General features: G+C 37.8%; 7 protein-coding genes and 1 long non-coding RNA gene across 13 annotated transcripts in view; 4 read left to right on the forward strand and 4 right to left on the reverse strand.

Annotated features, from left to right (window-relative positions):
* Positions 1-2,114: 2,114 nt before the first annotated feature.
* hephl1a (hephaestin-like 1a) lies at positions 2,115-18,282 on the reverse strand. The gene is made up of 20 exons (XM_057351583.1): positions 17,880-18,282; positions 16,995-17,239; positions 15,213-15,425; positions 12,634-12,825; positions 10,070-10,324; positions 9,712-9,886; positions 8,652-8,803; positions 8,368-8,499; positions 8,002-8,207; positions 7,751-7,901; positions 7,454-7,666; positions 7,093-7,303; positions 6,848-6,987; positions 6,353-6,481; positions 5,353-5,459; positions 4,609-4,834; positions 4,391-4,530; positions 4,079-4,238; positions 3,247-3,282; positions 2,115-3,140 (listed from the first exon to the last, which is right to left on the reverse strand). The coding sequence occupies exons 1-20, from the start codon at positions 18,032-18,034 to the stop codon at positions 3,070-3,072; spliced, it is 3,309 nt and encodes a 1,102-aa protein (XP_057207566.1). The 5' UTR covers positions 18,035-18,282; the 3' UTR covers positions 2,115-3,069.
* An 80-nt stretch (positions 18,283-18,362) lies between these two features.
* On the forward strand, positions 18,363-19,875 carry LOC130565038 (uncharacterized). 3 transcript variants are annotated; one of them, XR_008964327.1, is made up of 5 exons: positions 18,363-18,705; positions 18,920-18,988; positions 19,126-19,279; positions 19,460-19,532; positions 19,763-19,875. It is a non-coding gene; the product is annotated as an uncharacterized LOC130565038 (long non-coding RNA). The 3 variants fall into 3 exon arrangements; XR_008964328.1 differs by having other exon boundaries at positions 18,363-18,561; XR_008964326.1 differs by having other exon boundaries at positions 18,363-18,988.
* A 5,414-nt stretch (positions 19,876-25,289) lies between these two features.
* wdr62 (WD repeat domain 62) lies at positions 25,290-48,717 on the forward strand. Of its 3 annotated transcripts, XM_057351418.1 has the most exons (32): positions 25,290-25,721; positions 25,904-25,995; positions 26,764-26,826; positions 26,904-26,961; positions 29,390-29,560; positions 30,264-30,401; positions 30,601-30,783; positions 31,982-32,142; positions 32,297-32,486; positions 32,681-32,833; positions 32,921-33,084; positions 36,432-36,523; positions 37,115-37,240; positions 37,334-37,404; positions 37,680-37,801; positions 37,902-37,977; positions 38,128-38,239; positions 39,065-39,128; positions 39,534-39,656; positions 39,862-40,001; positions 41,230-41,291; positions 41,382-41,648; positions 41,850-42,004; positions 43,382-43,503; positions 43,619-43,744; positions 43,972-44,083; positions 44,227-44,329; positions 45,514-45,580; positions 45,926-46,006; positions 46,210-46,905; positions 47,448-47,542; positions 47,785-48,717. In XM_057351418.1, exons 1-32 carry the CDS (start codon positions 25,569-25,571, stop codon positions 48,031-48,033), a joined length of 4,587 nt encoding a protein of 1,528 aa, XP_057207401.1. In that variant the 5' UTR covers positions 25,290-25,568; the 3' UTR covers positions 48,034-48,717. The 3 variants fall into 3 exon arrangements, with proteins under 3 accessions (XP_057207401.1, XP_057207402.1, XP_057207403.1); XM_057351419.1 differs by lacking the exon at positions 45,926-46,006 and having other exon boundaries at positions 25,292-25,721; XM_057351420.1 differs by lacking the exon at positions 25,904-25,995 and having other exon boundaries at positions 25,630-25,721.
* Positions 48,718-50,142: 1,425 nt separating this feature from the next.
* Positions 50,143-77,310, forward strand: LOC130564508 (protein Atg16l2). Of its 2 annotated transcripts, none has more exons than XM_057350591.1 (18): positions 50,143-50,444; positions 50,900-50,969; positions 51,573-51,630; positions 52,498-52,571; positions 52,779-53,030; positions 54,281-54,346; positions 54,602-54,688; positions 55,773-55,826; positions 59,177-59,282; positions 63,657-63,762; positions 65,108-65,178; positions 65,462-65,533; positions 66,425-66,545; positions 66,724-66,829; positions 73,226-73,375; positions 75,240-75,287; positions 76,545-76,646; positions 76,781-77,310. In XM_057350591.1, the coding sequence occupies exons 1-18, from the start codon at positions 50,330-50,332 to the stop codon at positions 76,872-76,874; spliced, it is 1,752 nt and encodes a 583-aa protein (XP_057206574.1). In that variant the 5' UTR covers positions 50,143-50,329; the 3' UTR covers positions 76,875-77,310. The 2 variants fall into 2 exon arrangements, with proteins under 2 accessions (XP_057206574.1, XP_057206575.1); XM_057350592.1 differs by having other exon boundaries at positions 50,143-50,287.
* Positions 77,311-80,157: 2,847 nt separating this feature from the next.
* On the forward strand, positions 80,158-106,839 carry arrb1 (arrestin, beta 1). Its single transcript, XM_057350593.1, has 16 exons — positions 80,158-80,629; positions 98,440-98,470; positions 99,631-99,691; positions 100,055-100,099; positions 100,555-100,751; positions 100,868-100,927; positions 101,020-101,087; positions 102,289-102,424; positions 102,858-102,942; positions 103,040-103,112; positions 103,209-103,346; positions 103,433-103,516; positions 104,252-104,275; positions 104,695-104,765; positions 105,796-105,847; positions 106,449-106,839. Exons 1-16 carry the CDS (start codon positions 80,610-80,612, stop codon positions 106,558-106,560), a joined length of 1,257 nt encoding a protein of 418 aa, XP_057206576.1. The 5' UTR covers positions 80,158-80,609; the 3' UTR covers positions 106,561-106,839.
* A 3,945-nt stretch (positions 106,840-110,784) lies between these two features.
* Positions 110,785-111,789, reverse strand: or55e1 (odorant receptor, family 55, subfamily E, member 1). Its single transcript, XM_057351777.1, has one exon. The coding sequence runs from the start codon at positions 111,766-111,768 to the stop codon at positions 110,785-110,787; it is 984 nt and encodes a 327-aa protein (XP_057207760.1). The 5' UTR covers positions 111,769-111,789.
* Positions 111,790-128,957: 17,168 nt separating this feature from the next.
* LOC130565191 (olfactory receptor 52K2-like) lies at positions 128,958-129,902 on the reverse strand. The gene has a single exon (XM_057351778.1). The coding sequence runs from the start codon at positions 129,900-129,902 to the stop codon at positions 128,958-128,960; it is 945 nt and encodes a 314-aa protein (XP_057207761.1).
* A 9,148-nt stretch (positions 129,903-139,050) lies between these two features.
* Positions 139,051-144,179, reverse strand: part of LOC130565192 (olfactory receptor 52K2-like) — a 10,937-nt gene continuing 5,808 nt past the window's right edge. The window contains exon 3 of the mRNA XM_057351779.1: positions 139,051-139,176. Within this exon, the coding sequence (XP_057207762.1) occupies positions 139,051-139,176 (126 nt within the window). The remainder of the gene's footprint in view (positions 139,177-144,179) is intronic.

Here is a 144,179-nt window from a genome sequence, read left to right on the forward strand (position 1 = left end):
TCTGGTCCGGATCCGCAATCCTTATTTGTTCCGGATGCGCTGCGCTGTGCAAGTGGACTCCGTTCCGGACCCGTTTTGCGCATCCGTTCCGGAGCTTGTGACACTTCCGGGGCGGATCCGTTCCGGAGTCAGATTGCTATCTGGGTGGGAATTTAGATGGATTAGAGAGTCCGTTTTTCGAAAACCAGAACCCAGATCAGTTAAAAAAGATATAGCAACTCAAGTCAGACCAGACTGAAGGTTTGTGGAAAGTTTGGTGGATGTAGCTTGAAAGCTGTAGGAGAAGTAGCAGTCAGAAATTTGGGGGATCAGAAGAAGAATCGGAAAAATAACTATATAGTAAAGTTCGAGTACAAACTTTATGTTGGCTTGACAAAGCCTGTCCTGAAGAGTTTGAAATAGTTTGAAAGGTTTTATCGTTAACCTTTTTCTAACATGATGGAAAAATAATGTGTCCCAAGTGTGTAAAAACCAGGCTTAGTATGTTGTTAGCATGATTAACATGTTTGCTAGCATGAATAGCATGTTTGCTAGCATGAAGCTAACATGATTAGCATGTTGCTAGCATGATGCTAACGCGATTAACATGTTTGCTAGCCTGATGCTAACGCGATAGCAAGTTGCTAGCATGTTTCTTAGGCAATTAGCATGTTTGCTAGCATGATGCTAACGCAATTAGCATGTTGCTAGCATTATATTAACACTGTAAGCATGTTAACTAACATGATGCTAAAACGATTAGCATTTTTGCTAGCATAATTAGCATGTTGCTAGTATGATACTCCAAGCCACGAGTGAAATTAATCAACTCCCATGTCTCTACATGTTCTGATGCAGAAATAAAGGTCTTGCTATACGGTTGCTACATCATAAAAACATCATATCAAGTTATTCTTTCTACTAAATAATGATTCAGCAGTTGATTGTGACATTTATTATATGAATTTGTGGCTGTTGTTGTCACTTTGAATTATAAATGTTGCAGATTGATCGATTAATGTGATATTAATTTTAATAACAATAACTTGTTTTAGTAATGTATACAGTATGTGGTTCTATACTGTATATATTTATACAGCATATATCCTCATTGGAGGCTGAGCCCCCCTAATATTGAGAACCTAGAATTGCCCCTGCAACCTTTTATATGCATTCTAGTCTTCCCTCGATTGACTCACAAAAACACACTACATGCAGCGATTTCCAATCTGGATTGAGACTTTGCTTGCCTGTATATTAGCCTGTTTCAAGTGTTGTGTTGATATTTTCACATGTCCAGTGTGCGATTAAATTCAACAAACTTTTGAACAAAAAATTTGTTCATAAATCATGTGCTCAGTTACTCGGCTTGTTTTTTAATAAAAAATGTAAATTGAACTTACATTATCCAAAAACCAATGAACCCCGTTTTACGAATTAGGAAATTATTTGTATTCTAACAAATATTGTTGATGTTCATAATATTAATGTTCTTGACAATAATTAATATTCAAATTATAATAGCAATATAGACGGTTTCAGTGGCAACAACATAAACAAATGTTATGTGGTCAAATTTAACTTCCGGTAGACCCCTCCGCAAAGTATCAATAACTGTTAAGTAGTTTTAATGTAATTTAATACAATGAACATACCATAAAATATATAATAAATTGTTATATTATAACCAAACACAGACCGGAAGTAACCTCTGGGCCAGGCGCATACAACCGATGAAACCGTCTATAGACCACTTTGGATGAAGTAAACAACGCTGACTGGTTCAACACTGATGCAGAAGAACTTCCTGTTTGTATTTTTAACACTACACACTTTTGAACAAAATACAAAACATTTATAACCGAATCAAAATGTTAAACAAATATATTTAAGATTTAATCATGTATGTAAGTAATAAAATAAAATAAATGAAACCAGACGTTCCTCTGGACCAGTGTTGACATCTTGCGAAGTGGTCTATATAGTAGTTTAGATTAGTATTAGTGCTGTCAATCCAGTGAAACTTTGAATCAAATTGATAACTATTATTTACCTACGTGTTAATATTTACAGAGAACCCCCCAAAAATATGTTACATTATTGTTGCATACAAGCATCGAATAGACATTGCAGAGTTTGTCAAGGCATTTTTAATTGTTAATGAACATGTATTGTTTCAAAGCATTACTGATGATGTTTTATTCCAAAGTCACACTAGACCTTTTGTTCCATTGACTTCCATTCATATACAAAAAAATGCATCTCGCTGCGTTCCAAAGGTCAAGTCTGGTAAACTGAAACTGAGACACGTGATGACATGTCACCAACCAAAAATCAACACATCACAACAATTTGGCAATATAACATTAAAATAACAAAAACAACAACAGTGAAAAGACATCAAAATTCGATTAAAAAAAACAATGCCTTGGATGACATCATACGCAGGGGTTTGTGTTTAATTTTCACATTCTGAAATTTTAGTGTGACCTCAGAGTTATCTGTCCATCAGTCCTCAGGCATTATATGACATGTGCAAAGGCCAAGGTTTTGTTGCTATAAATCATATATATACAGTATATATATATATATTTATTACATTTACATTACATTTATGCATTTGGCAGACGCTTTTATCCAAAGCGACTTACATTGCATTGTATTATATTATTATATATATATATATACTATACACACACACACACACACACACACACACACAATGTGCTTGTAAATAATGGAAATTATGCACTATATAAAATATATATAACTTATATGTCATAAGGAGAAGGAATCTATGGCAGCAGACATGCCAGGCATTGCATAGTACATTCTTTGATCATTTGAATCTCAATGTAACAAATGATATGCTTCATTATTCACAGCAAGTTGAAGGAAATGTGAATTTTTGTGAAAATGTGTCTTTTTAGCAGAGATATACAGTGTATTTAGGCAGTACTTCCAGTCGCTATATTTGTAGTCACATTTCTTTTTTCCATAGTGCATTACTTAAAAATGTTTCATTCTTATTCTCATACCTATAGTAACAGTGAATATACTTGTTCTGATTTGGGCTGCATTTCATTTCTTCTAATATGTGACAAGATTTAGTAGGACCAATCCAAGAAAACCCAACATTAAAGTGGAGTGATGACTGATCGCTGAAAAGAAACAAGGAGATGTTGTATTAATGCTTCCGCAGTTTTCACACTGTACATTAATAGCAAACCAACAAAAACAATACAGTAAATAAAAATTAGTTTGTACCTGCTCCTCGACCTTGATCTTTTTCAGTATTGGACTCTTTTGACAGGAAAGAATATTAATATTTTATTTTTAGAAGACACTAATCATAACAATATATCGTCGCTGTCCTTCCGAAACCTTCAAATTGACAAAATATGGAAAAAACACGGTACTTTTAAAATGATTAAATACTGTGCTGTCAAAGCTGACAAGCACTTTTTAATACTTATAGTGGTTGGATTTTTGCAAAACCCAGTGACAAACATAAAAGGGTGACTAATAATAATGATTTACGGCAACAACAAAAAAAATCAAGAAATATGGAGGTTTCAGAACACAGCAGTGATATAATTGTATATGTAGTTAAATGTTTTGACATCAGTTCAGTTTAGTAAACAGTACAGACCAGTCGCAAAATTACTATTACTATTCTTCTTACAAAACAAATTTTCATTTCCACAGTTTAAGGTACCTTTCCACAGATTAATCACGATTAATCGCATCCAGAATAAAAGTCTGTGTTTACATAATGTATGTCTGTGTACTGTGCATATTAATTTAGTATTTATAAACACATACATGTACACAAACGTGTATATATTTAGAAAATCTTTAAATGTATTTATTTATATTTGCCAATCATTTAAATTATATGTAAATGTTTATTAATATTAACATTTTATTTTTTCTTAAATAAATGTGTCTGTTTTTATAAATACAAAATTAAAATGCACAGTACACAGACACATTATGTAAACCCAAACTTTTATTCTGGATGCGATTAATCGTTTGACAGCCCTAGTTTCCACATAAAAGCAGTTTATTAAAACATTTGTAAACGTCAAACCCTCACCTTTAGGATGAACAGTGAAAAGTGTCTCCATGCCAGAATGAATGTGGTCCGTCACGTGACAGTGCAGCAACCACTGCCCAGGGTTTCCTGGTATCATCTCTATGGTCTGAAATGTCCCCGGGAACAGATCATACACGTCAGCACGATGAGGACCATCCATCTGAGAGAGAGAGAATCATGTTTAAGAGACATCAGGAAATCAGCTAATACTAATAACCTGACATTGGAATAGTAATCCAATTTAAGTCCATGTTCAACATGTTATCTTGATCTTGAGTATTCAGTAGACCTGAAGTGTATGTGTTTGTGTACTTTGTAAATGAAGGTCTGTCCATGGAAGTGCACAGTGTGCATGTCCACTTCGTTTCCCAGTCCCAACAAATACCATTCAATTTTGTCTCCTTCTTTCATGTTTAGCCCGTGCAAATTCCCATAAAGCTTTCCGTTGATACCTGAGGAAGAGAGAGAGTTTTGAGTTCTTTTTAAACCTCATACTGAAGGTATTTTTGTGTTACACACTCAAGACTTACTGTGCATTTTGTTGCTCTCCATGAAACCCTCTTCATATTTGTTAAAGTCATCTGGCTCTGTCTCAAGATAAGTTTGTATGTTTTCATCCAGGTAGTGAGACTCATTTTCATTGAACACCATGAAGAGGAGGGCAAACTCCTTATCAACGTCCGTTCTTCGTCTGTTGGCGTTCAGGGTGTTTTTACGACACACGATCAGCGGACCAACCAAACCGCTCATCAAGTCCTAAAAAACAGATTTTGTTAAATGCTACAAAACTGATGATCTCATTTGAACTTTTATCAAAATATCCCAATGAAAGAAAGATTGGTTACATTCTTTTCTCTTACTGGGGTCATGGGGTGTGCTGGAGTCTGTCCCAACAAGATGGCCAGTCCATCAAGACACAAACACTTTTTTGTTCTCTCTAAATATCTTTCCTTTCCTGACATTGTCACGAACATGTGACTCTGTTCTCATTAGTGGGACACCTTACAGCAAAGTTGATCAAACTGGACAAAATGTTTCATCTGCAACCTGTCCTGTCGCATTATGAGTCTTTCTCAATACTGATCTCTCTGTGAGACCAAGCTACAGCGTATAACACATTGTAAACCTTCACATTATTTCACCTATTGTTACACACACTTCCAGTAGGAAAAAATACACGTATTAGGAAAAACATTTCATACGCTAGCTGTACGTAAAACACCTTGAAAGTGTGTTTTCAGACCGTGAAAGTATATTGTTTATGTGCACTGTACCTTAACAAAGTTGACAGATGAGTAGTACGCAAATGTGATACAGTTTGGATCGTTGGGACCCGGACCGGATTGTTCTGGAACGCTCCAGTTGTATGTTATCACATCACCTAAAACACACACACACACACGCACACGCACACGCACACGCACACGCACACGCACACACACACACACACACACACACACACAGAGAGATACGTATATACATCAGATGCAAACAAACATAAGATTTACAATATAAGATTTTCACTACTTTATACAAATGCAATTGACAAGAACACAAATCATAATGCTATCAGTCAAATTGATCATATTATCATGTAGTATTAACACAATATCAATGATCATGGTTATTAATATATCATGATTATTGTCAATAGTGATATATGTGACCCTGGACCACAAAACCAGTCATAAGGGTCAATTTTTACACTAGAGTAGTTACACTAAACTAGAGTGGGTAATTCTTAAAGAGCGGACAGCAGCGAGTGAAGTTTGTAGGCGTGTTTCCTGCCATTTTTGTTCATGATTTTGCTGCATCCACTCGCAAAAATAATGTTTTGATTTATTTACGGTACAAAATTTACTAAATACCTTCATGGAATATGATCATTACTTAATATCCTAAAGATTTTTGGCATAAAAGAAAAATCAATAATTTTGACCCATATAATGTATTTTTGGCTATTGCTACAAATGAAGAGTTTGGTACCAAAATGAGATAACTCCAATTAAAAAAAATATGTTTTTTAATTGTGCATTCCAATTAGTATCAATCAAACTGTAGTTGGTTTGTTTTGATTTAAGCCATAATAACTAAAAAAATACAGCTAACTAAAAACTTGATAACATAATAAAAAAACATTATTTAGTTATCTCATTATGGAACCAAATTCTTCAAATATACCCGTGCTACTTAAGACTGGTTTTGTGGTCCAGGGTCACATATTTCGACACTGCTGAACTCCACAAAATAAGACAAAATTGTGTATTGACAAACCTGGTTGAACATGATGCTTATGGGCTTCACTGGTCTTTACTCCATGGGCATGAAGAGAATATGGCTTGTTGGCTTTGTTTTTAAACACAACCTGAATTTTTTCACCAACCTCAGCTCTAAGGATGGGTCCTGCAACCAAATAAAGAGTTCCTATAGAATTACAAAGCTAAACCCAAAGCTATACCAATGGTGAATCCTTATTAAACAGTACTGAACAAATTTGTGTTTCTGTTTACACTTTCATATACACGATTCATGAAAAATGTCAATTATTAATCCTGATGTGCTTCAAAACCTGTATATGACTCATCTGTGGAACACAAAAGAAGATATTTTGAGAAACGTCTTAGTGGTTTTGTGTCAAACAATGAAAGTCAATGTAATTTACCAACGTCCCATAAAATATCTTCGTTTGTGTTAAGCAGAAGAAAGAAAATCATACAGGTTTGAAATGACAAGATGAAAGATTTTTCAGATTTTTTTTACACGTCATACCGATTATCCCTAAATGTTTCTCTTCGTCGCTTCTGTTTTTCCTTTCGGTGAACGTCCCGTCTGTATATTCGCGATACACCACCTTTTTATACTCAGCACCAATCCGATCACTTGATCTTTTCAAGAAAATATTTCCAGGGCTGACAAGAAAATGAAAGACGTTTAAAAAGCGGATTGGATAACGTGTGCATGAATGACACTTACAGTGTAAACAAGCATATGTGAGTGTAAACGTGTGTGTATACCTGTCCTCAAGTGTAGTAATGTGTTTTTCTAATTCCCACGAACGGTCTGGAGCGTAATTCCATATCTCTTCCTCTGCTGCTATGTAGTACTTTATATCAGATATATAACGTTCAGGTGCGGGGGTCTTTGGTGAGCAGGGCTTGACTGTGTAATGTTGCCGCATACCCGCAGCGTGGTGATCGGTTGTTAGACAGCTCAGCTCAAACATCCCTGAGGTATAAAGAGCAAAATTTTCTTATTATATTCTGCAATTAATATTCGATTCAATTGTAGGAATGTAACGCTTTTCCCAATACACATTTCAAAGCAGCGCCGAAAAATCGACATATGTCCGATAAAGCTTAAACAACTTTCACCCACCGTTATTGTTGGGTCTCATGTTAACCGTCACTGAGGAATGTGGGAAGAGATTGAGGGTGTCATGGTTTGTCCCATCCCGTTCGAACGTGTTGCCCTGGAAATAAACACCATGGATATCCACTTCTGTCCCCAGGCCAAGTGTGTGCCACATTACATGTTCACCAAGACACAAGTCCAAACCAAGAAGATTTCCGTACATGAAGCCATTCACCGCTGAAAACGAACACAAACATGCTCAAACGAATAAACAAACATTTGCATGAAAGAATTTACATGAAGAATGAATTTAACATATACCGTGCATCTTATTGCTCTCCTGAAACTCCTCATCATCCTGATCTGACTCACTGCTGCCAAACCTCTTGATGTTGTCTTCCAGATACCAGCTTTCATTTTCATCCATCACAGAGAACAGCAGGAAAAACTCGTGCTGAGTTTTGTCAGCATGCTTTAGACACACACATAACATGGGAAGACACAGAATAGAGATCAGATTTCTCTCATTCAAATGAATAAATTACATATGACTGTGTATGTGTGTTTCTCACCTGATGTCCGCTCTGATCCAAAACACCTTTTTTGCACACTTGTATTGGCCCGATCAGGCCGGAGTTTGTGTCACGAACGGGATCAACAGAAGAATAATACAGATATGAAATACATGGAGGATCACTGTCAGAGGGTCCTTCTGTTACTCTCCAATGATAGGTGAACCTCTTACCCGGAGCCACAGAGGCTCCACCTTTATGAATACCTGAAGAGGACACAAATACATTCATTAAGTCTATGCATGTACCATTAAAAAAAAAACATTCTCATTCTTTTCATCAAAACTTTCCTATAATGACAGCTAAAATGTGAAGTAGTCGAATCATCAACCCTTATTTTTAAGAACGTAGATGCAAATGACTTACCATCCTGGTACATAGCTCCCTCATAGGCTTTGTCATAATGCACACCATGTGGTTGGATGCTGTAGGGTCGTGTAGCTTTATTCAAGAAGGTTACAATGATGACATCACCAGTTTCGGCTTTGATGACAGGACCTAGGGTGAGAATACATATTCTAATGATACACCCTTCGACCGTGATTTATTCAGGATAAAGCACAGCCTCCCTCGTACCTTATTGCATACATAATATGAGCCTATGTTTTTCCTAGCTGATAAGCACTGTCCAAAAAGCATTTTGGTTTTACCTAGAATACCAAGATGCACATCTGAGCCCACAGCTGAGCCATTTCGTACTGTCTTAGTAGTAAATGTTTCATCGGTGTATCCAATGTATCGGGCTTTTAGGTATTTTCCACCCAGTTTACCACCGTCACGACTGAAGAATTCTGCAGAGTCACTAAAGGAAGGGAAAGATATTAAATCTTTGACAGCATTCAAAAACAAAATTAATTCAATTTCAATTGAATTCTTTAGCATTTTTTACAACGTGCAGCCTTACCGAAAAACATTTTTGCACAGGGGAAACATGAAGAGAAAACAGGAAAATTATACAAAAACAGAAAAACGATAAAAAGACACAAAAAGTATCACTATTATATTTGGTCAACAAAAAAAGATGAATGATGAAGAAAAAATTCGATAAGCTAGGATACAAAATTTGGGGTGAGGAGGTCATATTATAAGTCATATTTGGGTGGTTTCCGGGACAGGGTTTAGCTTAAGGGGGGGGGGGACAAGCTATTTCATGCATTCTGACTTTACACTGTTAAATGTGCTGACTTCTCATGCTTAACATGGCCAACTTGTCAAAAAACAAGTTGGACGTATGACATAGTATTTCTGTGCTCGATTCACTCCGCCAGGGTTCGTACAGGTTTCGGAAAGTTGTTTTCGAACATCCCGTTGTTGCGTGTGTTACCTTGCCTTCCAAAAAAAACATTACTGTGTGCATCTTGAGACAAAACAATGGCACTGATATATTTTAAGATATGTCACTGCAAGCTGTTTTTACTTTAGACAGATCTAACATTTATTTTAGACTGGGACTAGATTTAAGCCCTGTCTGGGAAAACGCCCCATTAAGTTGTTACATAGTATTACGTATAACAAAATATGTTACATAACAAACTGTAAAAACAATGTGTCTTTAAAATTGTAATTGAACTGTTGTATTCATGGACGATTTAAGAAAGTATATTTTTATCCTGAAACAAATGTCCCCCCATCTTTACGGATTCTTTCATCTTTGCGTAAAAACTTTCTTCCAAAAGCCTTAAAAACAAGTCTCCGAATTCAACATTTTACCTGTTTGGTTCAGTAAGTGATGTATTGTTCATAAAGTTCATCCCTGAAGGGGCATAGTTCCAATCCTTCTCCTCAACAGCAATGTAAAAATGCCTCTCATTTCCATGTCCAGGAGCTTCTGTTGGAGAGGCTGGAGATCCACATGACGAGACTTCATAGTAACCCTGCATACCAGCTGATCCGAACCATGAGCATCAAATAAAGACAAGAGAGAATAGTGACACTAAACTCAGAAAAAATGAACACTAAACCCTAAATCAACATAGTGCCTGTGTCTTATAGACAACAACACAAAAGGACCGTATACACTGATCAGACACATTTGTCTCTACACAAAGATGACAAATGCAACAGTTACCTCGTACGTGATCGTTGACTTGGCAATTTAACAACCATTTTCCTTTTGTCCTCGGGATCATTGTGGCGGTGACAAAAGTGCCAGGAAACAGACTGAGGACATCAGTGCGGTGCCCGCGATCCAGGAGGGTGTGCCCGTGGAAGTAGGCCGAATGAATGTCCACCTCGTTGCCAATGCCAAAGAGATGCCAAGACACAGGGCGTCCCACGCAAACTTTTGGTGCGGGCAGATTACCATAAACATAGCCGTTTATTGCTAACAGGACAGATAAAAACAAGTTGTGGTGAGTGATAAGAATATGACAGTTTTACTACTTTAGGGTTTGTAACTGGATACGTTAATGCGGACTTCAAGTGGAGTTGGAAACGTCGTAATTACGGCCAAGTGAAGTAGTGTTTACCAGTGTGAAAATTATAGATGATACACAAGTTGCTGAAAATCCTTTCCCTTTTTTGTCACATTTGTCATAGTTTTGTTGCTCCAGTGTTATTTTCTCACTTGAATGTGTAATAATGGATGTTAAACTGGACAAATAATGGTGATGATAATAATAATTTTGTTCAAAATTTACCGTTTGAAAACTGAAATAAATCACTGAACAAAATCATTTACATGGAATTTTAGACCACAGTGAAATTTCTGATATGAAAGTGAAAACTATAAAATGCTGAGGATGCTATTGTTGTGAAGTGTGTCGAGTACAGGAGATTACATTTCATTAGAGTGTGTCAAAGATCAGTTGTGTCCACAGATAACGGAATTTTACAGTCTTTGAAAAGCCTTGCAGCTGGTTTAAGTCAAAGCTTTGTGCAGTTACTTTGATAAAAAGCAGTTTTTACTGGATTTACAAACTGATTACAAAAGATCTACACAATGGGAGAGAGGTAAGGTGAAAGGTAGCTTGATAAAAAGCTTGTTGGCAAAAAAACTTTGGTCAATAAATAAGCTTGCATCATGACTTGTGCAGTTATATTTTTCTTTCATATACAGTATTCCTGACAGGGCTGTTCAACGATTAATCGCGATTAATCACATCCAGAATAAAGGTTTGTTTATAAAATATGTCTGTGCACGGTACATATTAATTTTGTATTTATACACATACACATACACTCAAAAAAAAAGATTTTTGCTGCTTGTCCTAACTTTTGGAAAATTTGGTCACAACATGTTTTTTTATGTTTAGTCATATAACTGAATGGGACAACATAAAGGAGTTGTGTTGTGTTCAGTGTTGGGTAAGTTACTCTGAAAAAGTAATTAATTACTAGTTACTAATTACATATTCAATAGTGTAATTAGATTACTGTACAAATTACTCTCTCCAAAAAGTATTTAGTTACTTATTACTAATTACTTTCTATATCCTACATCAACCGTGATTAGTTAAGTGATTGAAGGATAGACATGAAACGGCTCTTTTAATTCATTCAAATAAATAATATTAAACTACATAAAGTAGTATTATTAACTGACTAAAGTATTACAAATGTGACAACTATACATTAATGCAAGGATTTTAAAGTTAGAAAAGTTAGATGTCAATTCCACTATTGCACACACATATTACACAAAGTATTTCATTTAATTACATCAGAAGTAACTGTAATTAAATTACAGAAAAATAAGAGTAATCCCTTAATTTACTTTTTCAAGGGAAAAGTAATTAAATTACAGTAACTAATTACTTAGTAACTAGTTACACCCAACACAGGTTGTGTTAACATAAAACAGTTACAATTGGGCAGAGGACTTATATTTCCCAGCATGCTTTGCGTATAAGAGTTATTTTCTTAAATAAGTGTTATTTTATGCATTTTCAGTAAAAAGAAACACTTGTTAGTGTTTAATGTTTATTTATCTTTAAGGTTTTGAAGAGTTTGTCATATTTTTGAGTTTTGTGGTTACCATTGTTCAGAAAAGCGTTGCCTTTGGTTAGGTCGTGGGCGGTTAAAATCCTTTATTTGCATTTTTGTTGAGTTCTAGTAACTCAATATCTTCTTATTGAAGTTAAATGAAGTAATGTCTAATTGATGTTAAAAATGTATAATATAAAAAATGTTCTTGAGTGCTTTCATTAAATAATCTAATCAACAAATTTGTTTTTTTATATTGATTTTATGTAAAATATGCATGAATATGACATAAATTAATTTAATCAAGACTACTAAAAAACTTAAGTTCATGATTACAAAGAACCGTTTCAAACAAATTAGATTTTGTTGGAGAAATGTAATTCAATTTCGTATAAATGTTTTCCTTAATTAAATTAAGTTCGTCCAACAACTTTTTTTTGAGTGTATATGTATATATTTAAGAAATATAAAATTAATAAATGTTTACATATAACTTAAATTATATAGGCTATAAATATGAATATATATATTTACATTTATTTGATTATTTAAGCACAAAATAAATATGAACAGTGCACATACATATATAATGTAAAGACAAACATTGATTCTGGATGCGATTAATCCCTTATTCCTGATATAATTTCCAACTCCAAGTGCAAATTTTACTCTTACTGTAGTGAAATTTAGCTATAAACTGGGACTTACAGTGCATGAGGTTGGACTCTCTGAAATCCATATCCCCATTAGATATGAAGTCATTGGTTAGATCTGGGTCCGAGCAGAATCGTTCAACATTGTCTTTGAAGTACCAACTTAAATTCTCATCCACCACACTGAACATCAAAATAAAGTCGTCATCCACATCAGAGCGCTTATGGGTAGTAGAATCCAAAACACCTAAGAGAGAAAGAGAGGTGAAGATAATGATAAACAAAGAGTGAAAAGAGTAGTTATTAAAGGGAATTAACAACCATGGGAACAAGCAAGGCAAGAGAACAGAAACTGAATCAAAACAGAACAGAACAGAAAACAGGCAGAACCGTTACAGTTCGCCACTCCAGGAAGGCGCGTCCTTGTGTCAAAAAGTCCAACTGAGGAGGTAGGGGGCTCTGGAGGGGGACATGGAGCAGGAGAGGGGCAAAAACAAAAGTGTCCATGGGGGCGTTGAGGGTGGGAGGAGCCAAAGGGAAGTCTGGAGCCGGAGGAGCCTGATGTTGGGCCAGAGACCAGCCAGAATGACAGCCTACAGTAGAGTCGCCGGAGGGAGGAGCCATGGTGGAGATGGGAGAGCAGACAACACCAGGGGGCCGACTGATGGAGACGTTGATGGTGGAGGAGGGGCCCAGGGTGGGGAGGAGCAGACAAAGAGCCCGGGTGACAGCGAGGATCCGGAGGGCCAAGGCAGAACCAGTGGCTAAGACGACCGAGGCGGAGGCATGGATCCGGAAGACTGCGGCGGAGCCAGAGAGACCAAGGATGAAGGTGGAGCCGGAGGGAAGGAGGAGCTTGACAGAGCCATAGGGGTGGAGTGACGAGGCGTAGCTGGAGGATTGGAGTCCCGAGGCGGCGGATGGTCGACGACTGACCAAGGCAGAGCCGGAGGGACGAGGGAGCCTGGTGGAGCTGGTGGGATGACGGGCCACGGTGGAGATGAGGGAGGTAGGAGCCAAGGTGTAGCCGCTGAGTCGGAGGGCCGAGGTGGAGTCAGGGTCTCGGAGGCGGAGACATGGGATACTCCATCCCGAGGTAGCTGGAGATCCCAAAGCTCATCCGACTCAAGGGCGCTGGCATGCAGAGGGTGAGCTGAGGTGTCTCCAGATGCCAGCAGACCCAGGGCTGATGAACAGGCTGGCAGAGACAGAGGGCATGGGAGGCTGGGCGGGACCTTCCTTGAGGCTGAAGATTAGGTGCTGGCTGACGAAGAGCTGGGCAGGACCAGCGCGGAAGGGAGCAGCCAATAATCCTCTTCATTGGCCCAGTCCATTATGTGAGAGTCCAGAAGGAGCACACCCTCTGCGACGGGAGTGTGGGCGGGGCTTCCCTTCTAAGCCCTCGATCTCCACCAGCACTCCCACGGCGACGCATCTCACGCATCTCACGCACCTGGTCAGACGCGTCTCAAGGCTCAGGCTCCGGGCCAATGACGGGCTCAGTCGTGGGCTCAGGCTCTCCGTCTGCGGTGGGCTCTGGCTGACGCTCCGTGCAGCAAGGTGATGGCTGGTTTCGGGAGTGGGGATGGCGATGTCCTCGACAGAGCTGACGATGAATGGAGAGTCATTGTTCAACCTACAGTGATCGAGAGCATGTGCAAGGTCTGCTATTCTGTTACGGAATGCTGTGTAATTCAAACACACGGCAAAAGAGTGGAATTCAGAAGTCTTTTAATAAACCAACAGGGAGAAATCAAAAGACAACCAAACGAAACAATAGCAGACAATGAACTGAGAACATGGGGTTCAAGAGGACCATAATCAAGGGAAACAGAAACAGGTGTGGGGCAATTAACAAACAAGGCAAGAGAACAAAAACTGAATCAAAACAGGACAGGACAGAACAGAAAACAGGCAGAACTGTTACAAGAATGTTAGCCACTGAGATTTCGGGGACATCATTGACTGCCATAGTAGGAAAAATTCAAATGGTAGTCAAAGGTGCCCCAGAACTGTTTGCTTTCCTAAATCCTTCAAAATATCTAATTTTGTGTTTCACAGAACAAAAAATAATACAATATTATTTTCTACTATGGTAGTCAATGATGTCCCAGAACTCTCAGTTCCTAACATTCTTCCACATTCAACAAAACATCGGAATTTTTACAAATCTGGAACATATTGAGGGTGAGTAAATGGTGACTGAAACTATCCCTTTAAGCAAGTGTATGGAGAGAACTTTGGAGGGAGTTCATGTTTGTATATCCCGGTGGGGACCTAAACCTGAATGCACACCAACACATGGGGACTCGTGTCACCGTGGGGACCAAAATTGAGGTCCCCAGGGGCAAAAAAGCTAATAAATTGTACAGAACAATATTTTTTACAAATCTAAAAATGCAAAAAGTGTTCTATGATCTTTAGGTTTAGGGATAGGGTTAGGGATAGGGGATAGAATATACAGTTTGTACAGTATAAAAACATTACGCCTATGGACTGTCCCCACGGGGATAGTCAACCAAAGCCTGTGTGTGTGTGTGTGTGTGTGCGTGTGTGTGTGTGTGTGTGTGTGCATTAAAAAAAAGAAATGACTTCAACACATGAATTGTATATTGAAGGTTTCATGTCTGTTACCTTTCTTGCAGGTAAGCAGAGCTCCTATAAGTCCTGATGCGATGTCTTTTGGTGCATCACCATGGGAATGGTAAATCCAGGTGAGACAGCTGGCATCGGCTTCAGTGGGAGAATACTCTGGTTTGACTGTCCAGGTGTATGTGTAGCTTTTATTTGGAGGCACTGCATCATCACTCTTACTGCGGCCAGAGGTGCCATCTGGATAAAGCGCACCTAAATAAAAAGATAATAACTGTCCTTAACAAGTAGCACATAGAGAACTTGTCTAACTTGTCCCGTTTGGAGCATTCGTTGCGTGTTTTGCAAATATGGTCAGCCAAACATATTTCAGAGCATCTGTCCCAAAGCATAAAAATACAAACGTTTAGTGTGCGCCACTGACTTTAATGGCTCAGGGGAACAGAGCAATGTTCAATATGATGAAAAAATATATATGGACACCTGCAAAGAAAGTCACAATAAGCTTGTGCAGCTGTTTCAGTGCAAATGATCTGAGGAATGATCGCTGCAAGCAGAAACTCTGAAGTAAGCATGTGCACTCTGACTAATGATATGACAGTATACTCTAATATGATTTGCATTATCAAATATTTGTCCTTTTTCAAATGTTGAAAGCGAACCCAACCAATTGAAATTGCAAAATTGCAACAATTTAATACATGTTTCTGAGGAAATGAAAAAGGTCTGAAAACACCCTAAATCAATTCTAGGAGTCAACTGTAGCAAACTTTAAAAGACATAAGATTTCAAAGAGCACATATAATGGAAACAAGTTTGATGTACCATGCACACGTGAGGGCATAATAGGTATACATACAGCTTAAAAGAATCTGCAAAACAAAGTTAATAATGAATTAAAAGTAAAAGAATGTCATAAAAATGTTATTTTTTTATTACTGCATGAATAAAACGTCCCTGTTTAAACAGTAAAACACTACCTGGCGACAAAAGAAAAGATTTCAGAATAGAATATATTTCAACAATTAAAGTAACCATAAATAGACATGAATATTTTTATGTATTATTTTTATTACATTTTATTATTTGTGTTAAACTGCTCAGTAAGATGTGAATCAAACTCCATTTAACAGTAAAACAAAGTCCATTACCAACTGTGTCACCTGGTTATTAAACTTCTGCAGACGTACTATACATGCAGTTTTGTTTATTGCTCTGTTATTACTTCCATGAGACGTGAGGATAAGACACTTATAAAAGAGTAAATGTGCCTTATCAGAGGAAGCAAGGGAGGCTGAGACTCCTTGAAAAATATTCAAAATGATTAAAAGAAAAGCATCAAAAATAACATAATCCATGAATTATGACAACCTCATTCATGATTTTTTTTAACTCAGCAGTTTTCTTTTAAAAAAGGGAAATAAACATGTATTATGGATGTACAAAAAACATTAAGAGACAACATTCATTTGAAGATTTCTGTGAAATAAAATGCCCAAGCCAGAAGCAATAATACCCAACAAATGGATACGAGGTGACTCTGCATAAAATATAAAATAGTTGTTTTGATTTTCATGTTATGAGGAATATGAGCCGGTACGGATGTGACTTTTCTAAAAGCTACACTTACCTGACTATGGAAAAGTAATAAAAAACGAATAGCTTCCTCCTTTCAGTATTTGTTATTGTAAAGAACTGAAACTGATGATCTCATATCTATTATTGTTTCGTTTTATCTGATGATCTCAACTAAGCCTCCTTGGGAAATTCCCTCACATTCCACTGAAAGAGAAATAGATGAATTAAAGAGAAAGTACGTCTTACCCTCCGAATCCTTCTCATAAAACACTCCATGAGGATGGAGGGAATAAGGCCTGCTTGCAAAGTTCTTCAGATGGACCTCCATGACATCATCAACCTCAGCCCGTAAAATGGGTCCAAGGAAGCCAAGCCAGGCGGGTTTATGGATCTCTGTGGTATAAGAGTCATCTGTGTACTGTCTGTACACAGCTTTTCTGTAAACACTTCCTATTCGAGTAGGGCCCTTTAAGAGAAAAACAGATGCGTGTCTGTTGAAGAAAAATAGAAGAGAAAAAAGGAAATTCAATATTTGCCTATACAACAAAAACAACAGGAAACAATCACCAAGTACTTTACAGTGTTGTACAAAATGTCTAAGGCAATACATGTTTACCAAATTTTAACTTACCAAAATAATTCAAACCATTTCAACCATTTTTAATGCATTATAATTTACAACAATGTCTCATTAGTCGAGATCTAGTAAGTAATAATGACTTCAATCGGATTTAACTTAACAGTTTATGGCAACAATTTTTGCAATTAACTTACCAGAATAAATAGCCCTGTAACATTTAAAAATAACCCAAATGAATGAAAATATACACATAAAATAGCAAAGTATACATGAAGATAACTCAAACTGCAGTTGGTTTGTTTTGATTTAAGCCATAAAAACAAAACAAAACAAAACATACAGCTAACTATTACAATACAAACATGATAACATAATAAAAAACATAATATTTGAATCTCATTTTGGAAGCAAACTCTTCACATATAAATAAAAATACACTTGTGTATTGTGTAGGTGTGACGTAATACGATAATGTGACAGCGATCACTGCTGTGCTTAAACATTTTTGTCACTTAATACAAAAACAAACAAATTGTCATGAATAAACTTACTCGTCTTGTTCAATGCTTGTGTTTGTGATCAGATTGTGTTTGCTGGGTGAATAGTCCCAGTCTTCTTCTCTTATAGCGATGTAATATTTCCTACGCTTACAGTCGGCCTGCTGCAGAGCGAGCGCGGCCGTCACGAGAAGCCAAAGCACGTCCATCCCTTACAACCGCAATAAACCGGAGTTACGTGCTCGAGCCCGAGGAACAGACGCCGGCAAATAGGCTTAAAACGCCACTGTTACGATTTTCTCAACACTGACAGTGAAGTTGTTTATATGGAAGAGATCGACACAAACGACTGCTGTCTCTTCCCATTCAGAAAACTGAAAGTGAAAGTTTAGCGTAACTCCCATTTATCCAAGTACATCTCGCTGCGACCTGCGGTGGACGTCCAACCCATCCCACACCCAAGTGTGGCGTCATAAGCTACGCCCATGTACAATACGTCACAACAAGAAACCCGGTTAAACGTACGCATGTGCAAAATGGCGCTACTTCCTGCGGCAGTCTGGGATTTTATAATACGAAATAATGCTATCTTTCGTTTTACTAATAGACGATTTCACGTTTGTAAATGATGTCTAGGGTAAATAAATTAAATCCAGGCCAACCCTAAGTTCGCCAGGAATGTCTAATATAAGGAGCTGATTTTCGTCATCAAAATAGCCGTATAACGCTCGTATTGGTTAGTTATAAAAATTGTTAATAAAAACCATAATACCTTTCCTCATTCATTTATTTAAAGAGATCAATTCATAATTTTAGGATGTTTGATACTACCCTACCCAAAAATGGTTCAAATTTAAATAAACAATTACATCTTGGTATTGTAAGTCACTCTTAACATATTTTTCTTTAATTCATAATATTGATTAAATCTCCTTAACATGTCCTACTTATAAGAGCCCAAACAAATGAGCTCAACAGTTCTCTATGCAGTAGCATACGCATACATAACTGTAACAGAGAAATAGTTTGTTTTGATAGATTTATATGAATTTTGTAACATGGCATTGATCTTATGGCTTTCTTTATCAACACAGTCTGATTAGCATATGTATCCAGGTCTTCAGATACTTAAAAATGGATAAAAAAAAGACATGCTTCACCAGGTAATTTTGTATTTATTATTCTACAAAACAATTACATTTGAACAAATCAGATTAAATTAAATAAAATCAAACAATTAAATCAAATTATTCTTTTATCATGGCATGGACCTTTAACCCTTGCTTTTCATTACAATTAGAAATGAATGTGTCCAGGTCCTCTGCACATTCAAATAGGAAGGCATCTCTTGCTTCTAAATCGCCCCGCAGGTATTCTTCGAACAGTCTTTGTTGGTTTTCGTCATCCATCTGGAGATAGGCAGGTTCCATCTCCTCCCCACAGAAAAATGCACGGTGAGTCTGTACCCAGGACCATGCAGGACCGATGTCCTGTACAAACCTACACTTTACGTTCTTTTCAGAGACCTGTTAAAATAGAGAATAAGTCTGTGTTTGATGTTTGGGGTATTGTTGTAGGAGAAAATATGCATGTCCACTAAAAAAATTACCTCATCATTGTCCTCTTGTTGACAGACCACATGGTGCCTAGGGGTGACTCTTTTGTGGTGGTAGACTCTGACACACTGGAGACAGACTCAAGGGTTAGGTAAATGGAATATTTGTATAGCATCTCTCATCTTTCAAAGCATTCAGAATCAGAAAGAGCTTTATTGCCAAGTGTGCTTAGGACACGCAAGGAATTTGTCTTCAACACTTTATTCAACAACATTCTGTGTCCTCTGTGAAGACAGTACCGATTAAAATTCTAGAAGGAAACATTTACAGTTTGAATGTATTACGATTTCATTTCAGTAACCAGTTGTGTGTACCTTGCAGGTGACATGCTTTCCAAAATCAAACGAAACCACCACCTGCGGAGCTGAAGGATGTCTACCTAACAGATAAAACACAAAGCTAAGAATGCAGTTGAAAAACTTATTGGAAAAAAGAAACTGAGAATTTGAGGTTGTCACCTGACTGAAGTCAACAGTCCAGTCCAGGGCCATATACAGTGCATACTAAAAAAGACAAGAAATATCATTGAGAAAATGAAAACACTAAAATTTAGTCACCACAACACAAATCTTTTGCCATCACCATAACTGCCCATACTCTATAAATTCACAACTTGCCATCAGCATGAACGCCACAATCCGGTCCCTCTCCCTGGGTAAGCATATTCTGTCAAACAAGCATGTAATTTATCAAGATGTAATTTATAATTAATAAAACCATGAACAAGGACTGAAAAAAATGGTGACTGCATTCCTGTACCTTAGCTTTGATGACCTTCCAGGAAGCAAGCGTAGTGCAATTGAGCTTTAGAAGAAAATATGAAAAAAACGACAAAATATTTAGATTTTTTTGTTAAACTGGAAGTCATTTCAAGCAAAGTGGTATGGTGCAGATTCAAACACAGATTGGAAATTAGTAGAACTGAGCAGAAGTGGGGCAGCCAAGTGCAAATAATGCAACCATAAAACCAACCTGGAAAGTTGAATCAAGTGAATTTTTACCACGTTAAAACTAAAAATCCTATTACACCAGATGATGTGCACATGAAGTCATGATTTTTTAACATTAAATGTTTACATTTTCTACATAAAGACAACTGGCAGCCATCTTGCAGCACGGACATTCAAAGCGTCCATCCCTGCAGAACTGCTCTGCATCTGACTGGCTTGGACCCAAAATGCGTAGGATGCTGAAAAACATTGACATGACATTTACGTTAATAAAGAAGGCACGTGTGAAGGTAGAAAATTCATACCAACCACGTAACAACATTGATAGCAAAAGATTACGTGTGCCACGACACAATCCTTGTGAATTTACTGATGCATTTCAATCAAGCATACATAATATAAATACTTTTGAAATTACACGATTATTTTACTTACCGACATGGCAATAATACTTAATTCACCTCACTTTCTGGATGCTTCTGCTTCCTTTTCGTCTTCTTTTTGGTTTTATTTCAGGTAACACAAACAATAATCTATTATCTATGTCTATCTATTATCTATTATCTGTCTATTATCGCCACCTACTGTGTTGGCGTCATACTGCTTCAATGTTAATGAGAATGTGACGTATTTTGACATGGGCGTGGCTTATGAAATCACACTTGGATGTGGGACGGGTTAGTACGGAGCCCGTCTGGTCACCCCTCGGAGAAAAAAAAACAAGACCCGCAAATCCGTGGCCACAGTTTTGTAATTCGTTCCCTCAGTTTACAAAACCGTGCTCTCGGATTAATAAACTGTACCCACGAGTTTACAATCCGTGCTCTCGGTTTTGTAAACCGTCCCCTCAGTTTTTGAAATCTGTACCCACGAATTCATAATCTGTGCCCACGTTTTCGCAATCCGTGCGCACGGTTTTGCAAACTGTAGCCTACTCGCGGAAGTGAAGCCTCTGTCTGTCAACAGAACAAGCTCCTTCCTACAGGAACATTAACCAATATTGTATACTGTTTTATATATAAATTGTCCTAATGTGTTTACACACGAGTGCGTGGCGCATATAAAGCATGCGTTCATTGCCGCGTTTCACTGGCATAAAGTTGGTTTGACATTAAACTTTCGTGAATTTAGGGACCATCTCTAAAGTACACATTAAAATACCTTTTTCCAACTTCAATGGCATTTAAAAGGAATGATTTATAGCCACAAAACTAACTGTACAGTGTTCATGTGTGTGTCAGCTATAATGCACACCTTTTAGATTATTTATATTTATTATAATAAACAGTTAAATCAAATGCAAATATTCTTATGTGTTTCACAGCTGTATGGGCTCATACATAAATATACACATTTTAAAGCTCAATAGCATTTAAAGGGAATGACTTCCCTGACTAACTGTAAAGTGTTCATGTGTGTGTGAGATAGAATGCACACCTTTTAGATTATTGATATGTATTAAAATAAACCGTCAAATCACATGCAAACATTCCTATGTGTATAATGGTCTCATACACAAATATACCATTATTTAAAGCTCAATAGCAATACGTATAGGAATATGTACATATGATTTGATGGTTTATTTTAATACTCAATAATCTAAAAATTGTGCATAATAGCTGACACACACATGAACACTGTACAGTTAGTTTTGTGGCTATAAATCATTCCCTTTAAATGCTTTTGAAGTTGGAAAAGGGTATTTTAATGTGTACTTTAGAGATGGTCCCTAAATTCACGAAAGTTTAATGTCAAACCAACTTTATGCCAGTGAAACGCGGCAATGAACGCATGCTTTATATGCGCCACGCACTCGTGTGTAAACACATTAGGACAATTTATATATAAAACAGTATACAATATTGGTTAATGTTCCTGTAGGAAGGAGCTTGTTCTGTTGACAGACAGAGGCTTCAATTCCGCGAGTAGGCTACAGTTTGCAAAACCGTGCGCACGGATTGCGAAAGCGTGGGCACAGATTATGAATTCGTGGGTACAGATTTCAAAAATTGAGGGGACGGTTTACAAAACCGAGAGCACGGATTGTAAACTGGTGGGTACAGTTTATTAATCCGAGAGCACGGTTTTGTAAACTGAGGGAACGAATTACAAAACTGTGGCCACGGATTTGCGGGTCTTGTTTTTTTTTCTCCGAGGGGTGACCAGACGGGCTCGGTAGGTAGGTTAGACATCCACCGCACTCGGTTTATCCAGAAAGAGACGCAGCTCGGTTTGCTTTTATTACCACACACAGCGCCCCGTTGCGTTCAGTGTGCTTTACTGCGCCTCTTTATCTAATGCATAATATGTCCCCAAATGTCATAGAATGCACTTGTTGAACCTTTTAAATGACAGTAGTTGTTTCACATAAGAAGCAACACGGTCATTATCTATAAGAAACCAACTTTTAATATTTTTAATCCTGACCTCCAGTCATGATGAAGGATTTCTTTTTACAGCCTACAATTTAAAAAAAATAAAATAAAGCTCTAATAAATGGTTTTAGACAGAGGCTTGGGTGTGTTAATTTACAGTAAACCGCGGGCTTATTGCTTGTATAAAGCGATTATATACCTGGCAAGGTTGCATAAAATAGACGCACGCAGCAAATAAACTGAGCCATGTAATTCTTCATAGTCGATAATACACAGACAAACAACACTTAATCTAAAATCTTGCTGTAATAAAGCTCAATAAAACGGAAGGAAGGAGGCGGGAACCGGCGAACATTTAAACACTTTAATCAAAAATAAATCAACAATAAACAGCAGTAAAACCAGGCCGGCAGCCCCTCACGGACGACTGCCGGCCACACGAACGTAAACAAAACATAACTGTCCGGGCCCGGTCCTCTCTCGCCATATGCTCCTGCCGCTCGGCCTTTCATGCTTCCGATCTCCTCCGTGGGAGATACGAGGCCGGTGGCGCCCAGCTGACGCTCATTATCAATCGCGTCACCGGCCTCGCTTGCTCCTCCCACGGCTCTCGTCACACCTCCCTCATCACATACCCTCATCGCCCCTCACAGGCCGGGGGGGTACCCACAGGACTGTGCCTACTGGCCCCAGCGCCTGGGGGTATGGACCGACGAGACGAGAGAACGGAGACGGAAGCACCAGGGGCGACAGGGGCGGGAGAGGGGAGAGAAGAAAAAAAAATTAGTCCGGTTCCCCGACACGCTGTCGCTCGGCCCTCAACCAGCCGAGAGGCTCTTCCTCGCGGTGCCATGCGGTGGTACTGGATGCTCCCTCGCTCCTCCTCCGCCCCCTGGTGGCCGGCGATGGCTCCTCCGGATGAGGGCAGCCAGCAGGAAAGTCCCCCGCTTCCTACTCCTCCCCTACGCGGCGGATGGCAGCAGGCTCCGGCCCATGGCAAGCGGGGCTGACTCCTCCGCTCCCTCCCGGAAGGCAGCCACCCCACCTCAGACCCAGGGGCACGGCAGCGAGGTCCTCGTGTCCTGGCGGCCGGCAGTGGCTCCTCTGACCGAGGGCAGCCGGCAGCAGGTCCCCCGCTTCCTGCTCCTCCCCGATCCGGCGGACGGTAGCAGGCTCCGGCCCAGGGCAAGCGGGGCTGACCTCTCCGCTCCCTCGCGGACGGCAGCCACCCCACCCCACCTCAGACCCAGGACATGGCGCGAGGTCTTCGCCCCGTCCGGGCACACGCTCCAGCACCACCGCCTCGGCACCGCGATCCCCCTAAGCGGCGAGGACTCTGACAGCATGTCCCTCCTTCCTCCCGGGTTTTGGCACCACTGTAATAAAGCTCAATAAAACGGAAGGAAGGAGGCGGGAACCGGCGAACATTTAAACACTTTAATCAAAAATAAATAAACAATAAACAGCAGTAAAAACCCCTCACGGACGACTGCCGGCCACACGAACGTAAACAAAACTTAACTGTCCGGGCTGGTCTGCTATGCTCCTGCCGCTCGGCTTTTTATGCCTCCGATCTCCTCCGTGGGAGATACGAGGCCGGTGGCGCCCAGCTGACGCTCATTATCAAACACATCACCGGCCTCGCTTGCTCCTCCCACGGCTCTCGTCACGCCTCTCTCGTCACACTTGCATTTTTTTCTTCCAATAATGTCTTTTTGAAATTGTTCTCACCTTTGTAAAACCACCAGCCGCAGATATCCTTGCATAATTTTCTTTGTTAATGATGCCTTTTTCAACTGTAAAACATAAACACAAAGTAATAACAAAGCTTTTCAAGTAACATTTTAAAAGCAAATGCATTAAATTTAATGTAATTATTGATTTCTGAAAAGAACGGTTCTTTTGAATCGATTCCAAACGACTCATTTGAACAGATGGCAACTCGGCTTTATGTTGTGACTTATGAACAAGAGACAATTTAACTCAAGCACTATAAAGCAATATAACAGCACAACCATTTGTTAAACACTGTTTTCTTTTTTAAATCATGAACGCTTTTGAACACGATCATATAGAGATTAAATGCCGCGCAAGGAATTCAAAAACTGGGTAAATGTTTTTGAATCAGTTCATTAAAATGAATTGTTCTGATGATTCGCAAAATGAATCTGACTTCATGCTGTAAAAGAACGTTAAATGAGTTTCCACAGTTTTTGTGCCCTTTTTACACACTGAATAACATGTAATATTTACGAATTTGAAATAACACACGATTAAAACGAAACACATATTATTATTTATTATATTAGACCATTAATTAGACTAAAGATTATTGCTTTGACTGTGATTTTGAGAAACGTCACCTAATACAGTGGTCGGTGCTGTATATGATGTAATCTTAAAACGACTAATGGTTGGTGAGCTACATGAATGATCCCGCCTTCCCTGTGAGATTCATCCAATCACAGAGGGCGGTGTATGTTTGAAAGTTCTATTATCGGATCACGTTACGTGAACTTCATTGCTTACAGCTGTACACATTGACGGAGTTTCGTTTTCAGTCGAAAAATATATTTAATCTAACTTTACATTAAAAGTTAAGAACTCTGAACCATAATCAGTATTATACGTTTTATTGGAGTATATACCATTCGCCTATACTCGCATATTAATAGCCACTGGACAGCGTTTACCAAGCGTTTTAAAGTGCAAACTAATATTTGTCGGTGTGAAATGCGCATGCATTCATAACCGGAGGTTTTTGTGTTTTTAATGAGCATTTAAGAAGAGTCGCATACTATGGCAGATGGAGCTGTGGTGTTCGGATCGGGTTTAAACTCAAGTTGTATGGCCTCTCGAGCGAAGAAAGTCAACAATAACAATAGCATTTCATCAGCAGCGAACATGAGGAGGAAGACCCGACAGAGTAACAGAAGAGACATTCACAACCGGGTAAGATTAACACGACACACGTCTTGTTTTTGCTGAAGTTGAGCAGGCCAGAGAAACTCAGACGTTGAAACGGGTCTTCCTGTTTTTAAAATGCACTAGGCAGTGTCGACACTCATAAAAAAAGGCACACACCGTTAATAATAGCCGCGTATTAGCTGATGTTGTATGTATTGTGTTTGCAGGTTGTGTTAGAGAAGGTCTTGGGCATCACTGCCTGCAGCAGCAGTGCTTTAACATGTGATCCTAACACTGGTTTAGTGGCATATCCAGCAGGGTACGACTGTTTCTGTATCGAACAATAATACGTGTAGTGTTGTTCACCTCGTAAAAGTTAACCATGGTTTATTATAGTAAAAGTGCTCACATCCTTAACACGTGAAGACATTTTCTCTTGGCACCACTTCTGAGATGCTTTTTAAACAGGAGTTCCCATCTATGCCCGGCTCTTATTCATTGGCTGCCTTTTCTTCATTATTCAACCACTTCAAAAACATTAAGTTTACTTTGAACCGGTATATTTTTGTCCACAAAACTAACTTCAGATATTTAAGATGCCAGATCAAATGAGAAAATTGAAGTTATTCTAAACATCTGAACTGTCAACATTTGGACAAGGATGTGGATACTTTCTGGCTGTCATGGTCCATCGCCGATATACATTGACAAAAATACACTGAGACAAATTGGTTAAAAGTCATTGCAATTCTTTTGTCGATGTCTAATTTTTTTACTGTCTAATGCAAAGACTTTAATACATTATGTGTGTCATACATTATGTCAAGACATTTTTCTTATCAAAATACATTTTTTCAACAGTAACCGACAATAATAAAGCCATTTGTACTACTAACCACAAATTGACTCATCGCAATAACTATAGTTAAACCATAGTATTTTGTAGTAAAACTATGGTAAACAATCTGCCAAAAACATGGTTACTAAACTTTTACTCTGATAAAACCATGGTTAGTATTCCTGAGGCTTGAGACGGTCGCACGTTTTTCTTTCAGTGAAAACTAATGCTGTGATATTTTATTTTCAGTTGTGTTGTTGTCATCCTGAGCCCGAAGAAAAACAAACAGACTCACATATTTAACGCATCTAGGTAAATGACATTGCGATGTTGTTGTATCTTGCATAACGCTGTGGATTGTGTTGAATTAAATCATGTTTGTTTCCCAGGAAAACCTTCAGCGCTTTGGCTTTCTCGCAGAATGGAAAATATTTGGTCACTGGTGAGGTAAGCGCTGTTGTTGTTTTATGTGGGCCAAAAATGACGTCTGTGTAAAGTGTCGATTGTATGCGACCTATTAGTGATTAATATGGTCTGGTGTGTTAAGGATGAGTACAGTAATGTCTGTATGATGTGGTAGAAGGGGTTGTGTCAGGGCGGTTTGTGCGTCGGTGTCAAGCCTTTCGACACATTCCAGCTCCCCTGGTTGCCATGGCGAGGCGCAGTGTCTGTCCCAACTTGGTAAACCGACAGGGTAGTTGTAGCGACAGCAATCACAAATACAGAGCAAAGGTTTTATTTTCTTTCGAGCAGCAGACCGATATTTGTTCAAATTCATGTTTTTTTAAACAAAAATAAAAGTTCTGTTATGCTTTCAACCTGTTATTTACTTTACTTAAACAGGAACATGACCTGCATCGTTTTTGTGGAAAATTAATGTCATCATTTACTCACACTGTTGTCATTTTAAACCTGTTTGATTTTCTTTCTTCTGCAAAACACAAAAGAATAAATTTTGAAAAATGTTGGTAACCAAAAACCGTTGGTCCCCATTGACTTCTATTGTATGGACACAAAACTTATGCAAGTCAATGTGGACCAATGGTTTTATGTTGCCAACATTTTCAAAATATCTTATTTTGTGTTCTGCAGAAGAAGGAAAGTCATACAGATTTGAATTGACGAGGGCGTGTAAATACTGACGGAAATTTCAATTTGAAGGTAAACTATCCCAAAGATGAAAATTCTGTCATCATTCACTCAACCTCATGTCATTTCATACCTGTATAAATAACTTTGTTCTGATGAACACAGAGAAATATATATTTTCAATTCTGTGACATCACTGACTGCCATAGTAGGAAAATTAAATGGTAGTCAAAGGTGCCCCAGAACTGTTTGTTTTCTTCAAAATATCTCACTTTGTGTTCAACAGAACAAAAGAAAGATACCGTTTTTTTCCTACTATGGTAGTGGATGATGTCACATAACTGAAAACGGTTAACATTCTTACAAATATCTTTCTTTGTGTTTAACAAAACAAAGAAAATAATATAGGTTTGAAACAACCTGAGGGTGAGTAAATTATGAAAGGTTTAGCTTTCTTGAAGGGACAGTTCACCCAAAAATGAAAATTCTGTCATTATTTACTTACCCTCGAGTTGTTCCAAACCTGTGTAAATGTTATTGTTGAACACAAAGAAAGATATTTGGAAAAGTATCTGTAGCCAAACAATTCTGGGGCACTACTGACTTTCATAATAGGGGGAAAAACTACTATGGTATTCAATGGTGACCCAGAACTGTTTAGTTTCCCACATTCTTTAAAACTTTTGCGATCAACCTAACCAAGTACTTTAAACAGTTTTGGAACAACTTGAGAGTAAGTAATGATGCCATAATTTTCATTTTTTAGTAAACTATCCCTTTAATTAGAATTTTGTGATAAAATTCTGTTTAATTTCAGTGATGGATCTATAGAAGTATTCATTTACATACAGTACATTCATGTAAACCTTAAAGATGATCAATAAAAAAAAAACATGATAATTGTTCATTTCCTTGATTTTTTAAATTTTGTTTAAAGTGATAGTTCACCCCAAAATGAAAATTGTCATCATATCACCTTCTTGTCATTTCAAACCTGAATTACTTTCTTTCACCCGCAGAACACAAAAGAAAAATATTTGGAAGAAAGTTGTTAACTGGCACCCCTTCACTTGCATTGGTTTTGTGTCCATACAATAGGAGTGAATGGGTGCCGATGCTGTTCGGTTACCAACATTCTTCAAAATATCTTCTTTTGTGATCTGCGAAAGAAAGTCATAAAGGTTTGAAATGACGAGGGTGAGTAAATGATGACAGAATTTTCATTTTTTGGGTGAATGTTTACTTTAATTGTAATCGTGAACCCGTATTGTTTATCATATTGTATCATGAGCTGAGTGTTGTCACACTGAATACCTATTGTACGTGGTGTGAACAAGCCTTTAGTGATCATATGAACTTGTGAAGAGCACACGTTGTCCTAAATTCTGACACAGAGCTTTATTTATTGGTGGCTGTCTGCTTTTCCTCATCTGTCCTGGTATTCGGTTTCTGCGAGTGTTCAACATTCTCATCATTCATTTTCTGTATAACTTACTACCATGCTGCTCATACTCCTGCTGGGTGTAGATCATGCACCGTGTGTTATGTCTACTTGCACGGATTGCTTGCATGACACGTTTCCCAAAATTTGCAGTATATAGTTTCTGGAAGGCATTTGCTAAATGAAATACATCATATAGTTGTGTCATATGACTTGTGTAGTGTTTCTGCAACATGTATGTTCATAGTTCAAGCAGTTTACGTTCCAATTGTAACCATAACTTCCCTCTCCCACCTGTTTTTCATTCATTTATTCTGTATACTCTCTCTCCGTGTTGCTGGGCAGAGCGGGCACATGCCCTGTGTGCGGGTATGGGATGTGGCAGAGCGGACGCAGGTGGCAGAGGTCCAGTGCCATAAGTACGGGGTGGCGTGTGTAGCTTTTTCCCCCAATGGGAGCTATATAGTGTCTGTGGGATACCAGCATGACAGGACCGTCAGCGTTTGGGAGTGGAAGGTGGGTACAACACAACAGCCAGCTGTTAGTTTTAGTAACTTGTCAATACCACGAATAACCACGTGATGTATTTTAAAGGAGTAGTTCACATTCAAAATGAATATTCTGTCATCCTTTACACGCCCTCTTGTCATTTCAAACCTGTATGACTTTGTTTTTTCTGCAGAACACAAAAGAAGATATTTTGAAAAATGTTGGTAACAGAACAGCACATCCCCCCATTCACTTCTATTGTAACCATGCAAGCGAATGGAGGGCTGTTAACAACATTCTTCAAAATATCTTCTTTTGTGTTCTGCGGAAGAAAGAAAGTCATACAGGTTTGAAATGACAAGAGTTACTAATGACAGAATTTTCATTTTGAAGGTGAATGATGCTTTTGCATTTACACAGTAATGCTGATATCAAAGTTAATGTTCAGTTTCTTTGACATCTCATTTGATCTGTTTGTTATTGATTGGATGATGGAAATAACAATGCTAGTTTGCTATAACATTGTCAGAATAGATGTTTTTTTTTCTTTGGCACAATGTGCATTGATTTGTGCTCTATGAGGCCAGGAATGTGTAATAATAATTTGTGTGAATTTTGGTTGCTTTATTTCAACCAAAAGTTGAATTGATACAAATAAAAAACAAGTCATATGCATCATATTTTCAGAGTGAACGGAAGCCTCTTGTTTTTCTTATATTTCTCTTTACAGAAGGGGACAGTTATCGCATCCAATAAGGTGTCCAGTCGAGTGCTCGCCGTCTCTTTTTCCGAGGACAACAGCTATTTTGTAACGGCAGGGAACAGGCATGTTAAGTTCTGGTATCTAGATGCATCGAAGGAGAGGAGGGTAAGACACTTGGCATGGATTGAATTGGTTTATTTTTTTAGAAGTGTTCAGTGCAGTTTCCTGTATTTGCCCACATCCTTCTGATGACTGAAGATACGCATAACAATGTTTTTCTCCCTTCTGTTCAAATAGAAACATACATTTTCTGAATCACTGTTCTGTAAGTTGTTTATGATGTTTTACCGGTTGGTTTCTCCAGGTGAACAGCACCGTGCCTCTGATTGGTCGTTCGGGGTTGCTAGGGGAACATCAGAACAGTCAGTTTTGTGGTTTGGCTTGTGGTCGTGGCGCTATGGCCAGCAGCACTTACTGCATCACACGCACGGGTCTGCTGTGCCAGTTTAACAGCAACAGACAACTGGATTCCTGGGTTGACCTAAAGGCAAGTAACTAAAAGTGACCACAGGTTCAATACTGCTTTAAAGTCCCAGTGACATAAAAAATAACACTGCCTATTTTTTCATGAAATATTGCAGCGTTTATTGTAAATAGTTTATCAATGTGGGTCATTCTTTTTTTAAAAACCGTGTGCCCTCATAATCTTTGGTTAAAATCTGAAAATGCACTTCCGTCCTGGAATGACTATCCATCTTAAGGCTAAAATACACTTAAAGACTTTTGCTCAGATTTTGCCCAGATTTTCAGTCTGGACTTGTTGCAGAAAGTCTGTGCCAGTCTGCAGATTTCATCAGTTAGTGTGTTTCTATCTGAAACTTGTGTATGATGTCTAGTTAAAAAAAATCTCAGATTTTAAGTCTTGTAGTGTATTCCAGCCATAAGGTGACGTATGTTAGATGGCTTGGGCGGAGCATCCGTTAACTCCTCCCCTTCAACTGTCAGCCTGCTGCCAGTTCCATTTCAAAATGCAACGGCTTTTTTTTATGCATCCAATCAAATTGCAGAGAAAGATGAAAGCCACGCCCACTATTTTTCTCATTCAAAATTCCATTTCTCTCGGAAATGCATCAAAAGTACGGGAGTAAAAACGATTGCAACTTCCGGTTCACTGGGACTTCAAAGGTAAAGATAAAATAAAATATAGTAGTATTTTTTGTTGCACAGTTTATTATGTGGAGACAACGGTAAGCCCTCTTTAAAATCATTAGACTTGCACACTTTACTTTTAGATATTGTTAATATTTGAACAACGGATAAACTTGAAGCGTTCAAATAAACATTCAGAGTTAAAGCCATTGCACATTGAGTCCTAAATTTGCGTCAGAAATTTCTGCACGTTAAAAAATAAATACGACCTCAATCACATTTACACACTGCCTCCAATATTTTCGTCCGTCATAAAAAAATTCGGACTGGGTTTTCTGCGTTTTTCGCATCTGTAGCAAGCATTTTGAGGGGCGTTTTGACAATCCAGAGACACCGTACAAACGAGCGCTAAATAGGAAAAAACGCATACGAAATTTTCGGACTGTATGTGCAAAGACCTTAAGTCTTAAGTTTACATAATAGCTTGAAATAAATGTGTAATAATAAATTAGTAAAGCATAAACATTTACTTTCTTGAAGAATAACATGAAACCCTGGTATTAATACAGCATCTATGTTCTGCGTTTGTATTGTAGACCACATCATCCCAGTGCTTGTCGGTGAGCGAGACGTTTGTTTTTTGCGGTTGTGCGGATGGCACGGTGCGTGTGTTCAGCCCAAAGGACCTTCATTATATCACCACTCTCCACCGGCCACATTGCTTAGGAGTGGATGTGTCTCAAGGCATCCAGCCGGGGTACGAGATGTTCAGAAGAGCTTTCACTAAGTGCCGTTCTCGAGAAAAGATTTTAGCAACATTTTAAGCTCATTTTGCTGATTCATTTTGATTCGATTCATACCTACATGGAGTAATTTCTCAAGTTCCTTCAACATCCTTCTCTTATTTGTAGGCATCTGTTTGGGGCAAATCCTGAAGCTCAGTATCCGGATACCTTGGCTTTAACATTCGATCCTGTGACGAAGCACTTGACGTGCGTGTATAATGACCACAGCGTATACGTATGGGATGTGAGAGAGATTCAAAATGTCGGGAAGGTCTACTCTGCCCTCTATCACAGCAGATGTGTTTGGAGTGTGGAGGTACGTATACGTGGCGCGTGTTTCGTAATGCTACACACAGTACTTTTTAGGCTTCGAGTGATATGATACTAGCCTCTGGTGCTTTTAGATAACTTGGGAGACCAATACAGAGAAAGAAACAATAATCTTCCCTGAAGGATAACAACCCACAAGCATTGGCTTTCAAAGCTATATGTTAATGCATATTCATACAGGCCTATCCTGAGCTAGAAGATTCTTCAGCGGCGTGTTTGTCGCCCGGCTCGTTCCTCACCTGTTCCTCAGATAACACCATTCGCCTGTGGAAAATTGAGTTGCCGCAGGGTCACAGCCAAGGGCTCGCTCATCGGCACAACCTTTACAGTCAGGTATGGAATTGATAAACCACAGACTGGTATCTTGATAGAAGTCTGTTTTGTAGTTGTTTGTTAATTTTATGCGTACCTGTTCCGCAGGATCTCATGAGGATTGTGAATGTGGATGAAGACACACAATACCTCAAAGCCGAGGCTGAGAAAGCTGAGGGAAGCAACCAGGATGGTAAATCTGGCATCAGGGTGCTGGAAATCAGTCCCGATGGCCAACATCTGGCTGCTGGGGACCGCAGCGGGAACTTGAGGTAAGAGGCATACAGAAACACTTATGACTATGAAGTTTTTGGCCAATTCATAATTTATCTTTTGATTTGATTTGATACACTGAGTTCTGGAGAAGCTGCTGGGGTAAAAGCTTTCAATGTTTTTAGTAGACCCACAGTATGTGTTTGACACTAGCTAATGGAAGTCATTTGGGCTTGAAATCGTTTACACAATTTGATCTCAGCCACGTATAGGGATGGGTATCGAAACCAGGTCTTAAATGGGCCCCGGGGCAAAATTATGAAAGAACGGAGCATCGAGCTCCGCCCTTATCGGTTCTGCTTTTGGTCCTCAGGAAAAATATCTTATATGTTATTGCTACATTAATGTTATCTTGCACATTTTATCTCAACAATAGTTTCTAAGTTTCAATAACACCAAGAATTTAGTCTTCGGCGCATGCATATTCGTTATCCGCGAGTCGGCACGTCACATGTCTCTCATGCAGTTTGTGTCTACACAGCGTGCACACTAGGGCTGCAACGATTAGTTGACATTATCGATAACGCCGACAGTAAAAAAAATTGTCGACAAATCATTTTGTTGTCGAGTAGTTGATTTCACATGATGTATTTTAAGCGCCCGCAATAACATGGTTTGACTTGTGGGGCGCTGTAGCGCGACTACCCTTCAAGAGGCAACGCAGTAGAAGAACATGCCGCTTGCCAATGCAAGCTGAACTAGCAGAGTGGTCTGTGATGATTGCCACAGAGAGATTTTTGCATTTTACGCCTATTTCGCCTAGCATATAAATACATTATCCCACCTTCAGTCGGTTTATTGAAAGGCACGTGTGTAATGTAATGTTACAGGAGTGCATCCTTACTGTGAATTTAAAATGCATCCAGTCACAGAGCGAGCATTTGCAGTGAGTGAGGAGGAACTATACTGCAAACTCTTTCTTCACCCCCATAAACACGTTCTCTTAGAAGCTGAAGTGTATCATTTAAAGAGTACATAACATGAGATCATGAAAATGACATTTCATGCAGTGTGTAATGTTGCCGTGTTTGAATGTAAGCAGTCTGCCAAGTTGTAAATCCGAAGGTGAATGAATAACAAAGTTATTGGCCTGGAAAAAAAGGGAGTCGACTCTGAATCACACAAACGAGTCATCCCTTGTCCGATTCGCGAACCGCTGCGGATTTACGTCACTACATATAGTCCCCGCCTACTTTTTGCTAGGACTGCCCGCCAAAACTTCACTCTTCTCCCCCAAACACTGTAGCTTCTGAGCCTCATTCGCGGTAGACCAATCACAGCAGACTAGACCATCTGACCAATCAGATCAGACTAGGCTAGCGGAAAGGAGGGGATTAGACCGATGAATCGCGGAACGAATCATTTGAGAGTCAGTCAAGAAGTAAGGTAAGAATAACTGCCTATTATTTCGTAATAATGGTGTTTTTACACCTATGTACATAAACTTGTTGTTGGGCACTCCGTAAACCAAAGTAGGACCTTAAAAATCCCTAGTTATGTACTCTTTAAAATGCTCCATCTGTACCTGCATAAAAGGATTAAACGTCCCGGCTGAATAAACAATAGAACCCTGCCCAAAATACCATAGAAAATGTCATGGATTATGGTAATTGAATTGGTTTTAATGGAAACTATAATGGTCTAATGTTTATTGGTACGTGATGAATTCTATTGGTGGGAATAATGCCCAAAACATACTACAAAAATGAGTTTTGTAACTGTTTTAAGGAAAAAAGTTTATTGTTTATAATAGTATTTCAATGGAAACCATTCAAAATTTTTTGATTGGTTCTATTGGGTTTCTATTGTTTCTTTCCAGCTGGGGTAGCCTATATTTATCTTAAATAAATCATGTAATTGATAATTGTAATTGAACAGTCTTTAGAATCATTAGTTATTATTATTCATCATTTTAAAATCTTCAGTATGTGCAGTTGTATACAAATAAGTTGTATACTTTTAACTTTTAATGGTATGGTGTTGTACTGACTTGATTCCCTGTATAGTTTTTACATCATTAGTTGCGTTTTTCCTTAAGAAAAAAAACTTTTTTTACATTTACATTTATGCATTTAGCTGACACTTCTATCCAAAGCGACTAACAGTGCATTCAAGCTATACATTTTTAATCCGTATGTACTCTAAGAACCTACTTTATATATCCAAATAAGTTGATATTGAATCAAGCTGAATTATTGATTATTATACTATTGATGGAAGACAGAAACCTGAAGGAAATTTCTCCATACAGCTGGCTCGAAGTTCACTCAGCTATTTTCAAAAGCTGAAATAATGTCCTTGTTTTATTTATTAGTTAAAATAGGTCAAACTCAATATTTTAATGAATTTCAAAAACTGAATAATCGATCAAAGCATACTGATTAATCTGCGAAATAATCGATGATTAGTCGAATAATCGGTCTAATAATTGCTAAATTAATCGATTATCAAAATAACGCGAAAAGCCGCACAGAAGAAAGACGCTCTTAAGTCGCGACGATGGCGGAGAGAACTAAACGTTTAAAAGTTTGGTTACACTTCACCAAAGTTGATGCTGACAGTGACGATGCTCGTTGCCACAAGTGAATCAAAACCTTTGCTTGTAAGGGTGGAAACACAAGTAATCTGTCAAAAGTGCATCATGTACAGACAGAGAGATGCACTGTTTTTGACTGCTTAGCCCAATCTAGTTCATCTCTTGATGCCCCATCTACGTCAGGTATGTATGCTGAATGCTAACAGACGTTACTTGAACATTCTTTATATAATATATGCTAATGCCATTCACCCTATTTAAAACAACTGTAAATACGATCTAACTGGTTTCCATAACTTTAAAACTATGCTAATTCCACATGGGTGAAAGGAAATTACACATTTAATCCATTTTCTTAAAAAAATAAATCTGCCTATATGTGTAATCATATTACACTGAGAACTGAAATAATTCAGTATACACAAAATAAACATACACAAATACATAACTATTTAGAGTAAAATACAAATACCCTTATAAAGATTGTGAAGTGTTTTTTGAGCACCCACTCCTTCTGATTCCACTGGTCCATCCCCAAGAAGACATATCTTTATTTCAAAAAGTACCTATAAGAATACCGTTAAAGTACTGGACTGATAAGCAGTATCGATAAGTGTAGTAATACCGTTAAAATCTTAACAATACCCATCCCTAGCCACGTAACGTTGCAGTTTCTAACTAAACAGAGCTTTATGCCAATTGGCCAGAGAAGATGCATTTATTCTCCAAAGCCAATGTTTTTTCAATCTCTTTTTGCACTCGATTAATCTTTTTTATAATTCAGAACTCAATCACATGTCTCTTCTTCAGAATTTTTGGCTTGCAGTTTATGGACGAGCTGGTGAAAATCGAGGCCCATGATTCCGAGGTCTTGTGTCTGGCCTTCTCGCCTAATGAGACTTGTAAGGGTGTAATTTCTTTCAATGATTTTATATCACACTGACTGCAACATGAACAGCTCAAAAGCTTTTGTTTTACTTTGCGGTTGAAGCATAAGAATTCATATAAGCATATATATAAGCAGGTTTTTAACCTCTTAAAGGGATAGTCCACCTTCAAATGAAAATGTTGTCATCGATTACTCAACCTCAAGTAGTCGCAAACCTGTGTAAATGTCTTTGTTCTGCTAAACACAAAGGAAGATATTTGGAAGAATGTTAGTAACCGAACAGATCTCATCCCTATTTACTGCCATAGGATTTTTCTACTATTTTCTATTTACTACTATGGCAGTAAATGGGGGATGAGATCTGTTTGGTTACTGACATTATTCCAAATATCTTCCTTTGTGTTCAGCAGAACAATGAAGTCTGTGAAGGTTTGGAGCAACCTGAGGGTGAGTAAATTATGACAGAATTTTCATTTTTGGGCGAACTATCCCTTTAATAAGCGCCCCTGTTTTTGAGCATTGTATTGATTGCAAATACAAGTTCAGAAAGTGAACGTTGAGCGTTTTAGGGTTCAAATGATGCATCTTTTTTTTTTTTTGTCAGGTTTGCGTCTGTTGGCTTCAGCAAGTCGTGATCGACTCATTCATATTTTCGACATGGAGAAGAACTATAACCTCGTACAGACAGTTTACGATCATTCAGCCTCCATCACAGCCATCAAGTTCACAGGCGAGTTAACAGAAACACACAATGTCGTTCATACACTGCAGAGATCTACTGTTTCTTCGTGTATGTCGTGTTCTTATCAATGTGTTGTTGTAGGACTGACCTCGGATGTGTGTATGGTCAGCTGCGGCGCTGATAAAAGCATTTACTTCCGATCGGCTGAGATGGTGAGCATGCCACAGTTTTCTTGCACACTAGAAAACCACTTACAGGTTTTATGACGAACTTAAAAGTAGACATTGTTTATTTGTATTTAGGTAGACACAGTTTAGGCTTTCATTCAAGTTGCAAAATGTGTTAAGCAGTGGTGTTTTGTTCTCTTGGTCCATAGTCTCACATTGTAAGACAACCTCAGCTTTACTGACTGTAAATGTAAAAGTTGTATATGAATATCAGGCTTTGTAGTATATTGAGCGTTTGTTTCTTCTCTGTCCTGTAAAAGACCTCTGAGGGTTTGAACTTTTCACGATCCCATCACATAGTAGAGAAGACGACTCTGTACGACATGGACCTGGACGCCACACGCACACACACTGCCATCGCATGCCAGGATCGTAACATCAGGTAAGATTTGTGTTACTGATGGAGTGAGTTCAGTTTTTACTTCAAGACCATTGTCAGATCTGTGCTTTAATCTTTAAATCTGTTTTTTTTCTGTTTTCAGAGTTTACAATGTGAGGAGTGGAAAGATGAAGAAGTGTTTTAAGGGCTCCCTGAATGATGATGGGACTCTACTGAAGGTGCGCCGAGTGTTTTGAAGAAATGGTTTATTGTGAATACATTTCATTTCGGGGCGAACTGTTCCTAACTGCTAATGAAATGTAAAAGCAAAATCCATCTAAAAACACTTGAGAAGCCTAATGGAATAATATAAAACTTTTTGCTCACAGGTCCATTTGGATCCTTCAGGAATGTTTCTGGCCACCAGTTGTTCAGACAAAAACATCTGCATCTTTGATTATGAGTCGGGGGAGTGCGTGGCCACTTTATTTGGACATTCAGGTAAAACGTATTTGTTCTATTTAGGGATGCACCGAATGCAAATAAGAGATTAAGTGAAATAAGCCGAATACATTTTACAGAACATGACGTCTGGTGCGATCAAGCAGCAACCAGCACGTGGAGAGACACAAACGCTTTATTAATGCAGCAAACATGTCGACGGCGTGTGGAAGCATTTTCGAGTGTCAGAGAAAGACACGACACGGGACCTGCGGCGCGGTAGTAAATTTCCAGACGAAAACGTTGTTACCGGTAGACTGTACTTCGGACGGGAGCGTGCGGCCTGGAGCCCTGTCTCTCCCGACATCCTTTGACATCGTGCACACAGTTCCCTGTACTAAACAAATTGGAATGTCAAGTTATACTAGGAATGTACATCCCTAGTACACGTTCTGAGAGAAAAGTCCGTTAGCTTTTGTGGGCGGAGTTTAGAGAGAAGAGAAGAACCGAAGTGGTTGTCAGTCAGCCTCAGCATGCATTGCTTGCATGGATGTTAAATTACACTTTTTAGTGAACTTCTTTGTTGTAGGTGAACAGAGTACATTACATTCTTTCTTCAGTCAGTTAGTCCATTGAATAAGGGAGAGGGCTCAATATTTTTATTTACTTGGTTTGCTCAATTTTATATTTTATGTTCAATTAGACTAGATTGAAAAGCAAGACAAAATATTAAAAGCTCAGCCAATTTTTTCACTATTGCACAAACTATCTAAATAGAAGAGCTGCAAAAATCTTTTTCGGCCGAGAATTTTCATTTGGGTGCATCCCTAATTATATTTTCAGCCTTGCTTTAAAGTTGACCAAAAACGTTTCGTTCCCCCACAGAAATTGTAACAGGTATGAAGTTCAGCCAGGACTGTAGACATCTTATCACTGTATCCGGTGACAGGTAAATCAATACTGATGCAACTTACAATGGATTTAGTCTACTACCATGGAATTATTCCGTGCAATGTACTTTAAACCTTTTATTCATTTGGACCAATAAGCCGCAAGTGTGATCGATGACAACAGTAAACTGGGTGGACAGCTATGTATCCGTCTTTTCTTTTCAACAGAAATCCAATACGGTTAACATTTGACTTGCATATACGGCTTGCTGCATAAAATAAATAAAAGATGATTTCAAGCTATTAAACTTCCAGTCTAGACGGCTTCATTGATTTAAATGGAAGTGCCTTTTTTTGCATCTGGTGTAGACATTTGACAAAATTCAGGAAATAAATATTCGATTACTCTTTGCATCATGAATATTTTTAGCGTATTCAAAGTTAAGCTCTGTGTTTGCATCCAGCTGTGTGTTTGTATGGCGCTTGGACTCTCAGATGACCAACTCCATGAGGAAGAGGCTGGCGGAGAGGAAACAGCGAGCAGACCTGAGACTTCAGAGGGCTCCCAGCAAACAGCAAGCCATCAGGTACAATCATTCTAACCTCATACAAACATATCATCTAGATCTCTTGCTTTACTTTCATTGACATAGTTACAAACTCATTCATGTCAACATAATTGAATGGCATGTTACTGAACTGCAAATACAAGGACATTTTAAGTCAAGCTGTGAAATATCGACTTTTTACATTTGCCTGTTGAGTCCTCTGACGTTGTGCTTCTGCGTTTAGGAGAGAGACCTACATCGCTGTGCCATGTGTTTCTCTGCCTCACATGGAGGAGGAAGAGGAGCACAGCCTGATACCTGAACATCATACAGAAGATGCTGCCGAGGACTGCAGAACTCCCGACAGGCTCGACTCTACCGATGGTGCGTGGGTTGTCTCTTCCATATCACTTTTGTGCGCTTTTTGACAAACGTTTGGATCTCTGTATGTGGTTTTTATGATCACAAAACTTAAGCTGGGCCTGAATTCGCTCCCTAACTCCTATATAGTGCACTATATCGGGTGTTTGCCATTTTGTAGTGTTGTCCGAATTCTGAGTGAACAACTCATTCCCTACATTTGTTCACTACCTTTTACCCACAATGCATTCTGATTTTGAGTGTACCATCCTTGTTCACATTTCGCATGGTACAGCGCGAAACAATCGTCTGATTAGAATCAGTGACCGTTGATGCCTCTAATACACGTTTATACACTTGTGTTTGTTCTCGTTAATAGTTATTTTCTAAATTAATGTTATATACAGCAGTGTTTAATTTTAAATATATTAATTAATTTTGTTGAACATTATAAACGTAATAGTAAGCAAACGTGGCAAACAGTTGTTTTGTTTTCTTAATTGAAAACCAATACAGAAACATGGTAAATATCATTTTCACCTTATTTGTCATTTTATTACACTTGTGCGGCTTTATGGATTATGACGAATGTCCGCGGGAGTACTGTCAGATGCAGGGTATATTACGTCAGTGTCCGAAATCGTTCACTCATTTTCTTTCACTTCCCCATATAGTGGACTATATAGCGTTCGCTCTATAGGGAATAGTGAATGAGTGAACGAGTGAGCGAATTCAGACGCAGCTCCTGTCTACACTTGAGTTTAAGGCGGACCATTTGTGATCTGTTTACCATCTTTAAGGGATAGTTCACCCAAAAATTAGTAAATAAGGACACAATTCGCTAGTTGCACAAGATGGCGCCGGTGAGCTTTTGGGAAGCCAGAGTCGGCAGAGTAATTTCCGGTCGTATAACACTGTATAGGAAAAGGAGGATGTTTGGCCGGCAAATATGGTGTTTTTTTAGATAATAAAGAAGAAAGTAACATGTAAAGCGATATGACAGATCCTCTTTACATTACTGAGGGTTTCGTTAAGCCAAAACAACTTGATAGTGTTATATGACCGGAAATTAGTTTGCGCACTCTAGCGTCGCAAAAGCCCATTAACATTTTTGGATGGAGTATCCCTTTAATACCAAGTGTGGACAGAAATATATTTGTTGAATTTAGGATGGTTTTATGAACTGTATCAAATTAAGTTTACGATGTAATTATTTGATGTGCTTGTTCTGTTTTGCTTGATTTTTTTTAAGCCTCTCTAGATGCTGTGGTGCTCCAAACCAATGGCAAAATGCCCATGTGGGTGCGCAGACTGGTATGTATGTTCACGTGTGAATACCGTGATAAAATGTGTCATGTTTTTTCCTCTTTAACATGTGGTTTGTGGATATATTGGCTGTTACAGGGTGGAGGTGAGAATGACAGTGGTGTAGCAAACAGATCTCAGTATCAGCCCCAGGGCCGCTGGGCGGTGCAGTCGGATCCTCTATCTATCCGTACGGTACTGGAGATGAAGAGCATGCAGCTTCCTCTCTCACACACGCCAAGCAGAGCCATGGGAGAGGAAGAGTTTGAGGAGGACTCGCGCTTCCACCCGCAAAGTTTAGACAGTCTGCTGGATGAAGATATAGATGATGATGATGATGATATGGAGGAGGAGAAGATTTGCAGTGTAAGTTATGGGAAACAGTGGTCATTGCACTTGAATTTGCAACGTGATGGGTGGTTGACAGGGTGTTGCTATGCAGTTGCTAGGGTCAATCACTTTACCCTAGCAACTAAAGCTCACCTTGAGTCTATGGGATTTTTGTGTACCAGGAAAGAAGTCATATGTTTGTATTGGCCCAAATGTGAAAGTGTTTGTTTGGTGCAGGTGTCCAGAGATGGTTTTAGCTCTTCACTTCAAGGAGCAGAATTCACGCAGATGCCAGAGGGAGACGAGACCTTTACTCCAGAGATCAGCTCTCCGGAGAAGACCGGCTATATTTTGTACCCTGCCAACAGCACCGCCTTGTCTACTGGAGAAGGGTAAAGCTTTTATAACAAAATCAAAAATACAGTTGAATGTTTGCGTTAAACGATCACCCAAAAATGAATGTTCTGTCATCATTTACTGTCATGTCAACCTGTATAATTTCTTTCTTCCACAAAACACAAAAGATGATATTGAGAAGGAAGTTGGTAACCAACAGCGCTGGTACCCATTGACTTTTATTGTATGGACACAAAACCAATGCAAGTGACTGGGTGTCAGTTACCAACATTCGTCAAAAAAACTTCTTTTGTGTTTCAACTAGAGCTGGAAAGACGGGTCGATCTTTAATCGATTACCTCGACAGATGCAACACGACATTGCAACATATTAGGAAATGTATCTTTTCTCATGTTATTAAAAATGTTGGTCCTATCCATACGCACAGGCAATATGCTGCAAGCTTCAGTGGATTCTGTGTAAGAAGTGCTTTTGTTTTTTAAGGTGTTTCTTGTATAGAATCCATCGATGCTTGCATTTTGTAATGTGCTGCAATGTTGCATCAAGGTAATCGATTACAAATTTTTTTTAGTTGTGTTTCGCTTTTATTTTTACAGTTTCTTTATGAAGTGTAACATGCTGAATACGAAAATCACTTTTTTTTACCATCGATGGTACTCGCAAAAAACCTAAAAATTTTTTTATTTATACATTACAATTTATACATTTCGGTATTAATACTCGTACGTAGAAATTAAAAGGTACTGGCATAACACTGAGCTTAAAACAACAGTTACTAGAAATGAGTCGTCCAAAACTTCAGAAGTGGACATTTGATCGTCTTTGTCTTTTGTGACTAATACTGTCCTCACGAACCAAGTTCCAGACGTAGTCACTCATCATCGCTTCATTCCACCTTCTCTACAAATAATTTTCCATTTGTCACTGTCCGAAAATTCTATAAATTTCTGTAAAGTATTTGAAAATGTTTACAGTTTCTGTTTATTTGCAATATATCGTAATTAATGATTTACTTGCGCTAAATATACACTAAAACATTGATGCTACATGAAAATTAATATCACCACAGTAACTAGCACCACAGAATTGTACAAGAACTATAAAAAGGTTGGGCGAAACAACAATTTTCTTACACTGTGTTGTGGTTGACACGTCGGTCTAGCTCTTGTGCATTTTGTCATTAAATGCGCAAAAACAAAGAGTTTTGTAGTTATCGTGCTGCTGTGTTTGAATGTTATTGTAAAAAACAGTTTACACAAGTGGTTCCCAAACTTTAACACGTCTTGCCAAAGCAAACGTAAATGACGATAGTGCTTGACTGCGTTGCCTTGCCAATAGTCAACTTTAGTCAGAAAGCAGCTGTACAGTGAATCAGTGACCCCCCCCAATAATCTTGTTTTTTCTTCTGGCAGAGAGTTTGATGTGAAAGCTCTGTGTGAGGGGGCAGATGGTGACCCCAATGAAGAGGAGCTAAGCCCAGATAGTGCTTGTTCAGCTGAGAGCCCGGCCTCCCATAGCGATCAACCACACGACCGTGAGTTACTCCGTCTCTTTCTACTATACAGCATGTGGTTTGTGAAAACATTTGACCTAGAAAACGACTTTAGAGTCTTTAAAGTCAAGGTCCACCTGTTGTCATGCATGTGCAGTGGACACGGACTCCCTCAGTCACGTGAGCTCCACAGGAAGTTCAGGAGTTGAGGAGGAGGAGGATGAAGAAGAACCTGGAACTCTGCTTCGCCACCACTTTGACACTCTGGCTGTGGCTGCTAATGGTATAAGATTTTTTCTTCCTCTGAGTCCACCACAAAAAATGAACATGTTTGACAAACGACACAAGGGAGAATAAAGTCTAAAAGATGAATTTTAAAGAATAATAAAGATTTGTTAAGGACCTTCAATGTGTCGTCTTGAGTATATCGAGCACAATGGTTTCACTAATAATGGTTTCCTCGTTTCATCGCTGTTGATCGTCTGATCTTCTGCGGCTTCACTCTTTCAGAGAACTTCAACACAGATCTGAGCAGTCTGCTGCCCAATACAGACAGTAACTTCCTCAATCCACGTCTGAGTATCTCCACACGCTTCCTCTCTCGATTTCAGAGCCGCTTCCGGTGAGTCAACATGAGCATCTTAATCATATCTTTCATAACAATGCCAGTCATCATGTTTATCTCATTTAACCTTTCATGTGCTTTTATGACAACAAAATATGATATTGTGATGGAAATGAGATTGCTTTTATTTGTTGTTTCAGTTCTATAGGTGCCGGTAGCAGTGCTGTTTGCCGGCCAGCAGCGTGTCTGCCCAGTATACCAGATGAATCCAGTGATAGCTGTCAGACACTGGATAGCACAATGGTATGCGGTGTATGACACTTGACATTTAATACTTCTGTACTTTTGTAATGTGAGTTTTTTATTAAATATGATTATTCAGCAGGTAATAGTATAACTGGTTACAGTGGCAATTTGAAACTTCTTTTCTAGTTAAAAGTTAACCAAAATCAGTTTTATAGAGCAAGTACATAAGTCAATGTTTAAAACCGCCTCCTAGTCCTAACTCACAATTGTAAGCTTGTAATAATGATTTATAAGGTGAGCTGTCGGGTGTGACATCGTTTGACTTTAACCCATGTAAAAAATAAGTAACCTGCAACCATATACACATGATAAGCAGTACCGAGTTGCCATGGAAATGTTAAAGTGATACCTTCTTAATGGTCGCCTCGGGAAAGCTAGTCAAACACTGTAACTAGTCACTGTAGCTAGTCAAACACTTAAATGGGTGTCATGTCATGTGTAGCCAAGCTTCAGGAATATGGTTTCACAGCCAAAAGGCAGAAAAAGTGAAAAGCACTCTGGAGATTTTTGGTCTTCAGTGGTGCTTTTATTTTGTTCTGTTAATTATTAAGAGCTTCAGAAAACATTGTTTGGTCTTATAAGATAAATAAAAAAAATCACTGGAAAGTTATAGATGGTTGATTATTTGTCTAGGTAAGTATATTTTTTTCATAGATTGAAAATATCTTAAAAAATACGCAAACTGGCATTACTACGTAAAGTGGTTAAAAACATATCCCTTTAAAACGCTATTGGTTTCTACTATTTAGATAGTGGCGGTTAAAGGAATATGACTTGGTCTGAAAAGAAATCAGTCAGAAAAATTTGTTTCACTTTAATCCATGAACTTTACTGTGTCTAAATTACAACATATAATGCACTCAGACAAATCGGGATGCGTTACGGTAATGATAATTTCAGCAGAAAAAGCAATAAAATACAAAAATAATAAATTTCTCTGTTAAAAGTATGTTTTTTGCGAAGTAGAGAATACAATTATTTTTATGACGATGATTTTTGTGTTACCAAATTATATGTCCATAATGTTTCAGTGGTTTGGTGAGAATGACCCAAATATGTTTTGAACAGAGTTGGCAATATAAAGGCTAAAGTTACAGATGGCAGCTTTGATGTCATTTTTTCTGCCCATACAATGTTGTCTAAGAGGGTCGTTTATATTTTCTTATCTTCATGTTTCAAAGGATAAATCAAAGCTTTCAAGCAACAGCAGTGGCATTGATAGCATTAAGGAAGACGGTGAGAAGAAAGGTATGTCTTTTTTTCTCTGTCTACTAGCCATTGTAAATGTTTTCTTGGCGTACTTTCTCTCACATATGCATACACATGCACACATAATGTATTGTACATTTTCCAAACTTATTTTAACTGAATATATATAGTGCGAATATTTTGGAGGTTAGTGGTTTTGTATTTCAAGTTTAATACTTTTGCTAAGTACTGTAGACGAGCTTTACAGAAGAGACTTGTAGAGAGACACGGAGAGGAGAAAGAGAGAGACATTGGGGAGAGAAAGTGCTTGAATCATCACTAAAATGTTAAATATTGAATAAAAAAATGTTCTCAAATGTTGTGTGCTGAAATCTCGTCTTTCAGTCCCCAAGAAACGTTCCTCGTTGTCTGGTCGGAAATCTTGCCGCAGTTTGTCTATGTTACGCTGGAAAACCGCTCTGGGAGGTCTGTGAGAGTCTGTTGGGTGGATTTTTAGTGTCTGGGGTCTTAAATCCACAAAGTCAGAGTGGTTTTCACGTGGGCTTAACTTTTCTGGTTCTCGCTTGGTCTACAAACTCATGGCTTGGTTGTTCTTGATTGTGGGTTGGTGTGCCGCCATCTAGTTATGGATGAGTTTTTCTTTGAATCATTTTGTTTATGCTCTACAGAAATCACAAACAAGACCATTCAGTCTAAAACCCACAACGTCGTCAGCACTACAAACTCTCTCTCCACCAAATCAGCAAGCAATGCGTGCGAGGCATCTGTTGGACGCTCCAGCTACATGGGTCCCACCGCCAGCTCCCGAGCCAAGATGTCCCGGAGCAGCTCTGTGGAGGGTATGAACGTTTCTACATCCCTGGAGACTCCTCTTAGTGCCCCGACTGTGGACTTAAGCGTAGAGCAATGTAAAGAGAACGTGCTCCCTCATCCAATACCAGCTCTGTCCACTCCTGCCGTGGGTAACCACAGCGCCCGGGCAGCTCTTCGACTGGACCTGAATGCCCCTGATCGTGCCAGCCTGTCACCTGCGTCGCTCAAGAGCCGTCTAGCAAAGGTCGAGCAGACGGAGACTCCTCGTCGACAGGCTTTGGTGACGCCCACAGAGATGCGTTCACTGGGTAAAGAGTGTCGACAGCAGATCAGCATTATCGAGAAGAGTTTGACTCCTAAGAGCAGATTGTCAGCCGGGTTGGAAATGTTTGCGGGGAACACCAAGGAATCAGAAATCAATGTTGAAGACAACACGAACTCAGGGCTGTGTGATAATGAACAGTCATCATGTCAGATTTCAGAGACAGACTCGGACACGATACACAGAGCGACGTCTACAGAAACAAAAGATGACGTACAGGAAGACTTAGGTAATGCGTGTTTCACCCCTAGAATCAGGTTCAGATAGCAAATATGTACATTCACCGTGTTTACATAGACATCATTTTTTTATTAAAAACTATATTCTGCTTTTATAGACGGTTTCAGCGGCAACAACATAAACATTGTGTGGCCCAAACTTAACTTCCGGTAGACCTCCGCAATGAATCAATAACTGTGGAGTCGTTTTAATTTGATTCAATACAATGAATATATAATCATATATTTATATAATTTCAAATTAATATAACAGTGTAACAAATTGTTGTTTTTCGTATTCAGCCTGTTAACCTTAATAAAGAAACAGTAAAAATGATAGCAAAACACAACTTTTTCAAAAATGTCTTGCAGTGTGTAAATGAATATAAATGAAATATAAAGTAAATTGTTATAACCAAACACCGACCAGAAGGTAAGTTCTGTGCGGGGCGCATGTGTCCAATGAAACCGTCTATAGCCTTAATTCCTCTTTTAGGAGTCTAAATTGAGTAAAAGAAAAATTATTTGAAAAAGTTTTATTTGTGTCCTTCAGGTTTTTCAGCAGAAACGTCAAGCGTCCAGATGTGTAAGGAGATGGTGAATGAACTGTGGCACACAATCCATAAAGCAGCTGACTTTTACAACAAGGTGATATTTATTTTATGTCAAGTCTGTTTGAAGTGCTATATTTTTTTGTCCCCTTATGGCCATTTAAAATGTCATAGTCTAGTTTTTTTAATAATGAAATAATACGAATAATACTACTATTTTATTGAAGTGGTTTATTGAAGTCACCTTGATCTTTAATGTTTTAATGGATAAAAGACATCTGTATTAGAGAATGCATGCTATTGCGAGCATTTACTAACATTATTTTTTTTCTACTGTAGCTTTGCTCCACGCAAGAGTCATCCGAACAGCAGGAGCAGATGAAGAGTATTTTGCAGGAGGCGTTTGTGGGTGTACAGACGGAGTTACACTCCCTCTGCCCTCAGGAGACCCAGAGCAGCCGTCCCGTGCCGGAGGATTCTCCCGGACGCCAGCTCAGAGATGACAGAGCTGTGGCGCTGCTGGAGAAATACTCTGAGATGCTCTTGCTGCGGATGACGGAGAAAGGAGCCAGTGCTGCACTCCAGTGACCGCTCGGCGTTACGCATCAAATTCTTTTGCCTTTGCTTTTGAGCTGTTGTATAGCTATTGGCCAAAAACCTTAAGGCATATTTCTAGAAGCACCTTTGAGTCTGAATGGCTTTCATTTAGTTTTGAGCTTTTAAATAAACGTGTTAATGCATCGTTGAATTGTTTACTTAAACATTTTGAGTATCCAAAGGCTTTTTAATGGGAATCTTTGTACACTACATTTCAATACTTGTGTATTTGGTCACATACACTTTTTTGTCCACAGATTTCCAGTACTTATCAAGGCAGATTTTGCAGGTAGACAAAATGGACATTTTTAAACAGTGTTACTTTTAATATACGACAAGTTGAATTATGAATTGTGTACTAAGGGTTGTTTTATTTGTTTTTTGAAACCAGCTTTTGTAGTTCTGCACCATTTTATGCCGTCACAACCACGCAGACCGGCTAGGTGTGTTGCGTTATGTTGAGTGTTCCTTAAAATACTGACGTTTAGAAGTTTGGTAAATGTCAGGCTGTGACTCACTTTTTGCTTGTCACTGGTGTGCTATTTATGCTTTGTGTCATGTTGATGTGCAATCTTTTCTTTCACTTAAATGTTTAGTTACCTTTTAAGGCTTACATTGTAAATATGTTTTAATCTGCTGCTTACATTCTATTTTAATATTAAACATTGAAATGTTGTTTCTTGCATTTTTCTCTTGCTTCTGAAAAACAGAAAAGAGTGCGCAAACATGTTTCAAACAAAGATTTTTAAGAGTATGAGTTCAAAACAACTTCATATGTTATATAAACATAGGGTGAAGGTATTCAAATGGCTGTTGTTCTCTGTTAACAAGACTGTAGCCCCTTTTTCTTTCCTTTGTAGGGTATTATATCAGGTGTGCAGACCACAAAACCTAATAGCAGATGTTTTTGTGCAGTTTAGGAAAAATGAACTTGTCTTATAGAAAGACTTCATTTGAGTAAAAGTAATAGCAATGTGAGAAATTATTGATCAAAATTGACAAAACAAATTCCCCACACGATGCCTTCATTGTAACCGAAGTGAAGAGGTGGGACATGCTCATGTAGCGATAGTAGACATGAATGAAAATAATGAACTGCTTGCACACAATATCGTACATTTTATTTTAGTGTATTATAGATGTTTGTAAATATATGTAGAAACAACAAAAACTGGCAATTTGACGCATGGTTTATTTTCCTGCAGGGAAAGACAAAAGAGTCTTTGTTGATCTAGTCTATATCTTAAGTTTATTTGTCTTACTAATACTACAAATATTTGTACACTGTAAATTGTCATCTTTTTTACATTGTATTTTTAATACATTATATTGAATAATTAAGGAGTTGACATGGAAATGGAAATCTACTCCAATGTAATTAAGTTATTTAAAGAAATATCATCACACAAAAGTTCATAACTTTAACATCCAATACATTGAAGATTTACTATGAATATTAGCCATGGTTTTATTACATTAAAATACATTACATTTTTATTACACAGCTTACCTACAAATACTGTATGATGGTTAAACAGTATTACTATGTAGACCATGTGTATTTTTTAACAAAGTTAAATCATGGTTGATTTAATGCCATAATAATACATTATGATATAATATTTATTGTTATATTACATAAAATAATATGAGATTTTTCAGATTAAACAATCATGTTTTGTATTATGTTATCAGGTTTTTATTGTTTTTGATTGTTTTAATGAACGTTTCGTAATTGAACTATAATTTTTTTTAATATATATATAAATAACTTTAAATAAACTACTTGACTCAGAAACATCGTCGGACAAGCTTACCACGCCCATTTTAGTCAGGCTTGAAACTGTAGTGATTCGTTTTCTACATTTGAGACGCGCTCACTGATTTGTCATGATTACTCATCATCAGCAGTGGGCGTGTTCGACTTCATGCAGCTCTGCACAGCCTGATCGTGGTTTGACATTAGAAATACCGCGAGATCTGCTCTTTAACCGTTTAATTGACCCTCTCTCGCGGTACTGTGATGTCATATTTTGATTAGGCTGCGCAAAAAGTTTAGTGCCCGCAGCAGGCCCGTGACTCGCGATCCTGCATGTGTTTACAGCCAGACACAGAAATGACGCGTCGCGTTTCGCCGCGCACAACTCCACCAGAAATGACTTCGTACCACTTTCCTGAACGTTCATCAGAATGAAAAACACATTTATCACTTCCAGATGACGGCGCGGGCATCTACGAATAATGTGTGAGAAAGCCGACGATTGTTAATGTGTTTTTCTGTACGATCATGGCTACGTCGAGAAACTTTAAACAGAGCGAAACCTGGAAGCGTCACATTATCAGACAGCTGAAACATCGCAACATGACACAAATGAGTGTTTTTCAGGATATTATAAACTCATGTAAGCTTTATTAATGCTGTTATTTTTATTGGCCATGCTCATGTCATTTGGATGCATTGTGTAATTGTTAAGTGCGTATTGGCAAGATTAAGTATTTGAATATTGTATTGTCTTTAACAACTATCATTGTTATATTACGTGTGTATACTTAAATTTTATAATTTACCCATTATTATATTCAACATGAACCTATTTAGAATACAGTTAACTTTTTGGGTCCATACACTTTTTGCCAAATATGAGAATGTGCGATAAATGTATAATTTCCATACGTTAAGAAACATGTGCGTTACTATTTACTCCGAATATTAAGTATTATGAAATAAACAATAAACATTTGTGTGCTTTAAACAGTAGTAGGTTGTAAATGTTGACATTTGGGTGCAAATGGAAAGTCTCATTTACAAGCCTCTAGTAGTGTATGATAGTTTCTCTTTCTGTTTTTTTTTTAAAAGATCACAGTCTGCTGGAGAAGTCCAAACAAAGAGCCTTTATAACCAAAGGAATTCTGGGAACAGGGACAAGGTAACTGTCACATTTGAGTCGTGATGCACTCTGGTGCTAAGCTGTAAATTGTAACAAGTTATTGTTACTTTAAACAGCTGTTGCCGACTGGTCGGATTATTAAAGATGATATTTTGTAAAGCAGTGCTTCTTAAACCAAGGGTCAGGGTCCAACAGACAGCCTCAACATCTTCTAACAAGCATTAAAAAACTAAAGCAACTGAAAGTGAAGACATATATTTGTGTTTTTAGGATATTCTAATAAGTAACATACAGCTTTATAAGTTATTCCACACTCAAGAATATTTCGTTGGGTATAATTTGTGAATACAAGGCCTTAAATATTGTTGTGTGTGGGCCTTGAAGTCAAAAAGGTTTTAGTACCTTGTAAATACCTTGGTACACAAATGTAATAATTTAGGTAATAAGGTATTTATAAGGTCATCATTGTCTACCATGATGTATGCAACAAAACCATCTGAAACCATCCTGATACTACCACAGTACTTTAGTTCTATGAAATATTCCTTTTTGAGCCGTTCCATCATAATAAATGTGTTCATGTTCAGACAGGATCTTTTTGTATCTTGATCTGAGAAAGATCTCTAAGATTTGCTTTTGTAGTCCATGCAGGCCCTCCTCTGAGGATTCTTTGGAGTCTCTAAAGACGACCACTGGTGAGGTAAGAGAAAAACCTCATGCGCATCTCATACGATATCAGTTAATGGGATAGATTGAAATTACAAAATTGAAATTGCAGTTCAAAATGAAAATTCTGTCATCATTTACTCACCCTCTTGTAATTTCAAACCTGTATGACTTTCCTTTTTCAGCAGAACACAAAAGAAGATATGTTGAATAAAGTTGGTAACCGAACAGTGCTGGCACCCATTGACTTCGATTGTATAGACACAAAACCAATGCAAGTGAATGGGTGCCGGTTAACAACATTCTTCAAAATATCTTCTTTTGTGTTCTGTCGATGAAAATCGTACAGGTTTGAAAGTGAGTAAATGATGACAGATTTTTTATTTTTGGGTGAACTACCACTTTAAGCACTTCAGGTGGATCAGTAAATGCATGTTTTCAAGTTTGACTGCTGTTGTTTCCTCCTGCAAGCATTTAGATGCCCACCACCAAACCCATAAGTGAACTTAAGTTGTCTCGTCATCAAAAAATCCTTTTAAATAATTTAGTATTAGAAATACACATTTAACCAAGTGGATATTTGCATGCAGCTATAGGACTCAATAAATCTTAAAAAAGACCATGGTTGTCTGAATTTCAGGCATAACCAGTTCTAACATTTCTTGATTCTGCTCTGAAGCTGTTCCGAGATCAGTTTATGAGGAAGTATGTGAAAAAACCTGCTTCGTATCTGCCTTCCATCAGTATAGTAGTCCCCTCCCAACTTGAACATCTTTTAAAAGCTCCTTTGACATTTTACAAAATACATTCAATAGGATGAACAAGCAGACTGAGATTTTTCCTCATACAGTCTACTTTATAATGAATTTTCTCTTTGGCTTTCTGATCTATTTTCCTTCAGCTTGCATACCAAGTGGTGGAACTGCAGCAGAGAATTCAGATAAAGGAAGCGACACTTGATGAACAACATACCAAGTAAATCTCCTTTTTCTCTTATGGTTTCTGTCACATACAGTAGCTCACATCATTCCTACACCACAGTTTAAAACAAAATCGAATTTACGCTGTTTTGCAAGTGCGGAGCAACAAAAGTGTGTAATGTATCAGCAAATTCCAAAATGAATTGGGATTTACTGTGTGATAGATCTGGCTTATTCATAAAGGGTTTTGTTTGGTAATCAGGCTGAATGAGGTTCAGAATCATCTCAGTGATGTGACATCCGAACACAGCACTCTTCAGGATCGTGTGGCAGAAGTGCAGGAAGCGAACCGTCTCCTGAAACAGAGCTATGACGCGCTGCTGGAGAAGCACCGGCTCATAGACAGTACCTATAGGAATGAAAAGAGCCGCAGTTCGGATATCCTGGAGCACATGATTCGACCCAAACAGCAGGCTGCTGTTCGCATGAACCATCGTAATGAGAGGAGAGTGAGGTCAGTGGGCTGATGGGATACAAATTTTACACAACAATAACCTTTTATGTATTATCATCATAAATGCATATAAGGGCGGCCATGTGAAATCTGCACGTTTAGTGTTTTTTGCATTAGAGGTGGGCTTCAGAATTCTGCAGAATGGATTTGAAATATGAATCATGAACTCTGTATTTAGGTTTTGGCTTTTCATCCATGTTCGTATGTTTTAAAGGCATTTTTGTAGTTAGTGGACACTTAAAATGTGATATGAGTATCTTTAAAGGGGTCATATGACACGGCTAAAACAAATGTTATAGTTTTTTTTAATCTAATACACTATTTAAGGTTCAAAAATGCCGTATTTTCCACATACCGTGCATGTTTGTATCTCCTCTTTGCTCCGCCTCTCTGAAACGCGTGGATGTTTTACAAAGCTCATCGCTCTGAAAAGCGAGGTGTGCTATGATTGGCCAGTTAACCAGTGCGTAGTGATTGGTCGAATACTGCAAGCGTGTGATGGAAATGTAACGCCTCTTACCATATTTGGAACATCAGGTTCCAAAGCAATTGTAGTGACAGGTACGCCCACCTTACTTGCGTGTACATTTGGGCGGTCTTAGTCAAATCATACCACGAACTGACGTAGATTTGTGGGGGTGTGGTTACACGAGGCGTTTCAGGCCGGTCTGGGTGAGCATTCGCTTTTAGATAGAATGCATCTTTTGTTTCAACACTTTAATTTTTGCAATTTTACGTGTCTTATACATGCATGGGCAACTTATAACACACCAAACACACAGAAAAACACGTATTTGTTGTAAACACGTATTAACAACATTCTTCAAAATATCTTCCTGTGTGTTCTGCAGAAGAAAGTCAAACAGGTTTGAAATGACAAGAGGGCGTGTAAATGATGACAGAATTTTCATTTTGATGGTGAACTACTCTATTAAGCATATATTAACTGTGCAAATTTTTTATGTAAGTCAGGGTTGCCAACTCCGCGGTTTTCCCATCTCGTATGACATGTCTGTCGCCATGGTGGCCCAAAAGTATTTTGATTGTTTAGAATTGAGACAGAAAAAGTTCTGTTATATAAATAATATGTGGAGTTATTAGTGAAAGAGACCCATTGACTCTGTAATTTTTTTCAAAGCAAATAATAATGATTTGTGGTTTAGGAAAATAATGTAGTCTCGTATCCTTTTTCATAATCCTGAAAGCAAATTCTGCTCATTTCATTCACGCCACATCCTCTTTGATCACAGGGCCAGAGAAGCCAGTCTACACAAAGAGCTTCAGATGGCTGCCTGTAAGAAAGTCAATGTTGATGAGTAAGTAACCGCTCTGTATACTGACACTGCTTTTCATTTAATGGGTTTCGTGTAACTAAAGGTTATTGGAAATAATCAGGTCATAAATATTTTCCCACAAATTATTCCAGCGAAAAGAATAGCTTGACATTTACTTTGAGATTGACAAAGGCTTTGTAGTAAATAACAATACAAGGTCAACACGGACGCAACATTGCATTCGAAAATTGGCGTTGAACAGTCATCTTTCATCATTCCTGTGTTCTTTTTGTCTAGAGAGTCTGGAAATATGTCACCCCCAAAACCATCACCAAAATGCGAGACTTCAGAGAGGTTGCAAAGATCCCATAGACCACTTTTAAGGTGAAAGGAGAAGCTTTGAATTACTTTTCTATTTATATTAAATAGAGATGCACGATAAATCATCGGCCATATCGGTATCGACCGATAAATGGCCATTTTTAATGTTATCTGTATCGGCCGATATATTATAGCTGATAAATTATGAGTCATTTCCTCTGGTTGAACCACTTCATCTGCATGCTGCTCACAGTTAAAATCCAGAACAGTACTGTCTTTGTCATGTTCATTCACTTACTGCTATTAGCAAAACATTGTTGATGTAGTATGTAGATATTTATGAATGTAAATTATAGGAACAACTGCATATTGTTTGAAGCTGACTGCTGTCTGAATGCTTTCTGACTTGAGACCTGTTATACTTGTGGCTGTTGAGAACACCTTTCTGGGTTGCTCTGGAAGAACATTTTTAATTTGTTTATTAAATAAACATTATGTCCCGAAAAGTTTAAAAGTTCAAGGATCTTTAAATAGTGTAAAGTAGGCTTGGTATGTGATTTTCAGGGGGAAAAATAATTTTCAGTCTCAGAAAACGTTATATTATTTAGATACTGTGTATTGGACAATACATCGGTTATCGGCTTCCAATGTTCAAGAATTACTGATTATCGTTATCGGCCAAAATTTACATATCGGTGCGTCCCTAATATTAAAGGAATTTTCAGACACTAGTCGAAATTAAAAAGTGGCTGTAAAGAAATGTTTAAGGTTCATTGTATCAACAGTATCCTGAAGGACAACAATCCATATAACTATTATAAATGAGCTCAAACCAAACAACACACAAAAAATGTATGTGCATGTAAACAGAAATGCACATGAGACATGCATGTTAATAAACAACAGGAACAGTAGTGATGGTGTTTACATGAAAGAACAAAGTAAAGGTACAGGAATCTATGTGTGTTCCAGCCGGTTTTTGCTTATGTGCTGTGTATGACCTTTCCCTTATAAAAGAAAACTGTTGTTTACATGAATGAACATGCTTTAGCGTAATCGCTGTAAGACACTGCATGGAAAAACACCCACATTGTTCATATACAGTAGTTGTTCCCATAGTTTATTGTTGTTGTCTTTTTACTCTCAGGTCTGCTTCAGCTACATCCCCCCGTTTCATCAACTCTCTCAAAGGTCTTTTTGAGTAAGTTTTCATTACACGCTAAATCATACTTGTGAGAAACGTTTATAATCTCGTCCAGATGGTGTTCAACCTGCCATACATCAAGTAGCAATTTTACCCCTGTATTGAAGTTAAGACCTGTTCACACCAATTAATAACTTTAATGAGAAACTATGACAATAACTACACTGACCAAAATTATAAACGCAACACTTTTGTTTTTTCCCCCATTTTTCATGAGCTGAACTCAAAGATCTAAGACTTTTTCTGTGTACACAAAAGGTCTATTTCTCTTAAATATTGTTCACAAATCTGTCTAAATCTGTGTTAGTGAGCACTTCTCCTTTGCCAAGATAATCCATCCACCTTACAGGTGTGGCATATCAAGATGCTGATTAGACAGCATGATTATTGCACAGATGTGCCTTAGGCTGGCCACAATAAAAGGCCACTCTAAAATGTGCAGTTTTACTGTATTGGGGGGGACCGGGGGTCCAAAAACCAGTCAGTATCTGGTGTGACCACCATTTGCCTCACGCAGTGCAACACATCTCCTTTGCATAGAGTTGATAAGGTTGTTGATTGTGGCCTGTGCGAAGTTGCTGGATATTGGCAGGAACTGGAACACGCTGTTTATAATTTTGGTCAGAGTATATTAGCATCCTCACCAAAAGACGATAATGTTATGTTTATTGTCAATTTGCACACTGCAGTTTTACACTTAAAATGCACAAGCTAGAAACAAATCTAAAGTGAGCCCAATGATGTTCTTCTCGTGGTGTGGATGACACTATTCTTTCAAATTTAGAACGATTTTTAAAACTATCTTGATAGATATTGTTATCGTCATTGGTGTAAACAGGCCTTTAGACATGCAGATTTGTTGATTATAGTGGAAGTTATCTACTAGTGTTCATTTCTTTGAGCATAACATCGACCATCCTGCACTTGAAATAACAGCTATTATAAAATCCATTCCAGTTCACAATGACTACATGACTGTTATGGGAGACGTCAAGATTTTTTCATCATATTTGTCTGGAAACGGAAAAGTGTTAAAGGGATAGTTCACCCAAAAATGATAATTCTGTCATCATTTACTCTCCCTCTTGTCATTTCAAACCTGTATGACTTTCTTTCTTACGCAGAACACAAAAGAAGATATTTCGAAGAATGTTGTTAACTGGCCCCCATTCACTTGCATTGGTTTTGTGTTCACACAATAGAAGTGAATGGGTGCCAGCGCTGTTCGGTTACCAACTTATATCTTCTACCAAAAATATCTTCTTTTGTGTTCTGTGGAAGAAAGAAAGTCATACAGGTTTGAAATGACAAGAGGGGGAGTAAGTGATGACAGAATATTCATTTTTGGGTGAACTATCGCTTTTTTTAGCTTAACATACAGAGACGAAATTAGTTCAAAACATTGCTCTCTTTGTTTGAGCATCCTGACATTGATACTGGCTCAACTAATGGCATTAGTTTGAGGCACGAATTTATGTCAATGTTTTATATTTGAAAAAAAGTATGTTAGGTATTACGATGTACATAAAAACATTAACATGTGTCTAGGGCTGCAACCCGATTACGTCGACTACTAAAATACGTCGACGTGCGTGAAATGCGTCGACGCTTCGTATTATTTACGTTTATTTATTTACGTTGTTCTCGGGCGTGTGTAAGTTAATCGGAAGAACAAGAGAAAGTATAATACACCCGACAAAAAGCGATCGAGAGCCTCGGACGCAGTAAGTTAGTGAATGGACGGAGAAATGCCCCCTAACGTTACCCCCGGAATGCGATCATCACAGCATGGACACGCAATCACAAATGGACGGAGAGGGGCACGTAGATGTAGACTTTCATATTAAATTACTTTTTTGTAATTTACTTTTTTGTAATGTAAAACATTTGTAATGTTTTACATTAATGATTTACATTAACGCTATTGTACTAGTGTAAGTTAGTGTATGTGAACCTTTGCAGATTGTGACCCTGCTTAAATTACTCTTAAGCTTCAAAAAGGACTGACTATCATGAAACCACCAATGCACTTTTTATGTCATTCGATAGCTTTATGCGAGGAATAAACCAATATAGCATAATGAAGAAACTCTGACCTCTGCTGGTGCTGTCTGTCAATCTCCAGTCAGCATGCGTGTGTACGGTGACGGTCAGGACGCTACTCTTTCCAAGATGTTCCAATGTTTTCATTATTCTTCATAATGACAAGATGATAGTCTATGGTTTTGTTTAAAATGTATTTTGCTAGAGACTGTGAGTTAACGTTATTCGCATAGCTTAGTTTATTAGAAGCACTGGAAGCGGTCTGAATATGTTGCGTCTTCATACGAAATAACTCTTTTTAAACCTCTGATTTAACTGTATACTGTCGGATTGATGCAAGGCACTATGTGTTAAAAATGTAACATATCATCTCTTCTCGTTGTGTTCTAACTATTATTTACTTTGGGGAGCAAAATGATCCCCGGGACGTCAGAAGGAGTAGGTGCTTTAAGCGCATCATTGTGCGTCCGGAATGCGCATAACTGTAAATAACGAAGCGAATGCATTAAGAGCATAATTCTGAGTTCAGGGTGCGCGGGCTCGCTTTAACGCCACTCTGCATTAAAGTCTTTTATACGGTGAAAGTTTTGTACAATAAACAGAGACAGATAGTAGTATTTTACTTTTACTCAATTACATTATGAGACTGAAAATAGAGTCGGATATTACTTGGGAGGAAAAAAATACAGAGCATACAGTATATCATGCTCTAGTATTTCATATACACATTTTTTAATGTTTTTACATTTAGTCATTTAGCAGACGCTTTTATCCAAAGCGACCTACAGATGAGGGAAACAATGGAAGCAATTGGAACAACATAAGGACAACAAAAAGCATAAGTGCAATAAAACATTTTTTTTACCTTTAATACAGTACTTAAGTACATAAAAAATCTGTATTTTTTACGTTTAAAATTAAAACTACTTAATTAAAAGAAGATGGTGATTTTAATGTAAACACGGATTAAGATGTTAAAACAACAATATTTATTTATAAGATGTAGTGGAGTAAAAAGTATGATTTGCTTTATAATGTAAGAAAATACTAGAACTTATTGTTTATTTGCAAAGTTTGCCAAAGGATTAATAAGGTAATCCAAAAAATCTTTATTAGATTAATAAAAAATAATAATCGTGAGGTTAGTAGACTAATCGAAAAAATAATCGTTAGATTAGTCGACAATTAAAATAATCGTTAGTTGCAGCCCTACATGTGTCATATAACGTTTAACTTTGCATCTTTGCGTAAAGTGTGATGTGAGTAGTTTTGACCTTGTGTTTGTGTGTCTGTGTTGTGTTCAGGAGAAAGATCAGAGGAAGATCAGTGTGCAGTTCAGATGAAGATCATTATATACCGATAGGTGTCTGTCTGGCTGCCAGAGTCCCGACTAAGGCAATCTATACACTGGTGCGTGTTACTGTATTCAACATCATCAACACAGTTTCCTCAAAACATGATTCATCATTCTCACAAGATTCAATGATGTTTGCGTTCCATGATGACTTTCATTCTGCTCTTGTAAAGCAAAGATTGTGAAATAGGAACCAAATTTACCCTGTTGATGGGGAAACAGTTATTTGATAACATTCATTTTTATATGAAGAAAAATATGATGTAAACATACTGCACGTCTTAGGTATGAAAACCTTATATCTAGTTTAAAAAGCAAGCTCCTGAATACATTTTACGTTTATGTAGCTGTAATTCATTGTATGGGGGGTGGACGGGCCAAAATTTGCTTTAAGTTGCGGCACATTATAAAACATAGTTTTAGCTTTTTATATACGAAAGAAAATGATGTATAATATGACTTGAAAAGAGAAAGTAACTGGTGGTCTATGGATGGTGTGGCTGTCGTGAAACAAAGTGTCTGTGTGTGTATCTGTGAAAGTGTCTTTCTGTAGCACACTGCCGCTCTGTTATGTGCAGTCACTCGGTTATGCACACGGCCATTTTCATTTGAATAGCTAACACCAGGAACCAGCGCTCGCAGCCTGTGGTATGAACAGGAGTTACCACTTCCTTCAGATTAAGATAATGTCAGCGCTGATTTCCTGGTAATCATGTAGTTCTTGGCACATTAGAGTGGTTGATGTTCAATTACAGTTCTAGTTACAAAAGCCCCCTTCAAGCCTTAGAAGGACATTAGAGAAACATCTCAAATTTGCTGGATTTTCTGTGGTAAATTATTGGCATGCATTATCACTTACGGATCATTTTATCGTTTCCACACCTTAGAAAGGACTGTTCCTCTATTTCATTTTCACAATAGTATAAAAATAACAGTGAGCACAAAAATAAATATTTTTACAGAGGTAAAAATACAAGTTCCTTAAAATGAGACATGGTTACATTTACCACAAAGGTATGCATGCATAATCTCACTATACCACGATCAGAAAGTACAATTGTGTTATGTTTTTGGCATTTTTCCATGGAGTGCGTTAAAAAAACAAATTGTACGTTTCAATATAATGACATATTCATGTCAGTACAATCAACATTCTGTGGTATTACCGTCTGACATTCTGTAAAGGATATGACATGGCCACCATGGATTTTTGGTGTCTACTATAACAGTCATCCTCAATTGGCGGGCCGGATCTGGACCTTTGCTTCATTTCATCCGGGCCGCGAGACATAGCCTAATAAACCATTTAAAACATTTGTCTATTTCCGCTGTTCTGCGCGTCTACACAACGGAGAATCACATCACACACGCTCTCAGGAACATTTATGTAATTTATCTTTTGCCGCCATATCCTCTAATATCTTTATTTAGCGAACACGCTTTATTTAACCCTTTCTGCTCCGCGCGCGCTGCTTCTCTCCCGCCAAAGACGCGCCGCATGAAGAGCAGCAGACACGTGCTTATTTTAACAACACTAGTGCAGACACGCAGAGCAGGTAAATGGACACACAACAGTAAACAAAATGCAGCAATTTTAAAGCAGTTGTATCTGTCAGTCTGTTCACTGTTTGCTGTATGTCTCCAACCTTTCAACCAGATTTGTGTTCTTTTATGAACCATAACATTTTTATTTACATCTAGCATTAGCATTATTGATCAGCATGTAAACACTTGTGACCCTGTGAAAACCCAGGCTAAAGACTCATAATCTAATTAATTATTAGAATAAAAGCATCAAAGATTAGTTTCAAGCTTTAATTTCACTAAGATTTCAATCTTAAAAATGGCATTATTCAGTCAATATTGAACATATTGTTATATTTTCACAGAATATTCTGTAGGATGATTTTATGAAGGACCTTTGCTGGGTTTTCACAGGCAGGGTCACATTTTATAATGAACAATGTTCTAATTGGGAAATTATTTAATGATAGAAGTAGTTCTGGTATGAATGGCATGGAAAGGCTAATTTAGTAAGTAACTTTGTTTTCTGTTTACGATGACAGCATTTTAATTGTTACATTACATTTGCTGTTTGTATGTTGTCAGTAGTTTTTTATTAAGAGGTCATTCCTCTAAAGCCATAGAGCTTACAATACATCCGTACATCCATACATACATACATACTGTGGACAGGATCTAGGATATAAAACCATCAGGGGCTGAGCCTAAAACATTAGGGGCTAATGTAGGGAATTTGGATTAGGTTGTAAGGGGAATTCTTTTCAAGGAAATAATGCTTTACATGAACTTTTTATGCAATATAGTTCATTGGCAAACACAAAATAATCACAACAATTTAAATGTATTCTTCTCAAGGAAAATATGCTTTACATGAACACCTTTATGCAATATATTATCAAACACAAAATAATCATATGTAACTTTATACATCTGACCCATCGTTTATCTATGTCTAGCTACTTATGTCACACAGACCACTCACTGACCTCACATGCGCGACAGGCAACATCTGTGCATTATCCTCGTAAAAATAATGCATCACAAATTGATAAAATTATTTTTTGCTATCTTTGCATTGATTTTCATTGAGATTATGCATAATAGCAGAATCACGAAAAACTGTGCGGGTCCGGATTTTTATATCATGTGTTACGCCTAGGTGTACATTTTTCTCTGCATGTATGCGTGTACGATTTGTTTGTTTTTTGGCACACGCCATTGCCGTTCTTTAGTCTTCTTTGCCCTCACACTGTTATATTTTATTTTGTCGAGCAGCTCAACTGCATGGTGATGTTCTAGGATAGGTTGAAATCAGTCAAGTGGTGTCAGGACTCGACCTTGAGGGAAGTTTTGGTTTGTCTTTTGAAAAGTCTCTTGTTTTTGTTACCCCACCGTGGGTTGTTTGTTTTGTTTTTGTTTAAATAAATCATTTTTGAGTTAACCCCTTCATCGCCTGCCTGCATCTGGGTTCTGCCTGACCAGACCGTAACAAGTGGTGTGTGTATGTGCGTGCGTGCCTGTGTGTGCGTGTGTCAGACTCGGCGCGCGTGGGAGAGAGGCTGCAGTCAGCATCGTGTACAACAGCGTCAGCAGCTAATTTTAAACGACCAGTTACTGAATTCCTATTATAGTTCCAGGCCAAAACATTCTGGGCTAGATTAGAAACAATTGGGGCTAGAGCCCCGAATAAATAGTGCTAGCGACACCCATGACTTTGGATATCAAAATATAAAATAAATGGAATGGAAATGGAAATAAAATATAAATCTTATACAGTATATCAAAGTGGGCTAAATTGATTAAATATTTATTTATAAATATATATATATATTGTCTGGACCTCCGTTTGGAAGAAAATATAAAGACCGGACCACTTGGAACTTTAATTGAACACCCCTGTACTATAATGTAGGGACATCTAAAAACGTATGGATTAAAGGAAAAGTTCACCCAAAAATAAGAATTCTGTCATTTACTCACCCTCAAGTTGTTCCAAACTTGTTGAAATTTTGTTATTCCGTGGAACACAAAGAAAGATATTTGGAAGAATGTTTGTAGCCACACTTTTGACTACTATAGTAAGAAAAGAAAACTACTATGGCAGTCAGTGGTGCCCCAAAACTGTTTGGTTTCCCACATTTCTCAAAATATCTTATACTGTGTTCAACATAACAGAGAAACTTTGGAACAACTTGAGGGTGAGTAAATGACAGAATTTTCATTTTTCAGTAAACTATCCCTTTAATTATAATTTGTATTACCATAGTTTTACTACAAACAAAATTGTTAAACTGTGGGTATTGTGGTGAGACCATAGTAAACTTGGTACCCATGGTTTAGTTTCATAAGAGAATGGACCATGTGTATTCTTTGAATTATAATATCATGTTAACATCATGGTTCATGAAGTTGGTAATCATTTAATACCAGTTCACATTATATACTGTATCAAAGTACTGTACCATGGTACTGCTACTGAGATTTTTTGAATACATGTTATTTTCCGGAACAGTTTGCCTTTGCCATTAGTTTGTATGTCACGGTTTGGGAGGAAGAACCCAGATGCAGGCAGCAGTTAAGGGGTTAACACAGAATTTTATTTAAAATATAAAACAAAAACCCACGGTGGGGGAACAACTAAGGGGAAGCTAATGAGGGAATGAGGGGGCGGGACTTAGAGACGAGACACCAGAGAGAATGCATATTATGTCGTGACAGACAATAATATGCTTCTCTCAACACAAAACATGTGGGTCTGTCATGATTCTGCCTCAAGGCTCAAAAAGCATGACAAGAGAGGGCAGAATCATGACATTGTATGTGTCAGTCTCAGTACAGTTAGCTAAATCAATAGGAAGGATTGGCGGCTTTAAAGACACTATTTTTGATCCATAAATGTTTTTTAGGACGCTCATGAACTGGGAATCAACGCTGTGAGGTTCAGCACCAGTTCAAACCTGCTGGCTACAGGCGGCACTGACAGAGTTATCAAACTATGGGACATTGAAGCAGGTACATCGCAATTAGGAAAAAGCATGTTTTATTAATTATTTCATTTTGACATTTTTATTTAAAATTGTATGCATTATTTATTTTTTATTTAATTAAATTATTGTTCAATTTAATTTTAAATGGTATTATTCCATTATTTATTTAATTATGTTATTTTTTAAAGTCCCAGTGAAATTAAAAATTACAATTCTTATTTTTTCATGAAATATTGCAGCGTTTATAGTAAATAGTTTATCAATATGGGTCATTTTCTTTTTAAAATTCATGTACCCTCATAATCTTCAATTAAAATCTGAAAAATGCACTTCCGCCCTGAAATGACTATCCATCTCAAATGATGTAAAGTAGACGGCTTGGCCGGAGCATCCGTTAACTCCTCCCCTTCAACTGTCAGTCTGCTGCCAGTTTCATCTCAAAATCAATGCAACAGCTGTTTTTACACATCCAATCAATTCGCAGTGAAAAACGCAAGCCACGCCCACTAATTTTCTCCTTTGAAATTCCTTTTCTCTCGGAAATGTGTCAAAATACAGAAGTAAAAACGATCGCAAGAACCGGTTCACGGGAACTTTAAAGGGGTCATATAGTAACACATGTTTTTCTGTGTCTTTGGTGTGTTATAAGTTGCCCATGCATGTATTAGACACGTAAAATTGCAAAAATTGTGTCGGAACAAAAGATGCATTCTATCTAAAAGCAAATGCTCACCCAGACCTGCCTGAAACACCTCGTGTAACCACACCCCCACAAATCTATGTCAGTTCGTGGTATGATTTGACTAAGACTGCCCAAATGTATACGCAAGTAAGGTGGGCGTACCTGTCAGTACAATTGTGTTGGAACCTGATGTTCCGAATATGGTAAGAGGCGTTACATTTCCGTCACACGCTTGCAGTATTCCACCAATCACTACACACTGGTTAACTGACCAATCATAGCACACCTCGCTTTTCAGAGCGATGAGCTTTGTAAAAAATCTGTGCGTTTCAGAGAGGCGGGGCAAAGAGGAGCTACAAACATGCACGGTATGTGGAAAATACAGCGTTCTTTAACCTTAAAAGCGGTGTCATATGACCCCTTTAAATGCTGTTAAAGTGATGGCTTTTAATAATGTGATTGCTTGTAACCACCACCAGATGTCACTCTACTGAAAAAGATAACACACCACATCTCATCAAGTGCTCCAAATTTAGTAACATGTTAAAAAGCATGTGTTATTATGACTGTTGTTCATACTTGGGGTTTGAACAAATTCTCAAATTGAAAACTTAAACTATTGCACACAGACTACAGGAAATGTTAAATATTAATGAGTTAGTTGTAACATGCTTCAGTGTCTTGACAGGAACTCTTCAGAACAGAGGAACACTAAATGGAAGCAATGAAGGCATCACCAGCATTGAATTCGACCCTACGGTAACACATATAGTACAAATAAATGGCACTATAAGCAATTCCTCATTCATTGTTGCAGCAATTCTTGATCTGTATTAGAGAATAAGATCTTGAAAATGTTCCAGATCAATCCATGAAGTGTTACATAGCGTGTATGAATGAGCTGTTAGAGCTTTAAGAGCACCTGGGCTCTTAAGTGTCTATATTAGTAATACTAGACATTGTTCCTGTAAGACCTTTCAGTTCATTCTGCTGTGGTTGCTCCTCTAATGCATTGTGGGATGTGTCATTGTGTCTCCATCAGGGCACTCGGATTTTAGCTGCGTCATATGACAAGTCAGCTCTATTCTGGAAGCTGGATGACTGCATTCCCAAGGTAACAGAGTTTACCTCTCGCCCACCCGAACCTCCCATGTGTGGGCCTTTCGCTCTGAATTACACCAGAGCATCATCCGATGAGACAGATTACAGTGAGACCTTTTATAGATGTTTGCTGCTTTGCCTGCTTAGATTTTGCACCTGACAGTGCAGTAAAATGTCCTTTAAGGGGCCGAATGCAGTGTTCATGTCGCTCAGACGGTGGAGCAGGTCAAAGGTCACAGGTTCAATAAAAATCTACATTGAATGCATTGTATGTCACATCGGATAAGAGCATATGCCAAATGCAGTTTGAAACAAATTTCAAGGGTCATTCCTACTATGCAGTACATTGTAACGTCCACTTGAGTTAGAAATGAGTTAGAAAAGGGGTTGTTGTTGATATAATACATGGGATAATATCGAATGAAAACTAAATGAAAATGAAAAGATCAAAATTAACTTTAAAGTCACCAAGTAATCAAAATGGACAGTTTTTATGTTGAACAAAAGTAACAAGACACAGTGACCTCCTAATGTAACATGTATGTAAAATATACTGTATCTTCCCAACATACTTGTAATTTGGGTAAATAAAAAGCATGTCACAGACCAAAAACAAAAGAAATAAGATATTACATTTTTTTTTATAAAGAATGAGTATATACTGAGAATGAGTAAAGAAGAGTATTTCTTTATTAAAATATGGAATTGTCCATAGAAATATGTAAAAAGAATATATATTATATACTGTATATATATATATATATATATATATATAATTTTTATTTTTTTTCTTGAAGCAAAATTGTTTTTATTCTGTTTCTTTTAAGGTTGGCAAGTATATGTTCTTGTCTGGTTTCATTAGGTTACTCTCTCTTTATAAGGTAGCCTTTGTGTGTTGTTTCAGGTTACATTGACAGGTCATTCTCGTAAAGTGACAGCAGCCAGATTTAAGTACAGTCAGAAACAGGTGGTGACGGGCAGCGCCGATCGAACTGTGAAGATCTGGGAGCTCCAGCGAGCAGCGTGTACGTGTCACAAACACAAAACACACTTCTATGCATAGAGTTATGCATATGGAGGTATCTTTTGCATCTGTCGTAACACATGTGACTTTATATTCCCTGTGAAATGCCAGATTACCAGCATTAACCACAACTATAAAATTCATTTAGGATTTTTTTATTCTCTTTGTATATCATCCAGGCATCCAAACCATTGATGTGTTATCCTTCTGTAGTGATGTTGTGTGCTCAGAGTACCTTATCATCAGCAGCCATTATGACAGAAAAATACGCTTCTGGGACAGCAGGTAAGAGTAAAGAAATGACAACGACACACATTTAATAAAGCAGTCCTGTAATTGGTCTATTTAGCCTCACATAGCAAGATTTGTAAAGTTTCCTCACAGGGTGCGTTTCCCGAACAACGACATTACTCGCTGGTTGACCACCATAGTACGATGCATCAATGGGGAACTTAACGATGTAGTTACGACTGTCTCCCGAAACCGTAGTAACTCTGTCAAATATCAATCGTTTGAACCAAGTTGGTTCAGCAATCTAGTTGATGATGCCACATAGGTGGTGGAGTAATGACGATAACTAATAAATAGGTTCAGTCTGAATTAATGTCAAATTCTTGCTGTAAATAACACACATTGAATTTAACGGCGACTTTTGTTATCCTATTTTTGTTATCAGTTGTTTTATTTCACGATATTTCATTCATTCATAAGTTTCCTCCTAGGTCACTCCGCCCAGGGATTCCCCAGGGTCCTAGAGCACACGTTAATGCGCATGCGCAATTAAAAAAAAACAGCACTTGTATTTTCTTAAACTAAAAGATGTAAAATTAAATTTGTATATATTTCGAATGAAGGATATAGAATGCACTGCATGTTGCTTGCTTAGTTTGCTCAAAGGCATGATGCATGTAAGTATAACTTTCATAATAAAAAGCTCTAGACCTGTAGTTCCAACCACGCAACTTTGCGATGTTGCTTGCGATTGATCGTTGGAACGATTGTTTCGGGAAACGCTTGAATCGTTGAACTATGCTAGAACGACGGAACTTGCGATCATAGTTTGCTAACGATGCTTTTGGGAAACGCACCCCTGGCCAACTTAGGATGGTGCCATCTCACCAACATTTTGCAATGTCTGTACACTATAATTTTCACATTTACGAGTGAGTAAATCGGAACTTATTAACTTGCTACTAGGTGTTTTAACCTTACATTGTTGTCCTGTAAACACCTGTGCTCTCTCAGAAACTACTTAAAGTCAGTTAATGAGATTAGGGCTTGTATGAGCTTGTTTTCTTATGAGAAATAGTTTTCCATTTTTGCAATACACATCAAACGGTAAGGGTTTGATATGTTACTGGTCAAGCTTTCAAAACTTTCAAAGACTTGAACACCATACCTACAGTGAAACATGGAGGAGGCTCGGTTATGTTTTGGGGGTGCTCTGCTGCATCTGGCACAGGGTGCCTTGAATCTGTGCAGGGCACAATGAAATCTCAAGACTATCAAGGCATTCTGGAGCGAAAGGTACTGCCCAGTGTCAGAAAGCTCTGTCTCAGTCGCAGGTCATGGGTCCTCCAACAGGATAATGACCCAAAACACACAGCTAAAATCACCCAAGAATGGATAAGAACAAAACATTGGACTATTCTGAAGTGGCGTTCTATGAGTCCTGATCTGAATCCCATCGAACATCTATGGAAGGAGCTGAAACTTGCAGTCTGGAGAAGGCACCCATCAAACCTGAGACAGCTGGAGCGTTTGCTCAGGAAGAGTGGGCCAAACTACCTGTTAACAGGTGCAGAAGTCTCATTGAGAGCTACAGAAAACGTTTGCTTGCAGTGATTGCCTCTAAAGGTTGTGCAACAAACATTAGGTTAGGGGTCCCATCATTTTTGTCCATGACATTTTCATTTGTTTTATTATTTACAATATTATGTTGAATAAAAAAACAAAGTCTGATTTCTATTAAATATGGAATAACCAATGATTTCGAGGTATATCAGAGAAAATTGTGCATTCTTTGTTTTTTGTGGAGGGGTACCAACAAATTTGAGCATGTCTGTATGTATGAAACTCTGTGTGTATTGAGTTATTTTATTTTTAACAGCTCAATGCACATTTCCACCATGAGCCACCATACAAACAGGATTTATATGGAACATCCTGATGATCCTCTTCTCATATTGTTGGCAACAATCAGGTCGTTGTTGTGCATGTAAACGTGTCCAATCAAGAAAATGTCACATCATAATAAATGTCTTAATCGCTGTAGTGCATTCACATCACACACGTCTTGTTTTGTAGTTTAATGTGAATAATGAAGCCAGCTGGCAGTGCTTGAATTAGCAGTACTCACTGTTCGTCCTGCTAGCATGACAAGCTAAAGAAGCGTAGCCTCAGGTGTGTGTGGTGTCATCGCCGGTGAGAGACAGCATGTTTACGCTTTGGTGCTAATGCGTGAGATTGGTCTCTCCACAAACTCTGTCAGAATGACAGAACTTCTTTCATGTGGGTTGACAGTTTTCGCTCAAAGGCGTTTGTCATGCTCGGCATGAAATTCATTTTCCAGATGTGATTTTGTCTTTAGGCTGAACATTTGATCCTTTGGGTTCTATTAAAGATGCTCCTGTATTTTTTTTGGAAGGGGAAAAGTATTTTGAGGAATGAACAATTCGATTTTTAGAGGAAAACGTGGGAAGAAGTCTGGGTCATATTTCACCCAAAAAGAACTAAGTAAATAATTATAATTTACTCAAATTGCTTGTAATTGCTAATGTTCTGTACATTATAGTTATGTCAGTTAAGCACAATACCATGGTACTTTTTGGAAGTTTTTGTCTTGCATGGTCTCCCTTAAAGACCTGTGTCCGAAACACCCCCCACAAAGAAAGAAGTGTCATATTGTAGCTAAAGAAGTAATTTTTTTTTTTTTAAGCTTAGTTTTTGTTTCATATATTTTTAATTTATCTATTCTATTCTAGCTTAGTTATATGTTAATTAGTTTAATTAAAATTAATTTAGTTTAGTTTAGTTTAGTTTGGGCAGTTATAAAGTGAGACGTGTGTCATCTGTACAGCGCGAGCTTCGCAGGTGTAAAGTCATGCGCGTCGTCTTTATAGGAGCTGCGCAGACATGAGTCTTGTTGTAAAGTCAGGCAAGCTGTCTTCATTATACAGCGCGAGCTTCACAGTTATAAAGTCAGGCGCATCTGATCTGTACAGCGCGAGGTTATATGCCCCTTTAGACTTGTTCATATTTGTTTACAATGCGATTTGCAGCCTGCAGCACAGAGCAGCGAAAGTCACATGACGAAAGTGAAACATTTGTTGGAATCACGATGTCGAGCCGGCTGTCTGTCAGCCATCGGCGACGGATGATGGCATCGTCTATCAGCCCAACCCTAGTTTAGTTTCGCTTAGGTTAAACACAAACGGGTTGTAGCAGTTTAGTTTACTTTTTTATTTTATTTTATTTAAAGGTGTCCTGAACTGGGCTTATTTATTGTTTTATACTGTTGTATGAGGTCTACTTATGACGTTTGCGTGGTTTTTACATTCGAATACATCAAAATCAATAAGTAATAGGCTATTTTCTACCCGGGTTTTGAAGTCGTCTCAACAAACACTCTGTTTTAATGGGTGTGCCGCATTGAAGACTTGTAAGTAAACGCCCACTGCTGTGATTGGATAGCAGTTTGCATAGTAAACTTAGTTGGAGGATTCTGTGAATTTGGTTAGACACGTAACGTTAGGTTACACATTATCAGGACATATCAAGCGATCAGTGGCGATCCGTGACTCCTCTTCTGGGGAAGCGGTAATGCGAAGCTCGGCAAAACATGTATTTAGCCCGTCATGTGTGTGGCAAAGACGCTCGTGTTTGCTAGATACTCACTTAGTCTCATGCGTAATCAGAGTTAAGTGTTAACGCAGTGTCTTCTGAACGCGAGCGTCTCTTTTATCATAAACCCTTTCGACGCGTCTGCAGCAGGCACGTATTTTGAATTCCTGCTTCCCCTGAAGAGGAGGCACCGATCGCCACTGCAAGCGATCTCTAACAAAGCACTATAGTGACGCATAGTACAAATATGTTTTACTCACATAAGATTACTGCGCCATTCCTGTCGGATCCAATATTAACTGCACAGCACTGCTTTTTAATTTTAGTCTCTCCGCAAATCCAGCGCCTTGTTTACAAAGGAATCCATGGTGAAATGACGCGAACAAATGCTCAATGTTTCACCCACGTGAGCAGGAACGTACTTAAAAATAAACTTCAACCACACATTCCTAATATCAGAATCCGAAGGAAGAGACTGTGTTCTTCCACAACCAGGCGCTGCACAATGTTGCATGTTTGTTGCTTGGTCGCTCTAAATAAAAATATCAGTGAAACAAGTCCTCACTTGTGCACATATGACACGAGGCTAGCCGCTCTCGAGAGCCCTTCGCTAAAGTGACAGGTTTGCCAGATCTTCACAGAAAAAATATGCACATGCATATGTTTATATGCAAATAAACACGAGACAAAAACAAACCTCAAAATGCAAATTGTTTATATATTTTATAAGAAAAAAATCTTAAAATCTGCAACAGACCATTTATTAAGATCTAAGTGCCGAGGCTTTTTGATCTAAGACCAAACAACAAGCATAAAAGCGCTTATTAATTAACAAACATGGCAACACAGCAAAAAAGCAGTTTAGTTTAAACTGACGGACAAAATGAATCTTTAGCCGAAAAATATGTCGCTATGGTTACCAGTTTGTCAATCATCACAAATGCGGGAGTGTGTACTATGTGTGGCTAAAGTCATTTGCGAACCAGTTGGCGGGGCTAGAGAAGTAGTCGCTGATATTTTTCTGTGGAGGTGGTGTTCAACCTATCATAGATAGGTGCATTGCAGGACCTGGTGTTCGCTGGGCCTGGTGTCAATAACATTTGTTATTTCAGTAACAAGGGCGTTTTCAGTTCAGACACTTACAGGATGTTCGCTTGAATACGATTCCCTCTTATACAACAAAAGCTCGGGTTAAAATTGAGGTCTTAATTCATCGCCCCTTTAAGCTTTGTTTACTTTAATTTTATTTAAACAATTACAATTGTTGTGTTGCCTTAAAAATAAATGATAAACAACAATCTGTTATTGAGCAAGCGCATAAAATACCAGTGTTCAAAACTGTTTCTTTACAGTTTATAATAATTAATAATCTTATTTTATGGTCGGAATTTGCAGAAAATATACATCTGACATCCTTTGACTTCAACACACTTAAACGTAGTAAAATATGTAAAGTAACCTGCAATTTTATAATGCAAACAGAGACTACGATGAAGACGATGATGAAGTTACAGATTGGGATCTTAATACCAATGTTATTTTTGAGGACCATGTTTTTTATGTCAAACATGTAGAACATACAAAATGGTCAAAAAATGTTATAAAAAAGTGTAAATCCATTGTGTGACCAAGGTAAACAAGCACCATTTTAAACCGGACAGGAAGACAGTGATGTCATTAGCTTGTATCCCTAATTACCGAATATCAATGCCGTTGCATAATTCTTATGTCATACTGCAGCTGGTCAGGTCTTTATTAATAAATGTCCTTTAGAAATCATCATCTAATGGCAGAATCGTCCCAGTAATAAAACAGCACATTTATGTTGTAACCCATGTTATTCAGCATCATTTAGCGTTCTGCATCACGGTGCGGTTTGATTGCTGTGATTGAATGAGAGAGGTAAAATAACAACATAAAGGATCTTGGTTCGGGAAAGTTCTGTTTCCGTGGGTCACATAAAGCACGATGGTGAGTGTAACAGACAATATGGATGACGGCATATAGATATAAAAAAGAGGCATTATTTACACCACGGCTCAGTCCTTGACATGTCTCATTCACTCCCAGCAACCGCAGCTTTCAGCTGCCAAGGAGCCGTGTGCTCACTTGTCTCCTAGCAACCATCAGCCCACATAATTGTCTCTCTTTTCATCTTGTTGTAATGGGATTTGAGCTTTATTGTGACATCTGCGTTTCTTATCGCGCAATATTTGGACCGTTTGGTTTTTATTCTTTGAGCGACAATTTCAATGAAATTTCATCTTCATTAAAGGGATAGTTCACCCTACAAAATTATTTTAGTTACGCATCCTCATGTTGTTAAAAATTTGGAATATGACTCTCTTTTGTCTGTGAAACACAAAAGAAGATATTTTGAGAAATGTCTCTGTGGTTTTGTGGTCATATGATGGAAAAAGCAGACTATAACTGCAAAGCTGCAGTCGCCTCTGTTGTCTTCACGAGTCAATCACTCGCAGTGTCATGAGACAAATCATCATGACATCAATCTGCTTGAAGACTCTAGAGAGCAGTGCCGTTGCCAGATCTTAGACGATGAATCCTCAGCATCACCGTGCTTGGTTTGATCTTTTTTATAATGTGATACAAAATAAACACGATGACGGTGATAACAACTAGTGCCACTTTCAAACACATGTATCCATCTTGCTCGTCTCATTTAGCAACTCCGTTCAACCCTGTTTCACATGTATTTGCCAATGAAAAATATGAATAAATAAACAAAACATTCAGCAACTGAATGCTGAATCTACATAGCAGGTCATGTATTGTCGCAGCATCACATTCCAATATTTAGCGCGTGTCTGTATTCACCAGGGCAGCGACTTGCACACAGGAAGTGGCTGTTCAGGGCAGGGTGACATCACTGGACCTCTGCCCAGATCACAGGCAGTTGCTCAGCTGCTCCAGAGATAACAGCCTACAGCTGCTTGACCTGAGAAACAGCAACGACAGGGTGCTTTTCAGGTAGAAATCCTCAAACTCACACCTGTGACGAGACGACAAAGCCGTTGTTACTATGTGCCACAGATGCGACTGAAATAGCAGATTATGTGGGCACGTGTAAAATAAACAGTTAGTGTGAGTGATAGACTGAAATTGATAGTTTTCATGTTGATACAGCTGATACAGTATAAAGGATACATGGATGTGACACTTACAGTTAAAACTTGAAATCTAAATTCTTAAAGAATGTATTTGTTACCAATATTTTAAACCATCGGGTTATATTTGACTAAACCCCTAATGATAGAATCCAGACATCAGAAAAATATACGTTTTCTATTTAAGAGGAGGGAAATAACATTACATACGTGACATGACACATCCACAAAATTTCAGAAAAAACATCTTAAACAGTTGTTACTGAAATATATTACATACAATCTTTCATTGGTTTTAATGTTTTATGTTTATTAGTAATATTATGTTTTTTTTATAAATACATTAGACTAACATGTGGTATGTATCAAAGTACCATGGCATTACCATCTGATAACATAAGTGCACTTTAGTACTGCCACTGTGTTTTTTTCTTAAGGAACAATTTAAAGTAAATTTTTTCAGTTTTTTTACTTGTGTTTAAATTATGGACTGTGATATCACTGACATCTAAAAAAAAGACGGCTGGAAAGACAGCTTATAGGCAGAAATAGTCATCTTTAAATGAACAACAGATGTAATAATATTCAAACAGAATGGATCACGGTCATTACTATTATATTGAATATTAGACTTTAATAAGAGAGAAAAAAAAGAGAATTTAATACTGTCAAAGATAACACTTTACATATTGGTATTAAAGAGATTAATCATGCAAATTAATAATTAAATAACGATCCCTCTGTTCAGTAAATATTTATAAGTATGTTATATCTGTACTGCATACAGTGTTATATACTGTGGCTTTTAAGAAACAAGGTCTACGTAACAAACAGAACATGATTGAAAAAAGTAAATTACAAGAACTTAAAGGAATCGTTCAACCAAAAATGAATTTTCATCCATAATTTACTTACAGTACCTTCATGCTAGACGCTTTTATAGGATGCATGCGCCTGGCCCGAACTTTAGGCTGAACATTTGATCCTTTGGGTTCTATTAAAGATGCTCCTGTATTTTTTTTGGAAGGGGAAAAGTATTTTGAGGAATGAACAATTCGATTTTTAGAGGAAAACGTGGGAAGAAGTCTGGGTCATATTTCACCCAAAAAGAACTAAGTAAATAATTATAATTTACTCAAATTGCTTGTAATTGCTAATGTTCTGTACATTATAGTTATGTCAGTTAAGCAGTTAAGTTGGATGCGAACGTCCGGTCTGTGTTTGTTTATCGGTCTGGCTAGTGACTTATAATATAACCGCAGTATTTATATTTTGTTTAATTTATGTTCATATTAATTTATATCAATATTTTATCGTATAATAATTGCATTAAATAAACAACTTGTTGAATGGGAATTTGTTTACGTTGTTGCTTTGAAACCGTCTATACAGTATGACCTTTTTCTTCAGCTGGACACATAAGATAATGAATGTCTTCAATTTTTTTAAATAAAAACACGAATAGGTGAGAAAACTACATGCGTAATTGCGGCACGCCGGCTTCACGTATCTCAAGGTCACTCGCGTATCGTGCCGCCATTACTTGTGTAGTTTTCTCAGTGTCCAGCTGTAGAAAGAAAGCCATAAACATCTTGGATGGCATTAGGGCGAGTAAATTGTGGATTCAAATTCATTTTTGGGTGAGCTATAAGTTGAACAAGCGCTTTCTTTAGTTGTTGTTCATCCTGGAGGAAACTGAAGTTGTCTCTCTGTGTTATCGTTGTTAGGGCGGAGGGCTTCAAATGTGGAAGCGACAGCACCAAGGCCATCTTCAGGTGAGTCAAAACAAACAGGACACAAATCATCCATCGGTATCAAGTTTATCCGTGTAGTAATAGAAAATCTCATTTGGGATGACAGCGTGATGCTTACGGTCCCTGAAACGTACTGCTTTTCTGCCATCTAAATAAACCCTCACAGCCTTGTGGATTTACACAGTGACCGAAAATCCAATCTTTCCACCTTCATGAACGGGAAAAGGTTGCGACCTCCTGGCTAGCAACAGCTTGCGAGATGCATTTCATTTGTTACTGTTGTTTTCTAGAGTGTTAGCAGGAGTCACATCTTGTTTGGGATTTTCACTCAAACACTTACAATGGACTAGATGGACACAATTGAATGTAATGTTCATTTTTCAGACCGTTCTTTTGAGAATCAACTGTAACTCTTATAAAATAGTTTTTTTCCAAACAGAAATACAAATTTATACGTTTGGGTAAACCGTTACATTAAATTCGCACGGAGTGGCTTCTATGTATATACATTGTCTAAACTAGACGACTTTCAGAACCATATTGTTGTGCTCTATTTTCATTCATTCTCTTTATTAAAGATGTAATTTCAGCACTTATTCATTGCTAAAATAGATGTGTCCATTTACAAAATTGGCCTTTGTAAGATGCTGCATGCAAGACAAAAATAGCTGCTTTCAATTTCCAACCTAAAAATGGTAAGCTTTGCTCCTTGTGTGTTATCAAAAAATCCTGAAACAGAGAGCGCTTGCACCTCTAAAGAACAATTTTGTTGACGTCTCCATGCACAATCTGACCCTGCAATGTTCCTCGCGTTGTCAGAAAATAAACGCAACATGCTCCGTTTGATGTAAGATGAGGAACGAGTATTACAGATGAGTCTTTTAGCGCCTCTGCGCCTCCCGGCATAGACATATACAGTTTCCATGGAGACGGCGAGTCCAAAATGCACTGTGGCTTTGGTGTCTTTTTTCACGGCTGGATCTGACATGTGCGTTTGAAAGGGAAGAGAAAGCTACAAACAGCCTCCTAATGGTTCCTTTGGCGTTCATCAGTGCTTTTATCTCTCGACATCTTTTCCATAACTACAGTGTACGTCGCTCTGTTACACTGGTCACACAGTTATTCAGAGCGTATTCACTACAGTCGAATGTTCACTCTGTCATGATTGCAAAATGATTGTAAAAAGATTTGTGACTTCAGGCACCAAAAGTGACAGAAACAGTTGGCGATGGGATGTAGGCTTATTTAAATGACATTCCTGTTGTTCTTCTTTTACAGTCCGGATGGGAGTTATCTGGCAGCCGGCTCTGCAGACGGCGCTGTGTACATATGGAGTGTGAACTCTGGAATGCTGGAGAAACGGCTTCCTGACATGCACAGGTGACACAACATGACATTTATTTTGTTCAAAGTTTACATTTCGTTATCATTGCTTGTGTTCTCTACCTTGCAAAAATAATAATTTTATCATAGGATACTTAAATCAAGTGATATAATTCCACCATTTTTTTCAGTGCTTCAATAAGTGCCGTGGCTTGGTCGCTGTCAGGCGAACATGTCGTAAGCGTGGACACGAGCCGTCGAGCTGTTCTCTGGCGTGACGTTTGAGACCTGACATGGGCGACACAACTCCTCCTGAAAAAGTGCACTCTGGGATGTCATCAAAACAGCATTGTTGGGTGGGAAACCTCACACTATACACTCCATTCACAACAGGACCCTTAGTGGTGTAACTGTCTTTGTGGCTAAGTAGCTTTGTCATAAAGACAGAAGTGCAGACGTGAATGTCAATTGGAGATGTCCGAGTTTTGTTTTGGAACAGTTTTACAAATCATTACGGGTGTGGAACATGTGTAAAAATCGGAAATTTTCTGGCAGTTGGTCTGTAAAATTACACTTTCCCTGTTATTTTGTACTGTAAATGTGCGGTCTTTTATGTAATTTAAAGTTTTTTGACCGTATTTCAAAAGTAGACTTTTGTGTATAAACTTTTTGGCAGCTGGGGTGCCAGAAATATTTAGTAAATTACATTTTTACTGTAAAATTACATGTTTTTCCTGGTTTTCTTGTAAATATGCAGTCTTTTGACTGTCATTCAAAAATATGTGAAAAATTCAATCAAATTACAGTTTTTTGACATTATTTGTGAAAAGCTGTAAAAAAATGACAGTCAAATTCAGAAAAATTACATAATTTTTTTTCAGTGTAGGACTTATAAAATAATTCATGGCAACCTAGCAAATTTGACCATTTGTTGAACTGTTAAACTTTGATATGAGCCGACTAGGATTTATTATCAAAAGAAAACGAGCAAAATGGGAGCAACTTTTTTAAGAACATGACAACACTTGAACACTGAATTAAAGGAAACTGGCACATGCCGGCACATGCCAGCCCCTTTTTTCAGAGAACAAAAGTGTAAAAGTAACTGACTGCATGCATATTGCATAGCGTAACATAGAGACATTGATTTATTATATTATATATATTTATACACTGCTGGTCAAAAGTTTTTAAGCACTTATTTATATTTTTTCCAAATTTTAAATAGGAAGTTCATCGAAATTCAATAGTAACACAAAGGGAACTATGACAATTATGTTGCGACGAAAACATCTAAACAAAAAATAAAAGCTTGTAATATTTTAGCATGTTTATTGTAGTCACCTTTTGTCATTTTATCAGGCAGCTTCTTGAGGTTTCATCCTGAGATGCTTTTTAAATAATATTGAAAGAGTTCCCATCTATTCTGTGCTCTTATTGGCTGCTCTTTTTTCATTATTCAGTCTTAGTCATCCATTTCAAAGACATTTTCATTAAATAAAAATTTAGTTTGTATGGAAAAAGGGTTTTCAGTTATATTTTTGGCTTTGTTACTAATTTCACACATTTTTAAGATGATGAGAAACATTTCACTAAAACTTGACCGGTAGTGTATATATATAGTACACATAATATGTATACATACTGTATTTCCACACAGCCTGAGGGTAATGCTCAGTTATACCGGATTGACTCTGGTAGTTTATGATAAAGGGACATGCTTTTAAAAATGAATGAGAGGAAAGCTTGCCCTCCGCCACACTCTTTAGTGCTGCCATAGAGACCCAGTATGCTCACTGCTGAAGCACACTCAGATTAGCATTTAAAAGAGCGCTCTGTCTGATGAGAATCATACCGCACCGCTTTGACTGACTTTGAAGACTCAAATTACTGCCATCAGACATAACAAAAGTCTAGCGTTATTCACAGACCTCCTTGTGATTTGATTCGCTACCTTCATTTGCATGTTAAGTGCGGGTTACATGAGGAAAGCTTAATGCGGGACGTATTGTACAATTCTGAATATTAATTCATGTAAAACCTTGCTTGTGATCGTTTATATGATGAAGTGCGGCAGAAATCATGGATTCACATCATTACAAAGAATTGATCTTATAATACTACAGTCTCACAAAGAACATGACCAGGATATATTTCTAAATTTTCATTATCACAGTGTTTTAGGATGTAGATACAGTGCATTCTGAATTCAGTGCAGTGATGCATCAAGTATGGACACAATGTATTAAAATCAGCATAAATATAAGGGAATAACTTTATAGTAATCTGTTAACAGTACATCCATTTTTGTACAATGCTTTGTTTTTATAATGCTGTACATATTTTTATATAGATTTTCTTTTGTTTTTATGTGAACAAACAAGATAAGCAATTACACCAAGCCAAACTGCAGAGTTGAAGCCAACGACTTTGACCATGGAGTCTATTGTTTACGTAGGAAATTATAGAATGTAAATAAACATGTCAACTGTCAAGACATGACTGGCATGTTTCACGAATAGGGTACAAAATTGGGCATGAAACACTTTTTTATTATCAAATTTTGAGACGGTTATTTATATTTGGTTTAAATGACTCAATGCAATGTACTTAATGTTGGGTTTTGGTTGTTGATAAGCTTATACATCCTGTTAACTAAAGAAAAATGTTTTTGTTTCATAGAGTAACCTAGGGGTAACAGGGTGGAGTGCAACAACGGTAACAGGGTTGAATGGTTGTGCTTGACGAATGCAGTCAGCATTACAGTCTGTGTGCTCAAATGGATTGAGAATCTCGCTGAATGATTGCTTATCTTGCTGTAGAGAGGGACCAGATAGCGTCATATCTTAGGGAACATTATATTTTTGTAATTGGAGAAAATGACGCAGTAACAGGAGTAAAACACAGCTTCCCTTTCCCTTCAACAGATTACGTGATGATGTAGGATTGTAATAGTTGGATGCGTTTAAGTTGGTTTTATCAAAACCTTCAATTAAAACCCATTTTTTGGATATATTTGGTGCTTTTAACAGTACCTTCTCTTCAATCTAGGTTTATTTGTTACATTTAACACGTCCTCAAAACAACATAAGATTTGTGTCCGTAATGCTTTAAAACAGTAATGGAACACCTAAGTGAACCCTATTTGTGGAAAGTGCCAATAATATGATTTCAGCATTGATTTTAAAACATTATTAACGTATCTGGTTTCTCAGACTTCAGTTATTTTAGTGTCATAACAACCTGTAATAATGATGCTATGGGTATTGCTGTTGCGTAATATGTCTTGTGATATTTTGTGTGCCTCTATGACACGGATTCAAATGTATTTTCCAAAGGTGAACTGGACAACACACACCAGTGCTCCATGATAAAACACTAAAAGGGATACAATTAATAAAAGCTTGCCATCAATTCACCTGAAGGCTCACTGATATGCTTCATCCGAACTATATTGATCCACTGCACCCTGAGGGAGCGTACGACAGAAATGTGACAGTGCTTTGATGATGTAAATAATGCTCGGTTTCACACTCTCCAGAATAAAGACGAGCAGAAATACATGAGAATATCACCCACTCACAACCGCACACATACCCTTACACACTCAGAGAGAGGAGGGGAGAGACTTTGAGCGTGTGTGTGTGAGAGAGAGAGAAAACAGAAGGGAGGGTGGTACTGTAGCTCTGTCAGACGGATAGTGTGAGGCAGTGCATCCTTCTGGATATCAAACACAAACCTTTAGGACATTTAGAGCAGAGCGACGCAGGAATCACGGACGTTTGCTTGCTTTATTCGGGGAAACGGGGGGTTCGCCTCTTGGCAGTCAGCAGTGGAGATGCTCCTGTAATTGGATTCAGCTGGAAAGGCTTCAAACCACAAGGAGATCTGCTGAAGTGTCAGCAGCTCGGTAACGCAGGCTGAGAGCATAGTGAAATCTCATCATTCTCTTCATTCGGCAATCCTTCCTCTTTCAACCCGTCAGCAGAAGAGTTTCTGTTGAACACACAGATCCTGGCAATGGGCGATAAAGGCACAAGGTAAGCCATGTGTTTTCAATGGATTAGCCAGTGCAGCAAAACCTTGTTTTCTCTTTCTTTCTGTAGTGCCTTTTACATTTTTTGTGGCGTATTTGAGGTATGAAATGTCACTGTGGCTCAACGCAGCCTGTAATGCATCTCACCGCACATGCATGCGTGTCCGTACAGCAGTTGTGAGATTCCTAAGTTTATATGACAGACAACAATAAATATGGCAGATTTCAGAGCTCTTCAGCAGCAACATACAGTATAACCAACCCAAAACTGTATTCATGGACTTTGTGTTGAATTGAATGGAAAGCAAAGGGAGAGGCATCACACAGGCTGGGTCCGAAGCTTCCAAAATCGAGTTAACCTTTAGAGAAATGGTTTTTAAAACTCATTACTTGTATTTATTGCGCGGGTTTTATTTTCTCAAGGTGTTTGTTGTGTTTGTCCTTAAAATATAGGAAGCACTTTCTACACTCTTAAAGTTGGCAAACATATTTATTTTGCTGTGCATGATTGTTTTTTGCTTTGATTATTACTACATTTTTATGTGCACGCCAGTATTTATAGTATTGACAATTTTGTTCATGGCAAATTATTCTTGTCAGCACTCATAATCCATTGGAGCTGTTCTTTTACTTTGCCTTTTCTGTAAAAAAATTGTTTTTTCCACTATTGTCAATATAAATCTGCTATGATATTTTGCGTGCTCATTTCGCTCAAAAACCATCCAATCAGGTGTAAGGCAATGTGTAAGGCGGTACATGTTCAACCACCAATCACATTACGCTTGTGATTGGTGAAAATTTTAATATGAAATATGAAAATATAATATGAAAATTTCTGAGGAATCATATTAAAAAAAACCATATCACCATGATAACAACCATCCATAGAATAGCTTGATTCTATGGGGCATTTGATCTTATCTTACCTGTATGTCTTATTTATCATCTCCAAGAAAGTTCTTTAATATCTTTGAAATATTCTATGGATGGTTGTTATCATGGTGATAATGTTTTTTTTAATATGATTCCTCAGAAATTTTACATCAGCAGAAATGTTCTTGTCATTTCATCTTTGACAGTCTTTGTAGCTGTTATGTCTGCTGAAAATTCACAGGAACTGTTGCAACTGTTGTCATTTTTATTGTCACAAAATGAAAGGCAATGGATGGTATGCCTTTAAAGCGTTCAAAAGAAAAAACAAAACACCGCAGGCCTATTATGTCTTCAATGTCATACTACTGTATGAGCACAAAACGTGATTTTCTTAAAGAGACAGTAACCATATTAACAGTGTCAATAACATATGCAATAAGATTTAAGCAACTAAATTCCATAAAAAAGACACATCCACTTTAATATTGATATTGTTTTTAATATACCGTATCACCACCCAGCCACCACCATATGTTTTTTGTCAAACACATGAAGACACTTGAAGACCCTCTCTGCCCCAATTTGTTTCATGTGGTATTCATTGGCTTCATTTGTGGTGAGCAAAGCTTTAGAGGGTTAAAGTATCACACTGTTTTGTTGAGGCTGCATTTCAATTGATATATTGTTTCCAAACTCTCAGCAGGATTATAAACCAGTTCAATGCTCACAATAACAAAGCTTTATGATATAACTTCACTCATATAACATGAGAAGAATTCTCTGTGACCTATGATGCATCCCTCCCACTGAGACCAACTGTCTCTTTAAATTGAGCTATTATACAGTCCGACCCAAACTCTGTAGAAGGGGTTCTGAAGCTTTTTTTTGTCAGCATGACCCTTTATTGAGGTAAAAAATTCATACTCATCATAAAAATAAGATTGTATACAAATAACATCATCTTACATGGTTGGGTAAAATATGGACAAATAAGCAACGGCGTTATATCTGAATTCATAACGTCTGTGTCCTTCTGAAACCTCGGATGTCCAATTTTACTGTTTTTAAGGAAATGGGCAAGCACTTTTTAATACTTTTCATTGGTTAGATATATGCAAAACCCAGTGAAAAACATAAGGATGACTAATAATAATGATTTCTGCCAAAAAATAAAAATCATGAAATATGGAGATGCAAGGTTTTAGAAGGACAGCAGCGATATACGGTTTAACGTGTATTATGTGTGCTTTGTGATACAGTTTGTTTATTGCTAATATGTTGAACCTACTTAATCCTCTAATCTTGAATATCTTCGAAAGATTTGATGACATAACCCTTTGTTAAATTCAGTGATTCACTCTTTTTTTAGCTGCCCTCTGCTCATTTGCCCGATAATTTACAGTAACATGCAGAATCTGCTATTAGTCACCATCAAAAATGACGTATGCTTCATAGAGATTAAGCCTTCTCATTGTTCACCATGACAGGTCACTTAGAGATTCTGTTAGAGAGATCCTAATGATCTTTTACTGAGAGCAGCTGATGTTAGGTCAGCCCATGGCAGCCCATTTAGAAATCTTTAAATCAAAATTGACGAAAACCTGGGTTAAAAATGAATCAACCACAAGGTTTGTATAAATGAAGTGAAATGAGCATTCCTGGACTCTTTAACAAAGTCTTTATAAGGAGAAGAGCTTCCAATGTTGGTGTATTTTGAGTCAGGATGTGACAAATGAAATAAAGCACCGGTCATAAAAAAATGTTACAATGTAAAATGTAAACTTTTAAAATGTAAGGACCCTATAACATCTTTTAAAAAACTATTGACATGTATTATCAATTTGGTGCTACTACTGAACTAGCAACCCATTCAGTACAGTTATATTAACAATAGAAACTGCATTTCTAGAGCAAAAAAATCCTGTAAAAAATATAATTTTCTGGATTCTGGGGAGCCTGTAAAATACCGTAAAATAACTGTTTTGTCACATAAAATTACATGTTTTTCTGTAATTTTATTTGTATGTAATTTTATTGTATTTAAAAAACATTTTTAAAAACCTGTAAAAAAAACAGTAAATTCCATAAAATTACAGGTTTTTACAGTTTATGTGAAAAAATCTGTAATATTAAAGTTTTTTACAGTGATCCCTTAACATGGGCCTTTGCAGACTGGAATGGACTGGACAAGAAAATCTCATTGTAAATTATAACTATATTACGTTTTAGTTCATTGTCAGCTCATTTGTGTGAATCTGTATGCTGTTGTTTAGATGTTTTATCCAATATCGCCCCAGTCAGTTTTGTTTAGGGGTGGACCTTAATTTTTTTTTTCGTAGTCACATATTTAATAGGATACGTACAGTATTTCCTGTGAGATGAGGTTGGACTGGGTGTTTTGTCTATGTCAACAGCCTTTATGTCAGCACATATTGTCTTGATCTAGGTATGTGCATGTTATTGAAGTACCCTCAGTAATTTACTGTTGTCAGGGTGTTATTTTCCTGACGCTTTACAATAATATTGATGGCTTATGTGATTGTGAAATTTCTACTTGTTGCATTAAATATGTTTCTTTGCCCATAATGGTTTAGAAAAATGTTATTTCCTCATAAGGGTGATTGTACTCTTTACTTTTGTAAATCACTTTGGATAACAGCATCTTCTAAATGCCTAAATATAAATGTTGTAATTCCATGAATGGCATTTTAAGTGTGCACACTACAGTACACCTACTGTATAATAGACTGAAAATGCTCGATTGGTTAGTTCAAATGAGTGTAACTGGAGCTGTTTGAGCATCCTAAAGCTCTGTGGAACTATTTGAAATGTATATCTGCTGTCAGTCTGAGCCTCCCATGATGCATATGAGATACGGACACACCATTGAATTCTAGTTTCATTGTTTAGAATAAGTTCCCTCCTGTGCATGATCGGATAAGAGACAAGAAGCAAATTAAATTGATATCAAATTCAATAATAGACAGCACATGCCTTTGCAGTATAAAGCTTTTGTTTCTGTGTTTGTTTCCCAGAGACATACATTTCTCTATATTTCCCAAAGATAATATTTAAAATAAAATGATCCCGGCAGATATTTTTGGCCATAGGCTGGAAAACCCCCTATAGTCAATACATGTCATTGTATTTTCAAAACACTAAATGTGCACCTAATGCTTTCAAAATGGCAATAAATGTTAAAGTCTACCATATTTGTGGAAAGTGTTTGATGCCAGAAGCTGTTGAATGGACTGTGATGATTCTTGTGCCAAAATCACATTGCACATCTGAGTCGTACAGATGTGAGCTGGGACGTTAATCTTTTCCTCAGGGCTGTGTTAGAGCAATTATAGCTATGGATCATTCTGTGATGTATGTAATAAGACTGTTGGGTTACGGTTGTGTTTCTCCTTTCACAGTCACAGAAGGCTGACTGTAAACAGTTTTCAGACACGTCAGAATGACTGACACAGACTTATCGTCAATGCTGGAAAAGTGCTGGATATATTTCATTAACCTTTTGACCTGTAGGACAGTGAGGCCATGAGATTGTCAATGCCTAAACATCGTACTGTATAAGTTTGACATGATTTGCCTCGTGCTGTCGTTTTACATTTTAGCTGAATCGATGAGTTTGCATCTCATTCCGACGTTTTTTCCCAAGTGACGACTGTTTTTTTCTAATAAATATATCTTATATTGTTAATAAAAGTACATTTTGTATGATTCACATTGTACAAATTCATACAAAAATCGCCACATGTAAAATAGTTTTTCCAGATTGGACAACATGCATACAAACAAACAAGTTGTGTATTTGCATACACATTTTTTAAATGTAAATGTTAAAATGTAAAAAAAAAACTTGCACATTAGTAATTTCTTAGTAAAACAAATTATATAATAGTCATAATTACTATAATCATAATATTACCATTACAAAATTTCATAAAATTACTATAGTCATAATAAATAGTTTAGAAAATATAAATAATACAAAATGTCTTTTATAGATAAAAGAATTATTTAATGTATAGATGGATTCAGCGGCAACAACATGAACAAACGTTATGTGGCCCAATCTTAACTTCCTGTAGAATTTAATACAATTAATATACAATAAAATGTTAATATTAATTAATATGAATTAAATATAAGATAAATAGTATATTATAATCAAAACAGACCAGAAGTTAATTTATGGAATATGCAATACAAATGTACTTTTTAGGAAAATATCATTCAAATTATAGACGAATTAATTTTATTTTAATTTTATTTTATTTTTAAGATTCATGTATTATCTGCTTATTTTTCTTATCACTTATTTACCCTATGGTGTTTTTGTTACGGTTTATGTTGGTTACCTCATAATATAACCAGTTATTGGCCAAAGCAACTGTAAAGGCGACATTTCATCAAGACAATTGAATCCCAACACCAGGCATTTGCATTTTATTCACTTATTAGCATACGTATCACAATTTGCATGATGTTAAGAAAGAAGGAAGTTGATTGTCTGTGAAGGAGTTGAAGGTGAGGGAAGGGGTGAGCTCTCAACCCATCATCTGAAAGGGCTTGACCACTGTTTGTTAAGAGCACTGACTTTATTTATTGATTCAGCCTGAAAGCCTTTGACATAATCGGGAGCAAAAGCTATCGCCACAGAAAGACTCAAGCACCTGCCAATAAACTGTTTCTCCTTTAGTCATAGAGAATTGGTTTCTATTTTATGCCATCTGATTATCTTCATACTTACTACAAATGCACAACAGAGGTTATTGAGAGATAGCCTTGACCTGTTAACCTCTTTTCATTCAAGATTTTTTGTTAATACAGTTTGAATAATAGTGTGAAATGGGCTTATAAAAAGAAAAGAACATACTCCAATATGTTGTACTCTTAACGTTACATGTACGCAGCATCAAACAAGCGGATACTAGTTCACGTCGCCAAATGTTTTCTTTTCCTCACTATTACAATGCATACTGAAAATGTGATACTCTGTCGAAAGAAGACTTGCATGCACAACACCGTCAGAAGCAAGCATGGCAGACATGCTTAGCGTGCTAAACAGAGCGAGCCTGTCATCTCTTAAGTTCCGCTTCCTCCCCCGGTCAACCCCCACCTGCCTCGATCCCACCCATGCTCTTTGTTCCTGGACCGCACATCCTGTGTCTTCACTGGAGCCTGGGATATAGAGGATGCAAGCGAACACAGATTTAACCTGTTCTTGGACGTGGCGGAAAACTTGGAAAGCGTTTTATTGTAAAAAGAGTCCGAATGCTGCACTACACGTTTTGAATACAAGGAGGGTATCAGATAGCATAACTGGTCATTGGCATGTCTTGTGTTTGCATGAGATGATGTGGGACACGGCCTGTTTCTTAACTAGCTGAACCGGCAATCATCTTCGCCAGTGAGACGATGCGTGTCGATGGTTAGCAGCATGCCTGTGAAAGTCTACCAGCTAGACGCTATTGCCTGCTTGACGCATATTGTAAAACTGGCAGACACTTTGTCTGATGTAATGACTGTATTTAATGTTTACCAGTTCACCTGGAAATAACGTTTTTGTGTGTAGTAAACATTTGTTCTTGTTGGTAGTAAAGTAGTGTGAAAGTTGATAGACTCAACCGAATCTTTGTTTCCTCTATATGCTTTAACGAACTGATTCTATTTGGAATATATACAATCAATGGACACATGTCCAGACAACTATATTTTGGCACTGTATTTGACAATATGAGAAAACGCAGGGTTTTTAAAAGGAAAGTTCAGCAAAAATTATAATTCTGTTATGTACTGTTGTGTTCTGTTGTGTTATTTACTCATCATCTGTCGGGATCCGTGGGTAGCACTCGTCTGTTCTGTCATGATTGGGTTAATGTGTGTGTATGCCTCGCCAGCCGCTAATCATCTGTCCCTCGTTACCCTCAGTGTTTTCACCTGGTGTCCATTAGTTCTTCCATATATATGCTCTACCACTTCTCACTCCCTTTGTGCGATCGTTGACTCTGGTCATACCCGTACCTTGTGCGCAGATTGCTAACTTCCAGTTAAGTTTAGTCTTGTCTTGTCTTGTCTTGTCTTGTCTTGCCGTGGATTGTGGTGTTCTGTCTTGTCGTGTGTGTGCGTCTGTTGGATTACCTGTTCCCTCTTGTCCTGTCCAGTATTGAGATCTCATCACCCCCCAAGCTCTTCGAGGATTGTTCCACCACCCCCAGCCTCACGCTCAGTCGATCACGCCGGCTGGAACGGATTCCGGATTACGACACCGGTTGTGTCTACCGACGCCCGATTGCCGGCTCAGCCCACGGAGGTACTCGGAACGAGGGTTGCCTACTCTGCCCTCGCCTTCAACCTCGGGGGGAATCCGCGTCTTCCTTCTCTCGTCGCTGGGTCAGTCGAAGACGTTCTGCTGCCGTCTCCTCGCACCTCTGCTGGCGCTGCTGTACGCTGGGTTTTCCCAGTTGGCCTCGTAGCCAGCTTAGACAGTTTTTCAACGGCTTATTCCGACTGTGTGGACTCTTTCCAGTGCTGAGCCTTTTTGGTTTGACTTTAATAAAGCCTTGTTTTCGCCCCGCATCTGAATCTGTGTGTTTCTGCTTCGTGACAATCATCATGACGTGCCAACTCTGTATTACTTTCTTTAATACGAGAAGCCTCGCAGACTGAGATTCTGAGCGCCAATTTTCCAAAAAATAACCATAAACCCCTTTTAAGATACAGCTTGATTTATATGTTATGAGTCTATATGTTAGCTTTGGACGAGGAAGAAACCAGAATCTGATTCTCACGTTTACAGCGAATCAACAATTACTTTTTGTCTCATATCAAGTCAATTAAACATTCAAATCAAATGATGCAGAAGTGTGAATAAGATAAGAGCGTTTTAGTGGAGGTGTACATTAAATAAGTAATTATATTAAATAACTAATTAAATGTCAGTTTGTTCCCTCAAGTTCTTATATCACACCAGTACTGTTGGTGTTTGGAACAATTTTATACATTTATTTGAATGATTTGAAATAGCGATTTACCTTTATTTAAATAGGGACAATACAAGAAATCTGATTCCAATCAAGGCTGGAAAATATGTATTGCACATTGCACACAGAATAATTAATGACAGAACATATATAGACCTTTTTGTTCAGACGGACGCGCCTGGCCCAAAGTTAACTTTTGGTCTGTATCTGGTTATAATTTAATTTATCTTAAAGGGGTCATATGACATGGCTAAAATGAATATTATCGTTTGTTTTAGATGTAATGTGTATATATGATTTAAGGTACAAAAACGCTGTATTTTTCACATACCGTGCATGTTTGTCTCTCCTCTTTGCCCCGCCTCTCTGAAACGCATGGATTTTTAACAAAGCTCATCGCTCTGAAAAGCGAGGTGTGCTATGATTGGCCAGTTAACAAGTGCGTAGTAATTGGTCGAATACTGCAAGCGTGTGAGGGAAATGTAACGCCTCTTACCATATTTGGAACATCAGGTTCCAAAGCAATACGCCCTTTTCACATGACGTCACGCATCTTCCGTTCTGCCGCGAAGCAGTGTATCGTTACTTCCGCTAGCACTCCAGTTCATAAGGTGGCGGTAATGCACCTATAAGCTGGTTTGCCAACCGCCAGTAAAACTCAAGAAGAAGAAGCTACTTCTGCTATAGCGCCTTAGAGTTTACAAAGTCCCTTGCACATCTGCCACAAATACGGCTAGATGATGTACAACGTCTTGCAGACAAATTTTTGCTAACGACAAGATCAAAGCTAGAGAAAGGATACAAATTCTTCGTTGAACAGTACCTGTTTGATTATGAAGGTAAGTGTTTTGTTTTCTTTTTGTGTTAGCGAAGGTGCTAGATAAGTACTTCAATACGTGTTTTGTCAGTTTTTTCCCACTGTTGTTAAATTCCAGCACGACGGCAAAACGGAAGTTCTTCTTCTTGTTTGTTGCAAGACGGATGTTATGATACACTGCTTTGCGAAAAGGCGGAAGTTAAGTGACGTCATTGTGAAAAGGGCCTATTGTACTGACAGGTACGCACACCTCACTTGCGTATACATTTGGAGGGTCTTAGTCAGATCATACCATGAACTGACGTAGATTTGTGGGGGGGTGGTTACACGAGGTGTTTCAGGCAGGTCTGGGTGAGCATTCGCTTTTAGATAGAATGCATCTTTTGTTCAGACACTTACATTTGTGCAATTTTACGTGTCTAATACATGCATGGGCAACTTATAACACACCAAAGACACAGAAAAACACATATTCGTGCCTTATGACCCCTTTAATATGAATTATATTCATTTTTTATACTAGTATATAAATTGCATTGAATTAAATTAAAACTACTCAACAGTTATTGAATCTTTGTGGAGGACTTCCAGAAGTTAAGATTATTATGTTAATGTCTATATTGAAACCATCAATATAGACATTGACGATATATATATATTTTTGAATGACTTACCTAGTCTTCAATAATAATATAAATAAATGAATAACAAGTTGTCCCATAATAATATAAATATTACCCAGTTTAAGTGAAAAGAAAAAATGCATAATTAATTAATTCCGGTAGATGGGTTATAGTGATGTTTTAGTTTAAGAGAATAAGTGAAATTCCTATGCCTAGCATATGCTTTACTTGCATTCACTTATTTAAAAATTCATACGTACACTTTGACATCACTTACTGCATGTTCCCTGGCTATTAAAACCTGGAGTGAAAATGTACATTATGGACTGAAAGCTTCCTGAAGCTTACACTGGCCTCTCAAGATTAATTTCATGAAAACATTCTCTGTGGCATATTCATGTTAACACATTAATATAAAGCTTTTAAGAAACCTCTGTTGTCTAGTTTGGTTGATGCCAGCATGGCCATTTTTTGACAAAAAGCCATTAGTCTTTATTTATTGCCTTTGCTCCTGGGTGAAAGATCTCAGTTGTGAAATATGGCATGAGAAGACGTGCTTGGTTGTTTGTGCTAGTGAAGGTGTGTTTTCTTGTTGTGGCATCACCATCGCCCTGACATCCTTTTCAATAGTGCCATCAAATTATGGTTCTGATGCAAACCTCAGTGCAACTGACCAAAGAAAAACGGGCAGTTTTTAAATGGCATAAGGCTATGTTCACATTTGACTTCTTTCTTGAAGCTGCCAGCGTCTGTTTTACATTATTATCCTATGGAGTAAACCATTTTTCCAAAAAAGTCCTGGGCATATTTTTAAATGCCAGTGTCAGGGTTTTTTCTTCTGCATCTTAGAGCGTCTTTTGAAGTTGAAAAAAGTTAAACTTTTCTGAAAAAAAAAGCTCTAAGTCAAGCGCCTTTGTCACAGCTGATCATTTACAAACGAGTAGCGAGACCTGTCGTTTTCATAACAACATGCAAGGAAGGTGATTGGTCGAGCAGGATCAAGCTTGAAAAAATAAAATGGCGGCCGAAATGCCGGTTGGAGTATAGTACAAATTAAAGTTAAATTTTCACCTTCAATAACTTTTGATTGCATTTCTAGCGAGAAATGAGTATTGTAGTTTTTAAATATGTGATCGGTTATTGCAAAGATGCTCTCTGTTTATAATTCATATAGAATACCATCACGCTGCCTATGAAGCCTGTCTGAATCTGTTTTTCAAATATAAATGGCAAATATAAATTAAAAATGTGAATTTATAGTTATAGGAGGTAAATAGGAATATTTAGTGAATAACAACTAAACAATTGTGATGGAGGATTGGGGTTGTAAAGCTAATATGACAAAGGTGACGATGGTAGAATTGTCATTTTGGAGTGATTTATTCATTTTATTTCTATGCTTCAGTCTGTTTCTTACTGCTTATATGGCTGTTGAACACATTGCATAGACTACTTTTTGCATAGACATACTTTTATTTGTTTTTGTCTTTTTTAAAGCTTCATTTGCTTTATTTGTATGCTTCATATGCTAATTTATATACATTGTATAAGTCGTATGTGTGGGGTCATGATTGGAAATCAAAATATTTTTGTTCTTAAGACGTTTAGTCATTTCCAGCAAAATAGTTAATTATTGAAAATTCGTCTAGCTGCTGTACCTTTGATATGTCTTTATGTCTGGCTGCACTGACGCAGACTCGAAACTGATCTGCTTTATGAATTAGGCTAAATGTAGGTCAAAGAGAACGCTGCCAGTTCTGTTTATTTATTTATTTGTTCTGGGAACAGATTTCACTCGTATACCTGATGTGAAAATATATACGGCTCAGCATTAAAATAACACAATGCAACTAATCATAAAATCATGCAGAGCAATTATAAAGAAAAAACAATTCACCGTTTTTCGATTCGTAAATACGTTATCTCCTTCGGCAAAGAAGTGAAAACATGACGACAGCTTAATCCTATGTCAGCCGCTGTAATGCTTCGAAAGGGAGGCGTGGAGTGAGCCGTTTGTTGCAATTCACAACCTCACCGCTAGATGCCGCTACATTTCATACACTGGACCTTTAACTGCACCCAAGTTGCAACAGTAAACACTAAAATTCAACCAAACTTGAACAATGTTGCATAATAAAATTTGCTTAAAGCAACACACTGTAGTTTTTCGACCTTAAAATAATGTCTCTAAAATTATTTCAGTGGTAGAACAACTCTTAACTGGACGCATTCTACTGCCGCTGCTACCTGAGCAGCCTCATAGCAGCTACAACCACACTCTGTAAGTTCTGTGTTCGGGACGGTACACACAACCCTGCCCATCCCCTGCCTGCGGAAGAGTTTCCAAACGACGTTTCTGCATTCGTTCCATCATTTCTGTTCCATCAGCTTAGTAAACAAATTCACGTGTATTGCGCTGCCCACGGGGAAGCTTATACAGCGACAGTATTACGATACTAGTAACAGACAATTGCGCTGATCAACCACGTGGGGGAACCCGTGCACAAATGTTCCAAAGTGTTGCTTTAATTACATTTTTTTTATATGTGTAGTGTGGTTGGCTCTACAATATTTTATAAAATAAAAGCCCCCAATGTTTCATCATGTACAACGGGCCTATTATTTACAAGTTATATCTGACAGTAAATGAAATGAAATCAAAGAAACTGGACTATGTTCTTTGCTGATGGACTTTACATGTCAAGCTCACACATGTTTTCATGAACACAGGATATGAATAATGGGTTCTCGTCTCAAACTAAATTTCCTCCCTCCCAGATCACTTAGGGCTTTATGGCATGACAGCGTTATGTGCTCTGCTAATACCATAATTAATTTTTAATCCCTTCCTGCTTGAATTTGTCAACGCAACTAGGAGTTATTAAAAAGGAAGCAAAAATGAATAAATGATGTCTACATGGTACATGTATAATAGATGTTATCCAAGTATGCATACAGTATGTTGATCATGTGTAGTTTAGAATAGCCTTTTTGTGTAGGCCATTTAGATTTGATACATTCCAATATCCAGTCTTTTGATAAAGGAAAGAACATGACAAAGGTAAAGACAATCTTTTTATCTCATATCCTGCCCTTTTCTCATCATGAATAAATCCTTATTCAAGAGTCTTGCTATTTCCTATTGATCTCATTATCGAACCCTGCAAAGCTTGGTGTGAAAAGGCAGAATACATTTCAGTGAAATTGCCATAAATTATCGAGATTGCTGTCTGCCATTAGTGTGCTGTCTGAGCCAAGAGAACATACAGCTCCAACGCACAAGCCTTTCACTTACAAAGAGCAATCTGACTCTGGAGATTCCAGCTGAGCTGACATATTCACAAGCACTGTAGTTACCAACAGATGTTTTGTAGTGGGATATGACTTGCGTGGCTCTTGATGCTATAAGCATGGATTTTGTTCAGATATTCACCAGAACCGCATTCATTTTCTTTGTGTAATGCATCATGCATAGACATGTATATGCAACATTTGACCACGCCAGACACTTTGATGCATCCACCATGGGGACATTTTAGTGACTGTCATTACTCACAGTTTCTAGGATGCCACAATATTTATATCTTTTGCTGTAGTGTTTCAGTAGTTTACATTTCCAAACAGTAGTTTACAATTTTGTATGCTCAAGGAATGTGACAACAGCCAGAGATCTGGTCTCGCCATCGTCGAGTCCGTCTATTATGAAGAAGAAATATGAAGAAAGAAAAGCATAAAGAAAGCAAAAATCTGAGACAAACCAAATCCAGAAGAACTATGGGAATGTCTCCAAGACGCTTGAGAAAGAGACCTGAAAAACTATGTACAAGTGTACATGGGACAAAAGCTGCTTTAAACATAATGGGATTGGCTTAGTCAATAGATGTTTATTGAAAAATAATATCAATAAATTATTTTTGAAAGCATCCCCACTTTAGCTAAAACTTTTCACAGTAGCTTTACAGGTAGGTTTCTTCTATTGTCTTGGAGACGTTGCTTCATTCTTCTGCACTCAGTTTTTTCTTTTCTTCATGTAATAATAGATGGACTCGATGATGGTGATACCAGGAACCTCATTTATAAAATGCTGTGTTGAAACCATCCTAAATTTGATTTTACAATTGCTTCCTCAAAGTGCGTATGTGTGATTCATGTGTGATGCACAGAAAATGTGTGTATCCCTCGTTGAGATGTGAAAACTATAAATCACAAACAGTTTCAGATCTGCGCCTTGTTAACAATGTCTAACTAATGTCACTGACATATGATCAAAAGCTCCAAATCCTATAAAAGCGACAACAATGCCTTAAATTTCATGCAGCACTCGGACAAGCAAAAGTGCGTACGTCTGCTCAGACCCTGACGTGACAAGTCAGCAGTCGGTAGTCCAGACAGTTTTGATCAATTTGAATGTTATGGTGGATGTTTGCATACGCACACTCTAAGATCAAATCTGTGCCACTGTTTTTTTGTGTGGAGCACGGAGTGTGTTGTCAGACTCTCTGTGCATACAAAAATGACTGGATTATGACAAATGATACCAAAAGGAATCTTTGGAAATATACACTGATTTCCTACTGACACACTGCAGAAAAAGATGTAAATAACTGACTTAAAACCTTTTTTTTAGTTAAAAATACTAATGTGCCTATAAAGCTTTTGCACAGTATATCTGTTTTATCCCCCAGTTTGCAGAGATGTCAAGTAAGCCATAAACATGTTGATTTCCACAAAGAGAGTAACACTGTGGAAATATCAAAGCATTGCTTAGTTTGTTTGAGCTGAGGATGAGTGCGACATTGGATATTCACAGTGGCACAGCCACACTGTAAAAACAAATCCTGTAAAATGACATGCTTTTCTCTGTTTTCTGTAATTTGACGGTTTTTGACCGTATTTCACTGTAAAAAGAAATTTTCTGCCAGCTGGGGCGCCAGAAATGTACCGTAAAAATATTTTTTCCTGTAAAATTACATGTTGTTCCTGTTTTTCTTGTAAATTTGAAGTCTTTTTTGTAATTTGATGTTTTTTACCGTATTTCGAAAAAAACATGGAAAATCTGTTAATAAAACAGTAACATTTCCTAAAATTACCATTTTTTGGACATTATGCATGAAAATCTGTAAAAGAATAACAGTAAAATTATGTTTTTTTGTGAGTTTGGTGTATGACTATCTGTCTGTCCAACTTGTGGTTTAAAAAGAATTATAATAGCGGCATTACTGACTTCACCTACATATCTTAATAGTAAACATACAAAGTAAACAGTGTTATTGATCATGTAGTAAATGTTGGCACCCTTTTGAACTCACAGAAGGCTGAATGGTACAAATCCCATCAGTACACCGATCTGAATAGCTTGCTGTTTTCCGACTCTGTAGTCAATATACAGTCAGTATCCTGATATAATCATCTGCATAATAAAGGAATTAGTAAAAGTTAAAAGCCATCACTTGTTGCCATGCCAACTATATTGTATGAAAGAGAGGTTTCACTGGATACAAATCCTCTTTATGGTTTATTACTCCATGTTGTGAAGTGATGCCAGCTGTACCATGGTAGTTTACAGAGAAAGACTTACTGATGGGGCATCTGATTGCATCCCTGTTGCCAGAATTCGTTTGGTTTGACATAAAAATGAATTTTCCATTTGTCCATCCCCACTGTGTTATATTTCATCTTTGTGTGAGTGGATTGGGTTCACCGTAGAAGCTAATAGTGTGGTCAATTCTATCTGAATAAAAAAAATCAAAGACATCATCTAATGCTGATGCCACAAACAGAAGGCTAATGGTTCGTACTTATTGCGCTAATAGTACGCTTTTTGCTAACTGCTTGTAATATCTCCATCACTACACAGTTTTCACTTTATCGCACCAAAATGCTTTCTCTGAAACTGTAATGTGCATTAATGAGGACACTCCTCAAATAAGGATGTAAAGTTTGAGAGGATATGCTGTTCCCAGCAGGATTTGTGGAGACACCATGGCTAATTTATGTGAGCATTAGGACTTAACAGAGAGGAAAGCTGGGTAATTTAATTGAGGCCCTTTAACTAGAACAAACATGCCTGTAGGCTTTACGACATAGGGCTGTAGACTGAAAAAGACACATTGAGAACATCACCTGCCTCAGTTGAGGAAGAGTTGACCTACAACGAAGACCTTTGGACACCACAGAGTCTGTCTAGCTACATGATTTTCATAACAGCGTACTACCAAACTGCTCAGATTCATTGGATTGCACTCCAGTTTGCACAATATTCACTGTAAACCCCGATAAGTTAAGATAACTGAAAACATTTGTGGTAACTTATTACCACAAAACTTTTAAGTTGATAACTCAATTATTTTGAGTAAAGAACACTAAACACATAAGTATAGTAAACTCAAAATAATTCATTTTGATTAAACTTCATTTTCATTTTAAATTTACTTGAGTTTCACTTATCAATGTTGTCATGAAGGAACAACAGCCTGTAGCATTATCAATGTAATGCCTTTAGATAAAATTTGAAATGAGTCTGTTTTCCTCCTAAGCAAATGCTCTACTCGTCTGCACAATGGTTACCTCATTAAAATCACTAATGTCCAAAACTCTTTAAATAACAGAATAGAACAGAATACTAAACATGTATAAACCTCCTCCCATTGTAATTTTGATATAAATACATAAAATAACACTATATTTCAAGATTTACTTCCATTATCCAGTCCACACAAAGCATGCTGGGAATCGCTCTGACGTCATTGGAAGATATAATGAATTTTTTTAGTTAAGTGACTTCTTATTTTTGTGTCCCTGGAACTCAAAATATCAAAATAGTTAAACACACTTAAAAGTTGTAAGTTAAATGTTTTGAGTATAGTTTGCTTATTTTTGATGAGTGGATTATACTGTTCGGGAATACAGTGTTGGGTGAAAAATGAACTGTTTTTATTTCTCAGAAGACACCTAGATTGTGCTCACTGAAATAAACATGCAGGTCAAACAAGTCCGACTCTTTCCTCAAGAAGATACAACTAATTATAGATCTAAATTAACCCAATAAAACACCCTGGCATTCCTATAAAAATGCAGGCCATCAAATCATCACAGAGGCTGATTTACAACTTAATTTGTTGTTGTTTTGCCGTAGGGCCCTATTTTGTGAAAGTGATGGACCTAATTGTGGATGTAGTGCTAATAGATTTGTTATTATTTCTGTCAGTCTTTCCTCAGAGAAAACAATAATGGAAAAACTAAAGGAAATCTTACAAAATCAGTGGCCTACTTAGCGGCATCTAGATATCTAGCGGCAAGGTTGCGAATTGCAACCACAGCTCAGTCCACCCCTCCCCCCCCCTTTCGAAACACTATGGCGAATTACATGTAAGGGGACCCGCGGTGTGTGTAGATAGAAATAGCTCATTCTAAGGTAATAAAAACATAACGCTTCATTGTGTAAGCTCTTTATACACCTCGGAAGACATAGTTATGGATATGATATTGCTTTTCTATCAATAGATCATCCCAAAAATTACACACTAGACCTTTAAGGAAAATAAATAAACAAACAAACAATGGTAGATATTGCAGATGGTCTTCGTGTAACCCTAATGTCTGGCAGATATATTGATATATCAACAGTTAGAAACATGGGGGCAACATTGGTAACTTTTCCTGTTTTGCTAACTTTGACCTTTGCTAACTCTGTGCTAAGCTCCACCCTTTAAAAACATTTCAAAACCCATTTAAAGGTATAGTTCATCCCCCCAAAATTCCTGTCATTATTTACTCCCCCTACATGACTTTCTTTCTTCTGCAGAACACAAAAGATGATATTTTGAAGAATGTTGATAACCGAACAACGGCGGTACCCATCGACTTGCATTGGTTTTGTGTCCATACAAAAGAGGTGATTGGGTACCGCCATTGTTCAGTTACCAACATTCTTCAAAATATATTCTTTTGTGTTCTGCAGAAGAAAGAAAGTCATACAGGTTTGAAATGACAAGAGCGTGAGTAAATGATGACAGCATTTTCGTTTTTGGGTGAACTATCCCTTTAAATGTGCAAATTCACAGGCAGAGAGCGTTTCTTATCGGCTAGTTTTCTGACCTGCTAAGTAGCACGGCCCAGCCTCATAACTATTTTGTTTTCATTTTGATTCAAAGAGGGTTTAAAAGTATCCATGAATGCTAAACAGAACCAAATGAAAAGCGAAAATGTATCATTTGCCAGTGGCATTTTAATAGTGTGAGATATATGTTTTTCTCTTTTTGCTGCAAGGAGTTGAACTTAATATTTAAAGCTCATGTAATAGATTTCTGGGCTTGCATGCACTGACTAGCCCATCAACTGCCGTTGAAACAAATGTGAATGCTACAGTATTTTAGATCAAAGCGACCGGGTGTAATTTCTCAGAACACCTTTTCCATAAAATACAATTTCCAAAATTCAGATACACTGTAGCCGTGGCCTATTTAAAACGTAACATTTATGATATCTCTTTTCTTTTCTCTTCTCACAGGGTGTTCAAGAAAGCAAGTCCGAACGGAAAGGTAATTTGTATTTCCTTCATGTTTATTGACAATGTGTCAGTTATTTCAAACCTGATACTGCAAAGGTTCTCTGTCATGTTTTTTTTTCCTCCGAGCGGCCTGTTATAAAATGATTATGATTGAATAACCGCAAATATCCAGCAGCAAAGTATCTCTTGTTCATAAATTGCATTTGATGCTAATGACACGGTTAGCCAGACTGATGGGAAGTCGGCTCACAATGGTTATGTGGTGGGCATATAAGCCATGAGTCTATATGTTGATCATTAGCAGGGATGCCTGCGGTGCGCCGCAACAGTTCTTGAGCAGGAAGCAGGCGTGGGACGAATATGAAAGAGGGACATGTGACTCAGCAAGTGCACGTAGCCTTCTGCGAAGCTTTAACATGGACCGGCACAACACAACCGTTATATAAATTTATATAGGCTTACACAAACAAATGGGACACTTGTGATGGGAAAGACAGCTCAAAAATTACATAGCAAAATCATTCGTTTACTCAAGATGTATTAAAGAAAAATATACAGTAAAGTTTTACATACTCACACAGAGTAAAAGGCATTTTAGCTGTCTCTGTTTGACTTTGAATTGTTCTGAGTTTTATTGTATAGTACAGCTGCGGAAAAAATGAAGAGAGCATTCCAAATGTTCATGTAATCATCATTTCTAGATGTATTGTGTCCATTCCAGTCCAGTCTGTTGAATTTCAACAAAATCAAACCTCAGGAGTGACAAAGTCATCCAACAGCAATGTGAAAGACTGACACGACACGTGATAAAATTCGAGGTTATCACATAAAAAAATCATTTTTGAACATTTCCTAAATACATGTAGAAATATGACTGTTGTATTGCTTAAAAGTGAATCTGAGCTTGTTTTCTTTGCAGTGTTTGAGGTGTGAAAAAATACAGAGCATATTTTTTATTATTTTGGCCTGTTTCTCCAGTTTTCATGTCTGCAAATAAATGCAAATAGAAACAATATTTTTATTTGATATTTGAAGCAATTATTATTAGGAGTTCACAGAATTAAACATTTCACAAAAACACATACCTATAAATAGCCTATTAAATTCAGAAAAACTGAAAATAATTTTGAAATGGTCTTCATTTTTTCCGCAGCTTGTTGTGAAATGTCTTTGTTTTGTTTTGCTTTTCAGTTAACTGTGTATCTTGGTAAGAGAGATTTTGTTGACCATGTGGACCTTGTAGAGCCAGTTGGTAAGCAACATGAAGCACTTCATAATGTAATATAGATCCAGTAATATAGATGCAACTATTGTATGGGGTGGCTTATTCATAATCATATGCATCTGTATGATCGTCCAAAATGTATCAATATTACAAAAAAGCAAAAATGAAACCTCATATCTAAACTTATCCATCACTACGGTGAGAGCAGATCATACTAAAACGTAAGAATGAGATCATACTCATTTATGTGAATTTGCCTCCTTGTAAAATGTTACGACCTGCCGTGAGATTGTGTTGATAGATCACATTTCCACTGATCATTGCTTTAAATAAAACCCACAATTGAGCATGTTTGTAGTTTATCATAATTTAATCTCTTTCATTTTGCAGATGGTGTGGTTTTAATTGATCCAGAGTACTTAAAGGAGAGGAAAGGTGAGAGGACAATACATCATCATAAAAAGATTCATCTTAATCTAGCGCAAATGTTACAAATTGTGCTCGGATTTGTGAGTCTGGAATCGAAAGGTCAAGATTTCAATGCAATATACAATATCTCAATATAAACCAGAACATAGCACACTTTATGTTAACAATATACACAAGAAAGAGTGTTGTTGTGCTGACTAATAACACGTCTGCTTCAATAAATATGAACTGAGATTGCCTTTAAGACTCTTGAGCTATAAAAGAGCAATCTACAGTATATGAGTTAAGTACATAGGATATACATGTAAAACAGGACTGTCAAATAAAGTGCCGCCTAATTTTCCCATTACGGTAGAAATGTACCTCTGGGTACCAATAGAAATGGAGTGTTTTCTACCATATCAAATGCTTTTAAATAGACAGTGAGCGAGTGGGACTAACACTTTGTCTGTGATCCACAGTTTTTGTGACACTGACGTGTGCCTTTCGCTATGGACGCGAGGACTTGGATGTTCTTGGCTTGACGTTTCGCAAGGACCTCTTTGTGGCCAACATTCAGGCGTTTCCTCCCAAGCCGGAGGAGAAAAAGAGCTTGACGCGGCTTCAAGAGCGACTGATCAAAAAACTCGGCGAGCATGCCTACCCTTTCACCTTTGAGGTGAATGTTTTCGTATGTTCTTGACATAGTGCCAACGACGTCATCCTTTGCACAGATTAATGGACTATATTTGTATGAAATCTCAAATGAAATGTTAACCCGTTTTTTCTTCGAAGATTCCCCCAAACTTACCCTGTTCTGTCACATTACAACCAGGACCAGAAGATACAGGCAAGGTATCTGGTCCCTCAAATCATTTTCTATGATTTAAGTTTCGAAAGCTTGAAGGAGACCTTCAGAATTTTGTGACATTTTCTCATCTGTTAAGGCCTGCGGGGTCGACTTTGAAGTCAAAGCTTTCTGTGCAGAAAATGTTGAAGAAAAAATTCACAAAAGGTACAGTCTTTCACAAATTCTAAATCGGAATCAAACACTTCTGTAGCATTATTTTCAATAATATCAGCAATAATCATTTTTAATTTTTAAAATATTTATATATATATATAATATTATTTAATTATTATAATGAACATTATCCTGCACAACTACGTTCGAAAGAAAGAAAGAAATGAACATGAAATATTGATCTCAGTTGACGTTATTTTTTATGTAAAAAGAGACCACAGAGGAATTTGAGACACCTGTCATGGAGAGTGAAACAATGCGGAGATTGACCAATAAGAATCAAATGTTCTCGAGAGTCCACCCATCACTAAGAGAAATTGATTTCTTTTTCAAAGATAGCTCATTAGTCAAGTAAATACTGAGCTTAAAGGGACAGTTCACCCAAAAATATAAATTCTGTCATCATTTACTCACCCTCAGGTTGTTCCAAATCTGTGTAGATTTCTTTGTGGTGATGAACACAGAGAAAGATATTTGGAAGAATGCTTATAACCAAACAGTTCTTGGCCACCATTGATTACCATAGTAGGGAAAACTACTTCCGTTGAACACAAAATAAGATATTTTGAAGAATGTAGGACAGCAAACAGTTCTGGGGCACGTTGACTACCATTGTATTTTTTCCTACTATGGTAGTCAATGGGGTCAAAGAACTGTTTGGTTAGAAAGCATTCGTCCTAACATCTTTCACTGTGTTCTACCAAACAAAGAAATGTATACAGGTTCGGAACAACTAGAGAGTGAGTAATTCATGACAGAATTTTCATTTTTCTGTGAAGTGTCCCCTTTAAGTATATACTGTAACTCCTTCCAAAACAGTAGACATTTCATAAATCATATGACTTGTTGTGGTTTGCTTTTACTTTTAAGTGATCAGATAAATGGGTGACAACATCCTACAGACGTTAACTAATAGAGGCTCCTGTGCCAATTTTGGCCATCAAAATATCAGTGACGTCTCAGAAACCACCCAGAACCCTCTTGCAACTGTCTATCAAACACTCCTTTGCACCCATACTGTACGTTTGCAACCACCGACAACACCCTAATATTTTGGCAAACATTTTTCATGAGCCAGCACCCCTTACATTCTCATCAGAAATGCTAAACATCTAGTTTATAAAGTTATAAATGTCTTTACCTTGATACATGCATTAAATGAGTTTCTCTTCCATTCTTTGGGTGTCTTCAGGAATTCAGTGCGTCTTGTCATCAGAAAAGTGCAGTATGCTCCAGAGAAGCCGGGCCCACAGCCGATGGCTGAGACCACGAAACAGTTTCTCATGTCAGACAAACCTTTACACATGGAAGCCTCCCTTGACAAAGAGGTAAAACTGTTTGTTTTCTCATCTGGTTCTGAGATGCTATTTACAATATAATACAATGCAACTGGGGTTCTTATGATAGCTTATGACTACATCTAGTGGTGAAGATAGGACATTACAACTGGAAAGCTACAGGTGACAAGTTATGAAGGACATTCTTTCCATGAATAATAATAATAACGTTGAATCTTTTTAAACAGTAACTATAACACATTCTTTTAACATGTCGACCACATTTCATTTTAACACAGCAGTCCACACAAATATTACGGAGAGTAAAATCCTTTACTAAATGAAACACATAGAAAAAAAACAAAAGAAAAAAAACCCTAAACAGAACGTGAAGGTTAATTTGTTCGAAATAGATTATCATATTTAATAGCAAGAAACATATTATAAATACGTGCGTACATGTGTGTGTTTATGTTTCTTTCAGATATACTATCATGGTGAACCAATCAGTGTCAACGTCCATGTCACAAACAACACAAACAAGACTGTAAAAAAGATCAAGATTTCAGGTTTCAATATTCAATATTTTATATTGGATAAACTTGCACTTAGAGTAGTTAAAAATCATTAAGCAATAACACTTGTTTTTGTTATCAAACGTTACAGTGCGTCAGTATGCAGATATTTGTCTCTTCAACACTGCCCAGTACAAGTGCCCAGTAGCGACAGAAGAATCTGAGTATGCATACTACACACTCAATACTCTTACAGTATGACAACACAATCATATACAGTATGTCTTGACAGTCACTCACTGCTTTGTGTCATTTTCCAGTGATATCGTGGCTCCCAGCGCTACATTTTGTAAAGTATACACTCTCACCCCATTCCTCGCCAACAACCGAGAGAAACGAGGCCTGGCTCTGGATGGCAAACTCAAACATGAAGACACAAACTTAGCCTCGAGTACACTGTGAGTACAATCTCTTGTTGTTTGTTTGGCTGGTTGGTGTGGTTTCCTATAGGAAAATCACATTTGTGGCCTTTTTGTGTCAAAAGGTTAAGAGAAGGAGCCAATAAGGAAATGCTGGGAATAATTGTGTCCTACAAAGTTAAAGTGAAGCTGGTGGTGTCTCGTGGAGGGTGAGTTTGTTTAGATTGTGGGTTGCGTTTAAACTCAAATTTGGTAAAAAGTAACTAGTTCATTTATTTATTTACTTAATTATAAGTGATTTATATGGTTTATTCAAGCAGAAATAATTACTGGTGCTATCTTAGCCATACCTGCTCTTTTTCCATGAGCAAAAAAATAAATAAATCTTGGTTTCGATTCTGCATATTGCTTGAAACAAATGAAGAAATGGAAGATATTTATAGTAAAACTGTTTAATCTGGACTAAAACATTCCAGTCCAAAAAATATATTATTAATATACTGTATATTGGCTGAAAAGTTTCCATATTATTTTTATTTTTGTTTGTTATACAGTAGTTGTGTCCTTTTTAATTTTAATCTGTATGAAACGGTTGTTTACTTTATATTTTATACATTTATTTTTTATTATAATTATATTATTATAATTATATTTATTTTAGTATGTTTAGTTTATTTAAGTTGTCAAAGTTGTTATTAAATGGACAACACAGAACTTTTTTGAACCTGCTTTTGTAATACAATCTAAGATTTTGATAATAGTCCTTGAAAAATGTGACACAGTCCGGTTTCTAGGAACAACTTGGCACTCATTTTTTCAGTGAGAAAAATCGAAAAAAAAGATACCTGTTATATATAAGAAACATAAGAAAAATACATAAGAAAAAAAATGTTTTATAATGATAGTGTATAAGTATAATAAGAAAATGTCTTGTATCTTTTTAGGCTGCTGGGAGATTTTGCCTCAAGGTGCTGTGAGCTTTTATTGGTTTTTTTTGCATTAGCTGTGCATTGGTGTGTGTGTGTGTGTGCGGAAATGACTGACACATTCACACTGAAACCATGTTTAAACCATATTTTGGAATTTTTATTGACTGAGTTTGACCATAGTACACTTCTCACACTATGTCTTGTGCCAGTGTTCAGTGATTCAATTATTCACTTTGAAAATTCCTATAAATAGACACACCTTTTTACAGACACACACAATCAGTTTATAAGATAACACCAATTACCGGAGCATTAGTGCTGATGCTTTTAGGCCGGCGCTAGCAGACTGTTAGCTCTTCATACTGTAAGTGAGATTAAGGTTTGGGCAAAGTTGATCATGAATGAGCAGAGTTTATTTGGTTTTTATGGATGGTCATACTTTGTGTTTCCTTTTCCAGTGACGTTTCCGTGGAACTGCCCTTTACATTAATGCATCCCAAACCTTTGGAGGAATCGCTCTACAGAGATGGTGTGTGCCAGAATGACTCTTTATCTGCTTCCATGTGGCTTTGGTGAACTCAATCAAAGCTGATTTTCATGAGACATGTCACTTTGATGTCGTCATACTAAATAGAGTATGATAACATAAAGTTTAATATACAGTACATGTTAGTACTGTGTGCCAGTGTTACAGATTATGTACAGTAGATATCGTAAGGCTATGCAAATGTAAATTTTTACTGACACATTAAAGGAAGGTTCTGGGTTCAGAACTAGTGAAACAAAAATGTGTGTCATTTGATATATTCATTGCGTTTTTTAGGCAGATACTTCAGGTTATTCATTTCTTTATATTCATCCAAGTACTGAATTAAAGTGACTGGGTTATTTACTGTAAATTGTAACTATAGTAGACAAGGGGAAATAATGGAATAAATAGATTTGATCACATTAATGTCATGTTAATACATATAATGTTTCCGTGTCACTGAAAAACAACTAGGATTTGCTTATTTTTTTGTTTATTTGCGCAAGATTTGCACACAGTTTTTAAAGTAAATTTTACTTTTTTTTGTAAAGTTTTTGCACACAGCTTTTGCAGTATAATGTACTTTAAAAAACAGTGCGCAACAACATGCACAAACAACACAAAAAATGTAATAAATCCTACTAGTTGGTTTTTACAGTATACTTTCAACTCAGTGTGTATTTTATTGTTTATCCTGCATCAGTACTTCATCATGAAAGACTGTTACATTTTTTATTTTCAGCGGTTATTGACATCATGCCACGGAAAAACAAAACATAATTTAAACTAAACCCAGAACATTTCTTTAATGTTTTGTTTTTAAACACCAGTGTGTGAATTTTTGCTAATTCTTAAATAAAAATAATGAATAACATATGATAATGATACAAATAAAATTAAAATAATTAATGAATAAATAACTCTAACGTATTTTTCTTGCAGTCTCACACAAAAAGTGCTCTAAATAACAAATTTAAAACAAAGGAGTATTTAATAATCCATAATTCTTTCTTCAACTTTATTGTTTTAGCCCCAGAAAACGATGCCCCTATTGACACAAACCTCATTGAATTTGACACAAAGTAAGTGCAAGTTTTTTTTCATTGATCTTCATCTGTCTGGAGTTGAGTGGTTTGTCAGTTGATGTTTGTAAGTGCATATCACTGAACTGTCATACATTCATATGTCATCCTTTGTGAGTCGCTAGTCTGATTCTGATAACTCATAAACCCAGAACCAGCTCATTTGTCATTCGTTTAAGATGTATGTTTGTTGTTACATACAAACAATAAGAACATCAGAAATCTGTGTGACAGTTTCTCTTTATTATGTTTGCATGATTTAGCTTTTCATTACATTCTCTCATCCTTCAATTTAGACTTAGGTGCACTCTGTAATATTTTGTTGCTTTTACCAATATGGCAGTTTTCTGAAACTTATACTGACACCTAGTGGTAAGAACGTTGCAAATGCCAAAATTCTGCTACCAATAGCCTTGTAGAAATGTAATAAATATTCATGTCCAATGCCATGTCCATGTTCAGTAGGCTACCTGGTTATCGCAAACCTTTGCTTTTTGTCAATTAGAGATTTTTGTGTGAATTATTTTTGTTAATAATACACAACCCAGATGTGCTTTTGGGGAAAGAATTGTGAAGGCTTTGTCTTACTGCTTGTCTCTAGTGATGACGACATCATCTTCGAGGACTTCGCTCGGCAACGGCTGATCGGGGCAAAGGACGACAAAGACGAAGACGAGGAGGGCGTGGATTCGCCAAAGCTGAATGACAGATAGACCCGTTGAGGGTTTTCCTGGTGTCATGATGTTCGAGAGACCCTTTCAAAATAGCCTGGGTTAAAGTGGGACACCCTTTAACACGCTCACAGTGGTGCCGTTGTTGTGTACTTGTTCACATTCGTCTCTTCCATCCAGCGAGGGTGTAAAATAAAACTTGTGTGTAGAGAAACGTGACCGTCAAAGCGATTAGAAGGTGAGGTTTTAGTTGACAGGCCCGCCGCTGAGTGCCTCCGATACTCGCGGGTCTTCTGGGTAGAGGCAACGGCATTTCATCAACGTCAGTGGTAGCATGCCTTTGTTGTTGCTTTGTTTTAGAGATTCCTCCTTGGATTAGGACAGAGGAGGGGTTGAAACCATATATAAAGTATGGAGTTTGTTCTGTTTTACTGTAAAAGGAACTGGATTTTTATTATAAAAGCTGCCAAATTTATAATTTTTTATAATTCGTTGAGTATTTAGTGCATTGGAAAAAGTGGAAATGTGTTACTGTAGCCTACGGGTCTGATGTAGTCAGATTAATTTAGTCACGTTAAATTATATTTTTGACTTGAATGATATTTAGAGATTATGGTTAGGTTACCTGAAACAACATTTATTTATATGCTACTAGTTTTTGTCTTTGCAGAACTAGGCTGCTTTTTTTTCGATGTCTTAAACGCATCCTGATTTTTACTTACAGTAACAAAAGTCATTTATACATCTCTGATACAATGCAGCAACCGTTTATGGCACTTTTTCTGTACAATCTTTATCATTTATAAAAATGGGTTTCTATGAAATCATATAGGCTAATTATATAAACCACACCTATATATGTTTAAAGGACTATATATTGCTATAGGATATTTTTACATAAGCGTCGCGAGAGAGCGCTTATTAACAGTCATTTGTTATGAACATTCCACCTAATCTGAACAAAGTCAATCCTCTATGGACATTTGAAGAATTGTCGGAATCATTTCCAGTAAATCTCTAAACTGGAGAGAGCCACTCCAATCAGATCACAGATAACTGGAAATGTATAGATCGCAAAGATGATCTGCTTTCTATATGAAAGAGGCCTTGACTTAATGCACGATACATCAATCATTTGTACGTTTTGTGAATGAAACATTTGTAAGAAACACAGAAATATGAAAATAAGACAAAAATGGTATACCAAGAAATCGAAACATATGGGATAAACTATTTCAATTAATAAATTATTAAATAATACATGAATAAATAAACATGAAACAAGAGTTAAGGTATTGAAAATTAGAAAATGGCATTGATGAATTTTAAATGACAATATATTAAATATATATGATGATGTATACAGTATATAATGAAGTCTTTGTCTCTTTGTTTAAATTCTGTATTTATGTATTTGTATATTCCGAAATAAAAGTAGGTGTCAGTATACATTTATTTCAAAATCCACGTAAATGTTAACAATTATAAAAGTGTGGTGATTGTTTTGCATTTCTAACGGGTATTCTGGAATTATTCTTCTATTCTGAAAGTAAAGCTTAAAGACATTTAAATGTACTGATTTTATTGAGCCATACCTGTACATGTTTTCATGACAGCATCTTCTGAAATGACTAATTAAAACGTGACAATTAAAAACAGACATTTGCCATCTAAAAACCGAACAATGGCTCTTGTAAATGGGTTCCCATATAAGTCAGGAATTCTTTGCAGGATAGCTTTAGTTTATGCTCTTCTTACAGATATTTGAACACCATAATTATAATTGTGTTCAAACATTGGAACCTGTCATGTAAACTGACTTCTTTTCTAAAAAAGTAATTATGAAATTCAGGAAAAATTCCTAAAATGTTTGACTTTGACTAAATAAAAGGCAAGCAGCCAAAAAGACCCCTAAATAGTTGGGAACTCCTTCAATACTCTCTAAACAGCATCTCAGGTTGAGACCTCAAAAAGCCAAAGGAACATTTTTACAAATTGTAGAAGATGCTATAATATAACACAGTTTTGACTTTTTTAGTTCAAACATAATTCCTTAAATTATATGCATGTTATTCCATAGAGTTTACTACACAGGTCTAGGGGCGGGGCATTGCCCTTCTGGATTGTCCTTGGGCCCTTCAAAATGTCCATCTGACAATCCAAAAAATATATAAATATTGCATATTTCTCATGTATTTTATGTTATATGTCTATTTAATAATGATCTGTCAAATTAATCACCACAGAAAAATGTCAAAATTATGCATGCAATGAACTATGAGTATTACTAGAAGAATGATTGCCCAACCAGAATATGTGATTGCCCCCCTTTGGGCTGGTTATGAGTAACCTTCTTTGTGGCTACTTGATAACTTTAGGGATCACAGATGGTCCCTGAGCTCATTTAAACTGTTTTCATTTCTTAAACCAGACCTGAGTGCTGGGGATAATGTTGCCAAAGCATCGAGATAATTGGTTTGTAAATTATGAAGCTGTTTCCTCTCATCATACACAAACGCTGACAATGTATAGGAAGTCTCATGATGACTGAATATTTTCATTGTAGGCTGATCTCTTGGGTCTGCATTGACTCCATTGACCTCCATTCAATATACTGCACACTATGCTGCTAAAAACTGATAGAGCATGTGAACAGAAGAATGAATAATAATGTATACATTTTGTATCATGTTCATAGTATTAAATATGTATGCGTTTTAAACAAACTAGTGAAGAGAGCCTGATTTATATGATGTAGCATTACTTGTCAGATCCTTTTGACACACATAAGTGTGTGATAAAGCAAGATTGTTTCTTACTGTATACTTAAAAATACAATAGGTTGTTTTAACTCATTGTTGGGTAAAATATGTGACTCTGTCTGTGAAGCCCAAAGTCTCATAATCTAATTCAAGATTAGGAGCATCAAAGCAGTCTTAAAGTAGACTAAAAACAATGAAAAAAGGGAATGTGGTTATTGCTGTAAATGATCGATTAAATGATAAATCTACAGATACAGCCACAGAAAAAAATAAGAGACCGTTTCAAATTTTCATTTCAAATAAGCATTTCTAGATTTCAACAAAATCAAACCTGAGGAGTGACATGAAGTCATCCAACAGCATTGTGAAAGAATGACAGCATGACAAGACACATAAAAACTGTGAGAAAAATCAAGGTTATGACATAAAAAAATATTTTGAACTTTTTTTGAAATGTAGAAATATTACAGTTTTTTAAAGTGAATATGAACTTGTTTTCCCTACCGTATTTGAGTTCTAAAAAATACAGAGCATCTTTTCTGTTATTTTGACCTGTTTTACAGCTTTCATTTTCTGCAAATAAATGCAAATAGAAACAATATTTATATTTGAAATTTGGGAGAAATATTGTTAGTAGTTCACAGAATGAAACACCTAATAGTAAATTCAGAAAAACTGAAAGGGTGCTTTGAAATGGTCTCTTAATTTATTTTCCGCGGCTGTATCTACTTACATTTTCATGGTTAAATATAATAAATACTATTTATTATATAACACTATTTTGTATTATTGTGCACAAAATACTTTTAGCTGGCTTTTTAAACATAAATTAAAACGTTCTTTACTTTGTGCAAGATGAAAATGACTTGAACTGGGTTTTCACAAACTGGGTCACATCCCAGATAGCAAAAATAATTGATTATTTAATGTTGAATGAATGTGGGGAATTCATTAATTTAATCATTTTGATTTCTGAGATATGGACAAACCATTTGGTGGGTTATACACTAACTACGCTGAGTTTCAACCCATTGTTGGGCAACACACCAGCATAGGTTATTTTCTAACTCAACAACACTCCATTTTAAACAACCCAGTAATCCAGCTTCCTCACCCCGATTTACGATTGAACCGACGAACCATCAAACCGCGGTGTACTTGGATTTTTTTTACTAACCACACTGCTCCAATGATTCCTTTGAGTTTACTCAGAGATTTCTTTAAAAAATCATTTTATTACAATGTATATGCGTCAGGTTACAAATTTCAGGATATCCCACAAAAAGACATGCGCAGAAAAATCAACAGATTGATTAGAAAAATCCACAGATTGATTAACAATGTTTAGTCTAGTGTTAAGATACAAAGCACACGCAAATTTACTAAATCAGACTGCAATTCAACTGAGCGCACAAAACAGACTAATTTATTTGATTGAATATGACTATTTCAGACAAACATTCGAACATGACAACATTTCTGTTTCAATCGTCTAAAACGTCAGTCAAATCTTTATAGATGAAACTTTTACTATGGAAACTCTATTCATATTTATTTTGAACATTTTCAATAAAGCATTCCTTATTTCTTTCGTCCGCACACCGTAAATGATCGGATTGACACTGGCAGGGAACACTATATACATAACACCCAGAAACGTATTCACATCTATTGGAATTGGAATGTGAAGGTTTCGTGACAGAAAAGTAATGCTTCCCACGAAATAAAAACACATCATAACCATTAAGTGTGTCGCACAGGTATGAAAGGCTTTCCAGCGATCCTCTCCTGCCGCGGCCCCCAATACGACATACAAGATTTTTACATAGGAGAAGAAAATAACAGATATGTCAATTCCCACGAAACAGATGATCACCGCCAGTCCCATGGCATTATTTTTGGCTATTGAATCGCAGGCCAAGCTAACAAGAGCCATGTGGTCACAATAACAATGATGGATGACATTTGAACCACAAAAAGACAACGGTGCAGCCAAAGCGACTAGCGCCAACATTATAGTGCCGCTTCTGATCAATGTGAACAAAAGCAGTTTCAGAAACATGGACGAGTTCATGATTTCAGTGTAGTGTAGTGGCTTGCAAATGGCGGCGAAGCGATCGAAAGCCATGGCCAAGAGTATGGTGGACTCTACGGAGGAGAAGAAATGAGTGATAAACATTTGCGTCAAACATCCAGCTAAAGATATCTCATTCAGGTCGAAGAGGAAGGTGAGGAGCATTGCTGGAACGATGGCAGTGGGTACAATGATGTCGACAACTGCCAAAGCAGACACTAGTATGTACATTGGACTGTGAAGACTTTCTGTATTTCTGATGACGAAAAGCAGCAAGGAATTTCCCACCACAACCAAAATGTAACCGAGGAAAAATGGCAGGAAAAGTAGACGTCTGTATTTGTAGGTTTCTGGAAATCCCATAAATAAGAACTTTGTATGCGAGATGTTTGCTCCTTGGAGTTCCTCAAACATGGCACTTTAAATGTGGTTGCTGCAACCTATTTCATGGGTACAAAATAATAAATAAATATTTATCGGTTGATGGAGTTTCATAAACATTATATTTGTGATATATTAATTAACCAATGCTGCATTTGAAATTAAACAGATATTTACCATAAATTATTCCAAGTTACAGCAAATGCATCACCATCCAAAGACAATGTTCTTGTTGGTAGTCTCACTTTCAATGGTTTTTATTACATATACGTTTTGAAATTCAGAATTAAAAGAAAATCTCTGCTGAGAAAATAAACGAGAATATCATTTTGAATGAAAACTTGAAAAGACAATATATCCATCTACGTTTTCAAAACAAAAACACATCAAATTTCGTATCATGCATGTTGGGTCAGATTTTCTTCCGTTTGTGTGGTGACATACCTTCTTGTTTTTCTTGGTTTCTCTGTTGTTTGGTCATTCGTCTGTAGAGCATGGGCCCCCATTAACAACTGAAGCCAATTGAACAGGAGCATATATACACTGAGTTTGACCTCTGCTCCCTAAGGGACAAGTGAACAAATATACAACTACCAACCTCGTATACATTCATTGTAATGACATCACTGCACCATGTAAACAGGTTCATGGTAGATGAAAAGGGTTTTCTGAGAACGAAGCAATTACTTGATGGCTTTTCTCTGTTTTAATTAGTCAACTGTGGGTTGTCATGTATTTCTAATGGCTATAGTTACTTTAGACTACAGCAAAATTAGCCAAAGCAAGAGAATATCTATTCTGCTGCAGCGCCTAGAAAATATGATTTCATGGTTACTTTCATTGTCAAATTTTTGCAACACCTTCACTAACCTGCTTGTCTTGCGTTCATTATTTTATAGGATTCTACATCTGTTATGCAAAGTGTGTTATACATCTGTTATACAATAAATGGCAAAACAGGCCTGCAACTGGAACACAATAAAAATGCAACAAAATTAAAGATATTAAAGGGATAGTTCACCCCAAAATTAAAATCATTTAAATCTCTTGTAATCTCAAACCTTTATGAACTTCTTTCTTCCGCAGAACACAAAAGAAGATATTTTGAAGGAAGTTGGTAACCGAACAGCACTGGACCCCATTCACTTCTGTTGTATGGACACAAAACCAATGCAAGTGAATGGGGGCCAGTTAACAACATTTTTCAAAATATCTTTTGTGTTCTGCGTAAGAAAGAAAGGCATACAGGTTTGAAATGACAAGCCTGTTGATTATTTTTGGGTGAATTATCACTTTAAAGAAATGAAAAATATTTTCTACTCATTAGACCGATACCATCACTGCAGAGACACTCCCTCATATTGCTCATATTAAAAATATTTATGTTCATGCATAGATTTCACAGATATAATAATGTCACATACGTGTAGATGTAGGTTTAATATTTTATTTGTGTAGCGCATTTCGCAATGTTACTGAAGTGAAACAGTGTCACGAACAGATGGTGAGACAAGGAGAGAGGACCCAAGTGCAGACAGTAAGGGGTTAACAGGATATTTATTCACAAAAGTACAAAACAAAGACCCACGTGGGGATAACACGACATGACAAGACAGGACTGAGACTAACTACACTGACCAGACTGGAGATAGAAATGAACAAGGACTACAATAAACTAAACTAGACTAGACTAGACTAGACACAGACAGGAACTCAACAGACAAATGACACATACACGCACGATGAACCAGCACAGGACAGAGAACAAAGGGGCATTAAATAAGGGATCAAATCAAGAGGGGACAGGTGTGGGGCATGAACTAATAAGGAGCACTATCGAAGAAACAAGAGGGCAGGAACAATGATGAGACCGGAGAGAGTATGGCAAGCCAAAAGGGCCAAAACGCCTCTCTCCACATGAAACAAGAGGTTCTGCCATGGCTCTGCCACAAGATCAAGAAAAGTGCAGTGGGACGAACAGCGAGGTTTTACCTATTAATTAGTTGCCATGCCTGCATGGTTCGTCCAATCATATGCCTCCCGGGAACGTATAATAGGGGAATGTTCGGGCATTCTTGTGTGCCTGCGTATCGCTGAGTGTATTGTTCGAGGGCCGTCCCTTCCGGGCATAAAGCCCTGCTTCCGTACAGGTTGGTTGTTAGTGGAGAGCTAACCTTAATGTTTGTTCGTATCTAAGATGTGATTTTTATGACCGTATGATCCTTTGGTTATTGGAACAGTAGCTGTTTTGCGGATGTGCAACTGATCACAATTATCGACGTATTAACGGGGCCAGTACAACGCACTTCTGATCGATGTGGGTTCGACCCGTCGCCATCCATTAGCTGTGTATGAGACGCGACCGTGACGCAAATCAGGTATGTGTTAGCCGTACTGTCTGTATTGTTTGCTAGCATTGGCTTTGTCCTCACGTTCTCCTCCTTCAGTCCCGTGCTATGGTGTGGTGAGGTCGTTATCCGTGTCACCACTTTTGTTGATGTAGCGGCTACGGTGCTAATGAGATGAGGATGTATTTAGCACGGATTCAAGACGACTCTCTGTTTATAACCGTAGTGTGACCCTCTGTGTTTTTAACTGTAGTGTGACTCTTTTGTGTTTTTAGGAGCAGTTGTAGGTGTAATTACAACCTGTGGGGAAACACTTTCCGACGCTGCTGCTGCTTGTTTTGTTTTTGTTTTGTTTGTTTTTGTGTTTTGCTTGCTTTCGCTCGCTAACTCCTGAGTGACACCTTGTGGTGTTCTGTTTGTTTTTATTATTGAGTAAATTGCTTCTGAGTCTGGCCCACTTGGCACCAGAAAACCATTTATTTGGTGCCATAGTGTGTGACCTGTTGAGTTTTGTTTCTTATTTTCTTTATTTGTTTTGTGACATGTGCCTGATTCAGCTTCACGTGGAAACTATATAGAGGGCTATAGACCATTTTCTTGCCCTTCTGAGAAGCTGTGGATTGCTCCAATTGTTGCAATCTAGTGGACGGTTTCATTTTTTTGTTATTTAAGTTGTTTATTTCTAATTTATAGCTTTCTATTTTTTTCCTTTTTTCCTTTGTTATATAGTATATTTGAGTTATATAGTATTTTTTCTGTTAATTATTGCTCATGAAGAAGTGTTTATTGGTTGTTTCTTTTGTGTTTCATGGGCCCAGGGCAGGCAGTTAGCCTCATGTGGTGGTGGGCCTTATATCACAGAGTGCTGTGGATTGTTGTCTATCTTACTGTGTGTCGCGTGTGTGTGGCGTGACTGGTACACTTGGTGATGTTATATCGTGATTTAGAGGTTGAAGCTCTGCCGCTAACATACCTGTCCCTAGTAACCCTTGCCTCCTTCGATTTGTGTGTGTGTGAGAGTGTGTGAATACGAGGGTGCACCAAGTGCCCAGTTGTCCCTGCTTTGAGGTGGTGTCTCAAAGGGACTTTTATTGATTATTTATATAATAAAGTTTTGTATTTTTTTGATACCTGCGTCTTGTGCCCCTCTTTATACTAATGAACCTGTGTGGTCACCTTTGTGGGTAACTTCCTTTTCGCTGATATCAGGGTGGCGTAGTCTGCTATAATATTTTCTTAAAACCTCCTCCCCATACCGCCCCGCTACAAAAGCAAGACAAGATGGGGCAGAACCATGACAAACAGGACATTACCTTTGAATTTTACATATCAAACTGTGAACTGGAATTCTAAATTACACATAGATGTGGGTAAATGTATTTGTATTTAATAAAAATGTACATACAGCATACATTTAAAAACATTACAAAACTGTTTTCTAATATTGTACCAATACTGTGAAACACATATTTCTTCATTCTCTAGATTGTGTATAAGTGAAAAACTTAGTTTGCACATTTACAGTACATCATTATTTTTATGTGTTGATTTTTCAAACAAATGGATATGTATATATGTATATTTTTTAGGATGATGCACTAGTGTCACCTGTAGTGGTTGATGTGCAACTATGCCATCAAAACTCAATAGTTTTTTTGAATAGCTGCTCACTGTAGTGACCTCTGTGTGTGAATATGTGACCTCTTTATGGGTTTTGATGTGTGCGTTCATTTACAGTATGTATATGGGTATATACAGCATGTTTTACATGTGATTATATGTTTATTTAAATGGTACACTCTTAAAAACAAAGGTGCTTCAAAAGGTTCTTCGATGCCATAGAAGAACCTTTTGGTTCCATAAAGAACCTTTAACATCTGAACCTTTGACTGAATGGTTCTTTGTGGAACCAAAAATGGCATCGCTGTGAAGAACCTTTTAAGCACCTTTATTTTTAAGAGTGTACACGTATGTTTCTTTAAATGTGTTGATTTAAACATTTACATTTAGTCATTTAGCAGACGCTTTTATCCGAAGCGACTTACAAAGTAGGGATAAACCTAAGAAGCAATATGTGCAACAAAAGAACAACAATGTACAGGTGCAGTAAAACTGGTCTCAGTTAGCCTACCACAGTATATGAGGCTAAGAATATATATATTTTTTTACGGATAGCAAAAAGTAGAAAAGAAGTAGACTGTATGGGTCAGATGCTGACGGAAGAGATGTGTTTTTAGACGATTCTTAAAGACAGCTACAGAATCCGCTGATCTTGTACATGCTCATGAGTTCAGAAAAGGTTCATGTTATTTAGTGTCTAACAGCCTGTTTTATGCCCTCTCCTGGTAGCGATCTGCACTGCAAGAGAGAATCCCTTTTTTTACTGATCATTGATGAATATTTTTGCTGCTTCTTTTAATTCTTTTAATAGTATTAGGCAAATCTATAGTTTAATCTTTTTCAAATCGCCATTAAAGTTTTTTTTTTTTTTAAAGTTCTGCACTTTAAAATCCATTCACATTGCATATTCAAACAATTTTCTGTACGTCTAACTTAGTCTAAATGCTTTTACTTTCACTGTATAAATGGACACTACACCAGTTGATAATTGTGTGAACTGTTTTTTTTAACAAAGACCATAAATGGAGTACAAGCATCCTAGGCCTTATCAGGTAGTCAGGAGAGAGGTTGTGAAACTGATCCCTGCACTTAAGCTGTTGTGTGTTCATCCACTCAAAATAAAGTAAGAACTAGTGGAGTAATATGAGTAACACATGAGTAATAATGCCAGTCATAAAGGTGCACTTACTGGAACTCAGGCATACAATTCATACAGTTTAGCAACAACACAAACATTTGTTTGCAAGTTTTTTCCTGTTTTAGATTTTCAACTCATATTTTCAATGCATTATTCCAATGATAATTGTTTCACAAAATGACAGTTTTCCGATAAATACATATAAATTCATATATCAATTAATATAAAGTTATCATATGGCTTCAGTTCACACTGAATACTCTTCTTTTGTCAATTTATGCAACAAATACCTGTGAACGTATCTTTACTCGTTCTTGTATTCCATATGGATTTATAAAACCATTTCCATTCGCAATGGAATACCCTGAATGTCAATGCATGTAACCATAAATCTGGTGGGACATACATTTTTCTCATAATGTACTCTACATTATTGACTTGTCTAATTTACAAAACACAGCTGTCCTTCTGAAACCTCGTATCTCCATATTTTGATTCCATAAATTGTTATTATTGGTCACCCTTTATGTTTGTCACTGGGTTTAGCAAAATCTAACCAATAAAACAGTATTAAAAAGTGCTTGTCAACTTATTAACAGTGTTTCTTCCATTTCCTGAAAAACAGCAAGTTTGGACATGCAAGGTTTCAGAAGGACAGTAATGAAATAATGTAATTGATTATTATTTAAAATAAAATGGACAGGCTGAATTGTACTGCTAGAGCAAAATATAGAGAAGCTTTTTTTCACTGAGCAGTCATAAAGATTTTTGCTTTCATTCTTTTATTATTATTAGATGATGATAATAATCAGGTGTAATAACGCCAATCATAATGAGGCTAGAACTCAGGCACACAATAAAATTTTACAACAACATACAAAAAAAGTTTTTTTTTCTGTTTTAGATTTTAAACTTTTTTATTAGGGTCAGTGCTATGACATGCATATTTTTGTGTATGGGGGCATTATTTCTTTTTAAAACAACTTGATACATTTCTGACGTGTCACTTTATTCTATAAAACATATTTAGTTTAAATATATATTCATAATTGTTTTAATAATAAATATTTATTTATGTTTTCTTTTCTCAGACTTGTAAAATGACAGGTTGTTGTCTGAACAAATGAACTGATTAAGACAAGTATTGAAAATGGTGATATTATTTCATATTCCAAAAAATATTTTATACCTTTCTTATAAAGAAATTTCACAAATATCAATAGTTTTTACGATGTTGAGACAACTGAAAAAATATTGTCCAATGAATGTTCTTAACCATGGATAACAATATTAACAGTAAACATGATTAACAGGAACTTGTGTTGGATTCTGATTGGTTGGATTACGTCACCTGTTGGATTACGTCACTTCCTGTTTGCTGAGAGCGCTTGGTTTGAGCCGGAACCCTTTCAAACATATTCTAAATACATCGTTTATTCTTGTTAAATCTTAAGACTTGTGTTTTAAATTGTTATTCACCGAGGGTAAAAGTTATCCTTAAGTATATCAGAGTTACAAACGATCTGCTATTGGCGTCTGACCGAGGTTGTATCTCGTTATTGGTGCTGCTAGACCTTAGTGCTGCATTCGATACCATTGACCACTGCACACTCCTACATAGACTCGAAAATTATGTCGGCATTAAGGGAATAGCTTTGAAATGGTTTAAATCTTATTTATCCGACCGTTTTCAATTTGTAGCAATAAAAAATGAGGTGTCAAGCAAATCGCAAGTCCAGTACGGTGTACCACAGGGCTCAGTCTTAGGGCCTCTGCTCTTCGCATTATACATGCTACCTCTAGGAGATATAATAAAGCGACACGGAGTTAGCTTTCACTGTTATGCTGATGATACTCAACTTTATATTTCCTCGAAGCCTCATGAAACACAGCAGTTCCATCGAATAATGGAATGCATAGTCGATATAAAAAACTGGATGAGTAACAACTTTTTATTACTGAACTCGGACAAAACGGAAGTGTTACTTATTGGACCGAAAACTGCTATAAGTAACAACCAAGAATACTGTTTAACTATTGACGGATGTTCCATAAAACCCTCGTCGTCAGCAAAGAATCTTGGCGTTCTATTCGATAGTAATCTGTCATTTGAGAGCCACGTCGCCAACACCTGTAAAATTGCGTTTTTCCATCTTAAGAATATATCTAAACTACGTCATATGCTGTCAATGTCAGATGCAGAGAAGTTAATTCATGCATTCATGACATCAAGACTAGATACTGTAATGCACTGTTAGGTGGTTGCCCTGCAGGCTTATTACAAAAACTCCAATTGGTCCAAAACGCGGCAGCTCGAGTTCTTACACGTACAAAAAAGTATGAACATATTAGCCCGGTTCTGTCAACCTTGCACTGGTTACCTATAAAGCATCGCGTTAACTTTAAAATCTTGCTTATTACCTATAAAGCCTTACATGGTTTAGCTCCTCAGTACTTGAATGAACTCCTTTTGTATTACAGTCCTTCACGTGCATTACGCTCTCAGGCGTCCTGTCAGTTGGTAATACCTAGAATTTCAAAATCAAGTGCAGGTGGTAGATCCTTTTCCTATCTAGCGCCTAAACTTTGGAATAGTCTTCCCTGCACTGTCCGGGAGGCAGACACACTCTGTCAGTTTAAATCTAGACTAAAGACGCATCTTTTTAATCTTGCATACACTACTCTTCCATAATATAAATCTTTAGAGGGTTTAGGCTGCATTAGTTAGATCAACCGGAACCAAAAACACAACTGATGTACTTGTTGCATCAAAGAGTACAGAACAGTACTCTACTCTCAGCCAGTCTTGTCTCATTGTTCCAAGGTTACCACAGCGAGCAGGATGCAGTTCATGGCCTGACCTGATGGTAGAGCGGAGAATGGGAAGTGGGGACCTGACAAGAGCTGAGATGATAGAGCTGGATAAAGAAGGACGCGGTCTCTTGACATGTCTTCACCACAAAATTCAAATGCTATTAGATTATTAATGATAATCTTAAACTATAATTTATTTTATTATTAAGTTTATTTATTTTATTTAGCCTTGTTGTGCAAGTTCTCTGGAGCTTGTGCAGAGGCAGCAGCTTTTGCCAGAGGGGAACTGGAATCCCCTGGTTGGGCCTGGGTTCTCCTGAGGTTTTTTTTCTCGATTAGAGTTTTGGGTTCCTCGCCACCGTTTGCATACTGTTTTTGCACTATCTGCCTGACCGGGGGGGCTGCTTTAGAATTTTAAAGTTTTACTTAATTAATATTGCATATAGGAATTTATAGTCTGTTATATTTGACCTGTGCTTCTCTCTCCTTTATCCTAAATGTGTGCTCTCACTGAGCGTGTGTGTGTGTGCGTACTTGTCTGTGTACGTACGTGTGTGTGTTGTGTGTGTGTGCGTGCGCATCCGTGTGTGTGTGTGTGTCTCTATGTCTATGTGTGTTAGTACGTGTGCATATTGTGTGTGTGGAGTGTTTTGTATGTGGGTATGTCTGTCTTCTGTGTTTTCAACCTTTTCTTGTTTTTGCAGGTACAACTTTAATTATTTTGCTTATAGTCAATATGTCTCATGTACAGCTGCTTTGTAACAATGAAAATTGTAAAAGCGCTTTATAAATAAAGTTGAGTTGAGTTGAGTATATCGCATATTAAAATCGTCCTTAAACGCACTGATAAATTATTTTTATCGGATCACTCGCTATTAGCCCTCAGGCTGTTAGTGTGATGTAAACATGATACTGTTATTACGCAATGTGTATCTTGCCCACCAGATGGCAATAGAGTGGGAAGTATGTTATGTGGAGGTGTTGGTACTAGGGAGTAAGTACTGGGGGGTTCTGGGGGAAGCCTAAACTCTCGATGTAGTCATGGCGTATTCCTGTTCACTGCTAATTACTTGATGTTAATAAAGCTGAGAAATTAGGACACTCTGTCGCTTTATTGAAACATTACATGGTGTCAGAAGTGGAGCGCTGTTAACGCTATGGCAAAGTTTCAGCCACCGGACAATTTTGACTTAAGACACCCCGCCAAATGGCCAGAATGGCGTCAAAGATTTCACCGCTACAGGATAGCCACTAAACTGGATAAAGAAGAAGCTTAAGTTCAGGTCTGTACGCTGCTTTATTCAATGAGAAAAGACGTGGAACAAGTGTATCAAACATTTACGTTCGGTGAGGGTGAGCCAGAGGATTATGATAATGATAGCTTGATGATTACTTTGTATCTAAAGTTAACGTTATCCATGAACGCGCATGATTTCACATGAGAGTACAGAGGCCAGGGGAAATGGCCGAAGAATATATTCGCAGCCTGCATGAGCTAGCTAATACATGTGACTTCGGGGCCGCAAAGGATGAAAATATTCGCGATCGGCTCGTGATTGGAATTTTGGATCGAAAGCTGTCAGAAAAGCTTCAATTAATGCCCGATTTGAGACTCAGAAACTCCATAGAGCTCGTGAGACAGTCTGAACAAGTCCGGGGACACGTTAATGAACAGGCTGCATGCGTTAGTACTCAAATCAGTGAGGCGGCTAGTGCCAGGGGAAAATCCCATTACAGTGAAAGAGGTGGACAGCACATAGGCTCAAAACGAAATCAAACAGAGCAGGCAACAGAACGGAGATGTAAAAGATGTGGAAGAAATCATGGAAGAGGGGAAACATGCCCAGCAAAAAGTGCTGAATGTCGCAAATGCAGAAAAAAGGGTCACTTTGCTGCAGTTTGTAGAACCCGAGCAGTCCATGAAGTCATCAAACCACCAGAGGGCAGCAACGTCACACACTTCCTTGGTGAGTTGATTCAAATTGATGATGTAAAAAAAGCATGGATGGTCACACTTCCAATTCAAGGCACAGACATAGACTTTAAGATCGATACAGGGGCTGACATAAGTGTCATGTCTGAGAAAACCTTCTCTGTTCTGAAGTACAAGCCACAACTCAAAAATGCAAATGTGAAACTTGAGAGCCCAGGGGGTACATTGCACTGCAGAGGACAGTTCAGAGTCATCACAGTCTACAGAGATAAGCAGTACAATTTTGAAGCGTTCGTCATGACTGGTCCCCACGTATACAATCTTCTTGGGCATGATGCAGCCAGTGCAATGGGCTTAGTGAAGAGGCTGGAAGAGCTTCAACCCATTTCCTCTCCTGAATTAGGTTTAGTAAAGATCAAACCTATCAAAATCTGCCTTAAAGAGAATGCAGTACCCTACAGTGTGCACACTGCACGACGAGTGTCCGTGCCTTTGCTCCCAAAAGTCAAAGCAGAGCTAGAGAGAATGGTTAAATGTGGTGTCATCCAAGAAATCACAGAGCCTACTGAATGGAGCTCCCCATGGTGGTCGTTCAAAAGAAGATGGGGCAAATTAGAATCTGCGTTGATCTAAAGCAACTAAATAAAACTGTTAAAAGGGAGAAATTTGTGCTGCCGACAATCGACGACATTCTTCCTAAGTTAGCACACGCTCAAGTTTTCTCACTCCTTGATGCTGCTAGCGGCTTCTGGCAGCTGCCACTGGATACGGAATGCAAAACTAACAACATTTCTCACTCCTTTTGGGAGATATTTCTTCCGCAGGCTGCCCTTCGGGATAGCCAGTGCACCTGAAATTTTCCAGCGTAAAATGTCAGAAATCCTCAAAGACCAAGAAGGGGTCGGGGTGTTCATGGATGATATTTTAGTTTATGGCAACACTCCTGAGGAACATGAGCAGCGACTGCAGAGGACTCTGACAGTCCTTGACCGGGCAGGTCTGCAGCTGAATAAGGAAAAATGTTTACTGCGACAGAATCAACTCAAGTATTTAGGACATGTCATAGACAAGGAGGGCATACGGCCTGATACAGCCAAAATTGAAGCTATTACACACTTGGAACAGCCACAGAACATCTCAGACCTGAGGAGAATGCTGGGTATGATTCACTACCTGGGCAGGTATGTTCCTCATCTCTCAAATGTCATTCGACCTCTCAACGAGCTGTTGAAACGTGATGTCATATGGTACTGGGGTCATGTGCAAGAGGAGGAAAAAGGTACGCACAGATCGAAAAAGAGTGCTTGGCAGCTGTGTGGTCCTGTGAAAAATTCTCACGGTACCTGTATGGACTGGAAAGTTTCGTCCTGCAAACTGACCATAAACCACTCACTCCATTGATCAATGCAAAAGATCTTGATTCAGTTCCCCTGAGATGTCAAAGACTGTTATTGCGAATGATGCGATACAATCCAGAGGCACAGTATGTACCGGGTAAACAACTGGTAGTCGCCGACATGCTGTCGCGGCACCCTCAGCCACCATTTCAGCAGAGGTCTCAGAATTAGTCCAAGAGGTGAAGTCTTTTGTGAATGCTGTCAGCGGTGCATGGCCACTCTCCGAAACCAAGATGGACTCTGTGAAACGGGAGACAGGGCTAGACTACGAACTACAAATGGTGAAGACGTTTGTGGCTGATGGCTGGCCTAGGTATGCGGCTAATGTCCCGCAAGCTTTGAAACCATACTACGGTGCACGTCATCACCTGTCAGTTTTCCAGGACCTTGTGCTCTATGGTGATAGGATCATGATTCCTCAAAAGATGAGATCAGACATACTTCAGAGATTGCACAGTGGTCACCAAGGCATTGTGAAATGTAGGGAGAGAGCGAAATGTAGTGTGTGGTGGCCAGGATTAAGTAAAGAAATCCAGTCACTTGTTAATAGTTGCAGAGACTGCCTGGCATCAAGACCTACCCAGAGGAAGGAGCCGCTTCTAACCACTCCCCTGCCAAAGGAAGGGAGGAAGAAGTCTTTTAGTTAAAGACTTTGCACGCGACTATGATTTTCAGAACGTTACTTCGAGCCCTCACTATGCACAATCGAACGGTGAAGCTGAAAGAGCTGTGCAAACGGCTAAAAAGATCCTGACACAGTCCGACCCATTCACAGCGCTGATGAGCTACCGAACCATACCCATTCAGGCTACGGGTGTAATTCCCTCCCAGCTTATGAAGGGTAGACAAATAAGAACCACTGTTCCCTCCTTGGAGTCGACCCTGCAGCCTGAGTGGCCAGATCTTCATCAGGTGAGAAAGTTGGATCGAAAGGCTAAAGCAAGCTATCAAAAGTATTTCAACAAGAGGAACAATGTTCAAACATTACCTGAGATTCCACCTGGTGCTTCCGTGGCAGTGAAATTGGATGATGAGAGAGGATGGATAAGATCTGGCACTGTTTTCACAAGCTGAGAAATTAGGACACTCTGTTGCTTTATTGAAACATTAAAGTTAGCATTACCAGCCTGCTTACTGCTTAACACACTGTTCTCATTATTACATCACTAATGGCTAATGTTTCAGACATGTTTGTACCTCTGAGTGCAGATGAGGAAACGTTCGCACTTCAGTTGGAACTGGAGGCTGTAGAGAAGCAGATCCAGGATTTTCTTGAGAAGCAGACACGGCTGCGAGAACGTGAAACGGCACTGGAAACATCCCGAGCTGACGCTCGCAAATCCGCGGTAAGTTTTCATCGCGATTGTAATACTCCTACCACTTCTACTCCGCGTGTTTCACTGCACAGAGCCCAGGCTTCGAGAACATGATCAGCCCAAATGAACTTCATTCCTGCTCCGGCACACCCACGGCGAAAGGCGCGAACCAGGATTGGAGCGATGACCCAACTGCCGCCACCGGTCTTCGAGATCCCGACCAGGAACCGTTTTTTCCGCCCTCTGCGAGACAGAATGCAACGCTGTGGTCATCGGAGACTCAATCGTCCAGAACGTATGCGCTTCCTCCACTAAAGGTAAGGTGCGCACTCATTGTTTTCCGGGTGCCCGTGTTCTTGATGTCTCTGTGCAGGTACCTGCGATCCTGAAGGGCAACGCTAACGTCGGAGCTGTTGTGCTGCACGCGGGGGTGAACAACGTCAGGATGCGGCAGTCGGAGATCCTAAAGAGGGACTTCAGGAGTCTGATTGAGATGGTACGCAACACATTGCCCAAGGCGCGTATCATCGTATCAGGGCAGCTTCCTACCTACCGACGAGGGAATGAAAAGTTCAGTAGACTATTTGTGCTAAATAAATGGTTGATGTCATGGTGTATTGAACAGAAGCTGCTCTGTGTTAATAATTTTGAAAAAATTATTGAAAAAACCTAGGCTCTTCCGCCCTGATGGCCTGCACCCCAGCAGCATCGGAGCGGATCTTCTGTCCGACAGCATCTCAAAGATGCTACGCACCGTTTGACTACGTCTCTCACCGGTAAGTCAAAACTTTAACCATAGTCTGTGTTCCTCCCACTCAACTGTTATAAATGTTACTGCTTCCAAATGCATAGAGACCGTATCTGTCCCCCGAATAATACTAGAAAATAATAATTTAGGCAAAACTCAGAGAAAAAAATCTGATTGTGATTAAACCTGACCAACGACCAAAACCAACTCATAAAGTTCTGCCTACTTAATATTAGATCACTAAATTCAAAAGCAGTTATTGTAAATGAAATGATCACAGACAACAGTTTTGATATACTTTGCCTTACCGAAGCCTGGCTTAAACCAAATGATTATTACGGTCTAAATGAGTGTACCCCACCAAGCTACTGTTATATGCATGAGCCACGTCTGGTTGGTCGAGGTGGTGGTGTCGCAACAATCTTTAGAGACTTTCTTACTATAACTCAGAGAACAGAGCATAAATTTAAATCATTTGAAGTGCTTGCGTTGAACATAATTGTTCCAAACGAAAGTAAAAAACCATTGCTTTCTTTTACGTTGGGTACTGTGTATAGACCCCCTGGTCCCTACACTGATTTTCTGAAAGAGTTCGCAGACTTCTTATCGGACCTATTGGTTAACGTTGATAAAGTACTAATTGTCGGAGATTTTAATGTCCACGTAGATAGTGCTAACGATGCATTAGCAGTGGCGTTTACAGAGCTACTACACTCTTTTGGAGTAACACAACACATCAATAGACCCACTCATCGATTTAATCATACACTAGACTTGATTATATCTCACAGAGCTGATCTAACCAATATAGATATTATACCTATAAGCGACGATGTCACCGATCACTATCTTATAACATGTGCACTGCAGAAATCAGCCGCTTAACTCGTTATTGACAGGGTAGAACAATTACCTCGACTACTAAAGATAGTTTCGCAAAGAGTTTGCCAGATTTGACTCCTTTAATAACCATATCAATAAATACAGAATCGCTCGATGACATGACCAGCAAATTGTGCACTATTTTTTCTAATACATTAGAAGCTGTCGCACCTATGAAGTCAAAAAAGATTAATGAGAAAAACATAGCACCATGGTACAATAGCACCACTCGCGCCCTTAAAAGAGAAACACGTAAACTGGAGCGCAAATGGAAACAAACCCAATTAGAGGTCATTAAAATGATGTGGAAAGAGAGTGCAAACTGTTATAAAAAGGCACTAAAAGCAGCAAAGGCTGAGCACCTCCGTAACCTCATAGAAACTATCTATAACTATAACTACTATAGTAACAAAAACAATCCAAGGTTTTTATTTAGTACTGTTGCTAAATTAACAAATAAACAGACATCACCTGACCTGGTTATTCCGCCGCACCTTGGTAGCAATGAATTCATGAATTTTTTTACTTGTTTTATTTGAAAACATACGAGACAAAATAGTAAAAACTCAACCTCCAAGTCTGTCCTATGAATTAGTACCAACCATCGCCCCAAAAGAAAGGCTACATTGTTTTTCACCTATAAAGCAGGAAGATTTAATTAAACTTATTGCAACATCTAAACCTACAACTTGCTTATTAGACCCCATACCAACTAAATTATTAAAAGAGTTATTACCCGTTGCAATTGAGCCCATTTATAACATTATCAACTCGTCAATTAATCTAGGCCATGTCCCAGGACCCTTTAAGCTGGCCGTTATTAAGCCTCTTATCAAGAAACCAAACTTAGACCCAAATGAACTAGGAAAATATAGACCGATTTCAAATCTCCCTTACCTGTCTAAAATACTCGAAAAAGTAGTGTCCACTCAGTTATGCTCTTTCTTACAAAATAATGACATACACGAAAAATTACAGTCAGGCTTTAGACCGCATCATAGTACTGAAACTGCGCTCATTAAAATTACAAACGACCTGCTTATAGCATCAGATAAAGGTAACATCTCACTCCTAGTCCTGCTAGACCTTAGTGCTGCGTTCGATACTGTAGACCATAAAATACTTCTAGATAGCTTACACAATTATACCGGTATTCAGGGACAGGAACTACAATGGTTCAGATCTTACTTATCAGACAGACATCAATTTGTCCATTTAAATGGGGAATCATCAAATCTAACGCAAGTAAATTATGGATTACCTCAGGGATCCGTTTTAGGACCCTTGCAATTCTCCATATACATGCCCCTTGGAAACATTATTAGAAAACATGGAATTAGCTTCCACTGTTATGCAGGTGATACTCAGCTATATATCTCATCAAGACCAGATGATACGTTCCAGCTATCCAAATTGGCAGAGTGCATCGAAGATATAAAACATTGGATGACTTGTAATTTCCTTCTATTAAATTCTAATAAAACAGAGATATTACTTATTGGACCAAAGACACGTGAACAGAATATTTCGGATTATAACCTGCAAGTTGAAGGCTGCACTGTTACTCCAACAAATACAGTTAAAGACCTAGGCGTTATATTAGACAGCAACCTGTCATTTAAAAATCACATCTCAAATGTCACAAAAACAGCCTTCTTCCACCTTAGAAATGTTGCCAAATTACGAAATATTTTATGTGTTGCTGACGCAGAAAAGCTTATTCATGCATTTGTGACATAAAGACTTGACTACTGTAATGCACTACTTAGTGGTTGTTCTGCATCATCAATAAACAAACTACATTTAGTTCAGAACGCAGCTGCCAGAGATCTAACCAGGTCCAGAAAATACGATCACATAACCCCAATGGTATCAACCCTTCACTGGTTACCCATTAAGTATCGTATTGACTTTAAAGTTCTTTTAATTACTTATAAAGCCTTAAACGGTTTAGCCCCTACCTACATAACAGAGCTTCTACCACACTACAAGCCTCACGCTCTCTAAGATCTCAAAACTCCAGACTTTTGATAACACCTAGAATAACTAAATTCACCAAAGGGGGTAGAGCTTTCTCATATGTAGCACCTAAACTCTGGAATAGCCTTCCCGATACTATTCGAGGGTCAGACACACTCTCCCAATTTAAATCTAGATTAAAGACACATCTTTTCAGCAAAGCATTCACTTAATGCATAATATCCTAAATAAACCACCAGGAGACTGCATTTATTAGATGTTATTTACTAGAATAATCTTGATTGTTCTATAAACACCATGCACTGTGCTGTGTTTTACCTTTTTTTGTGTTTTTCAGTTTTTCTTATTTTCCCCTGTATAGCTGCTTTGGAACAATGCACATTGTGAAAAGCGCTATATAAATAAAATTGAATTGAATGATACTTTAACATTCAGAGGACCCCAAGTAATCCTCCTGGCTGAATGGAGGTTTGTCGATTTCTCTCAAATATTGAAAAATAGCTACTTTGATGTAATGGTTAAGCTTTTACACTTTCTGTGTCAGGTGGTGCAACCAATGTAAAACAAGGAAAATGCTATTTCATCACACGCCTTTTAATAATAATTAAAAAAAAAAAGAACTTGGTAATCATGGTTAAAAGCTAACTCGGGCATCCAATGTAAATAGTTGTAAAAGTCATGTGGTGCAACCAAGTGACTGAAGTTTAATTAGCCTAAGAATTTAGTTGTACCACCTGGCCTTTTTAAGTTGGGATTTAGATGTTATTCAACAAACAAAACTTGTCTAAACACAAAAAATATGCATTACATCCAGAAACCATTTTGAAAAGCCTTTTATGTCATTGACCCATTAACCCATCCGTTTTGCATAGCCTATATAGAAACATATCAATGTTGCATTAGTTGCCATCAGTGCTTACATGTATGTATTTGCACATCTTGTATGCCAAATTTGTTTTGTAAATGCCACATTTAACTTTTTAAACTTTGTAAATCAAAAGTCTCAGTGTATTATCATGCTAAATATTACAATTTCAACGGATTTCTTACAGGGGTAAAACCTTTATATTATTTAAAAATTGCAGAAGCTTTTGTCTTATTTCTTTTGTTCTCAGGCCATAAATGATAGGGTTAAAACAACTTGGAAAACATATGTACATCGTGCTCACAAATACACGACTACTAGAAGAAAAATTATTTTTTGTTCTGTATGACATAAAAGCAGTCAAAGCAAAAATCAAACTACAAGTCAAAACAATCAAGTGAGTAATGCAGGTATTAATGGCCTTCATTTGTGCCTTACCGGATCTGAACACAGAGACAAAAATGACAACATAAGAGACAATGATGAGAATACAATCTGCAGTTGGTATAAGGAAAGCTGTCAAAAGTCCTACTAGGTTATTGATGGATATATCACCACATGCCAACTGAACCAATGCCATGTGCTCACAAAAACAGTGATCAATGATATTTGTTACACAATATGACAGCTTTCCAGCCAGAGAGACCATGGTGATAGTCAGGAGTCCATTCCTGATGACCAGTACAACAACAAACTTCATAAAATTGCGGATTTCCATGTATTTATGATAATAAAGAGGTTCGCATATCGCAAAGTAACGGTCTATTGCCATCCACAAAAGGAAAGTAGACTGAAACGCTCCAACATAATGAATGCAAAACATTTGTATCAAACAACCAGTTAGAGATATTCCATTCCAGTTAAATAAAAAGCTGAAAAGCATGTGAGGTACAAAAAATATGGGCAAGATCAAGTGTACAACAGCCATAAGACCTATTAATACATACATAGGAGAATGTAGAGATTTTTGAGATGCGATTAAATATACGACTATGGAATTTGCAGAAATAGACAATACAAACAAGAGAAAGAAAGGGATGAATAAAAAAGGCCTCCATTCGTCTAGGCTGTAGAAACCATTCAGTTTAAAGTCTGTAAATAAATTCTGTCCAGAAAGATTCTTCATGATGATTACTCACAGTGTTCTGTTCAAACAAAAAAGCCACAAGAGAAACACTAAAGTGAATCAAATTTCCACAGTGCTTGGTTAGGTACAGTGTTAATAACCAATATGAACCAAATAACCATTGTGTTATTCCACACAGTCATGTGTTTCTGTGATTTCAATGTAAATATTAAAACACACTTAAATAAAACATATAAATATGTAAAATAACATATCAAATAATAAATAATAATAACATTTTGAGTTGTGATTAAATATTTATGTGTAATTTTTACCTTAATTTTAAGGCCTCTTTGTTATAATGTGATTTAAATCGGCAGCAGCGAGATATCAGGCCTATCATACATTAACCTGTTGAATAGAAATCTTCATATCTTTCAAGAATCATAATGCTTTGTGTTCTATGTTAAGATGAAATAAAAGTTTTACACATACTCTGATCTCTAAATACAGCATGATGTATTCCCATGGGTGCTACGCCCATAGAGGAATCTCCTTATTGCTGAATCACTGAAACCACTGCGTAAGTAAAATATTCTGAGGTATTTTAATAACTAAAAGTTATCACTTATGATAAAAACACTCCAGAAAAGATGAATGAAACTCTGTCTGAATGGAAGTCAATGATAAAGATGCTTTAGTACACTAAATAAACTCTTCTTGTGTACTAAAGCTAAAAAGAATTGTAGCTCAACTGGTTTTGAATACCAGTACTGTTTGAATAGTGCTTTAGTTATAGTGACATGTGCATTTCTGCTCTGTCTTTGGTGTAAATACTGTAAGCAGATCTGTCTGATCGGCATGCTAAGGTTTGTTAACAGACATGTGGTGTTTATAGCAAGTGAGAAAAATGAATGCATGTACCATTGCAGCCCTGTTTATCCATTAACTGTATTCACTAATAGAAATAGGCCTGAGGTCATGAGCATTAACTTGGTTGATCTTTTCACCAGTATGAAAAAAGTTTTTAAACTCTTAGCTCTAAATAATTATTGACTCTGTTTATTTGGTTGTCTCTATAGTGTATCTCAAAGGCCCTTAAGTTTTGTTGCTATAATAAGGGTCAAACTTACTTCTCACCTGTAAACATGTTAAGTAGCACTCAAGGGGCGCAGTTTCAAGACTTGAGTGGACCGAAAGACACAGGTGACATCACTGAGGGCCCAATTATTTTTATATGTGTTAATTAGACCTTGACCCCTTATTATCAAGTGATTTGGGATATCATCACCTGTGTACTGTATGTCATCAGCTTACATTGCATCAAGTGGTTACTCTTACGCTAATCTTTCAACTTTACACTTTTGCAATTTACTTTTAATGTTTCTTTTGATTGTAACAGCTTTTTTTATATAAGTATCTTTGCTTGTTAAGTGGAACTTTGTTTAATATGATGCAAATTCAATCCATTACCAAGCTCCATTGATAGATAGCAGAGAAGGTGGACTTTATTCACCATCAAACCATTTACAGTATGTGTCCCTCTTATAGCTGGAGAAACAGAAACACTGGATATGCCCTATCACCCTAAGATTTGTTGTGAAATGATGCAAGAAACAACAAAAATGACACAGGTAGGGATGTAACGATTCACCGTGAGCCGGTTTAAAATCGGTTATAATGAGTGACGATTCAAATCGGTTGAGGTGTGAACTGAATCGCAATACATTTTTTGAACAGCAGGGGCCGCTATTTTCACTGCAAATCTAAACGTGGACATGCTGATATTTCTTAAGTGCAAAAAAATCCAAGAAAAGCTCAGACAGTATTAGTTTGTTTATATTAAAGAGACTTTTTCTATTATTAATTTGTTATAAAATTGCAGTTTAGTTTTGTTATTTGAAATAAAACATTACTTTATTATACAAAGAAACGTGAAGCATTTAAGAAATAATGCAAGGGAAGTTGTTCATTTCTAATTTGTTTCAACTCATTTTGTAAAAATAAATCGTGAGTAAATCGTGAGTAAATTGTGAATAAATCGCATCGTGAGATCAGAATCGTGACTCGCATCGCATCGTGAGCTGAGTGAATCGTTACATCCCTAGACACAGGTCACAAGTGGGAAACTAAAGAGAGGTCAGGAATAACCAATAGGAAGAAATATCCAAATGCATAGAAATGTTCTAGAATATGTGTCAGAGCCGGAGTTCACAAACCTTTTTAATCCAAGACCCACCTAGATATCTCAAGAAAGACCCACCATTTTTTCAATAAGAATATGGGAAAAACACACATTTATTTCCTTTTAAGGAAATGAATTAAGTATAGTGCTGCATGAATATGGGCCTCTTTGTTGATGTTATTCGCCTTGATATTGTAATTAATGATGTTTTTTACACTTTACATTGCAGTATGTTTTCAAATGGTGAAGTACACAGTGCTCAGGCATCCTTGATTCTAATCGGCATGTCACAGCATTCCGAGGTCAGTTATTCCCTGATAAAGGCTGTGAAACAAATCCCTTCCCCTTCGCATCAGGTCCTGATCACACTATTTGTGACATAAAGTAATCAAAATCCAAGATCCTGAGCAATAAAAACGCTGGTATGAAATACATGCTTCATCTGCGCTGTAATCGCACTGGTTGCACACACAGTGTTCAAGCGCAATAAACATGTGAACCAATGAACAAGTGTCATTGTAGGCATTGGAATAGTTATAGTAAAATAGTGATAATTTTTAGGTGTAATCCACCACAACACCAAGTGGCTTTGTGCAACCTATTTTACTCCCCTCTGCAACCCACATGTACTGTAGGACTGGAACCACTGTGTTAGGCCGGATTTAGACTGCAGCCGTCTGGGGCCGGCGGGCCGCAATACTTATGTATACATTTACATTTACATTTCATTTACATTTAGTCATTTAGCAGACGCTTTTATCCAAAGCGACTTACAAAGAGTTCAGGGAGCAATAAAGCGATATGTCATACAGGAGCAATAATACAATAGATGCTAATGCCAAGTTACTAGTTTCCACAAAAGCCAGAATAATACCTGTTGAGAGAAAGAGAGACGTTTTTTTCCCCCATTTGCCTGTCAAGTATTCACAGAAGAGATAGGTTTAAAGTAGTTTTTTGAATGTTGTGAGAGATGTGGTTGACTGGACTGAGTTGTGAAGAATGTTCCACCAGGAAGGAGTTGTGAAGGAGAATGAGCGGGAAAGCGATTTACTGCCCTTTTGAGAAGGCAATACAAGACGCCGCTGGTTTGCTGAACGCAGGGTTCTTGATGGGCTGTAGGAATATAGGAGGGTGTGAAAAGTATGCTGGTGCATTTCCAGCAGTGGTGGACAGTAATGAAGTAAATTTACCTGAGTACTGTGCTTAAGTACACTTTTTGAGTATCTGTACTTTACTTGAGTATTATTTTTTCTGAGTACTTGTGACTTTAACTTCACTACATTTGAAAGACAAATATCATACTTTTTTGTCATGGCTCTGCCTCACTTAGTCATGTTTTTCTTGGTTCTGTGGCAGAGTCATGGCAAAGCCTTTGATTATGTGTGGAGAGAAACATATTATTGTCCTTTTGACAATAATATGCGTTCTCTCCAGTGTCTCATCATTAGCCCCGCCCCTCTCATTTCCTGTATTGTTTCCCGGCCGTGTCTAATGTCTTCCACCTGCCCTGTGTTGTTATCCCTCGTTTGTGTTTCCCTTTAAATGCCCTCGTATTTCATTGTCCTGTGCTCGTTCATTGTGTATTCACTGTGTTTGCTTGTCTGCTGTCATGCGCTATGTCTTTGAAAACACCACGTCTTGTTCCTGTATATGAGTTACCCCAGTTTAAGTCTAGTGTAGGTCTTGTCTAGTGTTGTTCTAGTTTAGTTTAATTAGTCTATGTCCTGTTTCGCCAATTGTCCTGTTTTATGGTTTATACCCCATCGTGGGTCTTTGTTTTTGTTTCTTTGTTTAAATAAATATCCCGTTTGTTAACCCCTTCATCACTGCCTGCCTGCAATTGGGTTCTTTCCACGAGAATGGAGAATGGTGCAGCGGGCGTCCAGTCCAATGCAGTCAGCGTCCAGTCCGGTGCAGCCGATGTCCCAGCCGGTGATCAAGCCGGTGTCCAGTCCGGTGCAGCCGGCGTCCAGTCCGTTGCAGCCGGCGTCCAGTCCGGTGCAGTCAGCGTCCAGTCCGGTGCAGCCGATGTCCCAGCCGGTGATCAAGCCGGTGTACAGTCCGGTGCAGCCGGCGTCCCAGCCGGTGATCCAGCCGGCGTCCAGTCCGGTGCAGCCAGCGTCCAATCCGGCATCCAGTCTGGCGCTGCCGGCGTTCTCGCCTGCGTTCCAGCCGGAGCCCAGCCTTGTCCCGCCGACGTTCCAGTCGGCGGTCCCTCCAGGGACTAAGACTGTTCCCCCCAGGGCTTCCCCTGTCAAGCCCCCCGGGGCTTTGCGCTTTCAAGCGCCACCCCGGACTAAGACGGTTCCCCCTTCTCCCTACCCTCATGGACTGCCCCCCATGAGCCCTTGTTTGGCCCCTCCCCCCCTCCCATGTTTGTTATTTTTTTGTCCCATCCCAATCCTGTTATTATTTTGTCATGTCTGCCGTTGATTTTGTTTTCTTTGTTTTGCCTTGTTTTGTCTGTCACCCAGTCTGTCTTGTCTTGTCCGTCTACCCCTTGGTGAGCACCTGGAGGTGCTCATTAAAGGGGGGGGCCTTCTGTCATGGCTTTGCCTCACTTAGTCATGTTGTTCTTGGTCCTGTGGCAGAGTCATGGCAAAGCCTTTGGTTATGTGTGGAGAGAAACATATTATTGTCAAAAGGACAATAATATGTTTCTCTCAAGTGTCTCGTCATTAGCCCCGCCCCTCTTGTTTCATGTATTGTTTCTCGGCCGTGTCTAATGTCTTCCACCTGCCCTGTGTTATCCCTCGTTTGTGTTTCCCTTTAAATGCCCTCATATTTCATTGTCCTGTGGTCGTTCATTGTGTATTCACTATGTTTGCTTGTCTGCTGTCATGCGCTATGTCTTTGAAAACACCACGTCTTGTTCCTGTATGTGAGTTACCCCAGTTTAAGTCTAGTGTAGGTCTTGTCTAGTGTTGTTCTAGTTTAGTTTAATTAGTCTATGTCCTGTTTAGCCAATTGTCCTGTTTTATGGATTATACCCCATCGTGGGTCTTTGTTTTTGTTTCTTTGTTTAAATAAATATCCCGTTTGTTAACCCCTTCATCACTGCCTGCCTGCAATTGGGTTCTTTCCACGAGAATCGTGACACTTTTTACTCCACTACATTTATAAAAAGGTCCAAAAGTAGAAAGTCGTTTCTATGTAGCGGGTTTTCCTGTGTGCGTAATTTTTCTGGCTTGTAATCTGCCAGACTGTTGCCAAGTATTTTAGTTTAGTTCTCGCGGTTTTCCGGCTAGCTTTGAATGGGTATTTGGCTGATTTTTTTACGCAAATCTTTGGTGGTATAGAAAGATGTTTTAGCTGTGGTAAAACTAGCAGGGAAAAGAGGAGATTAGTGACTGGTAGTCCCCTAGGTCAGCTGGATTCTTGGTCTTGCGCCATTTCCTTTCTGCGGAGGTATTGGAGGTATTGGCAATGTTAAAAAAGTCCATAATGTGGTCCTCGAGGGTGAGAGTTCCCTGGCGTAGGTGGACTAGGGCGACTGCTGGATCCATAGTTGGTCGGTCTTTCTGTAACGTAAGAGGAACCAGGCAGAGAGTAGATCCAAATTCAGTTAGAATGTAATTAAATAAACAAAGACAAAGACAAGCACAAGCACAAACCAAGGTAATCCACAGAATGAAGGAGGCACAAAAACAAAGCATGAAACAAAGACCGACACCAAACAAAGGAAACACTAGGGCTTATATACACTGGGATAACAAGAAACACCTGGGGAAACTAATTAACAAGAAAAACTACAAAGGACTACAAACATGGCACACAACAGGAAGTGACAGAAAAGTTCACAAAGACAGGGGAAACACGGACTGGGATCGTGACAATAGGCAAGTTGTAAGGATCACTGTCGAGTTCAACTGCTTTTAATTTCAGCAAATAATTTTCGTCCCATTTCTTTGTTTTTCCTTTTGAAAGCAGCAATTTTGCTGAATGGTGAACTGTGTGAAGGTGTAGGGATCAGTGGAAGTGCGCGTGTAATGTTGGGAAAACCTATAATTTTGTGTAAAAAAAGAGCAATATCTCTTCCATTCTCTTTAGACAGAGTTTTTCCTCTTTATATATAATCTCCCCAGCCTTGGAAAATTCCCACTCACATGGGATAGATGAAGATACGAGGGAGAAAGAAGCCAAGGCGAAGCCGATGGGACAGAGAGCCGAGGTGGAGTCCGGGACTCGGAGGCTGGAGGCGGAGACAGGGGATCCTCACGCTTAGGCAGACAATTTTGCCCGTTCATACAGCTGGTCAGACGCATCTCGAGGCTCAGGCTCCGGCTCTGGGGAGCTCAGTGCAGTCGTGGGGTCCCGTGCTGGCTCTTGTGTTGCAGCGGGCTCAGGCAATTTCTCTGTGTAGGGGGATGATGGCTGGCTGGTCTCTGATTCAGAAGAGGGGCTGGAGATGGAGAAATAAGGAGAAATACAGTCCATTCTTCTCCAGCACCCACTCGACAAAAGCAGCGAAACTCTCTCGAGGACCTTCAAGGACAGCTTAGCCTTTGTTGAGTTGTTAAGTCTGCACATAAAAGGTGCACAGGCACCTGTCCATATAACGCGTTAGGTAGGCAAGGTCTAAAAAGTCTGTTGTGTGGTCCACGAGGGAGCGATCCTCTTGCTTAAGGCAAAGAAGCTGAACTGCTGGGTCCGTAGCGGGAAAAAAAACAAAAGGAAAGGGAAACACTGCTAAACTTACTGTTGTTAACTATAACTATACTGTGTTATTCTGGTACGTGATGCGTGAGTAGGCCAATAATAATAATATTTAAAATTAATAATAAATCCACATATAAGGAACATAAGGAATCCCGGAGCAAGCGTAGCACAACACAAATTGTAACTAACATACGTGGTGATCCGTGACTCCTCTTCCGGAGAAGCAGAATGTATTTAGCCCATCATGTGTGTGTCTTGTCATGTCAAAATATGTCTTCAGTGCATCATGTGAACTGATGTACATCGCGCATCATGTTCAAATTAAGTGCTTCCCTGTGCTAGATGAGGCTATAGGTAGTGAAATCAAACAAATATCATTCTTACTGTTTTAGTTAGCTTACGTATGAACTAGGATAGCATGAAGCTACATGGTTAGCTAGCGATTGCACTTAAATTTTACCGAACATTCACAAAAAAGCACAATAATCTGCAATGTTGTGTATAAGCAAAATTTGTTATATTATTATAATTGCTGGTGTTATTATTATTTATTATTGTTGTTGTTTAGTTTATCAAGTGGAAGAAGTAACGTCTGTGGAACAAGCAAACGTAGCTTCGGATTATTCATAAAACAAGATATCGCAATAACATCTTTTTGATCAGACATTTAGCTACCAGTCGGGGTCCTGAAGGGTACTGATTTTGAGAGGAGCTCAATTTCTCATGACACGGGTCAAGGAAAAAACAGAACAGGGAGTAAAAATACTAGTGCCTAAATCTTTACTTTGAGGGTCCCTCAAAAGACATTTAACTGACTAGTAGCTCCTTAACCACATGTCAAATTATTCATCTAACCCACCTGACCATAACTAAACTGTAACCCATAGTCAAGTAATAAGGACAATTCAAACTTGTGCAGTTGATGAACCAAACTGTGTTATACTAAGTTCAGTACAGTCTTATAACACCACAGAATGTCCAACTGTATAATTTGACAGAAATCTGCACAGGTCTACACAGTTTTTCACAGGTTTCTGTCCATAAAAACAATGTAAAACAATAATAATAAACATTATCATTAACATAGTAGGTGTGGCCCAATGAAGCAGAAAACTTTGGGAGTTGTGGACAGACTCATGGGAACATAACATGGTGTATTTAGATATGTGGCACTGTTTCATTTCAGTCCAATGCGTAGACTGAGACTGAGGGAACTTTTTTTATAACCTTTTGTGTCACTGATGTAAGAGAACATATACTGTACTGTATTAATGTAACAATATATCCGGTTAACTTCTACTGTTATGTATGAATGTTTTGCTTGTTCAGTATAATATGGTCGTGTCATGGAACCTCTGACTTTCTAGAGGAGGTTTTTTTCTTCCGTCCTAGCACTCCTGTGCAGATTTACATTGCAGTTTAATCACAAAAACGTCAAAGTAAAGGTGAACTTATCATTATATTACATATTTTATATACAACATTGTGAGCATGTCAGCTATTTGTTTAATGTTTGAAATATGTTTAGAATACTTTTGTACAAGTATAAAATGAAAAAAAAAGTAAATTATATTGCTTTTATTATTCACTGTATTGAAATTTAGTGTAAGACCATGGAAACAACAATATTATTCAACACTGCAAAGATTTATTTATTCACATAAATGAATCTGTTTTCTTTCAACAGAACCCTACAAAAGGGTTTTTCATTATGAATTATCTTCCTGGACAAAACATTACATTTACAGACTTCAAACTGAATGGTTTCTACAACCTAGGAGAATGGAGGCCTTTGTTATTCATCCCTTTCTTTCTGATGTTTCTTTTGTCTACTGCAGCAAATTCTATCCTTATTTATTTAATCAAATCACAAAGGTCTCTGCATTCACCTATGTATGTACTAATAGGTTTTATGTCTCTTTCAAACTTAATAATGCCTATATCTTTTGTACCCCACATGCTTCTTAATTTATTATTTAACTGGAGTGGCATATCTCTGAATGGGTGTTTGATACAAATGTTTTGCATTTACTTTACTGGATCATTTAATAGTACCTTGCTTTTTTGGATGGCAATAGACCGTTACTTTGCAATATGCAAACCTCTTTATTATCAAAAATACATGGAAATCTGCAATTTTGTAAAGTTTGTTATTCCACCAGTAATGAGAAACGCTGTCTTGGTGATTGTCATGGTCTGTCTGGCTGGAAAACGTTCATATTGTACAAATATAATTGATCATTCCCTATGTGAACATATGCCATTGGTGCAGTTGGCATGTGGTGATATATCCATTAATAACTTTGTAGGTCTTCTTAATGCTTTTGTTATACCGATTACAGATTTTGTTCTTATTTCTCTTTCTTATGTTGTCATTTTTACCTCAGTGTTCAAATCTGGAAAGGCACAAATGAAGGCCATTAATACCTGCATTACGCATTTATTTGTTTTGACAGTTAGTTTGATTTGTGCCTTGATGGCTTTTTTGATGTACAGAATAAGGAATAACATTTCTTCCAACAGCCGTATATTCATAAGCATCTTATATTTACTCGGTCCAAGTTGTTGTAACCCAATAATCTATGGATGGAGAACAAAAGAAATAAGACAGACATTTTTTAAGTTTATGAACATAAAGGTCTTGCCTTTTTTGGAAAAATGAATGACTTTTCTAAATAAATTGATATATGGATGACAAAACAAAGAATACACAGAGCTAATGTTTTGTCAAGAACTTCTTGTTTGTAATGAAAATAAAATGTGCTGTAAATAACTGCATTAAAAATTCTTAATCAATGAAGCAATACTATGTTTTCCTAATTTAAAACATTAGATGACAAATGAACAAAACGAAGAGCAGTCCTGAGCAGGACTCATGGCCTTATCTGCAACTGCATCACACAGATGCTCTTTACATGTACAGAGTAATTATAAAATACACAGCAGTAATGACAATCACTTTAAGCAAACAACAAACAATGAAAACTGAAAAACTAAGGGTGTCTTTGCTAGTGACATGTGAGATTGACAAGCGAAGCCTTATCAAAAACAGCTAAATGTTATTAAAGGGGTCATATGGCGTGAATACGTGTTTTTCTGTGTCTTTGGTGTGTTATAAGTTGCCCATGCATGTATTAGACATGTAAAATTGCAAAAATTAAAGTAACAAAAGATGCATTCCATCAGAAAGCGAACGCTCACTCAGACCTACCTGAAACGCCTTGTGTAACCCCCCCCCCACAAACCTACATCAGTTTAAAGCTACATACATAAACCAATGATTGATATAAGTTATGAGACAATAAGGCAACCTACTGTTATTCAGTTGTTAAGTGGTGACATAAGGAATACCTTTTTCGGGTCCAAGCGTCCATTCATTTCAAGCGGGGCTACAGCTTGAACAGTTGTTTATGAGTACTGTTCACTCATTTTGCAAATTTAAGCAAAACATGTGTTAACTGAAAGTATATGGACCTTTTTTGACACATTTGCATGGGTGTGTTTTCATGAACATTATACTCAATACAGAAACGAAGTGTTCGCTTGCTCTTGGACTATTGAGGTAAAAAAAATGTTTTTTTTTTGAGAGAGTGTCTAATTAAGCTCACATAGTAAGAAGCTGAAAAGGTGTTTGGCATTAATACCATTTCGATTTCAAATGCTATGGTTGTTATTGTGATGCTATTTCATGGTGTTTAAATGTGTTTTATTGATGGTGTGTGAATCCTAATAACCATCTTTATATTTGTACTGTAGGTTTCTTTGTTATATTTTGCAATTGCTGTTTTGCTGTATATGTGAAGGCATATGTATTGTTGTGGCTTCCCACCCAGACTATAAGACTGATTTGACCTACTCAATGCCCGATTCTGCCCCCAGACAGAAACAAAAGTTACCACACAGAGGTGGTATGCGTCTGGAGACTCAAGTGGGACTTCTACAAGCTGAAGTATCAATGTTACAACAGTTTCTCAGTGACTCTCTCAAATTGCAGCAAGGTATCCTAGAATGCTTTGAACCTCCTGTTGATGATACCCCTACAGTGCCATATACACGGCTACCCCCCTGTGGCCAGCTCAACACCTTACAATCAAGCTCAACCCGACCAGGTGCCATCACCAGCTATGATCAGTGGAAATGTTCCATTTAGAAATGTGACCTGTCCACTGTAGGAAACTTTTTCCTCGTCAAAGCAGAGACCATGAGACATTGGGATATCTTTCATACAGAAGTTCTCTTTATTGAGGACTCGCTGTGCGTCGCTGTAGTCATCCAAGTCTGACTTTTAGTTCAGCACAGTAGAGTTTTATACCTTTCAAGGGGGTGGGATACATAGAGGTGGAGATGATTTACACAAAGCATGCAAATGCAATACAGGAATCAGCCCATTACTGGAATTGTCCCAGCCAAGGTCTCATCAGCATAACAGTGTCATTCAAATGCATAGGTGATAATCCAATCAGCCTGACAGTATTGCCCATACCTTCACATTATCATAGAGACAAAGGTTTAGCTGTGCCTTGAGTTTAGCATTCACCTTTAACTTGGGACCCTGCCCAATGATCAGGAAGTGAATAAAGACAAAAGGGTATTGTCTCAGACATCTGGGCTGCCTGACTTGATCTTCTTAGAATGTAATCGTCTTTACCTCAAAATGTGAAACATAATGTACATAACCTTAATCTAGATATAAAATTGTATAAATTTGTAATCCCACACCACCTCAACCAAATTCTTGTGATAATACAAGCATAATCCTTGCATCTGTGTTGTATCAATCTAAGATGTGTTTGCGGGAGACGGAGGTGTAACTCCTGAAGATTGTCTTCAATCAGTCAATGTTTATAGAACAACCCTTGATTTGACTGATGCCCAAATTCTGCTCGAGTTGCAACGCTTTTTGGCTAAAGAACCTAAGAAAGGGTTCACTGTCCTTGACACGTTGTTACATGGGTCCAATTCTGTGTTTTCTTTAGGAAAGTCTTTCTTCCTTCTGACAGCCAGTAACAAATACTGAGAGGTATCCTGGGCCTTTTTTAAAGCCCTGAAGAACCCCTTCCTACCTTTGTGGCCCACATATTGAGTGAGTTCAAAAAGCTAAAATCCCCCGTTCTGAGCAAGAACAAATTGACCTAATTTACAAACATGCTCTTGAAAAGTACAGAGTTGCACTTTATGGAACTTCTGTTTCCTCAGTCATGGATCTTCTTTTGAGAGCTCATGAGCTCCATGCTGTTCTGGGGCAGAGTAAATGCTTTTGCCTTCTGCACAAACTAAAGCTAAAGCTGGCAAGGAAATTTGCTGTTACAAGTGCTTAAGGCCTGGCTTCACTTCTCGTACATGTCCAGATTGTAATTCATTTCCTAGGGTGAACTCACAGCAAAGCGAGCCCAAAAGCGAGGTGATGTGCAATCAAGACCTAGTCAAGATGCAAGGGAAACTAACAAACTTTAATGCACAGATGAAGCGCATGGAGAAATGTTTGTCAGGCAGAAGGGAAACTTCAGGGGAGGGAGGAGAATTCACGGAGGCAAGGTGTCAGTGACAGTGTCAGCATCTAGAGATGCAAAGTTGGAGGGACGAGAGGATGTCACTTCAGCAGAGAGGGTGCTAGGGGAGAGAGAGTGAAGGTTCGGTCTTAAATAATCTGGTGGTGGTGTAGGTGCATGTGGAAAGTAGCACGTTGAAAGTGATGGTGGTCAGAAATGTAAAGAGGTGTGAATTTAATGTTATCTGTGGTGCAGTTACAGGTGTAGATGAGATCAAACTGGTTTCCTGATCTGTGAGTTCCAGCTGTGGAGAGGCTTCTAAGTCAGAAGCATAGAGTTTCTCCATCCTCCGCAAATGATGAGAGAAGCACATCTAACTCTTCAATGAAGTTGTGAAGAGGACCTGGGGGGCAGTAAGTACAACAACACTAAGCTGAGTAGTAGAAGTGATATTAACATCATGGTATTCAAATGAATAGTTGTTGCATAATGAAGATAGTGTGGAATATTTCCAAATATTTTTGAAAGCAAACCTGTGCCTCCTCCTCTTCCAGTTTGGCGGGGAGAGTGAGAGAAGGAGTAGTTTGTGGAGAGAGCAGTGGGTGTGGCTGAGTCCTCAGGACGAATCCATGTCTCAGTAAGACCTAGAATGTGAATGTCAGACTGGCTAGCAAAAGCATGGATGAAGTCAGCCTTGTTCACAGCTGACTGGTAGTTCCAGAGACCCACAGAGAGAGAAGGTGTAGAAGGGGAGGTGTGAATGGGTTAGAACACTGTCTGCAGTGGAGTACAGGAATAAACTGGAAACACATGCTGTTAGTATACAAGGAAAGAGAAAGAAAGGTATATTAAGTATATTAAATATACTAAAGTATAAGTATGTGTTGGGACTAGCACGAACAGAATACCAGCTGAACACGACTTATTGATTAGCAAAACAAAGCCTGAACGACTTGAATGGGCCACGGATCAAACAGCGAAACACGGAGCAAACTTGCTCTGTGCTTTTAAGTGCAAAACTATAATGTCTAGCAATAACGAGCGGCTAAAGGCACCTTAATATGACTTCAGTAATACAGTACACAACAGAAGAAAAACGCTAACACCTTAGCACTCAGTCAACGAGTAGATTAAATATACAAGCACAAATAATCTTAACTAACAACAGGCAACAATCTAGGCAACAGTAAAACAGGGTAAACAGGGTAAAGAGCAGACTTACGCACTACTGTAGTCTTCTGCTGACTAATAGCTCCTCTTAAATTGATACAGTTTACATTTACGTTTACCAGTATAAATTATTTTTATTACAGTAGAAAAAATGACAATGTGATGTTACTGTCACAGTTCATGTTTTCATGTCTTTTATTTTACCATGTTTCCTGTTTATCATGTGATTCCCTGTAATTTGATTTTGCTCATGTGATTTTGCCATGTGCCTCCCTTGTCAGTAGGCTTGTTCTACTGCTGCGCAGATCAACTGCTGCCTGACAAAAGCAATGCATTCTAGGGTGTCATGGAGGGGAACGTTGTCCACAGCTCACCACACGATCACAGGGGTCCCTCAGGGATCATAGCTTGGACCACTACTTTTCTCCATTTCTCATTTCACCCAGATTATCCCACAGTAGCAGCAAGCATTACATCCTGTCTAGAAGACATCTCAGTTGGATGAAAAAGCACCACCTCCAGCTGAACCTAGCCAAGAACGAGCTGTTTGTATTCCTGGCCCACCCCACGATGCAGCATGATCTCACTATCCAACTTGGCAATACAACCATTACTCTATTTAAAACAGCCAGGAACCTCTGAGTAATCTTTGATGACCAGCTGTTCTTCATTGGTCACATTGCAAAGACAATGCGGTCATGCCGATTTGCATAATATAACATCAGTAAGATCAGGCTCTACCTTGCTGAGCATGCAGCACAACTCCTTTTTCCAGGCCTTTTTAATCTCCAGGTTGGACTACTGCAATGCTCTCCTTGCTGGTCTTACTGCCAA

The sequence above is a fragment of the Triplophysa rosa genome, linkage group LG14 (assembly GCF_024868665.1).
Source record: "Triplophysa rosa linkage group LG14, Trosa_1v2, whole genome shotgun sequence".
In the NCBI taxonomy this organism is placed as follows: Eukaryota; Metazoa; Chordata; class Actinopteri; order Cypriniformes; family Nemacheilidae; genus Triplophysa; species Triplophysa rosa.

Coding starts and splice junctions, on each gene's coding strand:
- hephl1a (XM_057351583.1), bottom strand. CDS start 18,034: ATGGACGTGCTTTGGCTTCTCGTGACGGCCGCGCTCGCTCTGCAGCAG. Junction 15,426..16,994: donor TTATGAGAAGGATTCGGAGG/GTAAGACGTACT, acceptor CTTTTTATTTAG/GTGCGCTTTATCCAGATGGC. Junction 9,887..10,069: donor AGTCAACGATCACGTACGAG/GTAACTGTTGCA, acceptor GGTTCGGATCAG/CTGGTATGCAGGGTTACTAT.
- wdr62 (XM_057351418.1), top strand. CDS start 25,569: ATGGCAGATGGAGCTGTGGTGTTCGGATCGGGTTTAAACTCAAGTTGT. Junction 37,405..37,679: donor ACTTCCGATCGGCTGAGATG/GTGAGCATGCCA, acceptor GTCCTGTAAAAG/ACCTCTGAGGGTTTGAACTT. Junction 42,005..43,381: donor GCCTTGTCTACTGGAGAAGG/GTAAAGCTTTTA, acceptor TTCTTCTGGCAG/AGAGTTTGATGTGAAAGCTC.
- LOC130564508 (XM_057350591.1), top strand. CDS start 50,330: ATGGCTACGTCGAGAAACTTTAAACAGAGCGAAACCTGGAAGCGTCAC. Junction 54,689..55,772: donor TCCCATAGACCACTTTTAAG/GTGAAAGGAGAA, acceptor TTTTACTCTCAG/GTCTGCTTCAGCTACATCCC. Junction 66,830..73,225: donor ATACGCTTCTGGGACAGCAG/GTAAGAGTAAAG, acceptor TGTATTCACCAG/GGCAGCGACTTGCACACAGG.
- arrb1 (XM_057350593.1), top strand. CDS start 80,610: ATGGGCGATAAAGGCACAAG. Junction 100,928..101,019: donor GACCAGAAGATACAGGCAAG/GTATCTGGTCCC, acceptor TCATCTGTTAAG/GCCTGCGGGGTCGACTTTGA. Junction 101,088..102,288: donor GAAGAAAAAATTCACAAAAG/GTACAGTCTTTC, acceptor GGGTGTCTTCAG/GAATTCAGTGCGTCTTGTCA.
- or55e1 (XM_057351777.1), bottom strand. CDS start 111,768: ATGTTTGAGGAACTCCAAGGAGCAAACATCTCGCATACAAAGTTCTTA.
- LOC130565191 (XM_057351778.1), bottom strand. CDS start 129,902: ATGAAGAATCTTTCTGGACAGAATTTATTTACAGACTTTAAACTGAAT.